Source organism: Felis catus, chromosome X, assembly GCF_018350175.1.
Source record: "Felis catus isolate Fca126 chromosome X, F.catus_Fca126_mat1.0, whole genome shotgun sequence".
In the NCBI taxonomy this organism is placed as follows: domain Eukaryota; kingdom Metazoa; phylum Chordata; class Mammalia; order Carnivora; family Felidae; genus Felis; species Felis catus.
Genome location: NC_058386.1, coordinates 53266334 through 53410512, shown reverse-complemented (window position 1 = coordinate 53410512; position 144179 = coordinate 53266334). Strand labels below are relative to the sequence as shown.

Here is a 144179-nt window from a genome sequence, read left to right as displayed (position 1 = left end):
GCAGGGTAGGTAAATAACGATAGCTAGCTCCTTTTGCCTGGAAAGGTGTCTCTGTGAAAGCTTCATCTCAGAGATGTGCTCTGAGAAGAGCAGATAATCTCCCTTTTGTGTGCTTCAGGTACTCTTCAGATAGCTGTTGGACTGTGTTCTCTCCAGGAGCAGCACAGTGGCCTCTGGGTTCTATCCCAGCCAAGCCTGCTAGCCTGTGAAATTCCAGGCTTCAAGCACTGCTGGTTGCAAGAACTCACAGAATTCAGCACCCTCATTTTCCAAGACATGACTTTGGGGAAACATTCTCTATGTGCATTCCCTGGGTGCTCCTTTCTCTCTCTCTCTCTCTCTCTCTCTCTCTCTCTCACCCTTCTCCATGACCATAGCTCCCTCACCTCCACAGCATTCATGATCCATTTATCCTCTAAACCATGTCTTTGCCCTTCCTACCTTCTTGATGTGGTCTGTTCTTTACTTGTAGCTATAAAGAGTTCTGTCAGTGTTCAGGTCTATTAATGGGGTATTTAGCAGAATTTGATAGTTATCTACTTGTGTTGATGGAACGTGGTAAGCCTAGTATACTCATATTATGCCACCATCTTCCTCTCCAAGCAAAAATTCTATTGGAATCTTGGTAAAGATTGCATTCAATATGTATAATGCTTTTGGTAGTAATAACACATAAAGCAATATTAATTCTTCCAATCCTTGAACATGGGATACTTTTCAATTTATATGTGTCTTAGATTTCTTTATTTTGTTTTCAAGGTTTTGTTTTCAATGTTTTGTTTTCAGGATATAGATCTTTAACCATTTGTGTTAAACGAATTCCTTAGTGTGTGTGTGTGTGTGTGTGCGTGTGTGTGTGTGTGTGTTTGTATGATGCCACTCTAAATATGATCATTTAATGTCTTTCTTTTTTCAAATAGTTAAATAATAGTCTACAGAAACAATACTAAATTTTATGTTAATTTTATATTCTGAAAATTTAACCTATTTTTTGCTTACATTTAATGGTTGTTTTAATTAAATCTTTAGATGTTTCCCTATATAAAATTATCTCATCTTCAATTAACAGAATTTTACATCTCATTTTCTAATTATGTTTTTTAATACAATTTATTGTCAAATTGGTTTCCATGCAACATCCAGTGCTCATCCCAACAGGTGTCATCTTCAATGCCCATCACGCACTTTCCCCTCTCCCCCAGCCCCCATCAACCCTCAGTTTGTTCCCAGTATTTAAGAGTCTCTTATGGTTTGCCTCCTTCCCTCTCTGTAACTATTTTCCCCCTTCCCCTCCCCCATGGTATTCTGTTTAGTTTCTCAGAATCCATACATGAGTGAAAACATATGGTATCTGTCTTTCACTGCCTGACTTATTTCACTTAGCCTAATACTCTCCAGTTGCATCCATGTAGCTACAAAGGGCCAGATTTCATTCTTTCTCATTGCCAAGTAAATTTCCATTGTATATACAAGCCACGTCTTCTTTATCCATTCATTAGTTTCTGGACATTTAGGCTCTTTCCATAATTTGCCTATTGTTGAAACTGCTGCTGTAAACATTGGGTTACAAGTCCCCCCATGCATCAGCACTCCGATATCCCTTGGGTAAATTCCTAGCAGTGCTATTTCTGGGTCATAGGGTAGGTCTATTTGTAATTTTTTGAGGAATCTCCACATTGTTTTCCAGAGGGGCTGCACCAGTTTGCATCCCCAGCAACAGTGCAAGAGGGTTCCCGTTTCTCCACATCGTCGCCAGCATCTATACACTCCTGATTTGTTCATTTTAGTCACTCTGACGGGTGTGAGTTGGTATCTGAGTGTGGTTTTGATTTGTATTTCCCAGATGAGGAGTGATGTTGAGAATCTTTTCATGTGCTTTTTGGCCATCTGGATGTCTTCTTTAGAGAAGTGTCTATTCATGTTTTCTGCCCATTTCTACAATGGATTATTTGCTTTTCAAGTGTGGAGTTTGGTGACTTCTTTATAGATTTTTGGATGTCATTTGCAAATATCTTTTCCCATTCCATTGGTTGCCTTTTAGATTTGCTGATTGTTTCCTTTGCAGTGAAGAGGACCTATCTTCGTGCAGTCCCAATAGTTCATTTTTGCATTTAATTGCCTTGCCTTTGGAGATGTGTCAAATAAGAAGTTGCTGTAGCTGAGGTCAGAGAGTTTTTTTTCTTGCTTTCTCTTCTAAGGTTTTGATGGTTTCCTGTCTCACATTCAAGTTATTTATCCATTTTGACTTTATTTTTGTGAATGGTGTCAGAAAGTGGTATAGTTTCTTTTTTATGCATGTTGCTGTCCAGTTCTCCCAACACGATTTATTAAAGAGACTCTTTTTTCCATTGGATATTCTTTCCTGCTTTGTCAAATATTAGTTGGCCATACTATTGTGGATCCAATTCTGCATATTCCATTGGTCTATGTGTCTGTTTTTGTGCCAATACCATGCTGTCTTGATGATTACAGCTTTGTAGTAGAGGCTAAAGTCTGGGATTCTGATGCCTCCTGCTTTGGTCTTTTTCAAAATTACTTTGGCTATTCTAGGTCTTTTGTGGTTCCATACAAATTTTAGGATTGCTTGTTCTAGCTTTGAGAAGAATGTTGGTGCAGTTTTTATTGGGATTACATTGAGTGTATAGATTGCTTAGGGTAATGTTGACATTTTAACAATATTTATTCTTCCAATCCATGAGCACGGAATGTTTTTCCATTTCTTTATATATTTTTCAATTTCCTTCAACAGTTTTCTATAGTTTTCAGCATACATATCATTTACATCTTTGGTTAGGTTTATTCCTAGGCATTTTATGCTTCTTGGTGCAATTCTGAATGGGATCAGTTTCTTTATTTGTCTTTCTGTTGCTTCATTATTAGTGTATAAGAATTCAACTGACTCCTGTGCATTTATTTTGTATCCTGCGACTTTGTTGAATTCATGTATCCATTCGAGCAGACTTTTGGTGGAGTCTATCTGGTTTTCCATGTGTAATATCAAGTCATCTGCAAAAAGTGAAAGCTTGACTTCATCTTTTCCAATTTTGATGCCTTTGATTTCTTTTTGTTGTCTGCTTGCTGATGCTAGAACTTCCAACATCTTGTTAAACAACAGCGGTGAGAGTGGACATCCATGTCGTGTTCCTGATCTCAGGGGGAAAGCTCTCAGTTTTTCCCCATTGAGGATGATATTAGCTGTGGACTTTTCATAAATGGTTTTTTATGATGTTTAAGTATCTTCCTTCTATCCCAATATTTTTGAGGATTTTTATTAATAAAGGATGCTGAATTTTGTCAAATGCTTTTTCTGCATGGATTGACAGGATCATATTGTTCTTTTCTTTTCTTTTATTAATGTGATGTATCTCATTGCTTGATTTGTGAATGTTGAACCAGCCCTGCATCCCAGGAATGAATCCCACTTGATCCTAGTGAATAATTCTTTTTATATGCTGCTGAATCCGATTTGCTAGTATCTTACTGAGAATTTTCGCATCCATATTGATCAGGGAAATTGGCCTGTAGTTCTCGCTTTTTGCTGGGTATCTGTCTGGTTTAGGAATCAAAGTAATGCTGGCTTCACAGAATGAGTCTGGAAGTTTTCCTTCCCTTTCTATTTTTTGGAATAGCTTGAGAAGGATAAGTATTAGCTCTGCTTTAAATATCTGGTAGAATTCCCCTGGGAATCCATCTCGTCCTGGACTCTTATTTGTTGGGAGATTTTTGATAACTGATTCAATTTCTTCGCTGGTTATGGGTCTGTTCAAGTTTTCTATTTCTTCCTGTTTGAGTTTTGGAAGAGTGTGGGTGCTTAGGAATTTGTCCATTTCTTCCAGGTTATCCAGTTTGTTGGTATACAATTTTTCATAGTATTCCCTGATAATTGCTTGTATTTCTGAAGGATTGGTTGTAATAATTTCATTTTCATTTTCATTCATGATTTTATCTATTTGGGTCATCTCCTTTTTCTTTTTGAGAAGCCTGTTTATCAATTTTGTTTATATTTTCAAAAAACCAACTCTTGGTTTCATTGATATGCTCTACAGTTTTTTTTTTTTTTTTAGATTCCATATTGTTTATTTCTCCTCCGATCTTTATTATTTCTCTTCTTCTGCTGAGTTTGGGGTGTCTTTGCTGTTCTGCTTCTATTTCCTTTAGGTGTGCTGTTAGATTTTGTATTTGGGATTTTTCTTGTTTCTTGAGACAGACCTGATTACAATGTATTTTCCTCTTAGGACTGCCTTTGCTGCATCCCAAAGCGTTTTGATTATTGTCTTTTCACTTTCATTTGTTTCCATATATTTTTTTAATTTCTTCTCATAGCTGGTTGACCCATTCATTCATTAGTAGGTTGTTTTTTAACCTCCATGCTTGTGGAGGATTTCCAGACTTTTTCCTGTTGTTCATTTCAAGTTTCATAGCATTGTGGTCTGAAAATGTTCATGGTATGATCTCAATTCTTTTATACTTATGAAGGGCTGTTTTGTGACCCAGCATGTGATCTATCTTGGAGAATGTTCTGTGTGCACTTGAGAAGAAATTATATTCAGTTGCTTTGGAATGAAGAGTTCTAAATATATCTGTCAAGTCCATCTGATCCAATGTTATCATTCAGGGCCCTTGTTTCTGTATTGATTCTCTGTCTAGATGATCTGTCGATTGTTGTAAGTGGAGTATTAAAGTCCCCTGCAATTACTACGTTCTTATCAATAAGGTTGCTTATGTCTGTGATTAACTGTTTTATATATATGGGTGATATCGAATTCCGTGAAAAGACATTTATAATTCTTAGCTCTCCCTGATGGATAGATCCTGTAATTGTTAGATAATGCTCTTCTTCATCTCATTTTACAGTCTTTAATTCAAAGTCTAGTTTGTTTGGTATATGTATGGCTACTCCAGCTTTCTTTTGACTTCCAGTAGCATGATAGATAGTTCTCCATCTCCTTACTCACAACCTTAAGGTGTCATTAGGTCTAAAATGAGTCTCTTATAGACAGAAAATAGATAGGACTTGTTTTTTTTTATCCATTCCGATACTCTATGTCTTCTGGTTAGAGCATTTAGCCCATTTACATTCAGTGTTATTATTGAAAGATATGGGTTTATAGTCATTGTGATATCTGTAAGTTTCCTGCTTCTAGTGATGTCTCTGGTACTTTGTGGTCCTTGAAACATTTCACTCACAGAATACCCCTTAGGATCAATTGTAGGGCTGGTTTAATGGTGATGAATTCCTTCAGTTTTTGTTTGGGAAAACATTTATCTCTCCTTCTATTCTGAATGACAGACTTTCTGGGTAAATAATTCTTGGCTGCATATTTTTCCTTTTCATCATATTGAAGATTTCCTGCCATTGCTTTCTGGCCTGCCAAGTTTCAGTACGTAGGTCTGCTACTGCCCTTATGTGTCGACCTTTGTATGTTAGGGGCCGTGTATCCCTAGCTGCTTTCTGAATTCTCTCTTCATCTTTGTATTTTGCCAGTTTAACTATGATATGTAGTGCAGAAGATCAAGTTGCACAAGAAGGGAGGTCTCTGTGCCTCTTGGATTTCAATGCCTGTTTCCTTCCCCAGATCAGGGAAGTTCTCAGCTTCCACCCCTTTCTCTCTCTTCTTCTTCTTCTGGAATTCCTATGATATGGATATTGTTCCGTTTGATTTCATCACTTAGTTCTGTAATTCTCTCCTCCTACTCCTGGATTTTTTTTATCTCTCTTCTTTTCATCTTCCTCTTTTTCCATAATTTTATCTTCTAATTCACCTATTCTCTCTTCTGCTTCTTCAATCTGCACTGTTGCCACCTCCATTTTATTGTGCACCTCATTTATAGCAGGTTTTAATGCATCATGACTATTTTTTAGTCCCTTGATCTCTGTAGCAGATTCTCTGCTGTCTTCTATGCTTTTTTTCTTGACCAGCAATTAATTTTATGACTCTTATTCTAAATTCTTGTTCCGTTATATTGTTCAAATCGGTTTTGATCAATGTGTTAGCTGTCGCTACTTCCTGGAATTTCTTTTGAGCAGAATTCTTCCGTTTCATCATTTTGGCTAGCTTTCTGTTCCTTATGCATTTTAAATGCTTGTGTGCTCTGCGCCTACGAGCACTGCTATGTTAAAGGAGGATCGTCATCCACTGTCCAGGGTCTGGCCCTTCAAGAGATGTTTTTTTTTCAGAGAATGTTATTTTCTCTCTGTTGTGACTTTTATTATTTTATTACCCTACTCATAGTGATATTTTGGACCCTTCACCAAGTATGCTTTGATTTGTTCCTTGGAGTATCCCTATAAATGAAAAGAGACAAACAGAAGACAACATCATGCAAACACACAAATAACACAAACAAATAAACAAAAACAAAAATACTAAAAACTAAAAACAAAAAAATCCAAAAACCCAAAAACACCAAGTACAAGTAAAGAAGAGGTTTGAGGCGGTGCTGATGGAAGAGCACATACACAGAGAAAAATGATGGGAGCTGGGAAAAAGCAGAAGTAAACATTGACTAGGCATAGACACTAAAAGGCTTAATCCAGAGAGAGAGAAAAGAAAATAAAGAAGGAGGCGGTAAAAACAAAATGAAAATAAAGTTATCCAGAGAAACTAAATGGCTTGATTATTTCAGAGAGAGAGAAAGGGTGTAAAGAAGGAGGTGTAGAACATATATCAAGACAATGGATTAAATATGCGTGTTTAGACAAACCAATAACTAGAGTAACCAGCCTAGGGCAGGGAAGAGATAAGGAGAAATGGGGGGAGGCGGGTGAAATACATCTATATATCCAGAATTGACCTAGAGTTAATCCAAGCAATGCTGCAGAGTTTGTCAGGAGGAGCTGTCTGCAGGGTCTGTCCTGCTCTGGTAGATAGGCAGTTACCTAGTGCAAAGGGGCGTGGTTTGGTGTAGTCTGGACCCACCTCCACTATGGGCCCTGGGAGTGATCCCTGAGGCCCCACCTTGGTTGTGATGGGGGGGGATATGGTGATCCCTCAGTCTCTTCTCCTCCGAGCCGGAACTGGTGGATTCAGTTTGAGTCATCCTCACTATGCCACGGGCGCAGATGGGGCAGTCTTCTCACTCTGCCAACTCGACTGACTCTGTGCTTGCCTAGGATTCAAAGTCCTGCTCCATGCGCTCTGGCACCAAGGAAGCGCCTCGCAACATGACACAATATGTGGTCTTGGCTGGCTTTGTCTGTGCTGTTGCACTTCAGGGAGGACAACCTTCTCCTCCTGCAGACTGTGCCACCATCCTTGCCTCTGAGCCTCGGCGGTGGCAAACACAGGCAGACACAGGCAGGTTTTATATTTTCCCACAGCACTCCAGGGAGGGAGCTTTTTCCTCCCACTGTAGACTGTGCTGCTGAACTCATCTCGAAGCCCCTGGGGTGGCAGACACAGACAGGATTTTTCTTTTCCCACAGAACTCCATGTAGAGAGCTGCCTTCTCCTACTGCAAACTGCACCCTTGGCCTAGCCACTGAACCTTAGCATAATTGCTTTAAATGTAAATTGTCCAAATACCCCCATCAAAAGGCATAGGGTGACTGAATAGATGAAAACAGTCTCATCTATATGCTGCCTATGAGAGGTTCACTTCAACCTGAAGACACATACACATTTAAAGTAAAATAATGGAAAAGCATTTACCATGAAAATGGAAGTGTAAAAATATCAGGGTAGCAATACTTATTCAGACCAAATAGACTGTAAACAAAATACTGTAAGAATGAAATCTTACTTTTTGCAACTATGTGGATGGAACTAGAGGGTATTATGCTAAGTGAAATTAGTCAGCCAGAGAAAGACAAATATCATATGACTTCACTCATATGAGGACTTTAAGATACAAAACAGATGAACATAAGGAAATGGAAGCAAATTTAATATAAAAACAGGGAGGGGGACAAAACATAAGAGACTCAAATATGGAGAACAGAGAGTTAATGGAAGGGTTGTGGGTGGGTGGATGGGCTAAATGGATAAGGAGAATTAAGGAATATACCCCTGAAATCATTGTTGCACTATATGGTAACTAACTTGAATGTGAATTTAAAAAATTAAAAAAAAAATAAATTAAAAATACTGTAGCAAAAAACAAAGATGGGAATTGTAAAATTATAAAGGGATGAATCCAAAAAGAGGATATCTATACACTTAACATTGAAACACCTATATACAAAAAGCAAATATTAATGAACATAAAGAGATAAATTGATGGCAATACAATACTAGGGGACTTTGACATCAAACTTACATGAATGGATCCATCATTAAGACAAAAAGTCAGTAAAGAAACAGTCTTTGAATGACACTTTAGACCAGAGGGGCATAACAGATATATATAGAACACACCATCCAACACAACAGAAAACACATTTGTTTCAAGTACACATAAAACATTCTTCAGAATAGATCACATTTTAAATCACAAAACAATTATCAATAAATTTAAGATTGAAATTATAGCATAATCTTTTCTGACCACAACAGTACGAAACTATAAATCACACACACACACACACACACAAAACTGTAAAATGCACATGTAGGATAAACAATGTGCTACTAAACAACCAATAGGTCAATGTATAAATCAAAGAAAAAAGTTAAAATACATAGTGACAAATGAAAATAAAAACACAACATTCTAATTTGGGGGGGGGAATGCAGAAAAAGCCTACCTTAAGGCTCAAGACAAAGTCTAAATAAACAATCTAACCTTATACCTAAAGAACTAAAAAAAGAAGAGCAAAGCCCAAGATAAGTAGAAGAAAAACAATAACAAATATCAGAGAAGTAATAAATGATACAGACTAAAAAAGTGAAATTTTTAATGAAACAAAAGCTTGAAAACATTTAAAACTTTTGTCTAAACTCAGTAACAAAAAAGTAGAAATCAATTTTAAAAACCAGAAATGAAAGGGGAGAAATAATAGCTCACACAACAGAAATACAAAAGGATATAAGAGATTACTACAAAAAAAGTATATGTCAACCAATGGGACAAAATAGAATAAATGGATAAATTACTTGAAACATAAAATATTACAAAACTGTATCAGGAAGAAATAGAAAATCTGAACATACCAATTACTACTAATGAAACTGAATTGGTAATCAAATAATAAAAGTTCAGAATCAGATGAATTAACAAGTAAATTCTACCAAAATTTTAAAACATAATTAATATTATTCAAATTATAACAAAACTTTAAAAAAAGAAAAGTTTCCAAACACATTTTACAAGGCCAAAATTACCCTGATACCAAAACCAGAGAAAGGCATCATAAAAAAAGAATACTACAAGCTAATATCCCTGATGAACATATATCAAAAAAAAAAAAAATCCTCCACAAATGATTAGAAAACCACATTCAACATATGTTAAAAGAATAATTTACCAAAATCAAGTGGTATTGACAGGAATACAAGAATAATTCAGGGGCCCCCAGGTGGCTCAGTCAGTTAAGCATTGGACTCTTGATTTTGGCTCAGGTCATGATCTCACAGTTCATGAGATTGAGCCCATCATTGGCCTTCACCCTGAGCATGATTCTGTCTCTTCCTCTCTCTCTGCTCCCTGCTTCTTCCTGTCCCTTTCAAAAAAATAAATAAATAAAAGAATAATTCAATATTTGCAAATCAATTAATGTGATACACCTCACCAACGAAACAAAGAGTAAAAAAAAATCATGATTATCTCAATAGATGCAGAAAAAAGCATTTGAAAAAATTTAACATCCATTCATAATAAAACTCTTAACAAAATTCATTTATTTTTTAACAAATTGTGTTTATATAGAATGTACTTCAACATAATAATGACCACATATGAAAAACCCACACCTGATATACTCAGTAGTGCAAAACTGAGAACTTTTCCTCTAAGATGAAGAACAAGACAAGGGTGTCTACTCTTGCCATTTTGCTAAACATAGAAATGGGAATCCATGCCAAAACAATCAGATAAAAAAAAAAAAGAAATAAGATGTATTCATTGGTGGGGCACCTGGGTGGCTCAGTCGGTTAGGAGTCTGACTTCAGCTCAGGTCATGATCTCACGGTCTGTGAGTTCAAGCCCTGCGTTGGACTTTGTGCTGACAGCTCAGAACCTGGAGCCTGTTTCGGATTCTGTGTCTCCCTCTCTTTCTGCCCCTCCTCTGCTCATACTCTGTCTCTCTCTGTCTCAAAAATAAATAAAAACATTTTTTAAAAAATTTAAAAAAAGATGTATTCACTGGTAAGGAAGAAGTAAAATTTTTACTGTTGGCAGATGACCTGATACTGTACATACAAAACCTTAAAAACTCCACCTAAAAACTATTCGAATTAATAAATGAATTTAATAAACATACCAGATACAAAATTAATACCTAGGGGTGCATGGGTGGCTCAGCTGGTTGAGCATCCAACTCTTGATATTGGCTCAGGTTATGATCTCATGGCTCATGGGTTTGAGCCCCACATCAAATTCTGTGTTGAAAACATGGAACCTGCTTGGGATTATCTCTCTTCCTGTCTCTCTGACCCTCCCCTGATGTGTCTCTCTAAATGGGTTAACTTTTAAAAAAATTCAAAATTAATACCCAGAAAATGGTAGTGTTTATATAAACTAAAAACAAAGCAGCAAAAAGAAAAATTAAGGAAACAATTGCATTTCAAATTGCACAAAAATAATAAAATACCTAAGAATAAACTTAGCCAAGAAGGTAAGATATCTGCACCTGAAAACTATAAAACATTGCAAAAAAAATTGAAGAGGACAAAAACAAATAGAAATATATTATATCTTATGGGTTGGAAGAAAAAATATTGTGACATGTCCATATGAGGCAAAGAAGTCTACAGGTTCAATGCAATCCATATCAAAGTACCAACAGCATTTCTCACATAACCAGAGCAATGAATACTAAAATTTGTATGGAACCACAAAAGACCTCGAATAGCCAAAATAATAATGAGAAATAATAATAAAGTTGGAAGTATCATAATTCCAGATTTTAAGGTATACTACAAAGCTGTAGTAATCAAAATAGCATGGTATTGATGCAAAAATAGACACATAGATCATAGATCAGTGGAACAGAAAGAAACTCCAGAAATAAACCCATGTTTATTATTTGGTAATACTTAATCCATTATTATTATTATTATTTTTATTATTATTATGGTAACAATCCATGATGAAGGAGGCATGGATATACAATGGGGAAAAGATAATTTCTTCAATAAATGGTGCTCAGAAAATTGGAAAACTACATTCAGAGGAATGAAACTGGACTACTTTCTAACACCATACAGAAAACTAACTCATTATGGAGGCAGCCTGGGAATATGGAAAAGTAAGAAGATCTTAAGCGTACGTCATCACATGGATACAGCTAGAAAATACCACATCAGTGTAACTATCCCAGAAAATAAACAGAAGACTGGCAGAACAGACACTCTACAGTTAATTCCATAGAGGAGGTCATATCAAAAATGGTAAGGGCATAGTCCTAGTAGGGAACCAAACTAACCTGCACGACTAAGCAATAACTGGAGGTACCCAAGCATCTGAGAAAAGTGAAAGAAACAAACCTCACATCAGGCCCACAGACATGTGGGACCATCATTGGGAAGACAAGCCCCCATAATATTAGGCTTTGAAAACCCAAGAGGCTCAATTTTATGAGTTTTTAAATCACTGTGCCTTAACACTTTAAAATTGTTTTCAAAATCAGCAGACTCAGCTATGGGAGACCTAGAGGGCAATAGGAAACTGAGTACCTGCCCTTAAATAAACAGCAAACAAACGACCCCATAATGATAAGCATGGAAACAGCAGTTTGAAAAGCACCTAGGGTATACAGGAAGGAGAATATATTTATTAATCTCAGAACATGTGCTGGAGGGTCATGGATCTTTGGGTGACTACTCCAAGAAGAAAAGAGCTGGTAGATACCATTTCTTTCCCCACTCCCCAGCCTAGGTACCTGAACAACTGTGAAAGCCATCACACACACTCACCACCAACCTGGTTAACACTGTGTGCACTGGCCCCTACTTTCTCCTGCAGACTTTCCCCATCCAACCTGCCCCACTCAGCAAGTCACTCAAAAGCATCAGCTGATACATCTCATTCTGCAAGCAGCCCCAACAGTGGTCAGCACCACTCCTAAGCAACACTTGTACTGTGGAAAGGGGAAGAACCACACATGCCAGTTTGAGTGCAGCTCTAGCAGTGGGCTGAGGTCAGACATCTTATTTGACTATAGGCCCTGACCACCAACAAAAAACTCACAGGAGGCAACACAAAGAGGCATCCCTGTAGTTTGAGATTACTACAACCCCAAAAGATAGACAGGAAATGTATATCTACTCTGACTGTAAGCCCTGACTACCAACAAAAACCTCTCAGAAAAAAATGCAAGAAGTGTGGCCTGCAGTTAGGTGCCACTTCTCTGGAAAATGAGCTGACAGTGAGCATCTGGTCTGATCCAATTACAAGCCCAAGATAGCCCCAGACTAGCCACCTAACAGCACAGAAACAAAACCCTTCCACAACAGGCAAAGAGGACTGTTGCAGCTGACTGGATTAAAGGAAACTGTAGCTCAACCACAATAATAGGATACACTCAACACACATAAGAGATACCCCTGAAAAGCCAGGTTCTGGTGAATGGAAGACATTACACTACAGAGCACTATAGGACCTCTTCTTCATAAGGCCACTATTTTAAAGCTAAAGAGACATATCTTACTTTTCCAATACATAGAAACACACACACAAGTATTTAGACTAAATAAGAAGACAGGGGAATATGTCCCAAATGAAAGAACAAGACAAAATCACAGGAAAAGACCTAAATAAAACAGAGATGAACAATTTGCCTGATAAAGAATTCAAAGTAATGATAAAAAAGATAATTACTGGACTTGTGAAAACAGTGGAGGATCTCAGTGACACCTTCAAAAAAAAGATGGAAAATATGAACAAAACCAGAGATGAAGAACTCATTAGCTGAAATAAAAAATACACTAGAAGGTATACATAGTAAATTAGAGAAAGCAGAAAAAAAAATAAGTGAGTTGGAGGACAAAGTAATGGAAATCAACCAAACTTAACTTATTTTATTTATAACTTAAAATAACTTATTTTATTCATAATAAAATAAATAATTTTATTATATAAAATAATAATTATAATGAGAATAGATTAAGGGAATTTAGAGAAATTACCAAGCATAATAGCATTCACATCATAGGGAATCCATAATGAAGAAAGAGAAAATGGGGCAGAAAATTATTTGAGGATGATAGCTGGAAACTTCCCTGATCTAAGGGGGGGGGGGGGGCAAACATCCAGATGCAGGAATTACAGAAAACCCCTAACAAAATAAACACAAAGGGGTCCACATCAAGACACCCAATAATTAAAATGACATAAAGTAGTCACAGAGAATTTTGAAAGCATCAAGAGAAAAGAAGACAGTTGAATAAGTTGCATACAAGGAAAACCATATAGAGCTAACAGCCGATTTTTCAAAGGAAACTTCAGACCAGAAGGGAGTGGCATGATAGATTCAAAGCATTGAAAGAAAAAAAAAAACCCTGCAACCAAGAATATTCAGAAAATCCCATCATAAAATTGCAGAATACACATTCTTTTCAAGTGCACATGGAACATTCTCCAGAATAGATAACATATTAGGTCTCAAATCAGGCCTCAACAAATACAAAAAGATTAAAGTTGTACCATGAAACTTTTTCAACCACAAAACTATGAAACTAGAAGCCTACCAAAAGGAAATATCTGGAATGACCACAAATAACATGGAGGTTAAACAACATGCTACTAAACAATGAATGGGTCAAACATTAAATAAAAAGAAATAAAAAAAATGGAAAAAAATAAAAATGAAAACACAATGGTCCAAAACTTTTGGGATGTAGCAAAAGTGGTCCTAAAAGGGTAGTATATATAGGCATACCACTACATTCATGAAAAATCTCAAAAAAAACAACATAACCTTACACCTAAAGGAGATAGAAAAATAACAAGAAATGAAGCCTAAATCCAGAAGAAGGAAGGAAATAATAATGATTAAAGCAGAAATAAATGATATGGAAAGTTAAAAAAAAAAACAGTCAATGAAATAAAAAGCTGGCTGTTTGAAAAAATTAATAAAAGTGATTAACCTCTAGCCGGACTTATCAAAAAGAAGGATAAAGGACTCAAATAAATAAAATCACAGATGAGAAAGGAGAAATAACCAATGCCACATAAATACAATCATAAAACATTAGATGCCAACAAATTGGACAATCTGGAAAAAAAGAATAAATTTCTAGAAACATGCAAACTACCAGAACTGAAACAGGAAAAAATAGAATACTTGAACATACCAATAACCAGTAAAGAAATTGAATCAGAAATCAAAAAACTCCCAACGAACAAAAGTCCAGGGCCAAATGGTTTCATACGTGAGTTCTACCAAACATTTAAAGAAAAGATAATACCTATTCTTTTCAAACAATTCCAAAAAATAGAAGAGGAAATAGAATTTCTAAACTCATGCTATGAAGCCAGCACTACCATGATAGCACAACCATGTAAGACTCCACTAAAAAACAGAACTACAGGACAATATCTTGGATGTACACGCACACAAAAATTCTCAATAAAATACTAGAAAACCAAATCCAACAATACACTAAAAAATTAAAAAAAAATTGAACTACCCTATGAACCAGCAATTTCACCACTAGGAATTTATCCAAATGATAAAAAAAACTGCTGATTTGAAGGGGCACATGCACCCCAATGTTTATAACAGTGCTATCAACAATAGCCAAATTATGGAAAGAGCCCAAATGTCCATCGGCTGATAAATAAAGAAGATGTGGTGTGTACACACACACACACACACACACACACACTGGAATACTACTCAGCGATGAAAAATAATGAAACCTTGCCATTTTGGAACAACGTGGGTGGAACTGGAGGGTATTAAACTAAGTGAAATAAGTCAATCAGAAAAAGACAGAGATCATATGATTTCACTCATATGTGGCATTTGAGAGACTCAACAGATGAACATAGGGGAAGACAAGGAAAAATAAAAACATAAAGGGAGTCAAACCTATATTTGAGGAACTCAAATACAGAGAACAAACAGGGTTGGGTGTCATATGTAAGAGATAAATCACTGGGTTCTATTCTTGAAGCCAAAACTATACATTCACCACAATCAAGCAGGATTTATTCCTGGGTTGCAAGTATAGTTCAATATTTGCAAATCAATAAATGTTATACACCATATTAATAAAAGAAAGGATAAGAACCATATGATCATTTTAATAGATCCACTTGTTTTTCAGGAGGATGTGCTTTTTAAAAAATGTTTTCATAGTCCTGAAATTTCTTTGTATAGACCAGAGAAAAGGAAGAAATATGTCAACAATAGCTTAAAAAGTCTTTGAGGAGTACCTCTGTGCAGTAATTCCATTTCTTTCTGAGAAGCCCAGGAGCATTGTTTGGAATAGTGATAGGGACTTAGAAATTCAAGTCTTTAGCTAATAACTCCCAAATCTAGCTAACAGGTAGCATAGTTTATTTATGGTTTTACAGTTTAATATTTAATCTACATTCACGTCAAAAAATTTACCAGACAACATTTTTTATTAAATTTTTAAAAATGTTTATTTATATTTGAGAGAGAGAGAGAGAGAGAGAGAGCACAAGCAGGGGAGGGGCAGAGAGAGGGAGACACAGAATCCAAAGCAGGCTCCAGACTCCGAGTTGTCAGCACAGAGCCCGAAGCAGGGTTTGAACTCATGAACTGCAAGATCAGGACATGAGCTGAAGTCGGATGCTCAACCAACTGAAACATCCAGCCGCCCCTACCAGAATTTTTTTTTATGGAAAAACTAAACTGTGTTCCACATCTTATACTAGGACTTAGCTCTGATGTATGGTTTATGTTTCTGAGGTAGTCTGTATGTTGATTTATCAGATATGTATTTTTCTGGGGTTAGAAAATCACCTTGTAGTTCAAAGAGTAATATTATAATGATGGGAGTGAGATGTGATTAAGGAAGCATTTTCCTTGTATCTCTACTCTGAAATATTATCATTGTTTCTCATATACCAGAGATACACTCTTTTTCTCCCTCTGTAGTCTTCTGAGAATAAGACCCAGACATCCATAAATTCACCCTCCATCTTACATCTAAAAGTACACTTTTTAAGTAGGGTGAAACCTCCTGCTTGGCAAGGAACTGTAGGAGGGAAAAAAAGACGTCTTCATTTCCTGAAACCAGGAGGTTGTGTTTGCTTCAGCATAAATACAACTAAATTGGAGCCATGAAGGCACTATCATCAGCAAATCTCTACCCATAAAATCCCTGAGTGGCATGTGGAGGAGGGGTGTCTGCCTAAGTTTCACCATCATCAGCAATGCTTACAATCATCTGTTTATATGTTTTATCATTTTATATTTTTACTATTACCTACTACTGATCTTTTATTGCCCAACCCTAAGGAGAAAAAGATCAGGTGTGGGCCTTGATATATCTTTTCACATAAATAACTTCCTGAGAAACACTCAAAAAGGAGCCCTATGAACTTTCTTAGTCTTATCCCAAACTTTACTGCAGATAATGTACCCTTGGACCTGTACCAAAGGGAACTAATCTAAATAATGGAATAATCTTTGTTTTTCTGGGCACTGAAGCTCCTTAGAACTTAGCTGATCATAGAAGCTCTGTCAATTGATGATTATTTTAGACAGCTTTAACACTAATGTCTGCGTTAGCCATGAAAGCTCAGTTGAAATTCTGCTTGATTGAGAATACTATAGAGAACACTCTTCCTGTGTTAGTGGGCCATAAGAATTCAGTGGCACCTGGGCCTCTTGAAATCAGATTAAACATTAATAGTTGACAGTAATATCATAAATGGTTTTCAGAGAACATGATTTCTTAATGAATGGCACCATAAAATGAAGTCAATATCTGTGCCACAGGCTAAAGTCAAAATATGCAACGTTTTTTCCCTCACTGGCAACTGATGTGTCTCCCTCCCTTCAAGTCTGAGGCGCTTATGTATTGATGAAATTCAGGTTGAATGTTTTTCACTGGGAATAATATAGTCATTTCAAAGCCTAAATTATCTGTGTGTAGATTCTCATAGACAGGCAGACCCTAGAGGTCATTTGGGTTAGCCACCTACATTGTTGTAGTACCTCACACCTCACTTTGTTCTGATTTATTGTCTACCTGACACCACATGAGCAAAACGGCATCCTTTGAAGTGAGAGCTTTCTTTCCTATTTAGGATTCCTAAAATCTTATCTAGACTAAAATAGTCTTATGCCTTCTTTCTTAGATTCTTTTCTGAGTTTCTTCAGATTACAAACTCTGGCACATTACTTGGAAGAGGGCCACTGTGATTGAATTATAACCAATAAATTATGTACTAAGATCTCATGAATGGGGTACCTATGTGGCTCAGTCGGTTGAGTCCAAATTTGGCTCAGGGCATGATCTCACAGTTTGTTAGTTTGAACCTCGTATCAGACTCTGTACTGACAATGCAGAGACTGCTTGGAATTCTCTCCCTCTCCTCTCTCCCACCCCCAAGCATGCTTTCTTTCTCTCTAAAAAAAAACTTAAAAAGATATTATGAAAACAATAGATTTTACTCTCTGGAACTGAAATATCTATGAATGGAAAATGCCATATGGTTTGTAGTTTCTTTATTGAAAACCTGCCAATCTGTGAAATTTATTACCTTTGGGACGATTTCTGAAAGACTGATTCTGGTAGTAGTCTCAGGGTTGTGTGTCCTTTGAAAGTCAGACTGTCATTTTCCCATCCTGCTTGGAGATGAAATTTATTGATTCCCCAACCCTCCATTTGTAATTTAAGGGATGAGATGTGCAAGCAATGCATTGAAGCTAATTTGGTGGAGAAAAAGTCATTGCTGTCTGGGAAAAAAGTGTATGTGACTGATCATGTCAGTGAATTAAAGCTGTCAATTCATTCTTTTTTTTTTTTTAATTTACTGGCCCCAAAACCGACACATAGATCAATAGAACAGAATAGAAAACCGAGATATGGACCCACAAATGTATGGTCAACTAATCTTCGACAAAGCAGTAAAGAATATCCAATGGGAAAAAGACAGTCTCTTCAACAAATGTTGGGAAAACTGGGCAGCAATATGCAGAAGAATGAAACTGGACCACTTTATTACACCATACACAAAAATAAATTCACAATGGAAGAAAAACCTAAATGTGAGACAGGAGGGCATCACAAACGCCAAAAACAGGTGTTGGTGAAGATGTGGACAAAGGGGAACACTCTTGCACTGTTGTTTGAAATGCAAACTGGAGCAGCCACTCAAGAAAACAGTGTGGAAGTTTTTCAAAAAGTTAAAAATAAAACTACCCTATGAGCCATCAATTACAATACTAGGTATTTAGTCAATGGATACATAAAATACTGTTTTGAAGGGGTATGTGCACCCTGATGTTTATAGCAACATTATCAACAATAACCAAATTATGGAAAGAGCTAAAATGTCCATAGACTAACAATTGGATAAATAAGAGTTGGTATACTCCCCCCCCAACACACAATAGAATATTACTCAGCTATCGAAAAGAATGAAATTTTGCCTTTGGATGGAGCTAGAGTGTGTAATGCTGTGTAATAAGTCAGTCAGAGAAAGACAAATACCATATGATTTCACTCACATGGAATTTAAGAAAGAAAACAGATTAACATAGGGGAAGGGAAAAAAGAGAGGGAAGCAAACCATAGGAGACTCTTAAATATAAGGAAAAAAACTGAGGGTTGATGGGTATTAAGGGGGGCACTTGTGATGAGTGCTGAGTGTTATATGTAGGTGATGTTACCTTATATGTTAACTAATTGGAATCTAAATAAAAACTTGATTCAAAAAGAAGAGAGTTTATTGAAGATACTTGTGTTATGCAACAAAGAAAATGATATGTGAAAACAGATACTGAGGATAAAAGGCCTGGTATTGAAGAATATTTGAATTCCTACCTTAGTTTTTCCACCACTTTAATGTATATGATATTTATTATTGGTGTTTTGAACTGGAAAATGAAGAGGTTATTATAGCCTATATTCCCCATAGTAATACCACATTTATTTTTGCTATTATGTGTTTTGTTTTGTTTTGTTTTGTTTTTTTTACTTCCTCCAATAACGTACAGTCAATATGAAAGTAGCCATAGAGGAGGGCCTGGGTGGCTCAGTCGGCTTAACTTTTCAGTTAAGTCTCTTGATTTTGGCTCAGGCCATGATCTCATGGTTCATGGGTTTGAGCCCCACATCAGGCTCCACACTGACAGTGCAGAGCCTGCTTGGGATTCTCTCTCTCTCTCTCTCTCTCTCTGTCTCTCCCTCACTCACGTTCTCTCTCTCTCTCAAAATAAATTAATTAAAAAAAGAAAATAGCCATTGAGTACAATTGTGATGCTTTAATAATAGTTTTTCATGTATTCAAAGTTCCTTTTCTTGTCACATTATCCTTCATCACTGTGTAAAATCTTTTTATTTCCCTATGATAAATGAAGTCCTAGAATTTAAGTTATTGTATTTAAAGGATTTTATTCATAATTATTTCTTTTTTTCTTTTTTTTCTTTTGTAACTGAGTTTTTATTTGTTGTTCTGAAGATCAGTTACAGACACTTCAATTTGTTCACATTCTTATATACTGAAAATATAAAGAATCATGTAGTTGTGATTCTTTTCTAAAAGTTATCCCAGTGAGTTTCCAGCTTAAAATTTGGAGGCAAATTGTTCCTTAACAGTATATCAAGTACCAGTATCTTCAAATGTTGATACACTGTTACATTGTTAAGTCCCATTAATTCACAATTTAATATCATATACATTACATACTCAAATTTTTAATCTTGCACAGCACATTAACAAAGTTACTAAAAAAACTGGACTACCACAATCAATATTTTACAAAGTGCACAAAATTCTGACAGGCAGAGCCAAGATCAAGGAGTGGTTTCTGTTAGGAAATAGTTCTACCAAAAACAACATGAGAATAGAAGTAATTTAAAATGTTCATGACATATTAAATGCACGAGGGACTCCAAACTGCCATTTATTATGCTTGGTATTATAGGATATAAAAACTATCCTTTCCATGGAATTTTAAACTAAGAGAATCAAACCCTCCCATATTCAATATCCCCCTATTTTCTGGTTGTACCAAAAAGTAAACAACCAGCAAATAATTTCACTTCTTTGAAAAAAGCATTTACATTTTAAAAATGGGATAAGGTGGAATTCCCTCCTTGTAGTTTACTAACTATAAAATAGTTAATAAAAACAGGGACCACTGATAAGACATGGTATATGATACTAATCAGACTTGGCTTCTTTCTCTCCTGCTTCATCAGAAGATGGACTTTCCTCATTTTATGCAAATTAGTACAACCATTGGGAAAACAGTATGGAGGTAATTTCATTATTGGTTATTTATTGAAAGAAAATGAAAACACTAATTCAAAAAGATTTATGCATCCCTGTGTTTATTGCAATCTTTTTTTTCTTTTTAACAAAACAGTTCTAAACTTCCTACTTTGATAACAAGTAAAACTGAAACTTTACTCAATATGGACATTATGGCAGAAATAAATGTGAGATTTATTTCTCTACTCTTCTATATTGTTGTTATATACTACCCAGCTGTAAGGAGCTGTATTGTACCTACACTAAGGAAGATCACAGTGTAGTTATGTTAAGCAGGAAAACTTTTCAGTTAAGTGAATAAAGCAGGGGGCTTAAGGTATGTCATCTATATCCTTCCACTGTCTTGTACATGCTTTACCTCCTCTGCCTTAATATTGACTAATTATAGAAAATTCCAGTCTAAATTAGTAATTTTTCGATAGGAACCAAAAGATGGCGGCTTAGGAAGACGCAGGGCTCACCTCACGTCCTGCTGATCACTTAGATTCCACCTACACCTGCCTAACTAACCCAGAAAACCACCAGAAATTAGCAGAATGGAGTCTCCAGAGCCAAGCACAGACGAGAGGCCCATGGAAGAGGGGAGAAAAGGCGGAGAGGCGGTGCGCGCTCTACGGACTGGCTGGAGGGAGCCGGGGCAGAGGGGCGGCCCGCCAGCCAAACAGACCCCCAAGTCTTGCTCGCAAAAGCTGAGGGGCCAGACGAAGTGTGTTCTCACAGCAAGCGGGACTTGCTTAGCATCTGGGAGGTCATAAGTTAACAGCTCTGCTTGGAAAGTGGGAAGCATGGAGGACAAAGGGAGGGAGAGTTGCTAAGCCCCAGGATGACAGAGCTCAGTTTGGCGGGGAACAAAGGCGCTCACCAGCGCCATCTCCCTCGCCCATCCCCCAGCCAAAATCCCAAAGGGAACCAGTCCCTGACAGGGAACTTGGCTTGCTCCATGCAAACACCCAATGCTGTGCTTCTGCAGAGCCACCTCTCCAGCAGCGGGTCTGACTGCCTCCCGCTGCCACAAGGCCCCTCCTGAAGTGGATCACCTAAGAAGAAGCGAGCTAAGCCTGCCCCTCCTGCCCCCGTGCACCTTGCCTACCCACCCCAGATAATACTCCAGATCCCCAGCTCCACAAGCCTAGCAGTGTGCAAGTAGCCCAGACGCCACCCCACAGTGAATCCCGCACCTAGAGAGGGGAAGAGAAGGCACACACCAGGCTGACTGTGGCCCCAGCTGTGGGCCCAGGGCAGACGTCATGTCTGACTGCAACTCCACCCACCAGCTCCAGTTATACACCACAGCACAGGGGAAGTGCCCTGCAGGTCCACACCACTCCAGGGACTATCCAAAATGACCAAATGGAAGAATTCCCCTCAGAAGAATCTCCAGGAAATAACAACAGCTAATGAACTGATCAAAAAGGATTTAAATAATATAACAGAAAGTGAATTTAGAATAATAGTCATAAAATTAATCGCTGGGCTAGAAAACAGTATACAGGACAGCAGAGAATCTCTTGCTATAGAGATCAAAGGACTAAGGAACAGTCACGAGGAGCTGAAAAACGCTTTAAACGAAATGCATAACAAAATGGAAACGACGACGGCTGGGATTGAAGAGGCAGAGGAGAGACTAGGTGAACTAGAAGATAAAGTTATGGAAAAAGAGGAAGCTGAGAAAAAGAGAGATAAAAAAATCCAGGAGTATGAGGGGAAAATTAGAGAAATAAGTGATATACTAAAAAGAAATTGGTATCCCAGAGGAGGAAGAGAGAGGGAAAGGTGCTGAAGGTGTACTTGAAGAAATAATAGCTGAGAATTTCCCTGAACTGGGGAAGGAAAAAGGCATTGAAATCCAAGAGGCATGTAACTTGAGACGTAACTTCAGACGTAACTTGAATCGATCTTCTGCACAACATATCATAATCAAACTGGCAAAATACAAGGATAAAGAGAAAATTCTGAAAGCAGCAAGGGATAAAGGTGCCCTAGCGTATAAAGGGAGACCTATAAGACTCCTGACTGATCTCTCTTTTGAAATTTAGCAGCCAGAAAGGATTGGCACGAGATATTCAATGTATTGAACAGAAAAAATATACAGCCGCAAATCCTTTATCCAGCAAGTCTGTCATTTAGAATAGAAGGAGAGATAAAGGTCTTCCCAAACAAACAAAAACTGAAGGAATTTGTCACCACTAAACCAGCCCTACAAGAGATCCTAAGGGGGATCCTGTGAGACAAAGTACCAGAGACATCACTACAAGCATAAAACATACAGACATCACAATGACTCTAAACCCATATCTTTCTATAATAACACTGAATGTAAATGGACTAAATGTGCCAACCAAAAGACATAGGGTATCAGAATGGATAAAAAAAACAAGACCCATCTATTTGCTGTCTACAAGAGACTCATTTCAGATCTGAGGACACCTTTAGATTGAGAGTGAGGGGATGGAGAACTATTTATCATGCCACTGTAAGCCAAAAGAAAGGTGGAGTAGCCATACTTATATCAGACAAACTAGACTTTAAATTACAGGCTGTAACAAGAGATGAAGAAGGGCATTATCTAATAATTACAGGCTCTATCCATCAGGAAGAGCTTACAATTATAAATGTCTATGCGCCAAATACTGGAGCCCCCAAATATATAAAACAATTACTCATAAACATAAGCAACCTTATTGATAAGAATGTGGTAATTGCAGGGGACTTTAACACTCCACTTACAGAAATGGATAGATCATCTACACATGGTCAATAAAGAAACAAGGGCCCTGAATGACACATTGGATCAGATGGACTTGACAGGGATATTTAGAACTCTGCATCACAAAGCAACAGAATATACTTTCTTCTTGAGTGCACATGGAACATTCTCCAAGATAGATCATATACTGGGTCACAAAACGGCCCTTCATAAGTATACAAGAATTGAAATCATACCATGCATACTTTCAGACCACAATGCTAAGAAGCTTGAAATCAACCACAGGAAAAAGTCTGGAAAACCTCCAAAAGCATGGAGGTTAAAGAACACCCTACTAACGAATGAGTGGGTCAACCAGGCAATTAGAGAAGAAATTAAAAAATATATGGAAACAAACGAAAATGAAAATAGAACAATCCAAGCGCTTTGGGACGCAGCGAAGGCAGTCCTGAGAGGAAAACACATTGCAATCCAGGTCTAACTCAAGAAACAAGAAAAATCCCAAATACAGAATCTAACAGCACACTTAAAGGAAATAGAAGCAGAACAGCAAAGGCAGCCTAAACCCAGCAGAAGAAGAGAAATAATAAAGATCAGAGCAGAAATAAACAATATAGAATCTAAAAAAAACTGTAGAGCAGATCAACGAAACCAAGAGTTGGTTTTTTGAAAAAATAAACAAAATTGACAAACCTCTAGCCAGGCTTCTCAAAAAGAAAAGGGAGATGACCCAAATAGATAAAATCATGAATGAAAATGGAATTATTACAACCAATCCGTCAGAGATACAAGCAATTATCAGGGAATACTATGAAAAATTATATGCCAACAAATTGGACAACCTGGAAGAAATGGACAAATTCCTGAACACCCATATGCTTCCAAAACTTAATCAGGAAAAAATAGAAAGCTTGAACAGACCCATAACCAGTGAAGAAATTGAATCGGTCCTCAAAAATCTCCCAACATAATAAGAGTCCAGGACCAGATGGCTTCCCAGGAGAGTTCTACCAGACGTTTAAGCAGAGATAATACCTATCCTTCAAGCTATTCCAAGAAATAGAAAGGGAAGGAAAACTTCCAGACTCATTCTATGAAGCCAGCATTACTTTGATTCCTAAACCAGACAGAGACCCAGTAAAAAAAGAGAACTACAGGCCAATATCCCTGATGAATATGGATGCAAAAATTCTCAATAAGATACTAGCAAATCGAATTCAATGGCATATAAAAAGAATTATTCACCATGATCAAGTGGGATTCAACCCTGGGATGCAAGGCTGGTTCAACATTCGCAAATCAATCAACGTGATACATCACATTAATAAAAGAAAAGATAAGAACCATATGATCCTGTCAATCGATGCAGAAAAGGCCTTTGACAAAAGCCAGCACCCTTTCTTAATAAAAACCCTTGAGAAAGTCGGGATAGAAGGAACATACTTAAAGATCATAAAAGCCATTTATGAAAAGCCCACAGCTAACATCATCCTCAACGGGGAAAAACTGAGAGCTTTTTCCCTGAGATCAAGAACACGACAGGGATATACACTCTCACCACTGGTGTTTAACATAGTGTTGGAAGTTCTAGCATCAGCAGACAACAAAAGGAAATCAAAGGCATCAAAATTGGCAAAGAGGAAGTCAAGCTTTCGCTTTTTGCAGATGACATGATATTATACATGGAAAATCCTATAGACTCCACCAAAAGTCTGCTAGAACTGATACAGGAATTCAGCAAAGTTGCAGGATACAAAATCAATGTACAGAAATCAGTTGCATTCTTATACACTAACAATGAAGCAACAGAAAGACAAATAAAGAAACTGATCCCATTCACAATTGCACCAAGAAGCATAAAATACCTAGGAATAAATCTAACCAAAGATGTAAAAGATCTGTATGCTGAAAACTATAGAAAGCTGATGAAGGCAATTGAAGAAGATATAAAGAAATGGAAAGACATTCCCTGCTCATGGATTAGAAGAATAAATATTGTCAAAATGTCAATACTACCCAAAGCTATCTACACATTCAATGCAATCCCAATCAAAATTGCACCAGCATTCTTCTCGAAACTAGAACAAGCAATCCTAAAATTCATATGGAACCACAAAAGGCCCCGAATAGCCAAAGTAATTTTGAAGAAGAAAACCAAAGCAGGAGGCATCACAATCCCAGACTTTAGCCTCTACTACAAAGCTGTCATCATCAAGACAGCATGGCATTGGCACAAAAACAGACACATAGACCAATGGAATAGAATAGAAACCCCACAACTAGACCCACAAACGTGTGGCCAACTCATCTTTGACAAAGCAGGAAAGAACATCCAATGGAAAAAAAGACAGTCTGTTAACAAATGGTGCTGGGAGAACTGGACAGCAACATGCAGAAGGTTGAAACTAGACCACTTTCTCACACCATTCACAAAAATAAACTCAAAATGGATAAAGGACCTGAATGTGAGACAGGAAACCATCAAAACCTTAGAGAAGAAAGCAGGAAAAGACCTCTCTGACCTCAGCCGTAGCAATCTCTTACTCGACACATCCCCAAAGGCAAGGGAATTAAAAGCAAAAATGAACTACTGGGACCTTATGAAGATAAAAAGCTTCTGCACAGCAAAGGAAACAACCAAGAAAACTAAAAGGCAACCAACGGAATGGGAAAAGATATTTGCAAATGACATATTGGACAAAGGGCTAGTATCCAAAATCTATAAAGAGCTCACCAAACTCCACACCCAAAAAACAAATAACCCAGTGAAGAAATGGGCAGAAAACATGAATAGACACTTCTCTAAAGAAGACATCCGGACGGCCAACAGGCACATGAAAAGATGCTCAACGTCGCTCCTCATCAGGGAACTACAAATCAAAACGACACTCAGATATCACCTCACGCCAGTCAGAGTGGCCAAAATGAACAAATCAGGAGCCTATAGATGCTGGAGAGCATGTGGAGAAACGGGAACCCTCTTGCACTGTTGGTGGGAATGCAAATTGGTGCAGTCACTCTGGAAAACAGTGTGGAGGTTCCTCAGAAAATTAAAAATAGACCTACCCTATGACCCAGCAATAGCACTTCTAGGAATTTATCCAAGGGATACAGGAGTACTGATGCATAGGGGCACTTGTACCCCAATGGTTATAGCAGCACTCTCAACAATAGCCAAAATGTGGAAAGAACCTAAATGTCAATCAACTGATGAATGGATAAAGAAATTGTGGTTTATATACATAATGGAATACTACATGGCAATGAGAAAGAATGAAATATGGCCCTTTGTGGAAACATGGATGGAACTGGAGAGTGTGATGCTAAGTGAAATAAGCCATACAGAGAAAGACAATCTGGTTTCACTCTTATGTGGATCCTGAGAAACTTAACAGAAACCCATGGGGGAGGGGAAGAAAAAAAAAAGAGGTTAGAGTGGGAGAGAGCCAAAGCATAAGAGACTCTTTAAAACTGAGAACAAACTGAGGGTTGATGGGCGGTGAGAGGTAGGGGAGGGTGGGTGATGGGTATTGAGGAGAGCACCTTTTGGGATGAGCACTGGGTGTTGTATGGAAACCAATTTGATAATAAATTTCATATATTGAAAAAAAAGTAATTTTTCAATAATGTATTATTTTGGTGTACATATAAGATACTCCAGAGACCATCTTAGTAAAATACAAATTAATTTTTCACACATTTGCAAACGGCTAGTGATGAAAATAATTGACAAGCCCTTCTCTTAAGTAAACTGTCACTTTTCCTGGCAGTTTATTTATTTATAAATTATACAAACAAATTCTATTCTATGCTCGTCTATATGACCACAAACTGAAAATATGTCTATTTTTAGTTGGCTTTTACTCTAGTTACCATGTTAAATAACAGAACTTTTTGGAGTACTTCTCATTTGTTGCCAATGAAACTGTGGGGAGTATTTAAGGGGGAACTTTAAAAAAAAATACTTCATCAGTCAGAAAAAAATAAACATATGGGCAGTTTAAACACTAGCATTACCACATTACCTCTCTGATTTATTTTAACATTACTTTATGCCCTAGGATACCCACTTCATTTTTTACACCATAAGTTTGTGTTCATGGGTGACATTTTAATGAGAATATTTGATAAAGGGATAATCTATACATTTTGGACTGTGTTGTTAAATGTACTACTGTGAAAATATGAGGTAGGTAACAAAATTATTTTATAAAAAGAAACCATACATTTTTACTGGACTGATTCAGGTGGTAAATGGCCACGATTATAACTGGAAATTGTATGAGGACCAAAAAGACCAGAGCATCTGCTTTCTTAAATTGCCTTCATTAAGCTTTCCTTCAACTTTCTGTGAACAGCAAAGAAACGTAATTCCTGGAAAATAATTGTCTTTAATACTGTTCTTACAGGTGTCTTTCTCTTAGTTAATAAAGTCTTATTATTTTCATTGTTATTTTAAAACAAAAAAAATTAAAAATAATTTAGTTTTTCTTCTCTTCCATAATTGTTTTCTCCAGCAAGGGAAGATCTATAGGTGGAACTTTTTTTGTTAATTTGTTTTGTCATTGACCAATAAGTAATGAGGGTAAATCCTGACACAAATCAGTTCTTGCTATATTAGTAAGGACAAATTGAAAGAAGTGTTCTTTCCTGTATGCCAGACAGATTAGGTATGTTTTATTAGTGCCATCTTTCAGGTTAAAATCAAACATTTACTATCGTTGTTCTGTCTTGGCAGATAAATGTTGGTCAATATTTGTTCAAGCTACATGACAACTGGACCTACATTGTACAGTTGGTTCTCACAGCACCATCTATTGATTTTCTCTTTCCTGTATAAAGAACAGTTAGTAAAGAAAACTACAGTCTTTAGAAAATTAAGTAAATAAAAATATTTTTCTGTTTCGTTAATCTCTCAAGAGATAGGCTTGCTACCCAAAGTATTTAACAAATCTCTAAAAATGATAGGCTGATAAAATACTAGTGCTTTCTAGACTCTAAATTTAATTTAAAAACGAATAAGGAGAGATAAGTCCACTTGAAGCTGATGGGAAAGAAAAAGTATGAAGGCATATTTGCAACAGGATCAGTAAACTTATGTCTTAGTCTTATCCTACCTCTTTCTTACTACCTAGATGACTGGGAAAGTCACTTAACCTCTTTGAATCTGAGTTTACTTTTATGTAGACTGAGGATAATAACAATTGTTTTTCTTCCTTTATAAGGTATTGTAAATATCAAATGAGACAAATATATATGAAAGAGTCCTGAAAAATATTATGTAAACTTCAGACAATATATTATGATGTCTCTGATTTTAAGAAAAAATATGAAAAAAACCCAAAAGTGATATACTATAAGTTTGGGTTTGCATATGGTATTCAAATAAGTTCTTTCTTGGAAAGGGCTTCTTTGCTGCTTACTGGGCCTAGTCCTCCACAGTCTGCCTTAGATTTTATGGGAAGCAGAGATCTATATTCCAGTGTTTAGCACTATTCCAAAATCAATGGATATTGATGTGACTACATGAATGATCTTTTTTTTTAATTTTGTTTTTCACATGAAAGACCTTTCTTCTGCTGTAGAAGCAATAAATTGAAATAGTGTATTTACTAAAGAAGCTTTTAAGACTGGAGATTAAAGTATATTATTCATGGTTGAGATACCCTTCCAATAGCCAATTTGGAGAATGTGCTCAGAAGAGTGAGAGAATAACCCAAATCTTGTGCTGTGATGCATTTAGAAGTATAAGATGTGAATTATACTTTCTCTTGGACCCCCTCTTCTTCCACATTATGTATAAAAAGCATAGTCTCTTGGGTGTCTGGTTGGCTCAGTTGGTTAAGCATCCAACTATTGATTTTGGCTCAGGTTGTAATCTCACAGCTCATGAGTTCCAGACTCACACTGGGCTCTGTGCTGATAGGTTAAATTGTTACTTCCTGATACCTAAGCAAGATTTAATATCTAGGATGCAATTAAAGACCACACAGAACACATCAAAATTCTATTCTTTGATAGGGAATACATCAAAGCTGGAGGGAATTAAAAAGTTTTATTAAAAAAAACCTCTAAGCATTCTTCTAATACCTTATTGATATTTTAGAAAAGGAATTTTTGTTAAACGGCACAGAGTTTGGCATTTAGCTAAATAATTTGCAAATCCATGTAGCTTGATTCTACTTACAAAAAATGACTTCTATCATTCCAGGTTTTTCTGAGACATATTTGATTTTAAAAAGCAGGATTTTCTGTTAATATTGAAAATACGGGACTAAAGTTTTTCCTAGATTTTTCAGGCATATTTATTTTACAATTTTTAATAATTAATCTATAATTAAAGCTAGTTTTATTATTTATACAATTTGGAATTCTTGTGAAATTTAATTTTCAACATAAAATGTTCTTTTTATAGGGGCACCTGAGCATCTGACTTTGGCTCAGGTCACGATCTCATGGTTCATGAGTTCAAGCCCCATGTCAGGCTTTTTGCTGACATTGCGGATCCTGCTTTGGATTCTCTATATCCCTCTCTCTCTGACGCTCCTCCATTCACACACACTCACTCTCTCTCAAAAATAAACATTAAAAATGTTATTTTTATATACCAGTGGCCATCTGTCGCTTCAGTCAAAGTTTTCTCTTTACTCAATGCCTTAAATCCAACCTAAAGCCTTGTGCAAAATCATCAAGAGTCATAATCTAGGTAAATTCTTCCCTAAAACATTAGGAAATCCCAGAACAAGTGGATTACTAGAAAGAGAAATGACACATACACAGTCAATCATTTCTCATATCTCCCTTCTCCAAGATCTTTCTGGTTGCTTCAAGTACACTCTGACATATATGCAATTCTTTTCAAATTAATTATGTTTCAGAAACATTATGATGTTTATCAACCTGAAAATTTTTTATATAAACTTTTCTTGCAACAACATTCATATTTGTCCATTAAATGGGCACTACCACTCTTAGAATTTAGATCATCTATTTGGTAAATGGAGCATCTAAAACATTTTAGGTTTACAACATGAATATGAAAACTTCAAGCTAAAATTTTAAAAGATATGTTAGTACCACTTTCTTACTCTTTTACTCCCATCATTTATATTCCCCTTCTATAGCTACTTATTTTGTGCTTCTTCAATTTTATAGTTCTATGTGTGCTTTCGTAGCCTCCCAAATGAGGTCAATTTTAAAAAAAAGCAATTTTGTCACTTTTTTTCAGTCAGTATAACTTAGAGCATTTTCATTGAATTTAAATATAATGGTTTGCACAATCTTTAAATTTTTTTAACATTTATTTATTTTTGAGAAAGAGAGAGCAAGGGAGAGAGAGAGCAGGAGAGGACCAGAAAGTGGGGTGGAACAGAAGAGCCACAGCAGGATCCACATAGTGAGCACAGAGCCCTACATGGGGATTGAACTCATGAACCATTGAGATCATGACCTGAGCCGAAATCAAGAGTCAGACACCTAACCAACTGAGTTACTGACTGACCCCCTCAGGCGCCACTGCACAATCTTTAAAATTTGTAATGGAACTTAGTATGTATTTCCCACTATCCTCTTCTTTAGGGTAGACTGGGGCCTATAATAAGAAGCAATAAAACTTCTAGACATGTGTGCATGTAGATATAAAATATTGTGTAAAATATGTATATATATGAATTTGTGTTTGAAGCATTTTTTATGATACCAAAAAAATCTGGACTGAGTGCCTTCTCATTATGTGGCTCTATGCAAGGTAAAAACGTCACAGAGTCATATGTATCACAAAGCAGCATGAACAAAAATAAGTTAGATTTATAGGTACTTCTATGTTTACCAGATAAGCAGACTTCAAGCTACTGTTAAAGATTGTTGAAAACAGTTAAAGACTGTTAAAAAAATAAAAGAGGGAGTATTAGAGGTGAAGATGACATAGTTGGAGCAGGGACTACAAATAAGAACAAAAAAATGAGTAAGAAAGGCAAAGTAAGGCAGTATTTCCAAGTCCATAGTTCAGGAGTTTATATATATATATATATATATATATATATATATATATATATATATATTTTAAGTTTATTTATTTAGTTTGAGAGACACAAAGACAGAGTGAGTGGGGAAGGGGCATAGAGGGAGAGAAGGAATCCTAAGCAGTCTCCAGGCTGCCAGCTCAGAGCCTAATGCAGGGCTTGAACTCATGAAACCACTAGATCATGACCTGAGCTGAAACCAAAAGTTAGACACTTAATAGACTGAGCCAGCCAGGTGCCCCAAAAGTTTATATTTTAAAGTGATAAGCAATGAGAAGCAACTGAGAATATCTGAGATGTGTGATGAGATTAAATTGGTGTGCTGTATAAATAATCTGGCTGTAGTTCTGCTAGTTTTAAGAATCAAACATTTATAAGTCTAGCAAATATTTTCCCAAAGTCCACAGCTCACCCTAAATAGGTAATAAAATAGTCAACATACTTAGCTATTAGCCTCAAACAAAAGACCAAATGAGGAGAGGTCTTAATGTTTACCAAGTGAATATTGAACTTGGGCTTTTCTGTTTTGGCAAGATTTTTTTTTTCTAATCCTATCATTGCATTGCTTTGCACAGCCTATAGAAGAAAGGAAATGACTGTGCTGAGTGGTATGACTACCTCAAAGTAATCTGTAAAAAATTTCCTCATATCATATCACTAGGTAAATTCTAAGAATGTGGGATTTACTTTTCTTCTTCCCTTTCAGGGAAGTCATGGTCTCTTTACTAGGCCAGGCAAGTGTCGAACTGCTTTTATGGACACTCCTTCAAGGGAAAATGCCTGAAAAAGCTTAAAATCCTTTATTATAACAAATGTTTACTATGCAGAGGGTGGGAACTTTCCCTCAAAGTAGAAACATCGTGTATTATGAAATGTATAATGAAATATATTTTGGTATTAACTTGCTTGCTTCATGAAGACTTAGAAGCTACTAACAGTTGACCCAGCAATTTGAAAATATGAAAATCTTCAGGTCATACAATGAAAAGTTTTCAGTAAAATGCCTTAGCTCATTTTATTTTGCCTGTGCTCAGGGCATTATCCTTCAGCAATCAGAACTAGTAGATCTGAGTTTAGAACAATGGAGGAAGATCTCAGTTCCCATTTCTCAAGTGCCTTTTCAAGACACAAGGTCTTTAGGCAAAGATAAATCTTTGCTATTTAACTATTGTGCTTTGACAAAGATAGAGTAGAATAAACAAAGTAGTGAAACTCATGAATTAAAAAGGTGATAAACAACACCCTGATTTTCTATTGCTATGAGTCCTTTCATTTAACAAATATTTATTGACTGCTTACTTTTTGCCAAGAACTGGAAGTTAGAGGTCATCAAGAAAGGGTCCCTGCCCTCCCCTTAGTCTATTAGGGGAGTCATATTAATCACAAAACTATGTAATTGTGTTAAATGCAAAGAGCAAAAGTGGAAAGGAGACTTTGTTTATGTATTTTTGTTCATTCCTCCTAACTAGTCTATAAATTTCAACAGCAGGGATTTTATCTTTTATTTCTCCCTATATTCCTAGAATCTGGAAAATAATAGCCTCTCAGTATGTGTTTGCTGAGTGACTAAATATATAAAGAATCGAACAAGCTCTCTGTTGATTAGAGGGAGTGGTTTCATGGTGCTTGAACAGAACCACAAGATCTTAGGACAATGAACTGTCTCTACACCCAGTGAAATTCCTAAAGGGGATACTCAATCTGGATCATTTCACTTACAGCAGAGAAATATGCCTTGGAGAGCACTTGAAATAAAGCTAAAGGATATTCCACCTTTTATGGAGAGCCTGAACCTATCCTGTTTCATTGTGGAACCCATCCATAGACTAGAAAAAAAGTCTACTTTTTTTTTTCTGATTGAAATGCTAGTAGCTATTTCCTTTTGTCTGCCTCCCAGTATTCATTTATTTCTTTTTAAAAATCTATTTAAATTTTAGTTAGTTAACATACAATGCAATATTGATTTCAGAGTAGAATTTAGTGATTCATCACTTACATACAACCCCCAATGCTCATCACAAGTGTTCTTCCATCATCCATGTAGCCCATCTCCCATCCACTTCCTTCCATCAATCCTCAGTTTGTTCTCTATCATTAAGAGTCTCTTGTGGTTTGTTTCCTTCTCTTCTTTTTTTTTTCTCCCCCTTCCCATGTGTTCATCTGTCATAGACTCTGGATCTGGAGTTCTCTTTTGTCCATCAAGAGAGCGGACACAGGCTTGAAATGCAAGAGAGACTAATGTCCTGGAGGAGAAAAGAGTCCTGAGTAAGGGTTCCTGCTCCATTTTTATTAGGATCAGAGGGTTTACAAGTGTGATGGACATGCACAAAGAGACAATAGGACCACCATGAACATTAACTCATGTGTGTCAGGGAAAGGGGCTTTGAAGAAATGCGGTGTTAGGGGTTTGGGTCAATACAAAAACAAAGTCCTGGTGCTGGGCAGATGGTTGTTTATGGCAGGCATGAAGCGACATGCCTGTTTATCTTAGCTAGCCTAAGGGACAAGACAGAGCATGCTACCTCAGGGTCAACAAGGCACCTTTCTTTTGCTAATTAGCTCAGCTTTGGGCAACTTTGCCCTGCTGCAGTCTATAGCCCTGTTTACTTATTTTAGTCCTTCCTTCCTGTGAAAGTAGCTTTCTGCTATTGTACTAAATTGGGAGGCATTTCTGCCCTGAATACCTAATCTTGTTTACCTAATTTTGGATGCTTCCATCCTGAGATTTCCTATTCCTATACTTTTGTCCTATACTGGGGACCTTTGCCCTGTTTACCTAATCTTGTTTAGCTAATCATGGATGCATTCATCCTGTTACTTTATATTTCTTTACTGCTTGTTAACCCATTGGTGCAAGCACAGGGAATTCCTAAGCTTATTCCCCACAGTCATCCATTTTGTTTCTTAAATTCCACATACTCATTTATTTCTTTAAATATATATATATATATATATATATATATATATATATATTTATCCCACACCGTGGTGATGATCTGTAAAAGTGAGAGCTTAATCTGAGTACAATAGGAGCCCAAAAGATTCCTATTTTAATTTTATCTTAGCATAATGAGCACAGTTATTGCATATATTATGATATAGATATAGATAGATATAGATACCAACAAAGTTGACTAGGAAATGAATTTCTTAAAATAAAATTTTAGGTAGCATTGGTTTCCATTAAAGAAATAAATCACAGAAGGAAATAATAGAGTAGGAAATTTACCAAAGAATTGATTAATGTGGTTGTGTCCCTTTACATACAGGAAAGTGTTAAATAATAGCAATGCTAGAGCCTCATGGGATGGGAGGGTATTTGGCTTCTGTTATCTAATTCCAAGATCTCCCCTTCCCTTTAATCTATTTATGCACTTTCTCAAATCATAAGAATTCTTCCCATACCTGGGAGCCACTGACTATACACTTTAATCACATGCCCATTAAGAGTAGCAGTTAGTTTGATTTCCCAGGATAGTATTTCTTATGTATGTTCATACAAAAAAGGAGAAAGAAAGAAAGAATAAGTTGTAATTCCTGGAAATCTTGCTAATTATATCTGTCATTACAGTAATTTAAATGACACTTGGGTTTACACAATGATTACTCTAATGCAATGGTTCTCAAACTTGGCTGCATATTGGAATCCACTGGGGAGTTTACAAAGCACTGATGTCTGGGAATACTTCTAAAGACTCCAATTTAATTTGTTTGAAGTACTATCTTGGCATTGAGACTTTAAACATTCCACTAGATGATTCTAAAATTTAAGCAATACTGAGAAATACTGCTTTACATATTTGATTGATTTTACACCATTCATCAGATGTGATAATAGTGACTTTCTGAATCCATAAAGTTGAGAACTTACCCTGAATTGGAACAAAACCAGCTTTTGAAGCACCTTCCAACCAGCAATATGAATATATGTGGCCCAAAATAATATGAGGAGTATACATTTCTTCCGAGTACCAACTATCAGGCCTTTGGAAAAATAAAGCACTTTTGAAAGTGCTTTTTTTATTTCTTGTTTTTTTACATTTTCATTAATGTATAACTCTCAGAGACCGTAAGACTTAAAGGGAGACAGAAAAAAAGAAGTAGCATTAACTACAAAACTCTGAGATACTTACTTGCAATGGCTTCCAAGGTGGAGATGGGCAACATCTGTGTTTGAGTTGTTATATGGTCTGTGTATGTTGGAAACAAAGTAGCATTTACTGTTTAACACTTTGTATCCCTTCATATGATACAGCACCAGTGCAGTTCCATTAAGCTACTTTTACCATAGGTAGCTGGGTCTATAGATCTTTGTCTTCCTGACTTATCTTAAATAGTGCCAGCAAGGAGCAGTTTTACAAAGTAACACAGTAATAAATTTAATAGCCCCACTCTTCATCTAGGTGAAAGTGATCAAAACAATCAAAGAAGTACAAGTGACAGTGACTTAAACTTTAAGAATTCTGGTGACTCCTTTTAATTCTGTTTTGGTTGTTTCTCTTACCTTCTCTCTCATTCCCAAATTTGCCCTATTGCTACATCATCCTAGTTGCTCCATAGTCTAGGGAAGTGGAGAGATGATTATACTATTAGGTCACCAACAGCATTTTTCCATCTCTGTCAGCACACCCTCTGAGAATCCTTTAATTTCCCAACTTCCCAGTCATGGGGTTGATTATCATGGCTTACTAGAATAGCCATTAGGAAGAAAACTTAATAAAGGCTCTCAGAAACTGCTCAAGGTAATGAGATCATGCCCTGTGAATCAAGGTTAATGGAACTGGAATTATATATTATAGAGAAGAAAAGGCCTGGAGAAGGACTATTCAGAGAAGGAGGCATCCTTGCTAAGTGAAGCTATGCTTCACTTTCCCACCCTTTCCACGTCTGGATTATTGGGTATGTATAACATGACACTTATTGTATGCATCCTAGAAGTCTAATTAGTTTTGTATCTATGCCTCACTCTGGATTTTGGGTTTTATGAAAGCAAGAATATTTTGTACTCATTTTTGTACTCTGACACCAGTTCAGGTTAAGACACATAGTAGGCACTCAACAACTGAATGAATGAGTACATGAAGAAAAGAACAAACTCTAGCAGTAAGTAACTTTACAAACTGGATTTTTTAGAAACATTGTATTCTTATTTAGGATATATGACTTCTAAGCTTTAAGGGCATGTTTAATTTCCTATTTGATCACTAGAAAGGAAGACAATAAAATATCTTATCTTAAAGTGTTCATCTATTAATTCATTCCTTCAACAAATATTTATTGAGCCCTCAATAGTTTTCAAGCATTGAAACATATCAGCAAACATAATACATGAAATCCCTCCCTCATGCAGCTCACATTCTAGCAGATAATAATTAGAAGGAAGTTATATTTGTTTCATCCACTTCTACTTGTCTTCCATAAGACTATCTGGGATATTTAAGTTCAGAGGAGGAGTTTGTGAAGTTTTCAGAACTAAGAAAAGATTGCCAACATGGAGTGTTCGGTGTAAATTTAAAGCTAAATTTAATATAGCTAGGTCCATGAGGAAAAGCTTGTAACAATCCAGCTATGAGCCACAAAGAAATTTACGGAGATATTTGACTATAAGGATAAAAAGGAGAGAGCAGCACAATGAAGCACCTAAAAGAAGGGAGAAAAGGGAAGGGAAGAGTACTGAGTACTTCTAAAATTAGGGATACGTTAGTAAAATGTATAAGCATAAGGAGCAGAATTAAGTTTAGAACATTTATATTGATTATGTTCATAATAGCATGTTATTGTGTCAATTTCAAGATTTCTGCTTCAGCTAGGCCTTGTCAGCTTTTGCCACTTCTGCTTTGCTCCCAGACCAACAAGATAGAAGAATTTAGTTTGCTCAAGGGTTCTCAACCTCTGTGGTCAGTGAAAGCCCATGACCTAGCAGGACACATAGCTACTCTTGAGTCAGTCCGGAAATATCCCAGAACATGAAGGGTTCCACTTCCGCTTTCTAGTCCCTAAAGCAAAGAAACAGTCTGGGTGTGAAAGGTAATGGCTGTGTAAGGGACAAAGGGGATGTACCAGGGAAAGTCTCACTCTTTACTTGAACTGGTCTTGACAGTGTTGCACAATATGAAAAAGCACAAACTTGGAATCACACAGGACAGGGTAAGATTTCTGGTTCTACTGTGTGTGACCCTGAGCAAGTTACTTAACTTCAGAGCCTCTATTTCATCTATAGAGTGATGATAACTGACAGAGTTTGATTAATGTGTGTGTGTGTGTGTATATATAAAATTAGTTTTCAATAATCTTTAAGATCAGAGATTTGAGTCTTTTCCCATCCAGAGAGATCTTTTTCAGGTTACAATTTTCTGCTCCCCATAGGAAAGTTTTGGACAATTTCTGCTGACTTTGCTTGCCACTCTGACAGTTGTCAAATCATTATCTAAATGTAGGTTTTTAGGTATCTAAATGTAGGTCGTCAAACCATAAAGAATGCATGAAAATTATTAAAAAATTAGAACTCTACAAAGCAGAATAACTGATATTTACTGAGCATTTACACTCACACTTTCCATTTTATCTTCAAGTCAGTCTTATGAAATATATACAATTTTTAGGTTTCTGTTACATATGAGAAAACTGAGTTTAGAGAGATGATGTAACTTACATAAGTTTCTACACCTTAGTAAGTAGCAGGTCTAAAATTAAAATTCAATCCTCCTCCTTTGTAGAAAGTGAAAGTCCCCTATAAATCCATCCCATAGATTACAGTTTGTCATTTTCTCTGCACATAATTGTCTATATTATCCTATAATATTGTATATTTTAACCTATTATTTAAATAAATTCATTACATATTCTTTTAAATTTTCTTTCTTCAAGTAAGAATATGTTGTAGACATCTTTTGTATCTGAACATACAATATATATTTATCCCATTATTTTTATGGAATTCTTTATTGATAAATTTTGCAAATCATCAAGTTAACCTATTTACAGTGTACAATTCAATGGTTTTTAGTGTATTCACAGAGTAGCACAGCCATTATCATAATTGATTTTAGATTCTGTTAATAATATCCAAAAGAAACTTTGTACCTATTAGCAGTCACTCCTCAATACCCCCTGTCTCCCAGCCCTAGGAAACAGCTAATCATTATTCTATAAATTTGCTTTTTTTAAAAAGAAGTTTTAATGCTGGCTTGTTTCTACCTACCAATATGGACCCAGACACCTTCTTGAAATCTCTCAGATTATATGTGTCAGGTAATGTAACCTTATATTTAATACAGTATAAATTTTATTTCATGGTATGCAATTACACAGTTTTGGGTATGCCCTAGGTCAAATCTTTTCTTGAGGCAAAACAGCTGCTCAAGTTTGGGTGCTGAAGTCTAGCATATTAGTGAAAGGGTGGAGGTGCTGAAGAGAAAGTTATCCATCCACTCAAAAGTGGTCCTGCTTCACCCTGAACTTCACTTTATTTATTTTCCTCTAAGACCAAGCAAGTCTTCAACATCCATTTCAAATACCACCTCAAACCCTTTCCCAACTCTTTGTGGGATTTAATCCTTCATTCCTCTATGGTTTTATAATACTTTAAGGTACTAGTTATACCATCTTTCACATTCAATTTGGTTAAACGTAACAGACACTAAGCACCTGGTATATACCAGGCCCTTGGCTGTGCCCAGAATTACAGAGATGAAACTCATACTGTAAGACACAATATTGGATAATGGTAGCCAAAACATGAATTCTGGCTACAAACTGTATAAGTTGTAAGGGTTAAATAAGGGACACAATCCCTGTAAGAAACCTAACACAAGCCTGACAAAAAGTTAGTGGTGAAATAGATTGGAATTAAAATGAAAGTCCACTCAGAAGTGGTCTAAGGGAAAGACTGGCAGGCACAGCCTGTCAGTGATCTTCCTAAGCATTGGGATATCAGTGTCGCTTGCTTAACTCTCCAAGTCAGTGGGTAGAGTGGGTGAGAGTAGGAAACTCATGAAATGTGGGCAGTGTGTATATATCACATCCATGCACTCACATTCACCACAACTGTTTTGCTTACTTTTTTTCTGTCACCTTAAGAAGCAGAGCTCAAAAAATTTTGGGTTCTATTGTTCAATCAAAAGGAGCTGGTGGCATATGCTTGTTTCATTTTTTTTTGTTTCCCATTATGTGTACATGCATGTAACCAATGGATCCAGTCTTAATTTTCAAGTGCATTCTTGGTTGTTCCAGGAGATTGATCAATCCTATTAGCTTTATACTTTAGAGAGAGAAACTGGAACACAATAAGGACAAAGTAACTCTACTCTGAACAGTATAGAAGAGGCCTCTCCCAAATACATTACAGGGAGTTATTTAGCAAAACCTTCAGAATTAGGGGATGTAGCAGCCAGAGTGGCAGTGTGAGGTAGTTAAAAGCAGTCTGAGTTCTAATCCAACCTCTGACACTGATTTTTACTGTGTAGCGTTGAACAAATTCCATTTGCTTTCTAGGCTTCAATTTTTCCCATCTGTGCAGTTGAGGCAAAATAGGACCCATGGTGATCTCACAGGGTCTCTAGGCTCTGACTTTCTGTGATTCTAAGTATGGGTCTGGAATTGGTGGCAAATGAGGGAGTTGGATGTACTTGAAATGGTTTACCATTCATGGGTCTCTGCTCCTTTTTCTACTCTCCTCTTCTCAAGGGTATGACAAACTCCTGTGGCTTCACCATCTCTAAAGGATTGTCAAAGATCTCCCTCTAGCCATGACTTCTCTTCTCAGCTCCAGTCCTGCCCATATTTCTTTAGGAAGACATCTCAGTACAAGAGTTGCATCACTCTATTTTCACGTGACTAGTCTCAAACTATCTTCTGTTAAAAATAACAGAATTCCGTTGTTGCCTAGGTCATCCAGATCTACCACATAAGCAGTGTCTGTGTTTTCCATTTAACCATGATTCACTCTGACACAGCCAAATCCTAGCCACTCTTCTTTCTCCAGTCTCTGGCATCTACTTCTATTCTGATTTCTCTGCCACCATCCTACATTTACTCATTTTCTGTATAATCATCCAGACCGGTGTCACTGTTTTTACCTTTGCCTCTCTAGAGTCTACCATGGAGAAGCCAGGGAACTCCTTTTAAAACACAAATCAGGCCATGTCATTTCCATGTTCAGATCCCTCCAATCATTCCTTATCCCAGAACAGAAATTAAGGTCCTTTAAAAGACCTACAAGACCCTGCATGATATGTTCCTCCTCAATCATCCCCTTTCCCACACATTCTCTACAAGTTTTCCCCTTCACTCACTCTGCTCTAACCACACCTACTTGCACATACCAGGCTTGTTTTCTCCTTAGGACCTTTCCATTTACAGTCTTCCAAACTTGGAATTATTTTTCCCCAGATATCTGCCAAGCCTGTTCCCTCACTGTATCAAATCTTTGTTCAAATGTCACTTTCTCATACATGCCACCTTATTAATCTATTAGTTTTATATTACTGCCATAACAAATTACCAAAAACTCAGTCACAGAAAACAACACAAATTTACTATCTCACAGTTCTAGAGGACAGAATTCTGCCATGGATATTATTGAGCTAAAATCAAGATGTCAACAGGGCACCATTTTTTCCTGGAGACTCTAGGGGGTAACCTATTTCCTTCTCAGCTTTTAGAGGCCACCCACATTCTTTGGCAAATGCCTTCCTTCCTCTATCTTCAAAGCCAGCATTGCTATACCTTTTATGATTTTTTCCATAGTAACATTTTCCTCTAACTCTGACTCTTCTGCCTCCCTCTTCCACTTTCAAAGTCCCTAGTGATTGCATTGACACTACATGGATAATCCAAAATAATCTCAATGTTGAAGGAAGCTGATTAACAACCTTAACTCTACATATAAATATAAGTCTCTCTTGCCAAGTATTCTAGCATATATGTACAGATTCTGGGAATTAATGGAAATTTGTGGGGGGGGGGCAGTATTCTGCCTACCACACTCTCTGCCCCATGACACTTAATTTTAACAGCATGGTACTCATCACCACTTCTCACATTATATCTAATACTCTTATTTTCTTGTTAAACATGCATGTAATCAAAACAATCAGATAATTTTATGATGGTTGTTAAAGCATTTCCCGTTCTTCAGAGACAATTATTTTCAAACATTTTAACTGATTTTGGGGGGGATTTTCACTTCATAACTCTAAATAACATCCTTATATTGCTACCCCTCCTTTCATCTTTTATAAAAGATGACATTCTAGCTCCCATTTTGCTCCCTTTATTCCATTCACCCCAATCCTGCACATACACACTCATGCATATTTCCTGTTTTCCCATTCTTCTAATAAATTCATAAATAATTTTGGTGATGAAAGCAAGATTTGGCATTTATTTTGCTGAGACTTCATAGCTAAGCTATATTATATATTTTACTTTTATTTTCCATATTTTGAGTTGTTTAATATCTATCTCTTCCCATTAGAGACTAAGCTCTATGTTTGTTTGGTTTTATATTCCAAGGACCTGGTACAGTACCAGAAATATTGAAAGTACATAATAAGCATTTGTTCAGTACCTACTCTGTGTCTAGTCTCATGTGTGGGCTTTTGTACCCAAACCTTGTAAAGCCAGATCTAGCAGGGCCTTTAATGACAAACTATGTCTGTGGTTTTCAAACTAAGTTATAGACCCCTTTCAGACAAAAGACATGTTAGAACCCTAATAGATCTAGCAGATAAAATCAGAGTTATAGTGGTTAATGTGGGTTTAGAGAATTGAAACTGGTAGTATATGGGTAAATGTTTAAAAACAAGCTCTCTGAAGAAAAAAGAAAAAGAAGCCCTTGCTTATGGCATTTGATGATTTTTTTGATGTAAATTTTCTACCATGGCTGATTTCAAACTATCAACATGATGTTACTGAGCATTGATTTGGGATGAAATATGCACAATTAGTTCTTCAGATTTGATTTGCCTCCAGTACCCATTGGTTGAAATAGTCACATAACCCCCCCCAATTCTCCCTATAGTGACACTTTTACAGGACTTCTGGGGATCCCCAGAATGTAGCTTCAAAATCCATGGGTGAATATGACATTGTTAGGATACATATTGGAACACTGAGGCCCAGAGAAGATGATAAATACAGGCCTCCCCATTCCCATTCCGATTATTATGCTGTCAACAGCCTAATAGTCTCCCATAACCCCACCTCCCGTTTTTCCATCTTATTCCATTGGTTTCCTGCCAACAGATTTGGCCCTGAAATACCTCCTTGAACAGCAGCGGCAGCAAGTGCTGGCCATACTCTAAAACCTTCTATAGCTACCATAGAAGCTTATAATGTCAAGTTGAGGCATCTTGGCTTAGTTTTCAAGACCCATCACATTCTTCTCAAGGTTTTCCTGTCCTTACCTTTCTATATATACAGCAAGCTAAAGTCTAATTTTCTCCCTCTTTACCAGCATTCTTCTTACCTTTGCTGACTCCAGGCTTTTGTTCTCTCTCCTTACTTCTTACCTGGAATTCCTTTCCCCTTCTCTTTGCCTAGCAAATGCTAACTAAATCTCACATCCCAGCCCATGATCCAGCTTCTCTGGGGAGCCTTCTTAGATCACTGAAGTCCATGGGATTTGTTAACACGTTACTATTTCCATTATGCAAATTAGATTCTGTTTTTCCCCTGTTCCTTAGTATGTGAGATATGTTATTGCTAGTTTGCTTTTAACCAAATCTGCCTACCTTTTTATGTATCTTTTGTTAATATTTATATATGCATATATGTGTGTTTACATGAATGTTCATATGTTTATATGTATGTGTTGTCTGATGTTCTGATTGGTTGGAGGTGTCTGTGTTTCAATGTTTTTTTTGTGTGTGTATGTGTGTGGCTGTGTATATTTATGTGTCTATGTGACTTGTGTGTCTGTATGCTATATATTTCTGCATACATATTTTGTGTCTTTTGTGTAAATATGCTAATATTTTATGTCTATGGCCATTTCATATATGTGGGTACATCTGTGTGTTTCTGTGCATCTCTGTTTATATGTGGTATTTATGGGTTTATGTGTTTGAGTGTACTTGTGTTCTCAGGCAGGACTTGTGTCGACTTCCTATTTGCACCAGTGCTTCCCTCCAGTTCAGTCAAGCCCAAGGTGCACATGCATAGAGAAGGGTCTCAACTAATGTTTGTACACTAATGAATTATTCCATCTGTCTTTTCAACTGTTTTTTTCTACAATGGTAGGCTATGGAAGTACAAGTAGGCACAGAGTCACAATAACTTCTGAATACTGGGCTTCAAAAGTTATGGGTTGTTTTCTCTGCTTTTCACCACAGTCTGTGAGCTCTTACTATATATATATATATATATATATATATATATATATATATATATAATCATCTCAGGAAGCATTGGGTTTAAAGATAAGGAAAAGGTGAACTTTCTAGATTAACATAACTGTGCATTTATCCCTCCTTTTCTTTTCAACCACCTCATCATTCTTGGCTCAGTTCAAGTGTAGCCCTAGGGAATGGGGAAGAAGAACACAGACTTTGGAAATAGACCAACATGAATTGAAAATCTCCTTTCTTACACTTAATAGCTGTGTTATGAGGGAAGGTCCCTTGGTGTCTCTAGACTTTAGTTACCTTAACTAAAAAAAAGAAATTCATAATGTTTTCCTTGCAGGGTGCAACCTAAAGATGTATCCAACCCAGAGCAGAATTCTATAAATGGTTTTCATATTATTTCCTCTGGGAAGTCTTTCCACATTGTTCACTAGATGCTGTCTAAACCATAAGGCTTAAAGCTAAATTAATAATCCACCTTGTATGTACATATGTATGTATGTATGTATGTATGTATGTGTGTCCACTGGTGTGGTCCATACATGTGTTCTGACACTATCTATACTAAAATTTCAATAAGCCAAGGGTCATGCCTAAAATTTTCTCTATGTTACAACATTCAGAGAAGGTCTGAAAATACTTCATAAGTGGTCATCAAAAGAATGAAAAAAAAAGAATAGCGTGATGCTTAACAGTATCATTTTTGGAGACATACAGGGATGGATTTGGATTTTGTCTAAGCAGCAATTGATTTCTTGTCTAACAAGGCAATTGATTTCGCTATTCTAGGCTTCAATATCATTTGTGAAATGTTGATTTATTTAATTAATTCATTAAAAATACTGTCTATGACTCTTTATGGAACTGTTCTAGGCACCGGGGAATATAGCAGTGAACATGCAAAACAAAATTTCTTCCTTTTGTGAGACTTATATCCCAGAGTGGGAAACAGACAACAAACAAGTAAACCAGGAAATATATGATATGCCAAGTAGTGGTAAATTTTATAAAGAAAAAGAAAAGCAATATAAGAGAGTAAAGAGCGACAAAAGAAGACCATGACCAGCCACTGTGCAGCCCCCAGTCACATGGCCCCAGCTACCATTGTGAGTAGACCCAAGATATGCCCCACCATCACTGTGCACCACATCCAGTCTTGCACTTTTGGCCACCCCAGCGAACAGACCTAGCCACTGCATCACTTTCGGGGAGCCAGCATAGGACTAGTGGCCCAGCACAAATAGTTGAAGCACTGCTGCCTCACTCCCATGTTCTCCGACAAGCACACCCGCTCAGAGTTGGCCAGCCTGTGTCCCACTAACACTACAGAGAACAAACACAGCCCACAAAAGGCAGAGTCAGTGCAGCTATCTGCAATGAAAGTAAAAGTGACTCAGACACAACTGCAGGGGGTGAGCAACAAATAGAATACTGAAATGCCAAGTTCTGTGAACAGGATACCTGCAAGAAATATTAAAGGGGATTTTTTTTAGTGCAAAGAAGACCAAAAGTAACAAAGACAACAAAAGATCAGAAAAAAAATTTCCAGAAACAATGACACAACAAATAAAACAATGACAATAAATACATATCTCTCAATAATTACTTTGAATGTAAATGAACTAACCACTTTAATCAAAACATAGGGTGTCATAAATAATAATAATAATAATAATAATAATAAAACAAGACTTATCTATAAGCTGCCTACAAGAGACTTACTTTAGTCCTAAAGACACCTACAGAATGAAAATGAGGGGATGAAGAAATATTTATCATGCAAATGAATGTCAAAAGAAAGTTGAACTAAGAATACTTAAATAAGACAAACTAGACTTTAAAACAATGATTAGGTGTGCCTGGGTGGCTCAGCCATTTAAGTGTCTGACTCTTGATTTTTGCTCAGGTCAGTCTTGCATCAGGCTCAGCACTGAGAGTACAGAGTCTGTTTGGGATTCTCTTACCCTCTATCTCTGCCCTCCTCCCACTAATGAGCTCTCTGTCTCTCAAAATAAAGAACTAAACTTAAAAATATATATCATTTAAAAATAATAATAAATAAAAATAAAGCAAATACTAAAACAAGAAAAAAAGGACAGTATGTGATAAAGGGGACAATACAAAAAGAAATCTAACAATTATAGATATTTGTGCACCCAACGTGGAACTACTCAAATATATAAAACAATTAATACCAAACATAAAGGAACTCATTAATAATAATACAATAACAGCAGAGGATTTTAACACACCACTGACATCAATGGACAGATCATCTATAGAATAGATCAACAAGGAAACACTGGCTTTAAATAACACCCTAAACTAGATGGACTTAATAGTTATATTCAGATCATTCCATATTAAAGCAGCAGAATGCACATTCTTTTCAAGTGCACATGGAAAATTCTCCAGAATACATCACATATTAAGTCACAAATCAGGCTTCAACAAATAAAAAAAAGATTAAAGTCATGCCATGCACCTTTTCTGACCACAAAGTTATGAAACTAGAAGTCAATCACAGGAAAACATCTGAAAACAATATAAATACATCATGGTTAAAAAACATCTTAGTAAACAATGAATGCATTAACCATAAAATTAAAAAATTAATTTTCCATGTATTTAAAAAAATACATGGAAAAATGTAAATGAAAACACAAAGGTCCAAACCCTTTGGAACACAGCAAAAGTGGTCTTAAGGGGAAGTATATAACAATATAGGCTTACCTCAATAAGCACAAGAAATCTCAAATAAACAACCTAACTTTTCACCCAAAGGAACTAGAAAAAGAACAACAAATGAAGTCTAAAGTCAGCAGAAGGAAGGAAATACCAAATATTAGAGAAAAAATAAATGATACAGAAACTAAAAAATAATAATAAAACTTATAAATGAAATAAGGAGCTGATTTCTTTGAAAAAAATAAAATTGATAAACCTCTAGCCAGACATATCAAAAGAGAGAAAGAGAGAGAGAGAGAGAACACAAATAAATGAAATCACAGATGAGAGGGGAGAAATAACGGACAAACATGGAAATACAAACAATCATAAAAGAATACTGAAAAACTGTGTGTCACGTTTAAAGCAGAGATAATACCTATCTTTCTCAAGCTATTCCAAAAAAAAGAAAGGGAAGGAAAACTTCCAGACTCATTCTAGGAAGCCAGTATTACTTTGATTCCTAAACCAGACAGAGACCCAGTAAAAAAAGAGAACTACAGGCCAATATCCCTGATAAAAATGGATGCAAAAATTCTCAATAAGATACTAGCAACTCGAATTCAACAGCATATAAAAGAATTATTCACCATGATCAAGTGGGATTCATTCCTGGGCTGCAGGGCTGGTTGACCATTCATAAATCCATCTACGTGATACATCACATTAGTAAAAGAAAAGAAAAGAACCATATAATCCTGTCAATCGATGCAGAAAAAACACTTGACAAAATTCAGCATCCTTTCTTAATAAAAACCCTCGAGAAGTCAGGATAGAAGGAACATACTTAAACATCACAAAAGCCATTTATGAAAAGCCCACAGATAACATCATCCTCAATGAGGAAAAGCTGAGAGCTTTTTCCCTGAGATCAGGAACACGACAGGGATGCCCACTCTCACCGCTGTTGTTTAACATAGTGTTGGAAGTTCTAGCATCAGCAAGCAGACAACAAAAGGATATCAAAGGCATCAAAATTGGCAAAGATGAAGTCAAGCTTTCACTTTTTGCAGATGACATGATATTTTACATGGAAAATCTGATAGACTCCACCAAAAGTCTGCTAGAACTGATACATGAATTCAGCAAAGTTGCAGGATACAAAATCAATGTACAGAAATCAGTTGCATTCTTATACACTAACAATGAAGCAACAGAAAGACAAATAAAGAAACCGATCCCATTCACAATTGCACCAAGTAGCATAAAATACCTAGGAATAAACCTAACCAAAAATGTAAAAGATCTGTATGCTGAAGACTAAAGAAAGCTTATGAAGGAAATTGAAGAAGATATAAAGAAATGGAAAGACATTCCCTGCTCATGGATTGGAAGAATAAATATTGTCAAAATGTCAATACTACCCAAAGCTATCTACACATTCAATGCAATCCCAATCAAAATTGCACCAGCATTCTTCTCGAAGCTAGAACAAGCAATCCTAAAATTCATATGGAACCACAAAAGACCCCGAATAGCCAAATTAATTTTGAAGAAGACCAAAGCAGGAGGCATCAAAATCCCAGACTTTAGCCTCTACTACAAAGCTGTCATCATCAAGACAGCATGGTATTGGCACAAAAACAGACACATAGACCAATGGAATAGAACAGAAACCCCAGAAGTAGACCCACAAAAGTATGCCAACTAAAATTTGACAAAGCAGGAAAGAACATCCAATGGAAAAAAGACAGTCTCTTTAACAAATGGTGCTGGGAGAACTGGACAGCAACACGCAGAAGATTGAAACTAGACCACTTTCTCATACCATTCACAAAAATAAACTCAAAATGGATAAAGGACCTGAATGTGAGACAGGAAACCATCAAAACCCTAGAGGAGAAAGCAGGAAAAGACCTCTCTGACCTCAGCTGCAGCAATTTCTTACTTGACACATCCCCCAAAGCAAGGCAATTAAAAGCAAAAATGAACTATTGAGACCTCATGAAGATAAAAAGCTTCTGCACAGCAAAGGAAACAACCAACAAAACTAAAAGGCAACCAACGGAATGGGAAAAGATATTTGCAAATGACATATCGGACAAAGGGCTAGTATCCAAAATCTATAAAGAGCTCACCAAACTCCACCCTGAAAAACAAAACATCCAGTGAAGAAATGGGCAGAAAACATGAATAGACACTTCTCTAAAGAAGACATCCGGATGGCCAACAGGCACATGAAAAGATGCTCAACATCGCTCCTCATCAGGGAAATACAAATCAAAACCACACTCAGATATCACCTCATGCCAGTCAGAGTGGCTAAAATGAACAAATCAGGAGCCTATAGATGCTGGGGAGGATGTGGAGAAACGGGAACCCTCTTGAACTGTTGGTGGGAATGCAAACTGGTGCAGCCACTCTGGAAAACAGTGTGGAGGTTCTTCAAAAAATTAAAAATCGATCTACCCTATGACCCAGCGGTAGCACTGCTAGGAATTTACCCAAGGGATACAGAAGTACTGATGCATAGGGGCACTTGTACCCCAATGTTTATAGCAGCACTCTCAACAATAGCCAAACTTTGGAAAGAGCCTAAATGTCCAGAAACTGATGCATGGATAAAGAAATTGTGGTTTATATACACAATGGAGTACTACGTGGCAGTGAGAAAGAATGAAATATGGCCTTTTGTAGCAACATGGATGGAACTGGAGAGTGTGATGCTAAGTGAAATAAGCCATACAGAGAAATACAGATACCATATGTTTTCACTCTTATGTGGATCCTGAGAAACTTAACAGAAACCCATGGGGGAGAGGAAGGGAAAGAAAAAAGAGGGTAGAGTGGGAGAGAGCCAAAGCATAAGAGACTCTTAAAAACTGAGAACAAACTGAAGGTTGATGAGGGGGTGGGAGGGAGGGAAGGGTGGTTGAGGGTATTGAAGAGTGTATCTTTTGGAAGGAACACAGGGTGTTGTATGGAAACCATTTTGACAATAAATCTCATATATTATTAAAAAAAAAAGAAAAAAAAGAAATACTGTGTGCCAACAAATTAGACAACCTAAAAGAAATGAATAAAGTCCTAGAAACATAAACTCCCAAAAACAAAAGAGGAGGAAATAGACAACCTGAACAGACCAATAAGCAGAAAAGAGAATGAGTCAGTAATTCAAAAAAATCCAAAAAACAGAGGTCCACGCCACATGCCTTCACAGGAGATTTCTAAGAAACATTTAAAGAGTTTATACATTACCTTCTCAAACTATCCCAAAAGTAGAAAGAAAGGAAAACTTACACCTTCATTATTTGAAGCCGGCATTACTCTGATACCAGAACCAGATAAAGACTCCACTAAAAAAAGAACTACAGGCCAATATCCCTTATGAACACAGGTGCAAAAATTCTCAATAAAATACTAGCAAACCAAATCCACCAATACGTTAAAAAAATAATTCACCACAATCAAGTGGGATTTATTCCTGAGTTGCAATTGTTGTTCAATATGTGCAAATCACAACAGTAAGAGAAAGGATAGAATATATGATCATTTCAGTAGATGCAGAAAATATTTGCTAAAGTACAACATTAATTCATGGTAAAAACACTAAACAAGGTAGGTTCAGAGTGAACATACCACAACGTAATAAAGGCCATATATGAAAAACATGCAGTAAAAATCATCCTCAATGAGGAAAAACTGAGAGTTTTTTTTTCTCTACAGCTATGGATAAAACAGGGATATCCACTCTTACCACTGTTATTTAACAAAGTACTTGAAGTCCTAGAGATAGTAATCAGACAACAAAAAGAAATAAAAGACATCCAAATCAGTAAGGGAGAAATCAAATTTCCACTATTTACAGATGACATGGTATTCTACATAGAAAACCTGAAAGACCCCACCCAAAAACTGCTAGAATTAATACATGCACTCCATAAAGTTTCAGGATACAAAATCAAAGTACATAAATCTGTTGCATTTCTGTACACCGATACTGAAGCAGCAGAAATTGAAATTAAAAAATAAATCCCATTTACAACCACACCAAAAATAACAAGATATCTATGAATAAACCTGACCAAAAAAGTGAAAGATCTGTACTATGAAAAGTATAAAGTGTTAATGAAAGAAACTGAGGATCAAACAAGGAAATGGAAAGACATTCCACACTCATGGAAGAACAAATACTGTCAAAATATCTACACACTATCCAAAGCAATCTACACATTTAATGCAATCCGTATTAAATAACACCAGCATTTTTCACACCGATAGAAAACTCCTAAAATTTGTATGGAACCACCCACTCACATCAAATACCTTAAATAGACAAAGCAATCTTGAAAAGAGAAAAGCAAATCTGCAGGCATCAAAATTCCAGACTTCAAGTTATATTGCAAAGCTTTAGTGATCAGCACAGTATGGTACTGACACAAAAAATAGACACATACATCAATGGAACAGAATGAAAATCCCAGGAATGAACCCACAATTATATGGGCAGTTAAACTTCAAAAAGCAGGAAATAATATTCAATGGGAAAAAGACAATCTATTCAACAAATGACGTTGGGGAACCTGGATAGCCACATGCAGAAAAATGAAACTGGACCACCTTTTTTACACTATACACAAAAATAAATTCAAAATGGATAAAAGACCATTTCATTGTATTTCAAAAAATGTGAAACAGGAAACCTTAAAAATGCTAGAGGATAACACAGGCAGTAACCTCTTTGACATCAGCTGTAGCAACTTTTTTGGATATGTCTACTGAGGCTAGGAAAACAAAAGCAAAAATAAACTATTGAGATTTCATCAAAGTAAAAACCTTCTCCATAGTGAAGGAAGCATTTAACAAAACTAAAAGGCAACGTATGGAATGGGGGAAGATATTTGCAAATGGCATATCTGATAAAGGGTTGGTATCCCAAATATTTAAAGAACTTATAAAACTTAACACCCCCACAAAAATCTCAACACTGAAAAAATCCAATTTAAAAATGTGCAGAAGACATGAACAGATATTTTTCCAAAGAAGACATCAAGATGGGCAACATACACATGGAAAGATGCTCAACATCACTGATCATTAAGAAAATGCATTTCAAAACTAAAATGGACTATCACCTTACATCTGTGAGAATGGTAAAATCAACAACACAGGAAACAATAGGTGTTGGTGAGGATGTAAAAGAAGTGGAACCCTCTTGCAATGTTGGTGGAAGGCAAACTGGTGCAGCCCCTCTGGGAAACAGTATGGAGGTTCCTCAAAAAGTAAAAATACAACTATCCTATGATCCAGCAATTGCACTGGTAGGTATTTACCCAAAGAATTACCAAAATATTAATTCAAAGGGACACATGCACCCTTATTTTTCTAGAGCATTATTTACAATAACCAAGATATGGAAGCAGCCCATGTGTCCATCCCAGATGAATGACTAAAGAAGATGTGGTATTTATATACCATGGAATACTATTAAGCCATTAAAAATAATGAAATCTTGCCATTTGAAGCAACATGGATGGAGCTAGGGAGTATTATGCTAAGTGAAATAAGTCAGGCAGAGAAACACAAATACCATATGATTTCACTCATATATGGAATTTAAGGAACAAAACAAATGAGCAAAGGAGAAAAAAAGAGAGAGAGAGATAGGCACAGTACGAAACAGACTCTTAACTATAGAGAAAAACTGATGGTTCCCAGAGGGGTGGTGGGTGAGAGGATGGGTTTAAAAAATAGGTGATGGGGATTAAGGAGTGCACTTGTCTTGATGAGCACAGGGTGATGTTTGGAGCTGTTGAATTACTACATTGTACAACTGAAACTAATATAGTGCTGTATGTTGACTAAATGGAATTAAAATTAAAACTTAAAAAAGTAATATAATTGTAATATATATAATATATATAAATAGTATATAATTTTATTTATATATATCATATATATAAATAAAAATATAATATAATATAATATTTTTATAATATAAAAATGTTAAAAATAGAACTACCCTAGGATCCAGCAAGGACATGGATAGAGCTAGAGAGTATAATGCTAAGTGAAATAAGTCAGATAAAGACAAATACAATATGATTTTGCTCATATGTGGAATTAAAGGAACAAAAAGAAAAACAAGCATAGGGAAAGAGAAAGAAATCTAGAAGCAGACTCAATTATAGAGGAGAAACTGATGGTTACTAAAGGGGAGTTTGTTGAGGCAGCATTAAATAGGTGATGAGGATTAAGGAGTGCACTTGCTGTGATGAGCACCAGATGTCTTATGGAAGTGTTGAATCACACTATTATCCACCTGAAACTAATATAAAACCATATATTAACTAAATGGAATTAAAATAAAAATTGGAAAAAAAGGAAAGAAAACAATATTTTTTATTAAATATGTCTCTGTGCTTGAGGGGGAAAAAAAAGAGCAACAGAAGAGACATAAGAGTAAGTACAATACCCACCATGAAAGTACCAAATGATATAATCCAAAAAAAGTGCTTAGTACAGTGCATGGAAGAGTAAATGATCAAGAAATATTAGCTATCATTGTTATAGTCGTTATTGTATGTATGGTGTAGTTTGATTTTTAAAAATCAGAAACTACGTAAACATCAAGTCTAATAGCGCTCATGTTACAATTGGGGAAGCTGAAGTTCAGATTTAACTTGCTCAAATACTCAGAATGAAGTAGATGCAGAACTAGGCCCTTCACTAGGCTTCTTGACTTCCCCTTCAGTGTCCTTCTCAGGGTTACTGATCTCAACTGTAGAACAGGAATTCTTCCCCAGAGAAAGGCTGTGCTTGTTTCCCAGGAAATTTCCTTATCTTCACATCTATAAACTCCTGAGAAGAGGCAAGAGGCAGTTCAAAAATACACTTACCAGGGACCCTGGGTGGCTCAGTTGGTTAAGTATCCAAACCTTGATTTCAGTTCAGGTCATGATCCCATGGTTGTGGGATTGAGCCTCATATCAGGCTCTGTGCTGACAGCCCGCTTGGGATTCTCTCTCTCCCTCTATCTCTCTGCCCCTCCCCAGTTCTCTCTCTCTGTCTCTGTCTCTCTCTAAAATAAATAAATAAACATAAAATAAAAACAGTCACCAGGCCAGACAAATTAACACCAGTTCAATGGGACATGGATTTTTGGTAGGCTCTTCATCAGGAAAGACTGTAAAGGAGAGGTGTGTGTGTGTGTGTGTGTGTGTGTGTGTGTGTGTGTGTGTTGGTAGTGGTGGTAGGGTATTAGTTCTAAAATACAAAAGGAGGGATCTCCAAAATTCAGGGTTCGTTGTGTGAGGACCCAATGGAAATCAATGACTGGAAGTTCAAATGAGGTGGACTGAACCAAAAATCAAAGGGCAACCATACAAGAGGGATTGAATCTGGGAGGCAGAGGTGCTTGACAGAATTCCATGAAATAATAGTATTAGACTCAAGAAATGCTGGAGTCTCCTCTTAGCCTTTGTCAAGTCCCAAATCACCTGTATATAACTACCCTTTGGCAATCATGTGTAGGAGATAATGTCTGTCCTTGGGGTCTTACTCACCATTTCTACAAAGTTCACCCCTTCTCTGATCAAGGCCTCTCTTATCCTTCCAATCAAAAACAAAAACAAAAACCATAAAAGCAAAGGCCGAGGTTAGACTTTACTTATATTTTGGTATGAATTTATTGGATGTGTTTCTCCTTTTGAAGGTGTTTATATTTTCAAAGCTTGGTAGACTATGAGCAATGCCAAACCTAAGTGTAGACTGCTGGTGAACTTACAGTTGCTCTGGGGTCTATGAAGAGAAGCAGTTAAGCTTGGATGCTTAATTCCTTTCTCTCTTGCTAGTCATAGACAAGTAGCAATTGAAAATTATTGAAAAGTTCAACCTAATAGAGCATACCACTACAGGTCAATGGACAAGTACACTAGATGTTAAACTTAACTTTCCCTTAAATAAATAAATAAATAAATAAATAAATAAACAAACAAGCAAACAAACCCTAATGAGCACTAATGGGAATATTTACCACCAAAGAAGTGGAGCTATTGGAGGAAGTGATTCAAAAAGCTTCCCAAAGGTGAGACATAGGGATATATATCCCCATAACGACTTTATCCATGGGCTTGCCAATTACTTACGTTTTGATTTACAGAAATCTCTTTCATACACTTAATCTCTTGTACTCTGAAGCCCACAGGCACCCACTGCCAACACTCTGTTCATTTGCACAGGCATATCAGGCAGGAGTTAAAGGTATGACTGCTAAATATTGCATAGGCCAGTAATGTTGATCTCTCCTCCCTGGGCCTACCAGAAAGGAAAATATCTCTATAGTAGAGGGAGAAAACTCATACCCAAACGTCATCCCCAGCCTCAGAGTCTTGTGGAAGAAACACAAAATAAATACATCCTGGGAGATCAAAGACCAGAAAGCCTTATTTGCTCCAGGGAAAGTCAAATCAATACCCTAACAAGGGGAGGAATTGCTTCTCTCACCCTGAACCCCCAATCCCAGGCAGGGGAGGGAGGGCATACTCACATGACTTGTGCTGAAATAGGGAAGGAAGGAGAATGTGAGATGAGACTGGGAGTCCAAGTGAGAGATATAGAGAAGGAAGGGAAGTAAGCAGGCACAGAAGCTGACAGCCATCATAAGTTCAAGCCTTTGACAGCAGGAGACTGGAACAAAGGAAAAAACTGTCTAAAGCTGTGATGAGGCTCTTACTGGACCTCCTGCTCCTGGGCCACCTAACAATGGTCACCTATGGTAAGGAAAGAAATTGCTATCTGGCCGCTACTGCTGTCACAGGCAAAAGTCTGGGGTGTGGGGATTGAATGGTTACTGAGGAAAGCCTATTCCTGCTGAATAGGGGAGTATTCTCAAACAGTGCTACAGACTCTCTCAGTTTGGGGCAGCTGAAGACTACTGAAGAAGCTAGAAGGTAAGTTTGGGTAGAAATTAAAAAGGATCCTCTCGAAAATATCCACATGATTTTCTAGTACTTGTCATATCTCAGGGACATTAAGAAGGTGCCCAATGCCACCCAAATCCTTCCTCCATCTTCTTTCACCTGAAATTATGCCATTATACCTTAACTCCTCTTTTTCTAGGTCTTGATCCCTGTTAAGATATATAAGCTTCAAGGAAGGAATGTTGCCCAAGAGTTATATAGGACCTTAAAAGTAATCTAGACCCATTTTTCATAGTTATGAACAAGTGCTCAAAATATCTGTTTACATAATTCCAGGCATTGAGAGTTCACCACTTCCCCAGACTATCTAGTCTGTGCAAGAGTAGTTCCAAATGTTAGAAGTTCTTCCTTGTGTTGAACTAAATCCACTTCCTTGTGACTTCCATCCTAAAGCCCCAGCTCTATTTCTTGGATACACAAAGAACATATCTACTCCCTTGATGTTGTGACAGCCCTTTAGAATTCTGAGGACAGACACCATGTCCCTTTGATTTATCTCTTCTCCAAAATAAACAAGCCCTAGCTTCTTCAATTGCTATTCATAGGACTTGGTGGTTTCTTACCACCTCTTGCGGTAGCTCCTTGCCCTGTGAATATGGTCCAGTTTGTCCAGGCTACTTGGGGGAAATTAATGCTGGATATATATCCTAAAAGAAGTCTGGCTATCCCATAGAAGCATTATTTCCTTGGGCATTCCCCCATTCTCATTTATATCCCTGAGAATTGAGATAGACTTTTAGGTAACTAAGCATGAGTAATAGCTAAGTGAGACCCAAGATAGGGCAAATCGGTTCTTGCTGCACCTCTGCTTATTCCATATCTTTAGAGGGAGAGGATGGATGTTAGGTTGGTGTCCCTTTGTGGTCAGAAAGAACTCAGTTTTTCACAACAGACTCAAATTATGCTAATCTATCCTGGGCCTTTGTGGCCCATCAAATTCTAGATCCTCAAAGCTAAAAGAGATACTAAATCAAGTTACCTGAGAGGAAAAGAATGTGCTCCAGGCCACAGAGCATTAGTGGCAGAGTTAATTTTCCTAAATAATAGTGCTTTTTAAAAACAGCAATATTTCATCATCTGCCAGGTTTTAGAATACATCTTTCTACCTTCTCCAAATCTGTTGTTTTTAGCGGAGACTTACAGAAGCAGGACTGGGGCTCAGGGTAACATTCTGTACATGTTAAAGTTAAATTGTGTGTGTTCACGTGAGTACTCTCATGTATATTGTTCCTTCTTCTGCCTGTGAGGTCCTCTAGACATGGAAGCAGAACTTCCTTTTGTGTGGAGTGTTTAACACTATAGATCTAGAGCTCAGGACATACTGAATGGCCAATAACACCTTCCCTCTCCCTGGATCTCAGTGTCTCCAGCCTACTGTACAGTGATTACATCAGCTTGGCTGGCCTCATAGGGCCTCTAGGGGCCAGAATCAGCTGCTAGGTCAAAGACACATGTTGAAATAATAATGGTAATAATAATAATAATAATAATAATAAATATTTTCACTTTATAAACATTTTATTAACAGCTATTATCTAAGCCCGGAGGCAACCCAAGAGAGGGAGAGAGGCCACACATGGGGGTGTGGGGTTATGGGAAGATCCAAGCCCATTGTGTCCCAAGCCCAATCTACTTTTAGAAGTGACTTTCAAGATTGAGAAATTGAGATTGGCTATTCATATTCTTGACAGACCACAGTGGGCTCTGTGAGATAACCCAGGAAGTTCCCAGAAAGGGTAATGTAAGCCAGGCCTTGCAGTTCCCTAAAGTCCCCCGAGAAGGAAGACATACATACATATAGACAAAGGCATGTTCAGCTGTTCCAAATGTCCTCACAGCAGAATGCTGCTTTGTTGTCCAGGAGAAAAGTATGAGAATGTTTTCAGAAGAGGGGAGACAGATTTGGGAGAGCTGAAAGATTATTGGGAAAGAGCACATTAAACTGGGAGGCTCAGATGGTTTTCATGGGTCTTAAGGCCCCATATGTGTGTTTGCAAGTGACACGTGTGTGTTCATGATGATGATAAGCTGTATTTGCATGCATATGGAGGCCTACACTAGCAATAGCACAGTGAAACTCACCACCGTCTGGTGATAGTTCACCACCAGCTAGAAAATGTAATTATTTAACTTCCATTTCCATTACAATTAGTATTTTACCATCTAGGATTGGAAGGTACCTTAAAGAGTAATACTGTCCAAGACATAAACAAAGCTCAGAATTTCCCCCTGACAACTTAGTCCATCAATAAACAGATATGGATAATTATAAAATTCATTTTTAGGGCAAACCAAAATCCACCCCTATTATGCTCCCATTCATGGGTCTGAATTCTGCTTCCTGCACAATCTGAAACCCTCCAGAGAATACGTGGTGGATTTAACAACATGGACTCATGTTTGTTTATTCTTTTCTACTCAAGGCTTTTATCTTGTCCAAAATATGCTAGCTATGCTCTAAGAATCTCTGCTGAGGGCACAGACTAGAGGCTTGACTTTAGTCTCCCCACTGATAGAAGCCCTGGTACTTGGCAATAAATTCTGGGAGGATGCCCCCATCCTGTCTTCCATCTCTTTGACTGAAGCCTGGGAATCTAAGCTACATAAAAGGCTTTTATTCAGTTATATCTCACAGTTTCAAGCTCATTCTTCTAGTACAGACATAAAGAAATTGTCTAAATACAATCCCTCACTCTTGGTCAGATTTAAGTAAAACACAAAGTCCTCAAAATACAACTTTATGAATGGAAATTTCTAAAGGGAGGTGATGGCTCTCTCAACACCCCCAACTTGCCTTCCCCATGTTTCCTTCCCCAGCATTCCAAGGATCAATCTCCTTTTGTTCCTACTACCATCCTTACCATAGCCAGCTCTAGGATTTTATTCATATCCTTTTCCTCTCTAGACATTTTTCTCTCCATTACCCCTCGGGATGGGATTTTCCAATGTACCTTTGGTGAAACCTAAGAGAAAGCAAAAATAAAAAGAAATAAGGAAAAAAGTCAGGCTTTTAACTGCAAGTTTCAAAGTTAACAATAACTAATGATTTTATTAAACAGGAATACATTTCACACGTTTCCACCTTCAGAGTTGCCCTTTTCAGCAACCTTCCTCCCTTCTAGAGAAGAGCTTAGAGATGAGGACCCAAAAACTGAGCCCTTCTGTGGAGCAATGGGGAGTAAGCAGGGAATATGACCCTTTCTTTCTTAGCCCTGAAGCCCACATATTTCTCCAGGTACATAATTACATAATAAAATATCCTAAACACAGCTATTTAGCATTTGCTCCTACACTTCTTTTGGAAAATGTTGAAAGAAGCTTTTTTTAATAGACTTACAGAATTTCACAGTTTGAAGAATCCTTAGAGATCATTCCATTCAAACTCTCTACATTATAGATAAGAAAATGGGTCCTCATGGTGAAAAGTGACTTACCCAGAGTCATCTCACAGCAAGGTAGTGACAGGAAAAGGACTTGAAACTGAAAAAAACTAACGTGTTAAGAGCTTTCCTTCTGAGAACAGGTTCTGATTGATGAGAAGGCTGGCAGAGAACAAAATGACACATCAATCTGACAGTATTATGGAAGGAAATTTGAGAGGTGTTTCTCAGAAGCCTCTTAAGATCTGCCACTTCTATCCTAGCTTCCAGATGGGTGGGCTATCTATGTCTGCTTTCTTCCTCTGTTTCTCCTCTTCAGGCCATCCCATCCTGGAAGCACCTGAGAATGTGACAGGGCCTTGGAAAGGGGATGTAAATATTCCATGCACCTATGGTCCTCTGCAAGGTTACACTCAAGTCTTGGTAAAGTGGCTGGTACAACGTGACTTGGACCCAGTCACCATATTTCTACATGATTCCTCTGGAGACCATATCCAGCAAGCAAAGTATCGAGGCCGCCTACAAGTGAGCCACGAGGTTCCAGGAGATGTGTCCCTCCAACTGAATAGCCTGGAGATGGATGACCGGAGCCACTACACATGTGAAGTCACTTGGCAGACCCCTAATGGTAACCAAGTGGTGAAAGATAAGATCATTGAGCTCCGCGTCCAGAAAGGTGAGTCACTGTGGGGGGTAGGAAAGCACTAATAGATGAAGGCTAAATAAAGGACTATAATCCTAGAAAACCTTGATAAACCCAGGGAATTTTGTCTACTTGTATACAGACTCTTTTCAGTTATATGTGCTAATCAAGAGAAGTGGACAGGCATAAGATCCTCAGGGTCACCACTCTTATAGTATAATTTAAGAAGTGTTGAAAAGGGCTCCTCATCTTCAAATATTTACCCCTTGAAGTTTCCCAGAAGTTCCAGCATCCACACCCTGGTTTCCCTCCTTGGGTTATGGGTCTTAAAACTCATGAAAATGAGTATATCTATCTAATCATAATATTGGAGAGTAACTAGAGGTTGACAGAAAAGCTCTGGGGAAAGGGATGCTGGGGTCAGCCAAGATAAATATTGCTGACTTGACAATTTATGAAAGCCTGCCCTGGTAATCCAAAATTGCAGATAATCCAAAAACTCAATCTATTGATGCCTAAAAAAAAATCTCTACACATTTAAAAAAAATCAGTTGATTTTTAATTCCAGATAATCCCCAACCCTAAATAACACAAAACAGTACCTAATCGTCCAAAGAAAGATTTTTTTCTTCTCTCCCAAGTCAAGAGCCCCTTTTAGTTCCCTTTGCAGATATATACTTGTTCCTATACACAGGAAGCATGACTCAGCCTTGTCTTCACATATCCTTGTAACTTCTCAGAGCCTCCCCTCTTGTCTTCCCTTTTGCAGTCTCTGTTTCCAAGCCCACAGTGACGACTGGCAGTGGCTATGGCTTCACAGTACCCCAGGGAATGAGGATTAGTCTTCAATGCCAGGCTTGGGGTTCTCCTCCCATCAGTTATGTTTGGTATAAGGAACAGACTGTCAATCAAGAACCCATCAAAGTAGCAGGGTCGAGTACCTTACTCTTCAAGCATGCTGTGGTGGCTGACTCCGGCTCCTATTTCTGTACTGCCAAGGGCCGGGTAGGATCTGAGCAGCGCAGTGACATTGTGAAGTTTGTGGTCAAAGGTGAGCAATCCTTTCTTTTGGAGATCCTTGCAATCACAGTCTTTGTAATGGAGATATCTTTATTCCATAGAAGACAGTTTGTGTGTGTGGAGGGGGGTGGTGTCCTGGGTTGTGCAATCACAGAGAAAGAAAAATTCTGAACTGATAATCACAAGGCTGGAGACAATGCCTGTCATGTTGTGGGTTGAGAAGACAAAGAGGGTAATGGGGAAAGTGACATTCACTAGGTAATTCATATTTTGCAGACACAATTCACAAGAACTCAGCAGACATTTTATAATTGATTCCCACATCTATCTCATGAGATAGCTATCATCAGCCTAATTTTACGGAAGAAATTGAAAATCAGAAAGGGAAATATATTTGCCCAGGAGCTCACAGCTAGAAAGTTCAAGTTGGAACTTGCATGAAGATGGCATACTCTTTCCATTACATCTAATTGTCTCTTATGTTTGAATCTTTATTAGCTCCCGGACACCCTTTGGAATCTATTTTTGTTGTTGTTATTTTCTTTCTTTTTTTTTTTTTTTGGATATTTGACACACAGTGTTACATTAGTTTCAGGTGCACAACATAGTGAATTGACATGTTTATACATTATGCTATGTTCACTACAAGTGCAACTACTATTACATCACTATTACAATATCATTAACTATATTCCTTTTACTGTGCTTTTATCCTCTTTTATTTCCTAACTAGAAGCCTCTATCTCCCATTCCTCTTCACACATTTTTCCCATCTTCCCACACTCCTACCCTCTGGCAACCATCAGTTTGTTCTGTGTCTATACATATAATTCTGCTTTTTTAAATTCATTTTTTAGATACCATATGAGTGAAATCATATGGTATTTGTCTTTCTCAGTCTAACTTATTTCACTTACCATAATATCCTCTATGTCCATCCATGTTGTCTCAAATGGCTTGATTGCATCCTCTTTTATGGCTATTTAATATTCCATTGTACATATATACACCACTTTTTCCGTATCCATTTGTCTAACCATGGACACTTATGTTGCTTCCATATCTTGGCTAGTGTAAATAATGCTGCAATAAGCATAGAGGTGCATATATCTTTTCAAATTAGTGTTTTCATATTCTTTGGGTAGATTCCCAATAGCAGAATTAATGGATCATATAGTATTTCTACATTTATTTATTTATTTATTTATTTATGAAAAGCCTCCATGCTGTTTTTAACAGTGGCTGTACCAGTTAACATTCTCACCAGTAGTGTATGAGGGTACCTTTTTCTCCACATCTTCACCAACACTTGTTATTTCTTGTCTTTTTGATTTTAGCCATTATAACAGGTGTAAGGTGATATTTCATTTTGCTTTTTCTTTGTTTTGTTTAGTGAGGATTTTTGTTGTTATTTTGTTGTTTGTGTTTGGTTTTGCTTCATTAAATAAAGCCCAGATATCTACATACTGTTTTTTTTTTGATACCACCCCCCCCCTTCCATCTTCTTCTAAAGTCAAATGAAAGTTCTGGTTGATGTCTCTGATTGACTCTGGCAAATCAAGGTCTGGCTGTTTCTTACAGAATTATCCTGGGAGCACAACAAATTATGTACATAAAGGTTGCAGGTTGGGGTTCAAACAGCCATCCCGGCAGTGGTATGTCTAAATGCATCTTGTTGCCTTCCAAGACATCTCCTTGGAAGGGAGGATGTTTATTCCAACAAGGCTGCCATTGCCCAAAACATGTTGGGAACTAACTTTTAGGGACTTATCCTCTGAGCCACCTAAAAATTATTATCCTCAGAAGATAGCTCTGTGTAAGGAAAATGAGCAAGCTGGCTCTCACTCACTATTTGGATTAGGAGATTAATGTTGGTTTGAGACTCCTTTGTTTTCTTGAAAGAATTTATTTCCCAAAGTTGAGTTGTAATGAGTGTGTGTGTGTATGTTTTGGTCTGTTAGTTTTTGGGGGAACAAGGGCAGTCTGACTCTTAGAGAATTACATGGCCCAGTTCTCTGAGAGTTGACAAATGGTCAGGCAGAGAGGGCAGAACATGACCAGAAAGTCCAAGAAAGTATACTTCATAAAGTGATAGTTGAAAATTCTCACTTTTCTGTGAGTTAGTTCCTAGCCAATCTGGGAAGGACCTTGCTTACAAACAACCTGTCCATTCCTTATCAAAGTTTATGCTTACAGGCAACAAAGTCGTTAGGCACTATTTACCATTGTCCTTTAATGATGAGAAAGGAAAATGAGACTCAGAGAAGTTACTCTCAGTCTTGCACCCTTCTCTGTTCTGTGAGCCTTCACCTTCTTTCTGCACCTCAACCTGGTTCCATGATTCTGGTTGCATTTTATCTCTGACCTACATAGCTCTAAATCCTAATTCCTCTGCCTTACACTCTATGCCATTCCTCACTTATGATATAGCTCTGGATGCCATGCCTTTCTTCACATTCAGACAGCTAAGCTTTGATTTTAAAAAATGCAGAGATGGGCGCCTGGGTGGCTCAGTCAGTTGAGCATGCGACTTTGGCTCAGGTCATGATCTCACAGTCTGTGAGCTTGAGCCCTGTGTCAGGCTCTGTGCTGACAGCTCAGAGCCTGGAGCCTGCTTCAGATTCTGTGTCTCCCCCTCTCTCTGCCCCTCCCCCACTCATGCTCTGTCTGTCTGTCTCTCTCTCTGTCAAAAATAAACATTAATTACATTTTTACTGCAGAGATGCTTTGGCCTCAGTTATCAGTTTACTTTCATGTTCTGTGACATCCACTGCCTATCCCCATACTGTTTACCAACTTGTGAATTTTTGTCCCATTCCTGATAGCAGCTGTTGAGAACACTTTTACTCTATTTTAAGCCTCCAGTTCGGCTCTCATAACATGAGAGAGTACCCAGATCCGTCTCAGATGTGAATTCTCTCAACTACCCTCTCTGTCTTGACATTTCCCTACCAATTCCTTCTTGGAGCAGAGTAAAATATGCCTTTCTCTCCACAGCAAACCCTCCATCTGTGCTTTTAACCTCAGCTAATCTAACTCTCTGACCCACCTATTGAGTCATCACTAACCTCCAAATTATGAAAATTTTAGACCTTTTCATTCACACTCATCCTCTTCAACATCAGTGTAACAGTTGACATTCCTTCCTCCTCAAAGGTCTTTCAAATTCTATCAGCACCACCATTCTCTTTTGGTTCTCCTAAGACCTATCTGACTGATCCTTCTAAGACCCCTCTGCTGGCTTTTCCTTAATTTATCTCTTGGATCATAAATGTTGTCAAAGACCTAGTTTGAAGCTTCGGCAACATCTTTAACTTCCTCCTCCCCTTCCATTTCAAATAATCATCAATATCACCAAGTGCTGTGAATTTAACTACTGAATCAGCTCTCTTATTAAGCTCCTCTTTTCTTTTCCAATACCCTCATTAGTTTCATCATATTTTTTCTTGAACAATTTCTGGGGAATGGAAATAAGGAGAGTGTCAGTTTTTTTTTTTCCATCGCCTTTTAAATGACTTCTCTATGTCCATCCATTCACACCAAAGCATCAACTAAATCATCATTTATTGAGTATCTATTCTATGTCATGAGATATAAAATCCATGAGGGTCCAGCAAAGTACTTGGCATATAGGAGGCACTTAATGGATATTTGTAAATGAATAGACAAAATATACCACTCCTTCACCTTCAAAACCCTCACCACACTGTTGTCAGAATTATTTTTGCAAAATTTAGATTGGGCAATGTTTATTCCTTCCTCAGAAACTTTCTGTTCTCCACATGGACACTTCTACAAAAAACAAAGCCTAAACTCCCTTAGTCTGTTCCCAGACAACCTATCCAGACTTACCTTTCCACATCTGTAACATAAAGTGCTGTTCTTCCTACCTGCAATTTTCTTCCTTCTTCTTAGTCTAAAGAAATTCTATCCACCTCCATTGACATCTTTTTGTCAATGAGATATACTTTGCATACTATAAAATTCAACATTTAAATGAATATGATTCAGTGGTTCAGATTGTTGCACACTCATCACCATTATCCAATTCAAGAGCATTTTAAACACTCCAAAAGGAACCACCATGTTCTTTAAGCAATCACTCTCATCCTCCATTCCTCCAACCCCTAGAAATCACTAATCTACTTTCTGTTTACTTACCTTAGAATACTTATCTATTCTGGGTATTTCATATTAATTGAACCATGCAATATGTGACATTTTGTGTCTGGTTTCTTTTACTTAGCATGATATTTTCAAAGTTCATCCATGGTGTAGCATGTATTAGATTTTCATTCTTTTTATTGCCAAATATTATTCCATTGCATGGATATAATGCATGTTATCATTCACTCGTCAATTGATGGGAACTGGGGTTGTTTCTACTTTTTTGTTATGAATAATGCTACTAGTAGCATCATGTACATGTCTTCATTTGAATTTCATTTCAATTCGCTTAAGTATATGAGTAGGAAAGGAATTTCTGGGTCATATAGTCACTCTATACATATATTTTTGAGTAACTCCTGAACTCTTTTCCAAAGTGGCTGTACTATTTTACATTCTCATCAGCAGTGTATGAGGGTTGCAATTTCTCCTCATTTTTCATCAACTTATTTTGCATTTTATTTATTAAATTATAACAAACTAAGTGGGTATGAAGTAGTATCATCTTGTTACACTTTGCATGTCCCTAGTGACTAATGATGTTGACTATCTTTTCATGTGCTTATTGGCCCTTTGTATGCCTTCTTTGGAGGATAGATTATTCAAATATTTTGCACATTATTTTTTATTGAAGTGTAGTTTATTGAAGTATGCAATAATATATTAGTTTCAGGTGTACAATGTGGTGATTCAACATTAATAAACATTATGAAGTGATCACCATGTATAGTCTAGCTACCATCATTTACCGTACAAAGTTGTTATGTATTATTACATATTATTGACTGTATTTCCCATGTTGTGCATTGTATCCCCATGTCTAATTTTATAAATGTAATTGTGCACATTTCAAAATTTGATTGTTTGCCTTTGTAATTGTTGAGTTGTAATATCGTTTCGTATATTCTTAATGCTAGATTATTTTCAGATATACTGTTTGCAAATATTTTATCTCATTCTATAGGTTGAATTTCACTTTCTTGATAGAGTCCTTTGATACACAAAAGTTTTTAATTTTGATGAAGTCTAACTTATTATTTTTTTTTCTTTTGATGCTTATGCTTTTGGTGTCATATCTAAGGATCCACTACCAACGCAAGGACACAGATATTTACTCCTATGCTTTCTTTTCAGAGTTTTAAAGTTATATCTCATATGTTTAGATCTCTGATCTATTTAGAATTAATTTTTATATATAGCAGGAGACAGAGAGACCAAGCTCATTATTGTATTCTCTGGTTGTCCCAGCATTATTAGTTGAAGAAACTATGCTTGCCCACTGAATGGTCTTAGCAGTCCTGTCAAATATCAATGACCAAAAATATAAAATTTTATTTATGACTCTCTATTGTATTACATGATCAATATATTGATACAAGTACCATAGTTTTGATTTCTATAGCTTTGTGGTAAGTTTTTATTTTTTATATTAAATATAATTTATTGTCAAATTGGTTTCCATACAACACCCAGTGCTCATCCCAACAGGTGCCCTCCTCAATGCCCATCACCCACTTTCCCCTCTCCCCCAACCCCCATCAACCCTCAGTTTGTTTTCAGTATGTAAGGGTCTTTTACGGTTTGCTTCCCTCCCTGTCTGTAACTTTTTCCCCCTTCCCCTCACCCATGGTTCTCTGTTAAGTTTCTCAGCATCCACATATGAGTGAAAACGTATGGTATCTGTCTCTCTCTGCCTGACTTATTTCACTTAGCATAATACCCTCCAGTTCCATCCACATTGCTACAACTATATACAATGCAATACTACTTGGAAATGAGAAATAATGTAGTAAGTTTTTAAATTGGTGAGTTTTCCAATTTTGTTTCTCTTTTTCAAGATTGTTTTGGTTATTTAGGATCCATGGCAATTCCATCTGGAGTTATATTGATCCATATAGGATCAGCTTTTCCATTTCTGCAAATAGGTCATTGAGATTTTTATAGTGATTGAATTTATTCTACAGATTTTGACAGTATTGCCATCTTAATAATATTAAATTTTTCAATCCATGAACATGAGACGTCTTTCCAGTTATTTGAAACTTCATTCAACAATGTCTTGTAGTTTTCAGTTTGATGTTTCTCTCCTGCATCTCCTACATCTCCCCCTTTTTCTTTCATTTGGCAAAGCGGGAGGGCAAAGACAGAGGCTTGTGAGGCATATTTTTGGCTTCATTGCTGTCCTATTCTCCACATTAGGTATATGCAAAGTAATTAGACAAAGATTAATATAAAACTAACAATCGCAGAAAAGCTTAAGGGTTTTATATAATTCATTGGATTAAATTCTGAGATTCGATTAGTTATCTCAGATAGAGAAGGAACACCACAAATCATCTCAAGTTTATTTTTGAATGTTTCATAGATGTCCTTTTGTAATTGAACTATATCAGCAGAGGTGTACCTTGATTAAGAAGGTGCCGATGCGGGGCACCTGGGTGGCTCAGTCGATTAAACATCTGACTTCGGCTCAGGTCATGATCTCACAGTTTGTGGGTTCAAGCCCCGCGTTAGGCTCTGTGCTGACAGCTCAGAGCCTGTAGCCTGTTTCAGATTCTGTGTCTACCTCTCTCTCTGCCCTTCCCCTGTCCATGCTCTGTCTCTGTCTCAAAAATAAATAAACATTAAAAATTTTTAAAAAAGAAGGTGTTGATGCACCAGGTCCCATGATATTGTAGATTGATTATATACGTGGGAGGTGACACAAAAGGTTCCAATCACATTGAAGCTTTATCTGTTGTTGTAAACTAATCAATTGATCTAGAAAAAGTACAGCTTGTTGCAAGTCATATGATTGGCTCTCTATTCGGCTATCAATCAGCCGTTGGCTGTTACACAGCCTTTCTGAATCTTGATGCCAGTTTTGTACAAAGTGGGTGGTTTGTACAGTCTGATGCAGTGCAAAACTGGCTGTTGTTGCTGTAGCTGTAATAGCTATAATCCCAAGTAGAGTGGTTACCAGTAAAGCTACAAAAAACATGGGGTGCAGTGTAAGATACTTTTTAAATATTTCGTCTATGAGATACATTTCAGGGGAATGTGGCCAAGACTGATCCATAATTACAGGCATCCAAATCCCATTACGTGCCTTAAGGATATATAAGATTTTTTATACTGATTAAAAGAAATAGTAGAATTAAGACAAGTATAAAAACAACAATTATGGCAAGTCAGAAGATTGTTATCAAGGGCCTAATGAGGCATGCCTAACATAAACAGAAAAGGAAGTCTGATACATGCTTGAATTTTATGAGTCTCATTTAATCTAAGAGAGATGGATAATTTATTTGAAGTATTCATTAAGTGGCCTTTCCACGTGGCCATGCCTAATAATCCAGTGCCAATCTTCCAAAGTTCTGAATGAACTGGCCCATCAGGTAAACGTGGGCTGGGGGAAGTCATCCCTCCTTCATGCCATACAATGGGTTCAGATGTTACATCTAAAATGATGTCGTCTTGATATTGAAGCCATCAGAGCTCTCTTTTGGAGTGTTTGATCCGAGCAGAGCCAACAGAGGCCCAGATAATGACGCTTCCTTTGGAAGTGTTAAGAAGAACTCTACCAACCTCTCCTCTACAGAGCTCCCAATTAACCCATTCCTCAGGATTTATAATCTTTCTTAATTGACATCAAGGCAATTTAGGAGGGTAATTGTATATAATTCTTTGACTTCTCATGGAGACACCTGTAGTAAGTACAATATAGAGATATTAGTCCCATTGGGTATTTTTGCTATCCATGCCTGTGAATGAAATGTAACACAGTGTTCACCTGTTCCAAAGCATATAGGTGGCCCATCTGCACCTACAGAATATTCAGGGATTATTTTTCCTTCTTCTTCTGGTTTAAATGGACCTCTATTATCATAAGGTCCAGGCAATGAGACTGAATCATTTACATAAACTGGGAAAGAGGGATCATCCCATGTAATTAATCTATTAAGAGGTGGATTTGGAATATAAGCCCAATATGTGTGATTCTCTTTAGTATTCATGGTTAAAGTAAGAACCGACATCATGGCAATAAACAGAGTAGTAGAAGTCTTAGGTGTTCCTCTTTTTTGGAGGATCTATTCTGCTTCTAGGGTCATCTTCTTCATCTGTCCCCATGTTGGAGGTTGGGCTTTCATTGTTTTTTTTTTTTTGGTTCTTCTTTTTATCTTTCATTCCAGGCTTAATTCTTCCGTATCTTTCTTCAGTGGTCGAAAATTGTCAACTCTTTCTTTTCACCCATCTGTTCATATCGTGCTTTTAATTGCCAGGCTGGGAGCCAGATATACCCGTTATCTGTGGACACAAGAGCAAATCCTTGACCCCACAATTTAACATACCCAGGGCACCATTGGTTATTATCATTTTTCCAAAATATTGGTTGTGAAAGGGGTCTGGTATTAGAGACTGTGTGATGTTTTTCAGCTGCGGTGAGCTCGTGTTCACCTCTTAAATCCAAAAAAATAAGTCTAAATAATGTTTTCATTAATTGATCCTTTGGATTCAAGGCCATATCCCCTGTTTTTGTTTTTGTCACATGGTTTTTAATGTACGATTAGCATGTTCAATAATAGCTTGACTACAGGAATGCCTGTAGTATGATGAATGCCCCATTTTTGGCAAAATATAAGAAGATTGTGAGAAGTAAAAGCGGGGCCATTGTCAGTTTAAAGATTCTGGGGGAGTCCCATCATGGCAAATGCTTCTAAAAGGTGCTGAATAACATGGGCCGTTTCTTCTCCTGACAAAGGTGTAACCCATATAAAACCAGAATATGTATTTATTGATATATGTACATATGCAAGGCAACCAAATTGTGCAACATGAGTAACATCCATTTGCCATAAATCATTAGGTTGTTGACCTCTGGGATTAACCCCCTAAGAGTACGGAGGAACAACAATGGGCCCACAAGTGGGGCAGTGTGATAATTTCTCTGGCTTGTTTAAGGGAAATAGAAAAGCATTTACTTAAGCCTTTAGCATTAAGATGAGTCATAATGTGAAAATCTTGTGCTGTAATAACAGGAGCTGCCAATAAGGAATCCGCTGTAGCGTTTCCTTCTGCCAAGCGGCCAGGGAGGCCAGAATGAGATCCTATGTGAGTAATGTATATAGGATGGGATTGGTGTTGAAGACAATGTTGGACTTGAAAAAATAAGTCAGACAATTCTGAGCCATCTGAATAAATATTAATGGTTTCCAAAATTTCTTTTAGTATGAAATTAATTGTCAAGTTGGTTTCCATATAACATCCAGTGCTCATCCCAACAGGTGCCCTCCTCAATGTCCATCACCCACTTTCCCCTCCCTCCCACCAGATTTTCAATCATTTGTTTAGAATAGGTTGAATCCTGGGGCGCCTGGGTGGCGCAGTCGGTTAAGCGTCCGACTTCAGCCAGGTCATGATCTCGCGGTCCGTGGGTTCGAGCCCCGCGTCGGGCTCTGGGCTGATGGCTCAGAGCCTGGAGCCTGTTTCCGATTCTGTGTCTCCCTCTCTCTCTGCCCCTCCCCCGTTCATGCTCTGTCTCTCTCTGTCCCAAAAATAAATAAAAAACGTTGAAAAAAAATTTTTAAAGAATAGGTTGAATCCGTTAAGATATTGATGGAGGAGGAAACATCCTTAAGTAATAGAAATATGGCAGCGAGTTCAGCCTTTTGTACTGAGGCATATGGGGATTTTACACATTTAGAAGTAGGACCATAATATGCAGAATAACTGGATTTGTTGGCATCTGTAAAATAATTAGGTCCATTTACATGTACTGCTTGTACAATTCGAGGCATGATAAAGGAGGTGGTTTTGATAAATTCAATTAACTTGGATTTAGGATAATGGATGTCTATGTGACCTATATTATCTGGAACTCCAAGTTGCCCATGAAATGCATTGCTGATAGGCCATGGATATTTGTGCATGAGACAGAAGTACTATAATTGTCTCAGGGTCTTGGGCTGTTATTTCCTTAAGTCTCTCCCGACCCTTAAAAATCAACATTCCTATTTTGTCTAAATATGTAGGTAATTTTTTAAAGGCTTTGTTGGAAAGAAATATCCATTCTATGATTCCATTAGCCTGCCAACGTACTCCTGTAGGAGAATGAGGTGATGGTAAAATTAACAAGGAAACAGGTAGCGAGGGGTCAACTTGAGTAAGCTGACTGGAAGCAATTTTTTGTTCATTCCATTGTAATTCTTGGGATGCTTCCAGAGTTAATTTTCTAGAGCTATTTAAATTGGAATTCCCTTTAAGTACATCAAAAAGATGAGTCAGTTGATAAGTAGGTATACCTAGAGTAGGACTTAACCAGTTAATGTCTCCTAATAACTTCTGGAAATCATTCAAAGTATGCAAGGTATCTCTACGAATTTGAACATTTTGAGGCATTATTGAATTTTGTACTAATTTTTGACCTAAATAGAATAAGGGATCTTCAAATTGAACTTTGTCTTCTGTAATAATGAGGCCATCTTCTAAGAGGGTTGCCTGAGCTGCTAAAAAGAGTGCATGTAAATCATGTCGTTCCAGTAACGCTAATAGGCTGTCATCCATGTAATGAATGATCTGAGCATGAGGAAACAGATAATAAATATCAGAGAGGGTCTGCAACAAAAAGCTGACAAAGAACAGGACTATTTAACATTCTTTGAGGTAAAACTTTCCATTGAAATCTGTTTTTGGGCTTCTCATGATTAATTACAGGAATGGAGAATGCAAATCTTTCCGAATCTTTACGGTTTAAGGTAATGGAGAAAAAACAATCCTTAAGATCAATAATTATAATTTTCCAGTCTTGAGGGATAGCAGCAGGTGTCAGAAGGCAAGGCTGTAGAGCCCCCATAGATTGTTTGATTTTATTTATGGGTCGGAGATCAGTCAGCATTCTCCATTTTCCAGATTTCTTTTTTATGACAAAAACCGGAGAATTCCAGGGACTAGTTGAAGGTTCAATATGTCCTGCTTCTAATTGTTCAGAAACTAAAAATTTTAAAGGTGCCAGTTTTGCTTGAGAAAGCGGCCACTGCTCTATCCATATCAATAAGATATGGCTCATAAATGGCTCATCAATAAGCCATCTTAAAGGCAGCACACATTTTTTGTTCTCTGGCAGTGGCCACTAGGATAAATTTGGATATCCTAGACTTGTGGCTTTATGTTTGGGGAAAATATTGAGTGGTGTTTTAATGCCTTGTTGATTTATATATAATCCCTTCAGTGGGTCATATCCCATGGCACACGTTATATTTTTACTTTGAGTAAATACAGATGGGATATTAATATATGCACCCCATTGTTGAAGTATATACCCTACAGATTAATGGCAATGTTAACCACATAGGGTTTAAGAGTTGCTATCTGATCCTCAGGTCCTTCACATCTCATAATCTGTTGACTTCTTTCTATTCCCCCTAAGGAGCCAAGTCCTGTAAAAATTACAGGTACATTTTCAACAGGCCAAGATGAAGGCCAAAACTTTTCAGATATGATGGTAACATCAGCTCCAGTGTCTCCTAATCCTATAAAAGGTTTATTATTAATTTTAAGATGTATTTTGCAGTGAAAATCTTTCAAAAATGTTTGCCAATATAATTGTTTTCCGGTACTGCAAAAACCTCCAGTTCTGATAACAGGATTGCTTTGGCCCTCTATATAAAGAAGAATAAGTAATTGAGCAATTTTATCTCCTGGTTGAATATTATAAGGGTTATCGGCCAATATCATAACTTGAATTTCATTTTCCTAATCACAGTCAATAACACCAGGATGCACATGAATACCTTTAAGTGTAAGACTACTCTGCCCAAAAATAAGGCCTACTGTGCCTTTTCCAAAGGCCCATAAATTCCTGTTCTAACTTTAATGACACCTAAAGAAGACTGGTTCTATAGCAGGGAGATCTAAGGCAGGACTCCCAGTTGTTGCATGACAGAGGTCTGTGACCTGTCGATGTTGTGGTGTTGAGACCCATTGCTGGCTGGATAAAAGCTCATTTTGTTTGTTGGGCCCTGAGCTAGGCCCTGTGAGAAGTTTCCCTGATTTTGATCAATATTAAGAGATGGAAGAGGATGCCCATCTTTGTGATATTTGGAATGGCACTGATTGGCCCAATGATATCCTTTTTTACAACGAGGGCATAAAACAGTTGGAGACATTAATTTAGATAGATTATCAGTACTGGTATTATTAACATTATGCTTGTTTTTTTTTTTAATTTGTCCTTTATTTTTCAACAGTCTTTTTTCATATGGCCAATTTTTCCACAACCAAACCATTTGGTGTTAGTTTTAAAAGGGCCTGTCTGTCTTATAGCGGCAGCAAAGGGGTTCATATTATAAAGTGGGGTACCAGTATCAGCACATGCTTTCACACAGTCAGCCATGGACCCAGCAGCCACTCTTATAGGATGAAGAGCTGGCTGGCATTCTGAATTAGCATTACATAAGCCACAATAGGAACCAACAAATCTCTTAGGCCTGCCTGAGGAATTGTTTTAGCCAAAACATCTCTTGATCTTGCTACAAAGTCAACATAAGGTTCAGTATTTCCCTGTTTAACATTTACAAATGAGGGGGTAAGTTCCCCTAGAGTAGCTGTACTTTGCCAAGCCATCTTACAGCAATTCTGTACTTGTATTGCTTGATCACTCATACCACATTGATATCTTAGTTGAGAATATTCTCCTTGTCCAAAAAGTTGTTCCTTGTCAATAGGAATATTATCATGAATGTTTCTTTCCTCTTGAATCTTAGTCTGATCTTCCCACCAAGTCATAAGTCATAAATATTCAGCACGGGATAAAACAGTTCTAGCCAACATTTCCCAATCTTTAGGAATCAAGCGTTTGGTATCAGAAAATGCTGAAAGTAAGCCCTGCATATAAAGAGAGTTAGTGCCGTATTGGACACAAGCCATTTTAAGATCTTTCAAAATTTTTACAGGGATCTGAGAGTATTATAGCATTATAGCTTCCATTAAGATATTGTGCATTTGGTGGAAAAGCATTCAGAGTAACCGGAAATATTTCTGGTACCGGTTGTATAAATTCTAAATCTCCTTCCTCCTTAGCCTTTATCAACCCTCACATCAAAGGTGTAATTATAGGGCCCCCATATCCCTTGGAAAGAACTATTATGTGAGGCTGATCATTAGAAAAAGGATTGGAAGTGACTGGATAGGCAGTCTTTCGTTTAACATGAGTAGGAATTTTTTGTATTTTTAGGTAAAGGAGTGGGGGGGTATACTTTATTATAAGGGGAGGCACTAACCTCCAAGTTATCATTTGTGGGTGGTGGCAGAGGCCATTCTGGTAAAGTATCTTCCTCAGGCGCTATAGCTTTGATTTCTTCAGAGGAAGACTCATCCTCAAAACTATCAGATGTAAAATCTGACTCATCTTCTTCTTCTTGATGAGTTTTTAATTTAGGTGAACTTATATTTTGTTCTGAGTCGGACTGTAAAGGCTGTAAAGCCATCTCAAAGAGCATAAAGACCAAACTTTTAAAGAAATGATATCTCCATTTTGATGAGCACGTCTAAGCGATTTCATAATTAATCTCCATTGTTTAAGGTGTAAAAGATTTTTTTTCCAGAATGATTAAACCAATAGCAATGTTTTTTAACCAAGTACCAGAACTCATCAAAAGTTCCTCTTTTCACTTTTACTCCAGAACTTCGCAATAAAGTACAAAGTAATTTAGAGTAAGCTTCATGATCATGAGACAGTGAGTTTCCCATACTTCACTCTCCCAGAGCCGGGACTTACCTGTCCTACCGCTCCGCTTTAATCCTCTGCGACTGTAAACCAAAGTAGTCTGGAAGACTGCCTTAACCTGCTGACTAGGCTAATTGTTGCAGGGAATATAGCTGGAGTCACAAAAGATGAGTCCGCAAAGTTCAGTTAAGTGAAGGTCCTCATAATTGAGTCAGAATGAGGCCCAACTCCAGAATGAAGCTTCTTTTTATTACGATAATTGCTAAAGACTATGTGCATAAAGTCAACTAAGCGAGTGTGTTAATGGATCTAATTGTTTTGCTTTTCAAGTTTGAATTTCGAGTTCACTGGTTTCTATAGCTATAGTAAGGGTCAGGTGTGAATGAGGATCCAGCCCTGGGCAATGTTAATGGCTCTAGGGTTCCTTACAAGCTGCAGCCACATTCAGCTGTGTAAACATGTCCTAAGGCCTGTACCTTCTCCAGCCCTTTCCTTTTGAAGTCTTTTCCTTTATTGCTTCCCTCCTGCAACTCCCACACAAAGATCCCACTAAAAAGAAGAACTATACACCAATTTCCCTGTTGAATATAGATGCAAAAATCCTCAACAAGATATTAGCCAATTGGATCCAACCATACATTAAAAAAATTATTAGCCCTAAGTAAGTACAAAAAGATCAAGATCATACCGTGCATATTTTCATACCATAATGCTATGAAACTTGAAATCAACCACAAGAAAAAATTTGGAAAGGCAACAAATACTTGGAGACTGAAGAACATCCTACTAAAGAATGAATGGGCTAAACAAGCAGTTAAAGAGGAAATTAAAAAGTACATGGAAGTCAATGAAAATGATAACACCACAACCCAAAACCTTTGGGACGCAGCAAAGGCGTTCATAAGAAGAAACTATATAGCAGTCCAGGCCTTCCTAAAGAGGAAAGAAAGATCTCAGATACACCACCTAACGTTGCGCCTTAAGGAGCTAGGAAAAGAACAGCAAACAAAACCCAAAACCAGCAGAAGACAGGAAATAAAGATTAGAGCAGAACTTAATTCCATTAAAACCAAAATAACTGTAGAACAGTTCAATAAAACCAAAAGCTGGTTCCTTCAAAGAATTAACAAAACTGATAAGCTACTAGCCAGTTTGATCAAAAAGAAAAAAAAAAAAAAAAAGGAAAAGACCCAAATAAATAAAATCAAAAATGTAAGAGGAGAGGTCACAACCAACACAACAGAAATAAAAACAATAAACAGGGAATATTATGAGCAAGAATATGCCAATAAAAATGGGTAATCTGGAAGAAATGGAAAAATTCCTAGAAATGTATATACTATCAAAACTGAAGCAGGAAGAAATATAAAAATTGAACAGACCCATAACCAGTAAGGAAATCAAATTAGTAATCAAAAATCTGCCAAAAAAAAAGAGTCCAGGGCAAGATGGCTTTCCAGGGGAATTCTACCAAACATTTCTGGAAGAGTTCACACCTATTCTCTTGAAGCTGTTCCAAAAAATAGAAATGGAAGGAAAACTTCCAAACTATTTCTATGAAGCCAGCATTACCTTGATTCTAAAACCAGACAGAGACCACTGTAAAAAGGAGAACTTTAGACCAATTTTCCTGATGAACATGGATGCAAAAATCTTCAACAAGATATTAGCCAACAGGATCCAACAATACATTTAAAAAATTATTCACCACGACCACGTGGGATTTGTACCTGGGATGCAGGGCTGGTTCAATATCCACAAAACAATTAACGTGATTCATCACATCAATAAAAGAAAGGACAAGAACCATATGATGCTCTCAAAAGATGCAGAGAAAGCATTTGACAAAATACAGCATCCTTTTTGATAAAAACCCTCAAGAAAGTATGGATAGAAGGAGCATACCTGCAGATCATAAAAGCTATATATGAACGACCCAACACTAATATTATCCTCAATGGGGAAAAACTGACATCTTTCCCCCTAAGGTCAGGAACAAGACAGGGATGTCCATTCTCGCCACTGTTATTCAACATAGTATTGGAAGACTTAGCCTCTGTAATCAGACAACACAAAGAAATAAAAGGAATCCAAATCAGCCTGGAGGAGGTCAAACTTTCACTCTTCACAGATGACATGATACTCTACATGGAAAACCCAAAAGATTCCACAAAAAAACTGCTAGAACTGATTCATGAATTCAGTAAAATGGCAGGGTATAAAAATCAATGCACAGAAATCTGTTGAATTTCTATAACAATGAATCAATAGAAAGAGAAATCAAGGTATCGATCCCATTTACAATTGCACCAAAAACCATAAAATACCTAGAAATAAATCTTACCAAAGAGGTGAAAAACCATACACTGAAAACTATAGAAAGCTTATGAAAGAAATTGAAGAAGACACACACAAAAAGGGGAAAATATTCCATGCTCCTGGATAGGAAGAACAAATATCGTTAAAATGTCGATACTACCCAAAGCAATCTACATATTCAATGCAATCCCTATCAAAATAACACAAGCATTCTTCACAGACCTAGAACAAATAATCTTAAAATGTGTATGGAGCCAGAAAAGTCCCAGAATAGCCAAAGCAATCTTGAAAAAGAAAACCAAAGCAGGAGGCATCACAATCGCAGACTTCAAGCTATACTACAAAGCTGTAATCATCAAGACAGTATGGTACTGGCACAAGAACAGATACTCAGATCAGTGGAACAGAATAGAGAACCCAGAAATGGACACAAAAATGTATGGCCAACTAATATTTGACAAAGCAAGAAAGAATATCCAATGGAATAAAGACAGTCTCTTCAGCAAGTGGTGCTGGGAAAACTGGACAGGGACATGCAGAAGAATGAACCTGGACCACTTTCTTACACCATACACAAAAATGAACTCAAACTGGATTAAAGACCTAAATGTAAGACAGGAAGCCATCAAAATCCTCAAGGAGAAAGCAGGCAAATACCTCTTTGATCATGGCCACAGCAAGTTCTTACTCAACACGTCTCTAGAAGCAAGGGAAACAAAAACAAAAATGAACTACTGGGACCTCATCAAAATAAAAAGCTTCTGCACAGCGAAGGAAGCAATCAGCAAAACTAAAAGGCAATTGACAGAATGGGGGAAGACATTTTCAAATGACATGTAGTCTTTCTTTCCAATATTGATGTGTTTTATTTTTTTATTGCACAATTTCCTTGGTTAATACCTCAGTACAATGGTAAATAAGCATGGTGAGAGTGGACCTAATTGTCTTGTTTTTGATCTTATAAGAAAAGCTTTCAGTCTTTTACCATTAAGTACAATGTTTGCTGTATGTGTTTTTTTTAATGTTTTCTTATTTTTCAGAAAGAGTGTGAGCAGGGGAAGGACAGGGAGAGGGGGAGAGAGGTTCTGAAGCGGGCTTTTCTCTGACAGCAGCAAAACCCATGCACGGCTCAAACTTGAACTACGAGATCATAACCTGAGTTTAAGTCAGATGCTCAACTGATTGAGACACCTAGGTGCCCCATGTGTGTTTTATATAAATACTTTTATCAGGCTGAGAAAATTGTCTCTATTCCTAGTTTGCTTAATGTTTTTTGTTTTTTTTTTTTTATAATTAAAGAGTGTTGGATTACATCAAGTGCATTTTCTGTGTCTTTTCTATTAATAGAGTGTATTGCATTGATTCATTTCTCATATGTTGAATCAATCCTGCATTCCTGGGATAAACCCTAATGGTCATGGTACATAATCTTTTTAATATACTTCTGGATTTTATATGCTTGTATTTTATTAAGTAGTTTTACATTTATATTCATAACGCATAGTGGTTTGTGGTTTTTTTTTGTTTTCTTTTCTTTTGATGTCTTTATCTGCTTTTGTATCAGGGTAATACTGGTCTCATATATGAAGTTGGGAAGAGTTACCTTCCTAGTTTTAGAAAGAATTGGTGAAAAATAGGCATTAATTTTTCTTTAAACCTTTTGTAGAATTCATCATTGAAGCCATCTGGGCCTAACCTTTACTTTGTGGGAAGGTATTGAATTAGAGATCCAATCTTTTTTACTTGTTAAATTTCTACCTATTCGAGTTTTCTATCTCTTCTTTTGTCAGTTTTAATAGTTTGTAAATTTCTAGGAATTTCTCTTACATCTTAACTAATTCATTGTCTTACAGTTATTCATAGTATTCCCTTAGAATTATTTTTATTTCTACAAAGTTAGTAGTAAGGTCCTCTTTTTATTAAATATATTAAATATTTTAACAATTTGAGTTTTCTTTCTTTTTCCCAGGTTGGTCTAGCCAAAGGTTTGTCAATTTTGTTGATTTTCTTTAATAACCAAATTTTGGGTTTGTTGATTTTCTCTATTAATTTCCACTTACTATTTCATTTATTTCTGCTAAGTATTTTCTTCCTTCTCTTTGTTCTCTGTTTAATTTGCTTTTCTCTTTCTGGTTTTAATTTTAAGATGGAAGATTAGATTATTGGCTTGAGAGCTTCCTTATTTTCTGAAGTAGGTATTTATAGTTATTAATTTTTCTTTGAGTACTACTTTCACTGCCTCCAATAAGTTTCAATATGTTGTGTTTTAATTTTTGATCATCTCAAAGTATTTTCTTATTTCCTGATAAGTTTCTTTTGACCCACTGGTTAATTGGGAATGTGTCATTTAATTTCCACATATTTGTGAATTTCTCTAATTTTCTTCTGTTAATTATTTCTTATTTAATTTCATTGTGGTTGGAGAAAATAGTTTGTATTGTTTTAGTTGTTTCAAATTTACTGAGCCTGAATTTGTGGCCTAACATATGGTCTGTTCTGGATAATGTTCCATATGCACTTCAGAAGCTCATATATTCTGCTGTTGTGTGGAGTGCTCTGTATATGTCAGTTAGAGCCATTTAGTTAAGTCTTGTTCAAGAAGTGTTGTTCAAATCTTAAATTTTCTTCTGATCTTTCATCTAATTTTTCTATCCATAATTGAAACTACAGTATTGAAGCCTCAAACTATTATTGTTGAATTGTTTATTTCTCTCTAAAATTCTGTCAGTTTTTGCTTCGTGTATTTTGGGGCTGTTTTATTAGAAGTAGTTATGTTTATAATTGTAATGTTTTCTTGATGAATTGACTCTTAAAATTATAAAATGTCTTTATTTATCTCTAATAACAGTTTTTGTCTTTAAGTCTATTTTGTTGAATACTTGTATAGCTACTCCAGCTCTATTTTAGTTACTGTTTGCATGGTATATCTTTTTCCATACTTTCAAAACATTTATGTGTTTGAATCCTACATATACATACAATGCAGTTAGATTGTTTTCTTTTTTAATGTAAGTTGTCTTTTTAAATTTTGTTGTGGTTTGAGTACAGTTGACAAACAATGTTACATTAGTTTCAGATGTACAACATAGTGATGTAACATCTCTATATGTTATGCTATGCTAACAATAAGTGTAGCTACTACTTGTCACCATACAATGCTATTACAATATCATTGACTATATTCCCTATGTCGTGCCTTTTATTCCCATGACTTATTCATTCCATAATTGGAAGCCTGTATCTCTTACTCCTCTTCATGCATTTTCCCCTTCCCTTAACCCCCATTCCCTCTGGCAAGCATCAGTTTGTTTTCTGTATGTATAGGTATGATTATGCTTTTTGTTTATTTGTTTATGTGTTTTGTTTTTTTAGATTCCACATAATTATGTTTTCCTATCCACACTACCAATCTTTGCCTTTAAGTGTGATAATTTAATCTATTCATATTTAATGTAATTGTTTACAAAACAATGTGTCTGCCCTTTTGTTATTTGTTTTATTTCCTGTTATTATTTCATTTTTCAATTTCCCCTCCTTTATGCTATTACTGTAAAAGATTACATCTTTATGCATTATAATCACATTAACATTATTGCTTTATGTAGTTGTCTTTTAAATCAGATAGAAAAAAATGAGTTACAAACAAAAAATACATTTATACTTTCTTTATATTTACTTATGTAGTTATATTTTTTGATGTTTTATTTCTTCATGTTGATCCAAGTTACTATCTAGTGTCCTCTTATTTCCAATTGAAGACTACCCATAGGATTCTTCATATGACAAATCTGCTGGTGACAAACTCTCCCAGTTATTGCTAATCTTGGAATACTTTAATTTCTTCTTTGTTGTTAAACTGCAGTTTTGCTAAATATATAATTCTTGATTGAAATTCATTTTTTAGTACTTTGAATATTATCTCACTGTCTTATGGCTTCCATTGTTTCCATTGAGAAATCAGCCATAAATTTTTTTTTACATAAATTCATGTTATTTTTTAAAATTTATTTCTTTAAATTCAAATTAGTTGACATACAGTGTAGTACTGGTTTCAGGAGTAGAACCCTGTGATTCATCACTTACACATAACAGCCAGTGATCATCACAACTAGTGCCCTCCTTAATACCCATCACACATTTAGTCCATCTTCCCACCCACCGCCCCTCCATCAATCCTTAGTTTGTTCTATGTATTTAAGAGTTTCCCATGGTTTGCCTTCCTCACTGGTTTTATTTTATGTTTCCCTCCCTTCCTCTATGTTCATTTCTTTCATTTCTTAAACTTTACATATGAGTGAAAATTTAGAATTTCATATATGATGACTTCCTTCCCTCTTGTTTCATTGGCTTTGGCTTTTGATTATGTGTCTAATTGTAGATTTTTTTAAAAAATTTTTTTTCCTACTGGGGTTCATTGAGCTTCTTATATTTGAAGAATAATGCTTTTCATCAAATTGAGATTTTTAAAGTTATTTTAAAAATAATATTCCATCTGTAATTTTCCATCCTCTCTTTTTAGGACTTTCATTATGTGTACATTGGTACACTTGATGGTGTCCCACATGTCTCTGAGGGACTGCTCACTTTTCCTCATTCATTCTATTTTCTGTTTTTGTGGCTAATTTCAATTGTCATCTTTTCAAGTTTAGTGATTTTTTTGCCACGTTAATTAGCTCTAGTAAAATTTTCTCCCAATGATTTTTTCTTTTGGTTATTGTAAATTTCAACTGAAGCATTTGTAGATGGCTCCTGTTTTATAATTTATGCCTCTTTTGATATTCTCTATTTGGTTTGAATCAGTTTCATTCTTTTAGGTCTTCAGACATGAAATTTTTAATTTTTGAACAGATTTAAAATAATTTATTTAAAATCTTGGTTTAGCAAGTCTAATACCTATGCTATGTCAGAAACAGTTTCTATTCATTGAGTTTTTACCTGTTTATGAGCTGTACTTTCTAATTTTTTTGAATATCTCATATTTTTGTTGAAAACTGTTTTTTAAACAGTTTTTTATATTTTTATATTTTAAACAATATAATGTAGCAATTCTGGAAGCCTGATTCTCTCTCTCTTTCTCCAGGGCTTAATGTTGGCATTGCTTGTTGTCTTAGATACTGTTTATTTGTTTAGTGACTTTACTGAACTAATTCAGCATAGTCTTTTGTATTCTTTATCATGGATGGCCAACAAAGTCTCTACTAGTTTAGCTTGATAGTTAACAAATGATTGGATAGAGAATTCCTTAAATACCTAAGATAAACAAATGTCCCACTCTTTTCTAAAGAGCTCTGTTGCCTGTAGACATATGTCCTTAACACTCACCCAGGAAGCTTATAACTGCCATAACCTTCACTCCCTGCTTATGCAGAGCCCCAAGGCTAGCCAGAGGTAAGGACTTATGACCTTCTCATGTCTTTCCTGAACATGAACACAGCACTATGCTTGGCAAGTGCATTCCTTCTAGATTCTTAGGAATGTGTCAGAGATTTTCATAGCCCCTATTGACATTTAATTCTTCAGTTTTTCCTTTTAAACTTTTTGGTCAGTCTCTTGTTTCCCTCAACTGTTATCCATTGCTTCAAGCAGATGTATGACACATATACCCTTTTCCCAAGGGAGAATTTTAGCATGGAGTAATCAATAAAGACAAGCGTTTTGAGTCAGAGAACCGACACACATGTCAAATAATGACAGTTGCTTGGAAACTAAACTGTTCTGCTAACTCAAGGCTACTAATGGCCTGGGGAGGAGTAATGTATTTAGAAAAAGTTAAAATGCCACACAATTGCTGTTATTAACAACATTTAGCTGTTTTTATCTTAAAAATCCTCCCTGGATTGATGCAAACCTCTAGCTATTTATTTTTTATTTTGGAAAACAGTTGATTTTTGTTTGTTTGTTTGTTTGTTTATAAAAAAAGTTGATTTTTAAAAACTTTGCCAGTTATTTTATTGATTTTGTAGAGAAGTAAATACCCAGAAGTCATAACTGTACCATTTCCACTGACATCACCCATAGCCACCTTCTTTGTAATACTTCCTAAATCTCTCTCAAGAAAATTAATAGCTAAATTTCATAAGTTATTAAAAGCAAAATATGTCTTTTTAATCAACGTTGAAAGATGCTCAGGACTATAGCTACACATTTATTAGAGGCCTATGAATCCTGGCTTAAGCTTGCCTTAGAAAGATGTGAAGGATGGCCAGGTAACACCCAACTTTTCAGTATCATAAGAAAAGTGTTGAGACAGGTCCAGGTATGGACCTGACTGACCTTTACTTACTTTCTCCTACTTAGCTTTCTTTATTACTTACTAATTTCTCCAGAGCATTCAACTGTTTACTCAAGGGTACCAGGGCCCTTGACTGGTCTCCCTTTTCCTTGCAGACTCTTCCAAGTCACTCAAGACTAAGACTGAGACACCTACAACAATGCAATCTCCCTTGAAAGGTGAGTTTTACTATGGTTCTGTGGGTGCAATAGAGGTCTGAAATGATGTCATGGAAACCAAAGAAGAAGGTTCAATGCCGTTATATTTGTAATAAGAGGTTACTGGGTTCCTCAGAGAAAACATAGCAATAACAGAATGGAAATAAAAGAAAGGGAGAAATGATTAAAATGTTGTGAAGAAGTGGAATAATGAATATGTATATTCTTCTTTGTGAGAACATCTGAGGCAAAAGTAAGAAAAGAGAGTACTCATGTTGGAAAAGAGAAAACTCTGACTTCTGTTTTGCTCCTAATCTGACTTTCTGTGGGACTTTGGATGTGTTGCCCACCCTCCATGGGCCTCTTCCCACCACCAACAGTAAGAAACTAAGATACATCATCTCATAGTACCAGTGGTCAATTCCTTTCCAGGAATTCTGGAAAGCTCAGAATAAATTCCCAGTGAAGGTACCCAAACTTTTCAGCCACCCTTTGCCTCATAGTTCTTGGATGGAAGAGAGGCTTCTGATCCTAATACCTTGTTCTTATAGCAACATCTACAGTGACCTCATTTTGGAAATGGACCACTGAAGTGGATGGCTACTCTGGGGACACCAGTGCTGAACCAGGTAAGGAAATGGACAGGACTTCTATCCTTCATTCTTGGCTCTGAACTTTGCAGCTGAAACTTTTCATAATACACACTATTCTGTGGCATTCAACTCTTCAAACGAATGCTGCACAATGGTCAAAGGCCCTGGAGATGAGCTTAATGGGTGGGATGGGGAGGGACAGATGCAGATTCAGTAATGAGTCAGAGTGTGGTTAAGTGGTAGTTGTGTTTTTAGCTGGTTTACTGTTGTCATAGTAATACACCTCCCAAACACTCTAAGCAAGAATAGGAATTGGACTATGACCTCAGCCAGCTCTCTTAGGGATATAGGTATTGGATCATATAAGGATAATGTGAGGGCCTCATTACTTGAGCTCTTAACCAGGGCTCACCAAGAAGCTTGTAGCTGATTTCTGAGTTCTCGAGAGTTTCAAGGATCCCTAAGTCATGGTATCAAAGATCCAAACCCCGAAGAGAAGCTTGTTTTCCCTGGAACTTAGTCAGCTTGTTTGCACTGGTATGACTGCATTGATTGTTAAAATAATGAAATATAGGGGCGCCTGGGTGGCTCAGTCAGTTAAGCGTCTGACTTCACCTCAGATCATGATCTCATGGTCCGTGGTTTCATGCCCCGCATCCGGCTTTGTGCTGACAGCTCAGAGCCTGGAGCTTGCTTCAGATTCTGTGTCTCTGTATCTCTCTGTCCTTCCCCTGCTTTCTCTTTCTCTCTTTCTCTCTCAAAAAGAAATCAGTGATAATTTTTTTCAAAAAATAATGAAATGCGTTCATACTACTTGATAATTAGCTACTTCCCTTAATAATCGAGATCCCCATTATCAGCAGAGCTGCCCTCACTTATCCCTTAGAACTCTCCAGACCACACATTGTCCTGCAACAAAAGTGTGTAGTAGAGACCCCAAGTTTATAGTAAACATCTATTTCGATTAGCTGATGCTAAATAGTGACGACTGTCACTATTGGTCTCATTCTCTGATTGTATACCGTTAATGGTGGACTTCTTAATGCCCATGTACTTCTCCCCTTTTGGCTGCACAACATTTTATCTTTAGGCATAGCCCAAAGCTGTTTTGTGGGCTACCTTTGAATTGCCACCTTTGGTTTGAAGGTTTCCATATTGCATGGCTTTTGCAGGGCAACATCCAATAAGACAAGGGAGATGAGAAGATAATTTTTGGAGAGTTATTTTGATAAAATGAGAAGATAACCCCAAGGGAATGGAAATTTTCAGATATTGGGTGTGTGCATTGCATCCTCTATCAAGTTTTGTTCTTGTTGTTGTTTTGTTTGTTTTTGTTTTTGTTTTTACTACTTGATTCCCTCCAAGGGAGATTCTTCCTTCAATCTCTAACGGTTTATAGCTTGGGTTCTCTTATTCCATCCTAAAGCATCAGAATACACATTCTTCTCAAGTGCACATGGAACATTCTCCAAATTAGATCACATACTAGGTCACAAACCAGGCCTCAACAAGAACAAAAAGACTGAGATCATACCATGCATATTTTCTGACGACAGCACTATGAAACTTGAAGTTAACCACAAGAAAAAATTGGAAAAACTGCAAATACATGGAGATTAAACAACATGCTACTGTAGAATGAATAGGTTAAGAAAGAAATCAAGGAAGAAATTTTTTAAATACATGGAAACAAATGAAAATGAAAACACAATGGTCTAAAACTTTTGGGATGCAGCAAAGGTGATGATAAGAGGGAAGTATATAGAAATACAGGCCTGCCTCAAGAAGCAAGAAAAATCTAAAACAACCTAACCTTACACCTAAAGGAGCTAGAAAAATAACAACAATGAAGCCTAAAACCAGAAGGAGTAGGGAAATAATAAAAATTAGAACAGAAATATATGATATAGAAACTAAAACAACCAAACAAAAACAGTAGAACAGATCAATGAAACCAGGAGATGGTTCCTTGAAAGAATCAATAAAATTGATAAACCTCTAGCCATACTTATTAAAAAGAAGACAGAAAGAACCCAAATAAATAAAATCACAAATGAAAGAGGAGAGATAACAACCAACACCACAAAAATAAAATTATAGGAGAATATTATGAAAAATTGCATGTTAACAAATTGAACAATCTGGAAGAAATGGAGAATCAAAAAATCAAAGAAATACAGCTTGGATTCTCTCAGCTTCAATCACAGTTCTGGGGACCACAAATACTAGATGTTTTTATTTTATTTTTTAATTCAAGTATAATTAACACACAGTGTTATATTAGTTTCAAGTATACAATGTAATGATTCAACAATTCTATACACTGCTGAGCACTCATCACGATAAGTGTACTCCTAATCCCCTTCACTTATTTTACCCATCCCTCCACCCACCTCCCCTATGACAATCACCAGTTTGTTCTCTATATTTGAGTGTTTTTGTTGTTTCTTATTCTATTTGTTTCATTTCTTACTTAAATTCCACGTATGAGTAAAGTTATGTGTTATTTGTCTGTCTCTGACTTACTTATTTCACTTAGCATTATATCTTCTAGATCTATTTTATTCAAATGACAAGATAGTACTTTTTATAGGTGAGTAATATTACAGAGAGAGAGCACAAGTGGGGGAAGGACAGAGAGAGAGGGTGAGAGAGAATCCCAAGCAGACTCCATGCTGTCAGCACAGAGCATAATACGTGCTTGATCATATGAACCATGAGATCATGACCTGAGCTGAAATCAAGAGTCAGATGCTTAACCAACTCAGCCATCCAATGCCCAATATTCCAGATTTATAAGACAAAATATTTTAGGGTCTGGTAAAAATGAAGCCAGTTGTAATCCTAAGGATAATTGAGTTTCTTTCTCTACCCCTCTCTATCCACTGATCTCACCCCTTACATTCAGAATATTGTAGCTATAAATGCATTAGACATTATATAATCTTTTCACTAAACTTACGGGGAAACTAATACATACTCAATAATTTGACTAAAGTCACTATAATTTATTTTTCTAAGATGTCTATAAAAATAAGTGCCTCAAACTTAGTGCCTTAAAATAACACAAATCTGGGGCGCCTGGGTGGCGCAGTCAGTTAAGCGTCCGACTTCAGCCAGGTCACGATCTCGCCGTCCGTGAGTTCGAGCCCCGCTTCAGGCTCTGGGCTGATGGCTCAGAGCCTGGAGCCTGTTTCAGATTCTGTGTCTCCCTCTCTCTCTGCCCCTCCCCTGTTCATGCTCTGTCTCTCTCTGTCCCAAAAATAAATAAACGTTGAAAAAAAATTAAAAAAAAATAAAATAACACAAATCTATTATCATACACTTCTGGTGATCAGACGTTTGACACATTGAGCTAAGATCAAGGTATCAGAAGGGCTGTGTTTTTTTCTGGAGGTTTTGGGGAAAAATTAGTTTCTTTTTTTTTCTAGCTTCTAGAAGCTGCTCACATTCCTTGGATCTTGATCTCCTTCCACCATTTTCAAAACTAGCAATGCAGCATCCTCAAGTCTCTCTCTAATTCTGACCTCTTTTGCTTCCTCAACTTTTTAAAACTTTATTTATTTATTTTGAGGGAGAGAGAGAACATGAGCAGAGTAGGGGCAGAGAGTGGGGAAAGGAAGAGAATCCCAGGTGTCTCTGCAGTATCAGCGCAGAGCCTGATGTGGGGCTTGAACTCACTAACTGTAAGATCATGACTTGAGCTAAAATCAAGAGCTGGTTGCTTAGCTGACTGAACCACCCAGGTGCCCCACCCCTCTTTAACTTTTAAAAGACTGATTACATTGAGCCCACCAAGGTAATTCAAAATAATATCCCCATCTCATGGTCAGCTAATTAGCAACTTTAAATATATCTGCAACCATAATTCTTCCTTACAATTTAAAATTCTCACAGGTTCTGGGGATTTGGATGTGGACATTTTTGGAGAACTATTATTCTGCCTACCACAGTCATACAGCAAGGAAATAACAGATCCAGGACTAAAAGCCCAGTCCAGTGGTTTCCTTCAGCTTATAGGCATAATTGGGATAGTTAACTCAGGAGACTCTAGAAATATGTTTTGAGGAAAAAGAAATCTGAGTACTTGCCCAGAAAGTGTGAAGAAAATAATTCTTTTGGCTAGACATAATTGACCAGAGTATCAATTAGGTAGCATTTTGTGAAGTGGGGAAGTCAAGGTACTATTTTCCTTTAAGAGAATGTGAAAATATCTTGTCTTGGCCCCCGGGAAAGCCTGGATGACTAGTTCAAATGCCCAAGCCAATCAGCCATCAGTTAGTGGGCTTGGAAGATTGTATTTATACATGGAGTCTCTCGCCTCTCTCAACTCTTTCTCGTAGGTCTCGGGTCTTGTCTCTCTGAATAGAAAATAAAGCCAGAAGAAAATTAAAAATGGAAAAGAAAATGTTATGGCAGGGTGCCTGGTTGGCTAGTTGGTTAAGTGGCCGAGTCTTGATTTCAGCTCAGGTCATATCTCACAGTTTGTGCTTTTCAGCCCCACATCAGGCTCTGTGCTCACAGTGCAGAGCCTCCTTCAGATCCACTGTTTCCCTCTCTCTTTCCCTCACCCACTACTGCTCTCTCTCTCTCAAAAATAAATGAATGTTTAAAAAAATAAAAAATTTAAAAAAGTTATGGGCTGATTGGGCTGTTCCTTGGAGTTTCTGTTTTTAAACTCATTTTCAACCATATACTTCTTGGTCTTGTTTTGCCTCCTAGGAAAGGGCCTACCTACCTTTTCCATCATTCTCATCATTTCCCTGTGCTGTATGATGGTCTCCATCCTGGCTTATGTCATGCTCTGCCGGAAGACATCCCAACAAGGTCAGTTATGAATATAACTGAGTGGCTTTTGCTCATTAATTCATTCTGATAGTATAGTTAAGCATAAATTCTATACCAGCCACTGTGATAGGCACTTCAAAGAGCTCCCAGCCTATAGTGGGAGTGAGAAAAGGAGTGTATGGAGATAGATATGCAAGCCAACAATGACAAGATCATGTGTGGAAGTTAATTCAGAAATCTTTGTTAACTAGCTTAATGAAAGCCATCACTGTAATGGTTTGTCTCATGAAGATGCAAGAGAAATGGAAGTCACAATCCTTGGCTTCAAGTTTCTTACAATTTATTTAGAAGATTCAAAGTAGAAATATGAAGTTTATCAATAATCATACATAACAATAAAGGTTATAGACTCAAAGCCTGGAGAATATAATCAATGATAAGGTTTCCAGAGGAAAGGAGAGTCAGTTAAGGCTGAAGAGATTAGCAAGAACTTTTAGGAGGTGGTGGGACTTAGACTAGGCCTTGGAGGATGAAAAAAAAAATTAGAAGGCAGTATTCCAGGAAGAAGGAATTACATGAGCAAAGGTGCAAAAGCTTACAAGATGACGGTGAGTGGGGCCATCAATGTAGAAAATTCAGAGGAGAAATTCAGGAGAAAAGGAAATTTTATTATTGATAACAGAGTATCTTAAATAACAGGCTAAGGAATTTGGAAATTTTTTCTCTAGGCCTTCCAAAGGAACTAAAATCAGCAATTTTTTTTAAAAAAAATAAATGGATGACATCATGGAGGTGCAGTTGTCAGGGCCATTTAATAACTGTGAGCCAACAGAGGAGTAAAAAAGGAATTTGGATGTTGATTTCTAAGTAAAATCTAGTTACACCTCAATGCCTGCTGCACTGGCCATTTTGCCTAACATTAGTGTGTCTTTTTCTCCATAGAATCTTCTATTCCCAAGTAGCCTAGTTTCCACCATGAGTTTCTGCAGCCAAAGAGGAGAAGGTAACCTGAGTATTTCCTTCTCCTGGATCTTAGGTATAAGCTCAGGTCTTGGCCAGTCAGGGTGGCTATGACCCATGAGGCTGAACTTGGAAGTAGAGATAACTCAAGTAGCCACAAATCCCAGTGAAAACAACATTCATCATAGTCTCAATGAGATTAGGTGTAAACTGTAAACATATTAGGTTGTTTCCCACACAAAAGCCTTATAGGGCTGTTCATGGCCCAGGGAATAGAAGTCAAAATTTGAATTCCATTCAAGGCCCTCTCTGATGTGGCTTTAGCCTATTTTCTTGACCCCCATCACTCCTTAATTTCATTTCCAATCACTGGGCTCAAATAGGCAAATATGCCACATACACCTAATGCCTCTATGCTTTTTCCCTTCTGGATTGCCTTCTCATGATTGCCTTCCCAGAATTTCTATTTTTATCTCTCTATAATGGAGATAGCCTTAGGCCATTAATTCAATTTAACATGTGAATACTATGTGCCAAAGTGTGGACATATAAAAAATGAAATAGATAACACCTGTGGTATGGGAGCTATCAGGCCAGTGGGGCAGGTAAGACATGGAAACACAGGGCTGTATCACAAAGCAGAGGACCTGTGGCATGCTCTGTTTTCTTTCTTGTGTTTGAATGCATGCATTCCCAGTTGCATTCTTGAAAGTTTATAAACTCCTAGAGGGAAGTACCAAGAAACATCCATGTTTGTATCAGGTTATAGAGCCTTTAAGCCTGCACGGACTGCAGATAGTTCTCCTCCACAGACACTAGGGGGAAATGTTGACCTACTTCAGGATTTTTTCTGAGTGCAGAGTGGAGATGAGTGCATTTGGAAATGGCTTAGGCCATGGTGCCTGAGAGGCTAATTTAGCCCCTTCTGCCTGGGCCCTTGCCTGGCCAAGTTTTCACAAAAATTCCCTGGGGATCTTTGGCAAGATTTCTGGGTTGAGAGTGGGTCCAGCTCCAGTGTTCCTTCCTCTACTACACCAAGCAACTGTTCCAGCCCAATGTCCTGAACCAGAGTATACCAAAGAGGATAGTAACAAAGTGTACTTACTCTTCCTTTCTCTGAGAAATCTGTATCCCTGTGTTTCAGTTTATCTTCCCAATACCTCCCAATGGAGATATCTCTTTTTGTCTCTCCTTCCATCATTCTTTGGTAACCAGTGTCCATGTTTGGCCCTTGTCCACTCCCCATGGAGACTTCTGACTTGATTTCTTCTTTTCTAGAGCACGTCTATGAAGTGGCCAGGTAAGATTACCTCTGCTTTTCCATCTTCTGACCCCTTCCCTGCCCTCATTCTGTTTGTCACTGGCATGGAGGAAAGAGAGGTTGGCACAAACCCAATTCTAAGCCCAGAGACCTTCAGGGTCAGGGAATAGCTTTCTTCCCCCTCTGAAGCACCTCCGGAGGTTCTTTCTTGGCCCACTGATGACATGGAATAATCCAGGCCCACCAGCCTCCTGTTCCCAGAATCTCTTAGTAACAAGAGCCTAAGGGTCAGTTGGCAAGAATTGGGGCAGAAGTGTGGGAAACTAGAGTCCCAGCTTCAAGCCCCTTTTTATGTGTGGTGGGATCTTGGGCCACAGGGCACATTCCAGGGAGGACAGCAATTCTGGTGAAACCTGGAGAGTGGCTATTTTCACAAGTGACTGCTCCAGTGAAGAGCCATCTTCCCAGACTCCGGGCAATGACTACTCTGACGATCCCTGCTTGGGCCAGGAGCACCAGATCATCGCCCAGATCAATGGTGACTATTCTCGCTTGCTGCACACAGTTCCTCCAGATTATGAGCTTTTGACCACCAAAGAGCACCTGGTAGGCCATGGTCTGCTGACATAATTGCCTAGTCAGCCCCTGAATTCTGCACAGCCATCCTCCCTGCTACTTCCATTCCTGGATAGCTCAATGGGTCTTTCATCACTGAAGTTCTAAGAGTGACTGGCTTTGCCCAAGAAGTTATATGCACTTCAAGCAAGCCTGCTGCTGGGTCATGTCTTAGACCCTTCTATTATCCCTTCTGCTTCTTCTCTTCAAACACCAGAGGGAAGTTCTGATAGCACTAAGACGTGGTCATCATGCTTCCAGACACCACACAGCTTTGGTCTCTTGCCACCAGAAGACCAGAGGGAAATGCAGCTTTGCCTGCTTGGGGGATCGGTTGTGTCCAGGATCACTTCCCTTTCTTCAGGGCCAGATACCTTTTTGTGTAACAAGCTAGGGTTAAGTTTTGCTCCTGAGCTGTGAGTCTAGTGCTCTGGTATTCTTTTGGTGCTCAATAAATATCAAATCATGATAGCAACCTTGGTTATATTAGTCTTCTCTCAAGTACCTATCAAGTGATTAAAATGAGACTGGTTGAGATGTTTGGGGACTTGGAATTATGAATAGTACCTTTTCTTCTTTTTTTTTGTCTTTCTCTTTCCCACACATACCATCTTTACTTTACTTCAGATGTGGGCCCATCTGGGACACAATGAATATTTGGCAAATTCGTATTCAACTATCTTCCATTCCCTTCCCTGTTATCCTGCCAACTCCATTTGGATGACTCTCTTAAGTCAATTGGAAACCTGAAAATGAGGGACCCCCTCTTCTGTTTCAGGGGACTGTGGAAGCAGAGATGAAAGGCTCCATTTATTTCCAAAGTATGAATACACCACCCTCAAAGATTTCTACCTCCTGGAATCCTGAAATCTTTGCAGTAGTTGTCTTCACCATAAGTCATCCCTATACTCTGGTCTTCTTACAATGTGGGGGTCCAAGCAAATAAATATTTTTCCTCAAGCACAAATGAGAACTAGGAGTGTGTGTGTGTGTGTGTGTGTGTGTGCGCGTGTGCGCTCATGCCTACATGCATGCATGTGTTTGACAATTTGTATGTGTGAACGCATGCATACACCTTTATTTCAATCTCCTCTATGAGGACCTGTTCTAGGTTGACTCAACACTTCTTCCTTTTCTTCATGTAATTCATGTCAAATAAACTTCTTTGCTCTTCATGGAAGCTGTTTTTGACACTTTGGGTTCTAATGCAGCCCAAGGTCAGCTCAGGTTTCACCAGGAGATTCTCTCTTTTGGGATGATTACAGAAGTCAAAATAGTACACAGAAGTGAACAAGAATTATTCCTTTGCTTCACCACCATCAACCTGCCAAGTCCATGGCCAAAACCTCAGCATTTTCTTCATCCTCATATGCCAGCTTCACATAGCTGGTGAAAGGAGCAACTTATTCTTCCCCATCATGCTTACAAGCCTCTGAAACAGGGACCCACCCAGTGGAAACCTCAGCTTCCTTCATGAAACAGCTGTTTCCAGACCCTTAGGCTCAGAAAAAAAAAGCCATTATTCTCTTCCTACTACCCTTAGAGAAATAAATGATTGGAGTTAGGAAGACAATCCTAATTGCATGTCAGTTAATAAAAAGATCCTCAGTGGTGCCTGGGTGGTTCAGTCAGTTGAGCACCCAACTCTTGATTTCAGCTCAGGTCATGGTCCCAGAATTGTAGGATTGAGCCCCAAGTCGGTGTCCTTGCTGAGCATGGAACCTGTTTGAGTTTCTCTCTCTCTCTCTCTCTCTCTCTCTCTCTCTGTCTCTTTACCTCTTCCCCTCTCCCCCACTTGTGAATGTTATTTCTCTCTCTAAAATAAAAATAAATGTAATGGGGTGCCTGGGTGGCTCAGTCAGTCAAGTGTCCAACTTTGGCTCAGCACAATCTTACAGTTTTGTGGGCTTAAGCCCCATGTCAGACTTTGTGCTGACAGCACAGAGTCTGCTTCAGATTTTATCTCCCTCTCTCTCTGCTCCTCCCCAGCTTGCTCTCACTCTCTATCAAAAATAAACATTGAAAAAAGTTTTAAAAAATTAAAAACACAAGCAAAGTAAATTAATAAAAAGATTCCCAAACCCAGGAACACTCCCCTGCTACTGCCATAGAAGCTATGAATTCCAAAGGATATCTCAAAGTCTCTTATCTTAGAAATCTTGGAGATTATTAATTTTAATTCTCCCATATTACATATGAGGAAATACATCCTAGAGAGGGACATGACAGTATAAAATCACATACATCAAGTCAGTGATAGAGGAGAGACCAGAAAACAGGCCTGCGAACTGTTAGGATCATATATTCATTGCAGTAGGAATCATCTTTGCCCCAAAACTAATATTTTTTTTTCCATACAAGACAAGTCAGTAAGAGAGTCATAGGTACAGGGTTATCTCAAAACTGTAGGATAGGCTAAACAAACATGGGATGATAACAGAATTTGTCTTAGGCAGATAGCCATTCAGGGAAAGCTGGAAGAGAGAGAAAAAAAAAAAAGCAGATCTCCAAAAGAGAGACAGAAGATATGGAGTCCCTCTAGGGCATTTTCCCAGATTCTGACCAAGAGATGGCCTTGGGGGGGGCCACAATTAGATATTAGATATCTAATCCACAATTAGATAGGAATAAAAAATGCTTCATTCTGTAAATCTTTCTACTTGAGATTTCCAATGCAACATTAGAAAATTAAAGACACTGAAAATTCTGCAATAAAACACCTGTATAAGTTTGAGTTACCAAATAATTTCAAAACATATTTGTCCTCTGAGCATATGTTTTTGCTTTTCCATTTCAGTCCTTGACCCTATTTCTCAGGAGGAAAATCCCTCAATGTTGATTATTACCTCACATATCTTATAGCATTATTGTGACCACAGTTTAATTTTTTTCACAAATTTCTGAATAGCATCTTGACCCAAATCCAAGGATAATAGTCTAGTAGAAAGTCAATCAGTAAAGATGTATTATTTTCTGCAACCAGAGCTACTGGGTATAGGGATAGAAAGGGGAGACAGCAATTCAAGAAAACAGTATTTTCCTCACAATTTCTTGGGGGGAATTAAAAATATCCACTGCAAAAGTTTATTAATAATTCAAGAGGTTCCATTGGACAATAGAAGAAATGGGTACATACAAGGGCTAAGGCAAGGTGTGTTCTTCAAATGAAGAAGAAAAAAAGTGTAGGTTGACTTTCAAAAGTCCTTGGAGAGACTGGAATTTTTCTGAGCCAGAAGTATGAGAAATAATTGAGTAGGCAGAAAAAAATAGATAAAGTATTACCAGAAGGAGAAAAGGCATGAAGAAGAAGAGAAAGATAAGGTCAAAGTGTGTCTAGAAGCCAAGGCTGAGTGTCAGGAAAGTGGGTTTCTAAGCCCTATCATGAAGCTTGTGTGAGAATTCTGGTGTCCTTTCTAGGAGACTCTGTAAGAGGAATGTGAAGAAAAAAAATACAAATCAAAGAGCACTTCCATCCCTGGATTCCATATACCTTTTCAAGACCATTATGTCCTGCTTGGGCTCTGACAATGTGTGTAGAAACATTCCAGATCTGTGGCTTCAAGAATTGCCTCACTTTTCCCCTGGCACCCTCAGATACAATGCTTCAGTTCCCTCAAGTCACTGAAAATAACTTGTGAAAGTTTAGTTTGTGTTTGGAGAGTGATCTTGTATTCAGCTGGCAATTTGTTTGTTGTATCCCAACTGCCCTGGCTTGGAGCTGTTAGGCATATGCCGCACTTGGGGTATTTGACAAACTGACACTCTACCACATGGAGTGTCCAACTCAGCTTGTCAAATACACGGAGTGTGGCACTGCAGGAGGCCAGGCCAGGAGCTTCAGTGAGGAGGCAAGATCTTCCTGGGAGATATGGCCCTGGAGGGAATGAAAGAAAAAGGAGTCACACCCTGAGCCCCAGAGAAACTTCAAAGGCTAAGGACTAGCAGAAACATCAGAATAAGGAAGTGAGCAAAAACAGGCATAAGTCTCCCAACCAGAAGATGGATCCTTAAGGGAAGCCCAGCTGGGACTGCAGATGAGGCCCCAGTGCTCACCCAGAGGTCCTCGGGCTATAGCTTTAGCATTCCTTGGAGTTCCAAGCTTCAGTTGGCTCCTATATGCATAAGGGAGAGAATTTGGTCATTGTCTTGCTTCTCTGACCTCAGGAAAAGACTAGACCCCAGATTAGTATCCATGAGACCCCCACTCACTTTCCAATGTCCCACAGTCTTGTGGGTATGAACATAGTCTTTGAGGTTAAACATGGGCTTAAATTTTGACTGTCATTAAGTAGCTGGGAAACCTCAGATAAATTATCTCGTCTCTCTGAGTTACAGTTTTCCACATCCACAAAATGGGTTTGAGTACCTACATAATAAGTTATTGTGAGAATGGCATGAGTTAATGTATGCAAAGCCTTTAGTTCCGTATTTGATATTCAAAAAATAGTGGTTGTGCTATTGAGAAGGAAAGCAAGGTCCAGTGACAATTGATTTAACAGGATCAGGCCAGATGAAACAGGACTGTTGTATGGCTTCAGCCTTGACTAACATGGGCCCCCTTGTCCCATCAGGACTCACGAATGGAAGCTATAAACGAAACATCATCTAGTCTTACCCACTCATATTATAAATGAGGAAATGAAGGTTAATATTGAAGAAGAAAGTAGCTGCAGGTTATACAAGTTGTTCATAGTTTAGGGTTATGCCTTATATCACCTCATTGTGCCTTTCAGCTTTCCTCATTGTTTCTTTTAGCTCTCTGCTCTGTATCTCTCTCTCCAGGAAAAGGGAGACACGTCCACAATGATGGCAAAAGACAAGCAGTAGATGTGGCAGTGAGGCATTGGTATCTTTCAATCCACAACCATTAGGGAAATAAGGAAGCTGTTAGGAACATGGTCATGTCTGGAATTTACAGAGTAATTCCCTTGGCAACACCCAGATCTTGTTGATTAAAAAAAAAATCCAGGTTGTCTGTGTCAAATGGTTCAACTTTCCAGCTGTGGCAGTTGATCTGTGAGAAATTAGCTGGCTCATATTAAATACTGGTATGACAAGTGGCAAACATTACAAGATTGTCAGGAATAGAAAAGTACCCCATGAGGCCAGAAGGCCCTATTTGAGCTAAGACAAGGCAGAGGGACTTGTCTTTTAGGAACAACAATATTTTTTTAATATTATTTCCTTTAGTTTAATAGATGTTGATGAAGGGATGACATGCTTCTCCAATTTGAAATATAGGAGTGACTTTAAATACAAGTCTATAAACAATTTTCTCCATCCCCTTATTTCCCATACCAGTCAATTCATCCCAAGCCACCCAGAGCAGCAAAAGCAACAATCTTGGTCACCATATACAGTATAGTGGGAAAAATCAGACAAATTTGGATTCTAATGCTGCCTTGAGAACCAACTAGCCAATCATGGCATTGGGAAAATCTTTCTTTGAGCTTCAGTTGTCTTCTTTGGAAATGGGAATAAGAAGACTTACCTGGCAGAATTGTTAGGAAAGTTTTCTCAGCTTTTCAGAGCTTCCCATAAAGGAGCTAATAGGCACTGTGGCTCAGTCCCTGGAGTTGTGGGTGGAGGCCAGCCAAGAAAGTTGATTAATAGAGCTTGCATTCACGGTGGCAAGACAGAACTGGACTCATGTCCAGAAAGCTCTATCATTACCCTCATTGGCTACCGGCTCCCGTGAGAAGACCTGGATAAACTGGAGGTGCCTGTAGCCTCGTGAAACCTCTTTCTGACTTCATCAGAGAGAGAGAGAGAAAGAGAGAGAGAGAAATATGAAGTGGCTAAATATTCCTTCTTAGTATACTCGAAATTGAAGAGCCTTATAGACCATGTCACCTCAATATTAATGGAAGGAGTCAGTGGCTGAGCTGAAACCAGATAGGTTTTATTCCCACTCTTGATGTTCTAGTGCATGCCTCTCTAAATGAGTGTATATAAGAAAAACAGGTTCAAATTGAGAAAGGCTTGCCAAACCCATGGGAAGAAAATGTGAATATCGACATAGAGGTATTAAGGAACTCTGAAAGCTCTTCTCTTAGTGTGTCATACTACACAAAATAAAATCATTTTCCCCTAATCTACCCTAGCAGGGCTAACACAACAAGCAGCAGGATGTATCCTGCTTCTGAACCAGTTGGACCTCCTCATACTGGAAGCAGTCTGGATTTTTTTAGGCATGGTTTAATCCCCTCATTCAGCCCCACCCAGATATATTTATTCAGCATCTCTCTTATGTCTTTCTCAACAGAGAGTCGACAACCATAAAAATAAGGGATATAAAAACTAAATGAGCCTCTAGACACTATTCGTCTAATATTTCCCTTCCTTTTCTTTGCATAAGAGGCCAAAAATGTGTTCTAGAAAGGTGAGAGGACTTATCAAAGATACATAGTGTGTAAATGGAAAATTCAAGACTGCTATTCAAATTTCCTGACCCATGATTCCAAAGAACACTCCATTTCCAAGTGGCTAGCTCCTAAACAATGTTTTTGAGGAAGAAATGTTATCTTTCCTTCTCACCATTAGAATTTTAAAGATATAAAACCAATGGGAACCTTCTTCTCACCCACCCTTCACTCAGAATCCCTGAGGAGAGTCCAAAGAGAATAGGATAGGTAGGTCCAAGCCACCTTTGGACCTCCCCCAGCTTGGGAATCCAAGAAGGGAGGGAAAATGGATATTATACCTGTTACTGGAGTGGTGCCTTGGTCTTGGAGGAGGCAAAGGTTCCCTGATGATGAGCCAAACTGCAGTGGCCAGAGGTAACTGGGCTTTTTGCCTGGGGCAGGAACGTCGTGTGTTTTGAAGGGTCCTTGATGTCTTCAAGAGGAAACATAAATGAGGAAGTTAAGGCTGAGGTTAACCAACGGAAATCTGGGTGAAAAATGACAAAACAGTGCTATTGTGAAAGGGTCCATTACTGCAGCAACAGTTCCCACTGCCATGCACCCCCCAGCCCATTTGTAGCTGACATCCTACAGACAATGGTTCTCCAAGCTGCAGAGAGTTGAAGCAGAAAGCCTCTGGCTGCTCTAGGCTATACCTATGGGTCAGAGTTTTCCCTAGAGTTAATGAGGAATGGGTTAATGAGTTAATGAGTAATGTCAGAGCTGAGACATTATCAAATGAAAATCTACATTGTCAAAATTGAGAAACAGATCTGAGGGATGAAAGAAAATGTCTGATATCAAAAAGCAAATTAGTGGTATATGTGTAATTTAAATCCACTTCTATCAACTTCAAAGCATGTGTTTTCTCACTCTGTCAGAATGTCTTCAGGTCCTGAAACACCTTTTTTACTTCCCCTGGCACAGCTTCTCACCTGGTACAGCTACATAATTTGCAGGGCCTAGTGTAAAATGAAAATGGGGGGGGGTTCCTGTAAAAAAAAAAAAAGAAGATTTCAGAATGGTGACAGCAGAATAGTATGCCAGAGCACCTGGGTGGCTCAGTCAATTAAGCATCTGACTTAGGCTTAGGTCATGATCTCGTGGTTAATGAGTTCAAGCCCAGCATTGGGCTCCTCACTGACAGGGCAGCTTGGAATTCTCTCTCTTTCTGCCCCTTCCCCACTCTCTCTCTCCCAAAACAAATAAACTTTTCCAAAAATAAAGAAGAAGAAGAAGAAGAAGAAGAAGAAGAAGAAGAAGAAGAAGATTAAGCCAAGTGTGAGGTATTTCTAAGTATGGGGACCTGGAAAACTTTACAGGTCACATGCCTATAAAGCTGGCCCTGCTGGCACAGCTCTGACCACAGATCACATTTTGGCATGAAGGGCCTTAAAGAAGGAAGGGAAGAAAGAAATTCACTTCTATTAATAATAAAATTATGTGCTTTATGTGTGTTATCTTATTTAATCATCAACGCTTTGGTATGGTATGTATTATCATTATCCTTATTTATATGTGAAGAAAGTGAGGCACATAAAAGTAAAGTGACTTACCTATGAACACAAAACTAAGAAATAATGGAGAAGATATAATTTCCACTCAGGTCTTTCTGGCTCCAAAGTTAGGCTTTTTCTACTCTCACACACTGGCTACAAGGAGAGAAAAAAGTAGTTGACCTTGAGAAGAAAAATATGGTGCCAGATCCTTAAGTTCAGTTGTGACTTTCAGGCTTCATGAAGGACGTGAAAAGTGTGAGAAGAAATTGAGTGACCTCTTGGTGCCACATGTTTGCAATCTTTGGGCAGTCCCCATTCATAGTTTGGAAGACACTTGATTCCCATTATGCAGTATTCTACATCATGAATCCTGATGGTATTGAAGAAGAGAGAGGCAATTTTTTTTCAATTCTTTTAGGGTATACTTGTGATTGCCTTCAATGATTGCAGTGCTCAAGTCCCAGTCCTTAGTCTACATAGCAGAAGTAGTACCCTGGACCATGCTCAAGCCCTGTTGAATAATCTATCCAAGCTACATCCAGTTTTATAAATTCAAGTTCAAGAGAAAAGACCATATGCTTGGAGCCAGGGCTCTTGTGCCCCAGTCCTAGGTTTGTCAGCTGTGTTTCCCCCCCTAGCTTGGGTTTTCCATTTAAACAACAAAAGCTGGATTAGATGATCTTAGTGGCTCAATATTCAGATACTCCCTGGTTTCTTTATAAACTTCTCTATCCTTGCCCTCCCCTCACTGTGTACTTGTGGTTGCAGGGCTTAGAGGCTGTAGGCACAGCTTGGGATAGAGATTCACTTGCAGTTACACTATTCTGCAGAAACTCCTTTCTACCAGAATAATTTATTGGCTAGTCCTTGAGACCAATTTCCCCAGATATGGCTTCTAGAAAGATTCAGTTCCTTTTTATTTTTGATTTCTGACTAAAGCTTGGGGTGGAGTCAAGGTTGTCCTGTGGGCACTTTCCCAGGGAGGGGCTCCCTCCTTTCTACTCACTCCACAGAGATTAAGTTCAGCTGCCCACTCTTTTTTTCCTCACCTACCAGTTAAAGTATTCTACTGTGTTTTTTTTTTAACACGGGCCTTCTGGAAACAATGTCTTTACATAAAGTAGTAATTAATAGTGGCCCCTTGGAGCCACGCACTACGTCCATGGAAGAGAGCATTAGAAGCCAGGAAGACCTGAATATCATGCCATCTATGCAGAAGACCTGAATTAGAGCAAAGGCATTGGGATTCTTGGAGTTCCTCTTTACCACACAAGCACAAAGCATGCTGGGAAGGGCCAACTTTGCAGCAACAGCACAAAGGGAGCTTTCCTTTAAGTCTGTTGTGCAACCAAAAGATACACAGTTCTCTCATTTTGGATGCTTTTTGACTTGGCTAAGTCTATGAAGGAGGATGAGAGAGAAGGGCGTTGGGTAGGGATAGCTGTTAGTCTGTGTTGGAGTCCCACACTGGACTCAGTACTGGAATGGAAAGAAAAACTGAATTTTAGGTCAGAGTCTTTTGCTTTGGACTGTAGGTTTTAGCCCTTGAGTTATAGACCCACCTCTATAACTCATTGACTATATGCCCTTAAAAAATCAGGCACAGCCTATCTGAGCCTCAGCCATCACATCATATTGAGGGATTTTTGGACAGGCATGCATCCAAGGAACCATGTATTTCTTCAGTATAAGTAATTTGACAAAGGTACAAGTGCTATCAGAAGAGTGGGTAAGAAAGGTGTAATTGTTCCAGGGCAGGGGCAAGAAGGTGGCTCTTAGAAAAGTAGTATTTTAGCTAGATGTAAAAAGATGGAGAGAGAAAATAATGATGCTCATTGTCTCTGAAAAGACTTCTCTGACTAGTCTTCTCCCAGTGAAAATAATTAATCCCTGCTTTGCTTGCCTCTAGTGTCCAAAACCTTTTCATACTACCTTATGTGTCTGTCTCTTCCAGGAGACCAAGAACAGCCCAAAGTAAGAACCATGTTTGGTCCATTATTTTCTTCACAGGGTCAGACATGAAATAGTTTCCCAGGAACTGAAAATTGAATAAATGAATTTATCAGTGAATTAGCAAAAGAAGGAATCCCCATAGCCCAAGTTGCCCACACTCTTTAGCTTGCCTCACCTCCATGAAGAAACTGAGAAGGCCTCCCTTTAACTTCCAGTTTCTCTCTCTGTTCACTTACCCCCAACTTCCTGTTGGAAACCTGTCAAGAAAAGTCCCCAAGAACAATTGCAAAGCTGAGGCCACTTCCTGTGCAAGAGGCCAGTGTCTACACAATCCACCTTAACCCTGGTGATTGCTGTGCACATGATTGCAATGGGGCTTCCTCTGAAAGGGAACTAAAGGCTGAAGATATTTATAAGGCACCTCCAAGCCAGGACTGAAAAACTTCATGTACACCTGGGCCTGGGGACAAAAGATTTACTGTGATGTTCCACACAAGCCCAGTGACATTGGCAAGAAAGGTGGCAGCAATTAACCTACCAACTACAGTTCAACATTATTCAACAATGGTGTGTTGAGCACTTACTGACTACAAAGCTCTATGCTTGGTACCAAGGAGAAAAAATAAATATATAACAGACCAGTAATATATATCTAATATAATGTAATGTGAGCTACAATTTTTTCTAATAGCTACATTAAAATTTGAAAGATAAATAGGTGAAATTAATTTTGATAATATATTTTATTTAACCCAATGCATCTAAAATGTTATCTTAACCTGTAAGCAATGTAAAAATGTATTAATGAGATATTTTACATTCTTTGAAATGTAGTCTGCATTTTACACAATTAGACAATTTGGACTAGCCATGTTTCCCAGTGTTCCACTGGCACATATAGCAAGTAGCTAATTGGACAGCACATGTAGAAGATGTGGTCCCTGCCCTCAAGGAATTCACAGCCTAGTCTATGAGCCAGACTGATACATAAGCATGTATAAGTAACAAGTACTATAGTAGAGTGCATGGATGTCAAAGAGCACTTCACCAGAGTTTAGGAGTCCTGGCCTATGGTTTCTTCTCTGTCACTGATTTTCTGTGTGACCTTGAGTAAATCCCTCTCCCTCTATGGGCCTCCATATTTCCATCTCTACAATGAGGTTTAAATAGATTATTTTTATTCAACAAATATATGTTGAATGATTTCTAAGTATCAGGCATGGTGCAAGGCACTCAGGATACGTAGATGAACAAGACACATACAATTCTTGCCTTCTTGACACTTGCAGTGTAGTGGAAAGTAGCTATTAAACAAACAGTTATGGGTAAATATGACAAGAAAGAGGAAAGCACAGAAGGCTGGGAGAACATATAACATAATCTACCAGGCTTGGATAGATGAAGGAAGCCTCCCACAAGAAGTAACCTTTGAAGGCTGTCTGAAAAATGAGAAGTGAACTAAGTAAATAATTGGTGAAATGTCATTCCAAGCAAAGGAAAAAGCAGGTGTAAAGGTTCTGATATGCAAAAGAATGTGTTCTATTCCAGGAAAATAAGGAGGCTCATGTGGCCTCGAATTGAGTGAGCAAAGGAAAGAATAGCTCAAAGAATGGAGAGGTAAGCAGGGTGCCAAAGTGGGAAAGGTCTTGTATATTATGTGGAGGGTTTGAAATTTACCCAATGAGTCATGAATAGCCAGGGAAGGTACAGATGCAGTGCCCTTTAATCACCAAGACAAGGAATTTTTAAGTTAAGATCAAGGAAAGAAAAGTTAATTCCAACTAGTTGGACAAGAAACTTCACAGAAGAGGCAGTTTTAAAAGGTCATTAAAGAATAATAAGATCACTAGTCAGAAAAGTCTTTCAGGCAGAGGAAAAAACATGAATAAAAGTGTAGAGATAAGGAAGAACATGGTGACCTTGTGTAAATTGAGGAACCACTTATGCAACAAGGTAAATATTAATCTAAGAAAATCTATGAGTATCTACAGATGTACTAGAATAATTGAAGCCCAAAGTCCTATCCAACACACTAAATGTGTTCTGGGAGAAACCAGGCAAAGACATTGGAGCTACAAAGAGATTAAATTTGAATAATAATAATAATAACAATAATAATAATAATAATAATAATAAATAGGGGTGCCTGGGTGGCTCAGTTGGTTGAACGTCTGACTCTTGATTTCAGCTGAGGTCATGATCCCAGGGTCATGGGATCAAGCCCCACATTGGGCACTATGCTGAGCATACAGCCTACTTGGGATTCTCTCTTTCTCAAATTAAAAATAAATAAAAATCATAAAAAATAGTAATGAATACATATTGTGAACTTACCAAGTAACAGGCACTGTTTCAAGCCCTTTACGTGTATTATTTTATGTAATTTCCTCACAATGACCTTATGAGGGAGATATTATGATTATCTCCCTTTGACAGATGAAGAGCTGTCACTTGCCTAAAGTTGAAGAGCTAGTAAATAGCAGAGACAGGATTGAAATGTAATGAAACAATTTATGAAGGGTAGGGATTTTGAAGCAATCAACAAAAATATATAATATGGTTCTAACAAATATGAAATTCAGGCCAGTTATCTTCACAGTCTACAAGGGCAATTTTAGGCAGAAAAGAACTCAATTTCCAATTTATGATCATTAGAAATGCTGAGCTGAAGATGACCTTTGTTTAGCTTCTTAGATATAAAGAATGAATGAAGTAAATAAGATAGGAGTCCAAGAGAGTTAGATAAAGACTTAGAAAATCAAACTGGCTCCACTCTTAACTCCCTGTACTTTACTTTCAAATTCACTCAGAAGTTTCTATCTATGAGATAAATAACTTAAGTGCCCTTGACAACCATCCCCATCTATTTTCTACAATGGTCCACCTAAGGGAAAAATCCCTAGGCAACAGTTTTGAATGGGAAGGGAAGAAGGATAAACTAACTTGTGATAAGCTGTCACATATATTTGGAAAGAACAAAACTGCATTTTTTAAAAATATATATTTTCTAATTCAGAATGGGGTACATATCCCTACTGTCTTTGATTTGACATACACAGACTCTTTTCATCTTCCTAGTGTTTCCTCTGATGAAGGCAATAGCAAACACAGTGCATTGTTGGGGAGCGGGGAGAGAATTTAGGCCAAACCCTTGAGCTTACACCACAGCTCAACATCTTCTAGAACTAGGATGCTAGAACTTGGTTTAACATTGATTTAGAAGGCAGTCAATTCCTACATACTTCTCTCTAGGGTTAGTTACCATGACACTCTTCCTTAATGTTCTGGTCCTATACTTGCATATGTCAGTTTCTATAGGCTTATCTAAGAGTTTCAACCACCACAATTTGTATGGCAATAGGTAGCTCAGAATCTCCAACATATAACCTGAACTTTTCTATCTCAAAAGTAGATGCTATGATGTAGATGACCAAATGTCTCTTACTGTTAAAGAATGTCACATCTGTATTGGGTGGGAAACAAAAATATCAGAGATGCTCAAAGCTGGTTTTTGACTGGTGGCACGTATCCCAGGTTGTCACGTGAGGTCTTGTGCTATAGTGAGTGGCAAAAGCATTGAGCTTGGAGTTCAAAGACCTGGATTTGAATTTCAACTTACTACTTTCCAGTTTTAGGGACTTGTGGAAATTACTAATATTTCTAACTATCCATTTCCCCATTTCAAAATTGAGTTAAGAAATAGGTACCTCATGGGATTTCAGGAAAGTGATATACCTCAGAACTTCTGTCAAAACAAGATAATACAAGGTAAAAAAAAAAAAACAGATAATACAAGCAAAGAAAAAACAAAAAGCTCCATGTTGCCACAGTAAAGGGCACTGCTCTTCTATTCGCAGTCCTAGTAAGAATAACAAATGAGAAATGGAAGGGCAAAAAAAAAAAAAAAAAATTCTGTGTTTTTTTTTTTGTTCTTAAGAATGCTTGTATCTATTACATAACTCATTCTTTGCAACAATCCTGTAGAAATAAGCATCATTCCCATCTCAAAAATGAGGTCACTGAAACCCAAAGACATTAAACAATTTCCCTCAAAGTCACATATTTAGTAAGTGGCAGAGTTGGGGTTCAGACTTTTATTAGCCATGCCCCTAAAAAGGCATTTAAGGGACTGCTCAAGAGTTCAACATTTGCTTTGGTTCCTTTAAACCCTGCAGGCAAGCCACTCCTTCAGTCTTAGAGAAAAAGGGGTTATTCCACTAGATTACAAGCTCTATGAGAGAAAGAACCATGTCTATTATGCCTAATTTTTTTATTAAGTTGCTGAATTTTTTTTCTAAATTGATTTTCTGGGTTCTTTATATATTAGAGAAATTTTCCTTTTGTATAAGAATTCAAATATTTCCATTACTTTATCATTTGCCTTTTGACTTTGCTTCTAGCATTTTATATTTTTATTTATTGTTGGTGCTCTACCAAGCTGTAGGAAGGCAATTTTATCTTATTCACAACAATATAGCTAATGACTAGAAATGTGCCTTATTTATAGTATGTGTTCAATAAATATTTATTGATGAAAAATAATTCTTCCTGTTGCACAGGCCTGAAAATACGGTGACATCTAAATACTGAATTCCATGGCCTTCCCTTCCCCTGGTTCCTGATAACCTGGGACCTGAAATTAACCAGAATTGAAGATTCATTTAAAAAAGATGTAGACAGAGAATATAAGAAAACCCGAGTTTCAGGCCCAGCTATGCCATGCCTTGTTGTATGACCTTGGGCAAGTCCCTTCTTTACTCTTCTTTATAAGAGTGGTAGACTAGTTGGTCTTTAAGAGCCCTTTTCCCCCATTCATAAATTTCCCAAATGGTATGAGCAATAAAGATACCAAAGATAATATGACTAGGACCTTGCCCTCCTGGAACTTATGTTCTAACAAGGGAAAGAGGCACTCAACAAACAATCTCACAATAAAAATGTGTTATGGAATATAAATATAGGGTGTTATGAGAGAAAGCAATAGTAAATATAATCTGATATGAGAGTTTAAGTCTTTCTTCAAAACTGTCTAAAATTAAGATCCAAAGAATGATCCAGACTAAGTAAAATTCTCTGGGCCTTGGATTCTTTAACATACATATTAAGCATTAATGTTATTTATATCATATTTATTTATGTTATATATTTATTATTTATTATATAATTATATATACTTTTATTGTAAACATATTAAACATAAATACATATGTATATTTACATACATACACACATTTATATAAATCTTTACCTAACATGTGAAGAAAGCTTTTTAGACTGTAAAATAATACAAATGTGAGTGATGACTTTTTTCATGTGGCTGGGAATTTCTTTGGACCTATTTTAGGATACTATGGGTAGCTGTCACTCCATGGCCTCTTGAGGCTGGACCTGAGCATGAACCCAAGACTCTATGGGACTTGTAGGGTGATCTGCTGCTGTTTTCTGTAATGTGAAGCTGATGCCATCTGTCTCTGAAAATAAAAAATATATATATGTTTTAGATCTAACTACATATTATGTCCACTTCTCTGGCCCACTGATGCTATCAGACATCATGGAAGCTGCCTGGCTTGTCTCAATGCTTGGCAATGGAGGAAAGAGGAGAGGTGTTGTGCAGGCCTCTCTCATCAGCTTGACTTTATACAGGACATGGTCAGCTCTTTGGAGATTGTGGCATGTATTACCAGCATCCACAGGGTTTTTTTTTTTCATATTCTCATTATCTATTAAAAACTAAAAGTGGGAGGAAAAGGGCAAGGCATCTTGGGACTCTAGCACACTGTATTCATAGGACTGAGGAGACAGAGAAAGTAAGGGAAGAGAGCTAACAGTTGACTAATGACTACTCTGTCCCAAGCACTGTGCTATATGCTTTATGCATACCACTCATATAATCTTCACAACCATTCTAGGAAGTGGGAATTGTTCTTCCCTTTCCACAGATGAGAAACATGAAGTTCAGAGTGCTCAAATGACTTACTTCAAGTCACCCAGTAAGCAAGTGAGCTGGAGTTCAAACCAACTTTACTACTTTCTTCTATACCACATGACACTTGGGAGAGTCATTTCAGTCCCAATACCCCCAGGCTGGGTCATACCAATTTTTATTCCAAAGAAGAGAGATAATTGTAAGTTTGGGGGAATTTCAAATATAGAGTTTTTCTTACTTCTTGTCATGAGTTATAGTCCTCTGGTAGGAAGTTGGTCCTCTCATCTCACCTGAACCATGACTGTTGTGGTTTAAGTCAACTTCCTGTCCCCTTATCCTCCAAACATTTCCCCCTGAGTTGTACGCTGCAGCCTCCATGCTCTGGTGCCTCTTTTGAAACTTTGAACCTCTAATTTTGACCCATAAGCCAAGCAATGGGGTTTCAGAATTGAGATTAGGACCACTTCCGCCACCTGCTTCCACTGCTCCCCTGGCTCTGCTTCCACAAAGTTCGTCAACCCAGTGACCTCTTCTCAAATGTCATTCTATTTGGTCCTTCCTCTATCGATCTTTCAGTCTATAAGCATAGTAAAGTTACAATCAACCCCCCCCAATATCTTTCCAATGGCCACCCCATCATTCTTCAGTTCCCTCAATACAACATTCTTAGAAAGTAGTTTCTAAACTTTTAACTTTCTAATCCACCATAACTTAGCTTTTTATTTGTTCTCTATTCCAATTTCTGCACTGACTCTGGTATCTGGTGTCACCAAATTACCATGAACCCCTAATCAACAAAGTCAAAAGCCTCTCTACTATGCCTCATCCCACTCAATGTCTCTGTAGCAGATAACTCTGTCAGCTATTCCTTCTTTCTTTAAAGCCCTGTCATCAACTGGTTTAGAGGATATCCTCCCTCTTCTGACTGAATTTTATCATCAGAAGACACACAATCATGGTTCAGATGAGATGTAAAGATCAACTTCCTGCCAAAGGATCATAGCTCATGGTAGTGACGCCTCCTCCATTTTTTAATTTTTTTTTAATTTTTGAAAGAGAGAGAGAGACAGAGCATGAGTAGGGGAGGGGCAGAGAGGGAGACATAGACTATGAAGCAGGCTTCAGGCTCCGAGCTGTCAGCACGGAGCCCAACACGGGGCTCGAACCCACAAACTGAGATCATGACTTGAGCTGAAGCCGGTTGCTTAACCAACTGAGCCACCCAGGTACCCGACTGCCTTCTTCATTTGTTTCCCTCGTGCTTAACTCAGCACCTGATCCAGAGTATTTTTTAGTAAGAATTGTTAAATGTATTTACCTATACTGTTTTGATTCACATATTTTCCTGACCACTGTCCTTGGTTTTCTTCATGGACTTCTCTTGCTTCTCATTATATGCCAGTGTTTCCCAGAGCTCTGTATCTTTTTGTGTGTATACATATGTGTGTCTGCATACTTGCTCACTGTCTATCTTCCCAACATCCAGAACTGTAGATTAAAGTCAATGTTGAACATATCTTTCTAAATGTCTAAGTCTTCATGTCCTCAAACTTGCACCTCAAACAAAATTACTCATCATCCTGAAGGGAATCCGTATCTCCATGGAGGGAAACCAAGATAGAAAAATAAGTCATTTTTGGCCACCATTTTATATATATATATATATATATATATATATATATATATATATATATATGTTTTATTAATACTTTATAACTCTTACTACCTTGTAACATGATATTTTATGCCTTGATTTTCCATCATTATATCCAGAGGTTCCCTCAAAGACAAGGATCTCTATATGAATTAATTTCTGCATCCCCAGTTTTTGGCACAGAGTGAGCTACTGTTTAAGAAATGTTGGGCTAAATGAAAAGCAATGAGGTCAGCTCCCAGAATGCCTATATTAAGAGCAATAATCTTGTTTCTAATGATTTAGAAAAATGAAAAAATATATAAACATAATATTATTCATTTTTAGTCAATAACATCTTTCTCCTTAAAGTTTGGTATTTATTGCCAGAATAATCTTTTAACAACACAGCTTTGATGGTGTTATTCCACTGCTTAAAAAATGAATAGTGGCTTCCCACTGCATGAAGGTAAAAGTTCAAAATTCCTCAGTAAGGTGGTCAGGACCCTTCACAACCTGTCTACCAACTCCATCCATCCTATATTCCAACTACAACACATCTTATACTCTAATACACCTCCGATCTTTACACATATTTCTCTGTGGTCTTGAAAAGTTTTCTTGACCTCTAATGTTTCCAGGAGACTGTGTGTTTTTTCCTTAGGCCCAGCTCAATTTTTACTGCCTTTGAGAAACCTCTCTGGCTCCCCCAAAGTTTCCTGTACTTTGTGTTTTTTATGTGTTTTTATTTATTTTGAGAGAGAGAGAGAGCATAATCAGGGGAAGGAAAGAGAGAGAGAGAGAGAGAGAGAGAGAGAGAGAGAATCCCAAGCAGGTTCCACAATGTCAGCGCACAGCCCTACACCAGGCTCCATCTCACAAACCATTGGAAAACCCTTGCACTGTTGGTGGGAATGCAATCTGGTGCAGTCCCTCTGGAAAACACTATGGAGGTTCCTCAAAGAGTTAAAAATAGAACTACCTTGTGATCCAGCAATCACACTACTGGCTATTTACCCAAAGAATACAAGAACACTAATTCAAAGGATACCTGCACCCCTATGTTTAGAGCAGTATTTATAATAGTCAAGATATGGAAGCAGCCCGAGTGTTCATCAATTGATGAATAAAGAAAATGTGGGGGGGACCTGGGTGGCTCAGTTGGTTAAACATTCTACTTTGGCCCAGGTTATGATCTCATGGTTCATGGGTTTGGGCCCCATGTTAGGCTCAGGCTGGGTGCTGACAGCTCAGAGCCTGGAGTCTGCTTCAGACTATGTCTCCCTCTTTATCTGCCCCTCCCCTACTCGTGCTCTGTCTCTCAAAAAAATGAATAAATGTTAAAAAATTAAAGAATATGTGATATATATATATATATATATATATATATATATATATATATAACCTTGCCATTTGTAACAACATGCATGGAGCTAGAGAGTATAATGTTAAGTGAAATAAGTCAGTCAGAGAAAGACAATTACCATATAATTTCACTCATTTGTGGAATTTAAGAAATACAACAAATAGAGAGAGAGAGAGAGACAGACAGACAGAGAGAGAGAGACAGAGAGAGAAGACAAAAGCCAATAAATAGACATTTAACTACAGAGAACAAACTCATGGTTACCAGAGGGGAGGTGGGTGGGGTGAGGGGTGAAATAGGTGATGGGAATTAAGGAAGGAGGATATTTGTTGTGATGAGCACTGAGTTATGTATGGAATTGTTGAATAACTATATTGTATACCTGAAACTAATATAACACTGTATGTTAACCATAATGGAATTAAAAAAAGACAAGAAAAAGAAACAATGGATTCTTAGCAGATTTCTAAGGCTGTAGCCAGTGCTCTTCCTGCTCCTTACACTGCTTCAAGATGGCTATCAACCTCCAGATGACTAGACTATGCACACCTCTCACACTTTTTTCTTACCTCCAAATCTTTTTTTAAAATTTATTTTATATTTAGTGAGTAAATGACTGATGCTCTTGATAAAACATAGTCAAGATAAGAAGAGTTGGTGTTACTGGCATCAATTGTATGATTAGGCTGAAACAAAGAAGCTGAAGGCATGGAAAGGCCAAATAACTGTTTAGTTGGATGGACATCAAGCTCCAGTAACAGCAGAGCTCAGGGTGTGGTCATGGAAGAGCAATTAGTTAAAGGCAGTGGAGTAGGGAAAGAAGCTGCCTCATGGCCCATATCTCTAGACCTTGACATCTTCAAGTGTAAAACAGAGGTCATAATCTTTGTCCTGCCTAAATTACAGAGCTATTGTCAGATATGATGTAATAATAGATGTGAAAGAACAAAGTAGAATGGGTAGGGAACTCATGAGTGGGTGGCTTATCTACTACCACTCCTAACCCAGGTTTGGCCTAAGGTAACCTATGTAACCACCTCCCAAGCCTCTAAATTGCAGATTCATTGTCAAAGGGAAGTCTTAGCAGCAGCAGTCTGGACTTCTAGCCCATACCTCCACAGTTGCTCAAGAATGACAGTTGGCTTTTGCATCAGTCCCTCTATACCATTCTGCCCCCAACCCTACCTCTCATACTGCCTCCCAAAACTTGTGTGGCAATTTCCAGCCTGGCATTTCCCCACCACTGTGGCAATGTTATGGTCTCCCAGAGCCTCAGAGACCCTGGAGCAGTGAAGGGGTGGGAGGAACAAGTTCTTTAGATTCCTCAACATAACACCTGATCTATCTGGGAAAATGTCTGTCAGGCCATCCTATCCTCCCTTCAACTACTTATACTTTTTGGGATCTAGATTAATTTGGCAACTTGCATTAGTCTTTTTAAGGCCCAGCATTGGAAATGCAGTTTAGATCAGATCAGATCCCATAACTGGTAAACAGGCTAGAAGCCTACACTGGGTTATACCTAACTACCTCACTCCCTTATTACCATCTTAATCACAGAAATAATTTTGATCATGTTAGAGGGTGGAAAGAGGAAGGCACTCATCCTTGGCAGTGTCTTTTTCCAATGTTTTCATTTGTTCATTTAACAAACACATGCACACATACTCTTAACTAGGCCCCTATATACTAGGGAAGATAGCCAAATAAACAGACTTCCAATTAGCACAAAGTGCTCCTCACTATGATATGTTCAAGGATAATATGTAATATATTATGTATAAGCTACAGGGGCAAAACAGGAGTGATTGACTTTCGGGGGAGAGCAGGAACAATTTCACAAAGAAGATTTGGACTGAAACTTGAAGGATAAGTAACAAGATATCAAGCAGTTTATAGGTAGGGTTGGGGAAAAAAGGAATCATATGCATTCTAAAAGAGTATCCTATGTCAGCATATGCAAACATGTGGATATATAAAACAGGTACATTTGGGTGACTACAATTCTAAGTGGTTTGAGTGCCACTTATATGCTCAGCTTATATGCTGAGGAGTGACAGGAGACAAAACTGCATAGATGTGCAGGTCCACATTGCTGATGACCTTGAATGTATATTGACTTTAAAATTTGTCTCCAAAACAATGGAGACAAAATGGGAATGCTAAAATCCACTTAGCACTTGCCCAAAGTATATTTTCTGAACCCAGATATGAACAACCACTCTTAAAAATGTGCACATAGCTATGGGAGCAACAGGACAAAATTTTTGGACCTGAAGTTATGGTGGGAAATCTGAAATCTATGTCCACCATATTTAAGATTAACACTGCCTAAAGAAAGAACTGTATATTTCCATTTCTGAATTAAAGATCTATAGAGCAAATTCTTATTGTGCTTGTTTCTAGAAAAGAAGTCAGGAGCCCAAAGTTTTCTAAAGTGATTATATATTGGCCAAAAAGGAGAAAAGAAACAGTTCCTTAGGAAAATAAAAAAAATAAATAAATAAAAAAACAAGATTATGCTAGCAAGGGAACAATCAGTGGTTGCCAAGCAACCCCAAAATTCTAGGAGAAAGAGGTATAGATATAAAATGGCAATTAATATCTTTGATCCTTCCCACTTCATATCTTTTATCTCACAACATCTTACTTATGTGTTTTTTATGCAGCTCTTCTCTATTTATTTAAACCTAAAAGGTGTATTAGTTTCAGCCCAACCTCTGAGTACAGTATCTCCCCACCAAAATTCCTATATTGAAGTACACTAGAACCTCAGAATGTGATTTTGTTAGGAGATAGGGCCTTTAAATAATGGATTAACTTAATGTATGGCCATTAGTATGGACCATAATCCCATCTGACTAGTGTCCCTGTCAAGAGGACATTTGGACAGAAAAGAGACACCTTGGATGTGTGTATGCAAAGGAAAGACCATGTGAGGATAAAGTGAGAAGGTGGCCATCTGCCATCCAGGAAAGAAACCTCAGGAGACCAAACCTTACAACACCTTAATCTTGGATTTCTAGCCTCCAGAACTGTGAGAAAATAAATAAATAATTAATAATAATAAATAATAAATGATTATGTTTTTTTAAGCAATTCAGTATATTTTGTTATGATGGCCCTTTGAAAACTAATGCAGGCAAGGACCAATTTTTTTTTTTAGTCCACTGTCCACTGATGCCTGTCCCAAGGCATCAGGAGTCCCTGGCAAAGGAAGGGCTTCTTAATAGTCTGGTAAGGTCTCTCTCCTCCTCTTTACCACTATGACCAAGGCACTTCATGGTCAGCAGAGCCTAAGCACTGAGACCAGTTTCTTGTGTCTTTTACTTTAGGTTTGGACAAGGTGCCAAGTGATTTTGTCACTGGAATATTTTGTTCCCTCTTTGAGGTCCCCAGATACAGGATAGCCCTGGAAGTGGGTCGCATAGGTGGGAAATCCCACCAACTTTTAGGCAAAGCCAAATAGAAAGGCAGAAAAGCCCTGGATATGGATCAAGGAACTTCCTGTGTTCAGGAATAATTAGTTATTTCCTGTGTTCAGGAATAATTAGTTATTTTACTCAGTTATTTTACTCAAAGGCCTTAGTGTCTCTAAACCTTGACTTTCTGATCAATAAATAGGTGACAATGTGTATTTCACTGGTCTCTTATAGTGGCTAAAGAGCTATTATAAATTCTGGAGGAGTTGGAACTTGGATGGTTATTACAAAGGTGTGCCAAATCCCATTAGAAGGAAATTCTCCATCCAATCCCAGCTCCTCTACTTGCTCATGAAGAGACCAAGTTAGATCAAATTTTATTTTGATTTTGTTTGGAAACTGGCCCAAACAGAATTACCAAGAAGCATATCAGCTGAACCCTTTGCAGAAAAAGTTCAGCCTGAAAGAAAAATTTGGATATTGGTATGATGGAAACACAATGTGATCCAAGTCTCCGTCAAGGACCTAAGTCAGATTTTTAGGAAGACATAGATAACATGAATGGAATTTGGTATACAGAAAACAGTAACCTACTCAATTATGTTGTAACTTGGCTGAAGTTACTGTAGTGTTGTGTTGTCATAAAAGGGAGGAGGTTGTTGTTGGTGGAGATGGGGTATCCATGGAGGTTAGAGAAAAAGAAGAATAAAAAAATAAAAGAAGAACAAAACAGCATGTGAAGATGTGGCACTGGCAACTATCCAGAGAGAGAGGCCATTGAGTCTATGGTTCGACCTGTGCCACAGAAACAGAAATATCCCCAAAGCTGGAGAAACCAATTCATACACCTACTCTGGCTCTAGGTAAATGTCCCAGAAGGGCATCTAAGCCCTTTTGTCTTAATCTTCTGTTTTTCAAATACTCTTCTGCACTCAAGTCTTCTCCCCTGAGTGAACTCACCCTCAGTCAGAAGTTGGATGAATAGCAGATATGGGTAATTCAGCTTTGCTTATGGAGCCTGAGAATTAATGCCTCCATGCCAGATATTTTGGAGAAGTTCTTACCCAGTTTTGAATTCTTTCTGGTCTTTTTTGTCTCTTCTCCCTAAACTTGCTACACACACACATACACACACAAGTGTGTGTGCACACACACATACACACGTGTGTTCAAAATGGAGGAGATATGGCCTAGAAGCAGCATATGTAATACAGCTTAAGGATACTGGTAGGTAGTGAACTCAGTATGTGTCAGTTGTGAGACGTGGTGGCCAAAAGTTAACACTATCTTTGACTGCATTGACAAAAATGTGGTGTCTAGAACCAGGAAGGTGACATTCTTGCTCTACCTAGCACTGGTGAGATGACAGAATATTTTCCTTATGCGCACCACACTCTGAAAGGAACATTGACAAACGGGGAAAGCCTCAGCTGTCACATTTCCCTTGATATGGTTGTGGGTTCACACTTCCCCCAGAGCAACCTTATCCTGCAAACTCACCACAACCCAACCCTGCTTGCAGCCTAGCCTTAAGCCATATCAGGAAGCTCTCATCAACCACAGAGCCATGAGTCCTGGAGAATTTGGGGTCTTATACTTTTCTACCTCTCAAGTATTAGGGGCTTAAAATCATGAGTCAATTCACATAAAGGCCATTCTACTTTGTTATAAAGCATAACAAATAGTAGCCTTTCAGGCTACTGCCACCCACCATAGGTCAAACTATTTTCTGCTTTAGGAAGACTTTCTTAGGTCCCAAGCAAGCCTATGTAGGTATCTCACATTCAAGCATGAAAAAAGTGGAAATGTGAGAGTACAGAACAGAGGAAATGGACCGCTTCACCCAAATTCTTTGGACTTGTATACATATAAGAGTTTGAAGCAGTTCTTGCCTAGTATTGTGGTTTTCCTCATGGTGGATGGTATCTATACAGTGGATCATTGGAGTTTAATGGATCACCCTAGGGCCACACTTTACCCGCATTTCATGTCTCTTGAAGCTGGAGGTGGTTGCTCACTGCAGAGCGTAGCAGAAGTTGCAAGCATCCTTGAACATCCTTGTCTTTTGAAAGAGTAGGCACAGAAATGTCTGAGGGGCCCTTATCATCCTCTGTCCTCACACTGCCTGTTGATGTAGTTAATGTTCTTGCTCTAGCTGATATTATTTCACTTGTTCTTATAGATCTTGATATTCTTGCAATTGCTCTGAGTTTTCATGTTGCTAACATTGTTGCTTCTGCTGGTATTGATAGTGCTATAAAGGCAGTAGTGCACAGTCCTATTGGATTTCCCCAAGTCACAATTTCCCCAGTTTCTTCAGAAGATACTTGGTCTATTTACCACATGTTTTTGTTGGCTTTCCTAGAAGGATTCTAGCAGTGCACTTGTCTTGGGGGTACAGATGATAGTCTCTGATTCATTTTGGGCCAAAGATTAATACTGAAGCCCTAGATCACACATTCAACCAGTGTTTTTATAGCTAACTTTATTTCATAAAGCAATACCTTCCAATCAGATTGTGACACTAAAGCTACTGAGAAACAGTCTTAGAGGTGAATGTATTCAGGAAATGAGATATATTTTCCTATTTGTTCTCACTCTTTGAATAGGAGCAACTGCTACTCACCATTTCTCTATTTCAGCCTACCCAGTGATCCACCAGCTTGACCATATCAAGCCTTCTAGTCATTGTACTTTTATTTGATATAATTACTTGTAATTATAATTATTTGTAATTATATAAAACTCTGTAATTATATAAAATTATATATAAATTATATAAAAAACTCTATATGTATATTGTGGCCATTTAATTAATATCAATCTCTCCCACTTAGCTGATCATAACTTTTATAAGGTTAGGAATTCTCTGAAGTGTGGAAGATAACAGGTGTTCAACAACTACACAAATAAAAGAATAAGTAGATGCTAAGAAAAATCTACTTGCCTTTCAACATTCAAAACGCTAAAAACAAGCTAACGTTGTATACATTTATCTAGTGGCACTTCATTCATAAATATCTAATTTGTTTCATAAAAAAATCAAAATGGAAAATTCAGCAAAGGATTTGAACAGGAATCTCACAGGAGAGGAAAAACAAATAGTTGTTAAACATATTTAAAAAGATGAACAATTTCACTACTAATCAGGTAATTGCAAATTAAAACAATAATAAAATACTATTTCTGGTTAGCAAAATTTTAAAGTTTGATAATTTGAAGTTTGGAAAACGTATTGAAAATAGGTAATATCAAACTCTGATGATGAAAATTTAAATTGGTATAGTCATTTTGGAGGCAAATTTTTAGCAAAACTAAATTGAAAAATAAGTATCCAGATGGTATAATTTGCTTTAAAATGCACAATGTGTATGGGGGATGGAGTATAGATGAAACAAGTTTGGCCTTGTGTTGATAATTGTTAAAATTATGCATCCCATGAGCTACTAATTTCTCCTGTTATCTATCCCAAAGGAACATTACTACACATATGCACAAGAAGTCATGTCAAGGATATTTATATCAGGGCTGTTGGTAATAGCGAAAAATTAGAAATTATTAAAACCCACATCAGTAGTGACATAGTCAAATTAATGACGGTGCATCTGTACTCCACAATACCAAGGATCAGTTAAATAGAAAGAAATACATCTAGATATCCAAGTCATGTTTTTGAATGAGAAAAGTAACTTGCAGATTAATGTGTTCAACATGATACCATTTATATAGAAAGGAAACACCATGCAGACCACTCAAAACAATTATATATATATATATATATATATATATATATATATATATGCCAAACTATATATATACATATATAGGCCATATATATATATATGTATATATATATATATATATATATATATATATATATATGTCATCACACACACAGATGATAGATACATAGATGAAAAGATAGAAATCTTTAAAGAGCCATCTGTAAGAATACACATCAGATGATAAGAATGGTTAGTTCTGAAGGGTGAGGAAGGGGATGAGGACTAGTGTAGAGGTGAGACTGATGGTTAAAGACAGTATTGATCTTATTTGCACATTTTATATCTTTCAATTGTTACAAGAGAAATACATTCAAGTGTTATTTGAGTACCTTAAAGTAACTTTTTAAAGATCCGAAAATAAAAACATTTAATATCCTGGAAAGATGTTTATGTTAAATTGCAAAATGAAAAGAAATAGGTTATAAAACAACATAATAACATTGCAGGAATATAATAAAAATGTCTGAATGGATGTACAGCAAAATGCTTAGAAGAGGGAGGCAGTGGTGGTGAAATTGTAGGTAGTTTAATTAATTAATTAATTAATGTTTGCTTACCTGTATGTTTGCATTTTACTATAATAAATATATATTGTTTGTATAAAAAAACAAAAAACAAGCTAAAAAATAAAGTATGATAGTCATGGAGTTTGCTTATATAAGAAAGCCTCCATTAATAAAGAAAAAGAAAGAAAGAAAGAAAGGCAAAAAGAAAAAGAAAAAGAAAAAGAAAAAGAAAAAGCCAGGGAGGCAGAGGAAAAGCCTAGATGGAAACTTCTAGGTAGAATGGTCTCTATCTCTTTGCTATTCAGTGTTCTAGTCAACAAACACTGAAACACTGAACAGTTTATTCTGTCAGGCCCTGTTTAAGGTATGAAGAGTGGGGAACAGGTGGTGGGTGGGGGGAGTGGTAGGATGAAAACGAAATTTCTTCCCGTAGGCTGAACTTGTGCTTGAGGCTCTTTCACTGTACTTCCCACTGCTACTACTTTGCCCAGACACCCACCCGCTCTTTTCCAACCCCTACCATTACTGAACATGCAAGCATAGAAAATTTGCTTTCAATATACCCATTTCAGGTTCCAAATTCTTTCTGAAAAGCAACCAAAGTGTCCCAATTCTTTTAATAGCTACTTTCAGCTTTCCATGGGCTGCTCTAACATTGGCTGTGTTCCTTTTATTCCAGTCCCCTAGTTCCAAGAACCATCATATTTTCTCTATCCCGTTGGTGTTCTTCTGCCCTTTACTCCCAATCGCGCATGTACACACACACACACACACACACACACACACACACACTTTCCTTTGTGTAAAATTTTTTTCTTGCTATTATAGAAGTAAAAGACGCTGAAAATAGATAATTTCAAGAGTACAGAGAACAGGTTGTTTGGTTTTTTTGGTGTTGACTATATAAAGTTTTTATATATTTTGCTTATTAACCCCTTATTGGATATATCATTTGCAATATCTTCTCCCATTCAATATGTTTCCTTTTAGTTTTGTTGATTGTTTCCTTTCCTATGCAAAAGATTTTTATTTTTAAATACTCCCAATAGTTCATTTTTGCTTTTGTTTCCCTTACTTAAGGAGACGTATCTAGAAAAATGTTGCTATAGCCAGTGTCAGAGAAATTACCGCCTGTGTTCTCTTCCAGGATTTTTATAGTTTCAGGTCTCACATTTAGGTCTTAATTTTTTATTTGTTTTTGTGTATGGTGTTAGAAAGTGGTCCAATTTCATTCTTTTATTGTAATTACCCTGTTTTTCCAACACCATTTATTGAAAAGACAGTCTTTTCCCCATTGTATATTTTTGCCTCCTTTGTCATAGATTAATTGACCATATAAGTGTAGGTTTGTTTTGGGGCTCTCAGTTCTGTTTCATTGATTTATGTATCTATTTTTGTGCCAGAACCATACGGTTTTGATTATTACAGCTTTGTAGTACACCTTGAAATCTGGGATCATGATACCTCTTGCTTTTGTTTTGTTTTTAATTTTTTAATGTTTATTTATTTTTGAGAGAGATAGACAGTGCAAGCAGGGGAGGGGCACAGAATCTGTAGCAGACTCCAGGTTCTGAGCTGTCAGCACAGAGCCCACAGTGGGGCTGGAACTCACAAACTGTAAGATCATGACCTGAGCCAAAGTCAGAAGCTTAACCAACTGAGCCACACAGATGCCTCTGTTCTGTTTTCTCAAGATTTCTTTGGCTATTCAGGCAGGGTCTTTTGTGGTTCCACACAAATTTTAGTATTATTTGCTCTTATTTTGTGAAAAATACTGCTGGCATTTTGATAGGAATTGCATTGAATCTGTTGCTTGCTTTCTGTAATGTGGACATTTTAACAATATTAATTCTTCCAGTCCATGAACATGGAATATCTTTCCATTTGTTTGTGTCATCTTCAATTTATTTTATCAATGTTTTACAGTTTTCAGACTACAGGTATTTCATCCCCTTGGTTAAGGTTATTCCTAGGTATTTTATTATTTTTGGTGAAATTATGAATGAAATTGTTTTCTTAGTTTATTTTTCTGCTACTTTGTTAATAGTGTATAGAAATGCCACTGATTTCTGTGTATTAATTTTGTATCCTACAGATTTACTGAATTCATTTGTTACTTGTAATAGATTTTTGGTGAAGTTTTCAGGGTTTTCTATGTATAATATCATGTCAAATGGTCACCTGCAAATGGTGACAATTGAACTTCTTTACCAATAAGGAATGTATTCAATGAATGATATTATAATAATACAGTATGGTGACAGATGATAGCTAAACTTGTGGTGCGTATAGTATAATGTATAAACTTATTGAATCAGTGTGTTATACATCTGAAACTAATGTAACATTGTGTGCCAACTACACTCAAAAAATAAATTAATACAAAATAATAATGAGGAAAATGCCCCTTCAAAAAAGTACAGAGAACAAGATATATGTAATGGAAAAAAAATTCATTAATCCTACAACCAAGAGGCAACCAGCCACAGTTAACTTTGTTGGTTCATTTCTTTCCAGTCCTTTTTCTTTTCTTTCTTAAAATATGAAATGTATTGTGAAATTGGTTTCCATACAACACCCAGTGCTCATCCAGACAGGTGCCCTTCTCAATGCCCATCACCCACCCTCCCCTCCCTCCCACCCCCATCAACCCTCAGTTTATTCTCAGTTTTCAAGAATCTCTTATGGCTTTAGAGAGGGAGAGAGCCAGTCCTTTTTCAGAATGTGTATGTGCGTGTGTGCATGTATGTGTGTGTATTATTTGTTTTACTTAATTGAGATCATGCTCTTTATACTGTGTTGTGTCCTTCCTTATTCACTTAATGCCATAAAATTGGCATTTACCCCTGTTGTTAAGTATTCTTTGAAATGGCTATATATTATCTTTTTTTAATTTTTTAATGTTTTTATTTATTTTTGAGACAGAGACAGAGCATGAGCAGGGGAGGGGCAGAGAGAGAGGGAGACACAGAATCTGAAGCAGGTTCCAAGCTCTGAGCTGTCAGCACAGAGCCCGACGTGGGGCTCGAACTCACAGACCATGAGATCATGAACTGAACTGAAGTCAGACACTTAACTGACTGAGCCACCCAGGCACCCCTGAAATGGTTATATATTATCTTTAACAATTATGTTATATTTATGTAACCCTTTCCTGGAACATTTAATGTGGTTCACTATAAATCTATATGTATATGCATGTATGCATATGTATATCTATATCATCTATAGATATATCTATATCTATATCATCTATAGATATATCTATATCTATATCAAGTGTGAATCTCAGTAAGTCTATAAACATGCATGTACTAGAAAAATAATTTTATTCTTTGTAACTCAATTTAATTTCTATTTCTACTGTACAGCCTGCTGTATTGGCAAAAATATAACCTCTGAAGCACTGAATACCTTTGTGCAGACGTCTTTGTCAGAATCTTTATTTCCTTAGGATAGATTCCTAGAAGTAAGCAGAAATTTTGAGTCAAAGGGTGTGAACTCACTTAAGAATTCTTATTCATATAGATAAATACATAGATAGTATATATCCTCATATATACCATTATAGCTAGTTATCTTGCTACAAAACACTTTAAAAACTCAAATTCTTTTGCTGGTTTCACATTAAAGTGATTTTCCTAAGGAAAACTTCCTGCCTGTATTCTAATTTATAATAAGGTACTGGCTTAGCCTGTAGCCCTTTAAGAAGAGATGGACACAAAACTTGCACTTCTACTCTGAAAGAACTCTGCCCTGCTTTGGAGAGCCATCATCAAAGATTGATCCTGGTGAGACCCTCCTCCATGAAAAGTGCCCTGACATGTAACACTATTTTTCATGCAAGTCATAAGGATTAGTTCACTCAGTAAGTGGGAAGTCATTCTCAGGACTACCATGAGAGTTGTATGAAAAGGGTATATGATTATTACTCAGTGCAGTGCTTGGCACTCAATACTTTATTTCCATCTGATAGCATTCTGATAAGCATGAAGTGATTAACTGACAAGGTAATTGATTATTCAATTGACCACTGTTTCAATAATTTATTGTGCAAGCTATTGTCTATCCTGTGGACTGGAATCATTCATTCCAGATTCAAGTAATTTGAACTGTTGTCAAACCTGTATTTATTTAATTTGGAAAATGGGTTCAGTAGAAGCATGTACTTAGGTATTCTGCAAAAGCCACATGAGTGCAAAGAAGTGTCTCTACTCTTCAAAAAGTTAAAATAAAATTGAAAAGATATTTATCCTCGAATATCGATGGAAAGATTCAGAGATACCATGCTAACTGCAATCAAAATGTTAGGATATCCTAACAATGGAGTGTTTAAGAAAAGTTTTGTAGAGAAAGCAGAACTTGAATTAAGATTCCAAATATCTGTAATAGGTACAAAGAAATAGAAAAAGAATGGGGAGCAGGGAAGCAGCTTAACTCAAGATACAAAGGTCAAGAAGTGAGAGGCCCTGAATGCTAAAACTAAAATTAAGACAAAATGGATGACACTTTGATATCCAGGCTCTATAACTTATTTGGGTTCAAATTTTGCACTTGTAAACTGTTTGACTTTGGAAAAATATCTTAATCTTTGTTATTATATTATGTATAACTTGGTACCCCACAAAGACATGTGGGAATCTCATCACATAAAAGATGAAATCACTTAGAAACACACACACAGTGATAGAGATACAAGACACACAGAGAGAAAATGTTTAGAGAAAGTAGTGGCAGATCCTTGAGTCCCTTCCCCAGAGGTCAAGAGGTGCAAAGGAAGAGAAAGTCAGTAAGAAACACAGCTAAAGGCAGAACAATGTTTTAATGCTATTGAACAATTCAGGATTACAAGGGGAGTTTTATCTAGTGGAGGAAAATATGTTAATTATTTGGTACATTTCCAATTCCTGGAGTTATAGGCATAAATGCTGCTTAAGTGGTCATGCACTCCCTAGGGGCCTTTCTACCCTTGAAGAGCCCCATTTTGAAAGGTAAGAATGACCTTTGTCACATTTTGGCTCTTAATGCACCACACTCGTCAGAGCAATGGCTCAGTGTGGCTCTTCTGGGTCTTGGAACCCTGAATCTGGAGAAAATGTGCAGGAAATAAAAACTGTGAGGTTTTTTTAATGTAGGTTTTATTAATGAGTCTCTAAATAGCTTGAGGTTTTAATGTTCCTTTTATTACATTTCCTGACAGGAACTGGATGGGTAGTAACAGTACTGAACTTGGGGTTTTATTCTGCCTCCTTCCCTTAGCTGGGGACAACCCCATCTATGAAATTTTATTTATTCTTTTGAAAAACAAGGAGGTGAATTCACCTCTTAACTTACCTCTTGGGATTGTTGAACATCCCAATGGTTGTAAGAGGACTTTGTTCATACAAAGCCCCATACATGTGAAGAAGTGGAATTGGTAGGCTAGTAATTAATTAATACATGTACTCAGATAAAACATAAGAAAAGAGAATATTATTTGTAATAAATATGAGGATTCTTGTATAGTTTAAGGCTAATGTATTGTGGCTTGCATATCTTCAATGGAACTGCATCCATCCCTGAAAATATTCTGGAGATCAGTGGATACACTTTGGTGAACTAACATTTGCTTCTCACTCAATCCCTAGATATTTAAGTAATGTAAGAGTCAGAGTTAACAAGACATAGTCTGCATATTGATTTACCTGAGGCTGGTCCAGATAACTGTAACCTTACCCACTATTTTTGAGTTACTTTCTCCATATATGCCTCCTACCCTCCATTTTGATCAATATCAGAAGACCTAGAAGACAGGAGACCAGAGTTTGGGCCCTATTCAGCCCTGGGTTTACATTGTATCTCTGGGAAAGCTTAAAAATATTTTTTTTGCCTGCTTGACAAATAAATAGCTTAGTGTGTGTGTGTGTGTGTGTGTGAGAGAGAGAGACAGAGAGACAGAGAGACAGAGAGACAGAGAGACAGAGAGACAGAGAGAGAGCGAGAGCGAGAGAGCGAGTGAGCCTATAAAGTATATTTACTTATAAGTTTCAGGAATTGCATATCTTCTACCCCTTACCATTTCTCTGAAAATGCCATGTCCTTTCCACAAATCTGTGCCTTAATGCTTGCTGGTCCCTTGTCCTAAAATCATCTCCCCTTTTCCCCCTTCTCTGACAGATAAATTATTCCACATCCTTGGTGATCTAGTATATTCAACGTGAATCTTTCAATACACCAATTACATTGGGTTCTAACCATCATATGCATTCTTTACTGAGAGAGAGACATGAAGCTTTCTCTAAAACAGAATCTATTCATCTTTAGGTATTAGCACTGTCCCTGGCACACGTAGTCACTTGCATTTGTGGAAGGAAAGAATAGGGAAAGGTGGGGAGAGCAGGAGAGAATCCGCCAGGAGAGAACCCAGAATTCCAAATCAAGTCATAGGATTTTAATTCCAATCCATCCAGTTTTGTAAATTACTTAACCTTTCTTAGTTTCATTCTCTTTATCTGTTATATTGAGTTAATATCCTCTAGTCCTTTCTGCTTCACTCACTTTACTCCACCATGGAATAAGTGAAGGAAAGAAAAGAGGAGGTAGAGATGAAAAAGGAAACAGAGATATAAAAGAAAACTGCAATTTGTGAGGAAGGCAAACAGTTTAAGCTCAAAGTTGTGTACACCTAGCTGTAGGAAGAACAAAGATCACTAGAGGGCAATATTATGGCAGGGAAATTTCCCCTGGTAGCATAGGGAACAGGTACAGCTGAATGGGCCAAGTTACATAGGAGCTAGGATTGCTAGAGGCTCAGTCAGAGCTTAGAGTTCCCTATTAAGTTTGGTATGTCACATCCCAGGTGATTGATACTACATAAATGGGCCACATCTGCCTAATGTTCACAGCTGTAAAGAATGACTTACTATTCATTTGTTAAGATTATTGGTATCTATCACCAAATTTTGATGTGTTTGAGTTTTCACAAACTTCTGCCATCTCACAGCAGAATCCGGGGTCTGTCTTCCTGTCTCTGAGGTTGTCTCACTTCGCTGACCACTCAGTCCCTCATTGGCCCCATTCCCACAATCCTTTCCATTAAATACACCTTGGATTACAGAATTACCTGTGGGAAATCAAATAGCTATGTCCTGGGGTAGGACATTATGGGGAACTCATTGCAAAACAGAACACTGCTTTCTAGCCTTGCTGAAAACAGCAGGCCATGCTTCACTTATCTAGTTAATATATATGGAGGGGGCACTCACTTCATTTATCTAGTTAATGTATATCTAGTAGTTAGATTCTGTCTATACTCATAAATTCCTTAAACAATGTTATTGCATGGAATATTTTATCATGTCTTAACTTGTTTTTCTGCACATTTTCAACGCGTTCTTCCTGACACGTAGCCCTCTGATGTATTGCATGTTGTTTTCCTAAATGTATGCTTAATAAATACAGGAGTTTGAAAGCAGCTGGATGACACTTCCCTTAGCCTCCCTCTCACCTCTCTTGACTTGCATAGAATCTTGAGTAATTGAGTAACTCTTTCTGCCACCCTCAACTTTGCTGGACAGTCAAAAGCCAAACCCGCAATTGGTGACCCGGACGTGATGGTGATAGCCTTGAGAGGAAGATTTTCAGGCAGCAGATTCGGCATTAAGGAGAAGAAAGTGAAACTGTCCAGACTTAAGGCAGACCTCATCCCGGTAAGGGACAGCAATACCTACTTGGGACAACTACCAACATGTCCGGTATTCAGTGAGAGTATTTCTTTTCTCTTTATTCATCATTGGCCAAAAAATATCAAAGAAACAGCTATTATATTTAAAAACTTTACAGCAGCTTTTAAAGGCAGCTCATTGTACTGTTACAAAAGATCAATTAAGTAAATTGTTATGAAAATATGAGATGCCTGTCCCTAGTTCCCTGACCATGGTACAGTTGATTTAGATCTACGGGAACAAGTGGGAGGAAATTTAAAAAGAAACATGAAAAATGAGAGAAGGTTCCTACTTCCATTTTAGTGACCTAGAGTTTAGTCCAGGCATTATGGCATTATGTCCATTACATGTATCTACAGAGAATTAAAAAACAAAGAAAGCCTAACACACGCCTCTCCTATGGCACCTGCTACAATACAGGGCAACTTCCTTCCATGGCCTCCTCCTGTCCCTACTACACCTGATCGCTTAAAGCCAATACCAAATCGGAAGGATACAAGCCATCAATTTTCCAGCAGTGTTTAGAAAAGGGATATGCTGCTGGGGAGTTTCATACATTCCGCACCATTACCACTGCTGGACATCAACCTAGGCATGAGTCCCTCCCTTTTACTTTCTTTAAGGAATTGAAATGAAGTGTTGCTGGCAAAGGTATCCAAAGCTGCTTTACTAAGGGGATAATTGAAACAATAGGGCATGGATATGAAATGACCCCCTGGGATTGGAAGGCATTGACAAAAACATATTTTCTCCTTCTCAGCATACTATGTGGACTTCAGAATGTTAAGAGGGTTGTGCCACACAGGCAATTCATAATAGAGATTTGGGTATTCCAATAGGAGTAAAAATGCTACAGGGCATCACCATTATACAACAGCTCAAGCCCAAGCCCAAGCCCGGGTAGATCATAGGTAATTCCAATAATGTTCTACTATTGCAATTGTTGTCTAGTCCTGTGTTCCTGACACAAAGACAAAAACAGTTCCTTTGTCACTATATGGCAGGGATCCACTGAACCTTATGTCAATTTTGTGAATGGGTTACAATAGAGTATTTCCAGGCAAATAGATAATGAAGAAGCTGCTCAAGTTCTACTGCAGAAACTGGCCTATGAAAATGCTAATGAGGACACTCAGGCCATTCTCTCTGGCAAATGTACTCAAGCCAAAGGTATTGCTGAATTCATTAGGGCATGTCAAAATGTGGTAACTGAAACACATAAAGCACAAATTCTTGTAGCTATTAAATGTGGAAAACCAGGGCACATGCAAAAGGACTATCACCAACAAACAAAGGGACAAATAAGTTACCCAATAAGGATTGTCCCAGATGTGGAAAAGAAAAACATTGGGCAAATCAATGCCAATCTAAACTTGCTAAGGAAGGATGACCCCTCTCGGGAAATGAGAGAAGGGGCATCAGCTCCCACACCCACAGTCCCAAGTGGAGCAAAACCATACAAAACCCTGTTCCTCAGGTTTTCTTAAACCAGATCAAAGATGGTTACAGCCTTTTGAGCAGCCACCACAGGAAGTGCAGGATTAGATTTATGCACTACTTCAGAATTAATTTTAAAGGTACAAGATCATGTCTATACAATACTCACTGAGGTATATGGTCCCTTACCCCCCAACACAGTGGGGGTTATTCTAGGAAGATCTAGCACTACAAAAAAAAAGGAATTTTTGTACTACCTGGAGTTACTGACTCAGATTATACAGGGGAAATATGATAATAGTTAATAGGTTACATATTTCCCCCCCACACCCCCGGGACATGGTTAGCACAACTACTCCTAATACCTTTGAAGTTCCAGGGACTTTAACACAACAAAGAGGAAATGAATGATTTGCAGCATAGGATTCAAGGAATTATACTGGACTCAGATCATTCAATCTGTCAACCTGACAAAGCTTTTTTTTTTTTATATACAAAAGTTATTGTCAAATTGGTTTCCATACAACACCCAGTACTCATCCCAACAGGTGCCCTCCTCAATACCACTCACCCACCCTCCTCTCCCTCCCACCCCCCATCAACACTCAGATTGTTCTCAGTTTTTTAAGAGTCTCTTATGTTTTGGCTCCCTCCCTTTCTAACCCTTTTTTTCCCCTTCCCCTCCCCCATGGTCTTCTGTTAAGTTTCTCAGGATCCACATAAGAGTGAAAACATACGGTATCTGTCTTTCTCTGTATGACTTATTTCACTTAGCATAACACTTTCCAGTTCCATCCAGGTTGCTACAAAAGTCTATATTTCATTCTTTCTCATTGCCACGTAGTACTCCATTGTGTATATAAACCACAATGTCTTTATCCATTCATCAGTTTCTGGACATTTAGGCTCTTTCCATAATTTGGTATTGTTGAAAGTGATGCTATAAACATTGGGGTACAAGCGCCCCTATGCATCAGCACTCCTGTATTCCTTGGGGAAATTCCTAGCAGTATTATTGCTGGGTCATAGGGTAGATCGATTTTTAATTTTTTGAGTAATCTCCACACTCTTTTCCAGAGCACCTGCACCAGTTTGCATTCCCACCAACAGTGCAAGAGGGTTCCCATTTCTCCATATCCTCACCAGCATCTGTAGTCCCCTGATTTGTTCATTTTGGCCACTCTGAATGGCGTGAAGTGGTATCTCAGTGTGGTTTTGATTTGTATTTCCCTGATGAGGAGCGACGTTGAGCATCTTTTCATGTGTCTGTTGGCCATCTGGATGTCTTCTGTAGAGAAGTGTCTATTCATGTTTTCTGCCCATTTCTTCACTGGATTGTTTGTTTTTTCAGGTGTGGAGTTTGGTGAGCTCTTTATAGATTTTGGATACTAGCCCTTTGTCCGATATGTCATTTGCAAATATCTTTTCCCATTCCGTTGGTTGCCTTTTAGTTTTGTTGATTGTTTCCTTTGTTGTGCAGAAGCTTTCTATCTTCATGAGGTCACAATAGTTCGTTTTTGCTTTTAATTCCCTTGCCTTTGGAGATGTATCAAGTAAGAAATTGCTGCGGCTGAGGTCAGAGAGGTCTTTTCCTGCTTTCCCCTCTAGGGTTTTGATGGTTTCCTGTCGCACATTCAGGTCCTTTATCCATTTTGAGTTTATTTTTGTGAATGGTGTAAGAAAGTGGTCTAGTTTTATCCTTCTGCGTGTTGCTGTCCAGCTCTCCCAGCAACATTTGTTAAAGAGACTGTTTTCCATTGGATATTCCTTCCTGCTTTGTCGAAGATTAGTTGGCCATACTTTTGTGGGTCTACTTCTGGGGTTTCTGTTCTATTCCATTGGTCTCTGTGTCCGTTTTTGTGCCAATGCCATGCTGTCTTGATGATTACAGCTTTGTAGTAGAGGCTAAAGTCTGGGATTGTGATGCCTCCTGCTTTGGTCTTCTTCTTCAAAATTACTTTGACTGTTCAGGGTCTTTTGTGATTCCATACAAATTTTAGGATTGCTTGTTTAGCTTTGAGAAGAATGCTGGTGCAATTTTGATTGGGATTGCATTGAATGTGTAGATAGCTTTGGGTAGTATTGACATTTTAACAGTATTTATTCTTCCAATCCATGAGCATGGAATATTTTTTTTCCATTTCTTTATATCTTCTTCAATTTCCTTCATAAGTTTTCTATAGTTTTCAGCATACAGATCTTTTACATCTTTGGTTAGGTTTATTCATAGGTATTTTATGATTCTTGGTGCAATTGTGAAAGGGATCAGTTTATTTGTCTTTCTGTTGCTTCATTATTAGTGTATAAGAATGAAACTGATTTCTGTATGTTGATTTTGTATCCTGCGACTTTGCTGAATTCCTGTATCAGTTCTAGCAGCCTTTTGGTGGAGTCTGTCAGGTTTTTCATGTATAATATCATGTCATCTGCAAAAAGTGAAAGCTTGACTTTATCTTTGCCAATTTCGATACCTTTGATTTTCTTTTGTTGTCTGATTGCTGATGCTAGCACTTTCCCACTATGTTTAACAACAACGGTGAGAGTGGACATCCCTGTTGTGTGACAAACCTTATTTTTAATTAATACTGTGAATGGAAAGTAATTTACAGGGTCAATTGATACTGGAGCCGATATCTCCATCCTAGCTTCCCATGAATGTCCTAAATAATGGGAAAAAAGACCTAGCCTCCTGGCTTTTACTAGAGTGGGAGGCACAAACCTCCCTTTCCATTACAAAACAAAAAGCCTCTCACATGTGTGATGCATGCCAGAAGGACAAATGGTTATTTTGACCCTTTATTCCACTTGTTCCTATGTCATTATGGGGAAGGGACTACTTAAAGAATGGAAAGTAGTCATTCAGTCTTTTTTTTAAATAGGGGCCACTATTAAATTTCCTCCCTTCCCAGTGGAAAATCTGGAAATTTTCCAGATGCCTATTTGGATTGAACAGTGGCCGCTTTTAGGGAATGAAGGGTGCCCCCTTTTAGGGAATGATCAAAACAAGCTAAGAATCTAGTTTTACAACAATTGGAGGCTGGCAATATTGAACCTTGGAGTCCTTGGAAAACACCCATTTTTTAAATTCCTAAAAAATCAGGTAAATGGAGATTGTTACATGGCCTCAGAGCTATTAATGCCATAATCCAACCTATGGGGGCATTACAGCCAGGCTTGCCCAGCCCTGCCCAGCCCTGTTTTTATTCCTTCAACATGGCCTATTACAGTAATAGGTCTTAAGCTTTGCTTTTTTTTACCGTACCTCTAGCGGAACAAGACAAAGAATGTTTTGCCTTTTCTCTACCTGTTACTAACAATGAAGAACCTTTGTCTAGATATAAATGGAAAGTATTCCCTCACAGGATAATTAATAGACCAACTATATGTCAATATTTCATCCAACAAGCCTTACTGCCCATTCATAAAAAATTTTCCATCCTTTCTAATTTATCATTATATGGATGATATTCTTGCTGCTCTTCCTGCTCCTACATAGACCTTACTTTTCACAATATGTCAACACTCAGAACTTTCCACAAAAGAACATGGGCTTCAAGCTCTTGAAGAAGTTAAAATACAGGAGCCTCGGCAATATCTAGGACATATAGTCTTTGCTCAGACAATATGGCTTCAGTGCATCTCCTTAGATACCACTCATTTACATACTTTAAATGATTTCCAAAAAAAATTTTTTTAATCTCCTTAATGTTTATTCATTTTCGAGATACAGAGTGCAAATAGGGGTGGGGAAGAGAGAGAGGGAAACACAGAATCTGAAGCCGGCTCCAGGCTCTGAGCTGTCAGCAAAGAGCTCAATGCAGGGCTCGAACTCACAAACTGTGAGATCATGACCTGAGCCAAAGTCAGGTGCTTAACTGACTGAGCCACCCAGGTGCCCCAATTAAAAAAAAATCAGGAGCTATTAATTGGATTCATCCAACTTTGGGAATTACTACAGGACAACATTCTAATTTATTTAATATTTTAAAAGAGGACACTGCTTTAGACTCTCCTCGTGGTTTAACCCCAGAGGCAGAAAAAGAATTAATTATTATTGAAAAAGCATTTGAAAACAGGCAACTGCATCACCAAAAGCTAGTTTACCCTATTTATTTATATTCCCTACCCTCCATATGCCCACTGGACTTCTAGGCCAACTTATAAAAGAAATTCAATGTTTAGAATGGCTTTTTCTTTCCCACTCATTTAAGAAAACCCTCACTCCCTATATACAACAAATTACAGAGTTGCTATTTAAGAGAAGATATTGTTACCAACTAACAGGATATGATCCTGATTTCATATATCCTGGGATGTCTTATGAATGCTTTCTATGGATTCTTAATCTATAAAACTGCAAAGTGTTATGGCAGACTTTATCGACCAACTTGTTTACTCTCTGCCATCAAATTGTTACAACTACCTCTTTTAAACATTACCCCCCAAAATTATCTCCACAGCCAATTTCACAAGCAATCACTGTTTTTATAGATGACTCTGGAAAAACTACTAAATCTGCTATTGCTTGGTTTGAACAATGCTGGCATAAAATATTCTCTAAAGGATAAACATCTACTCAAAGAGCAGAATTAAAGGCTGCTATTATGGCTTTCCAACAATTTACTCACCAACCTACTAATATGGTAACAGATTCTCAATATGTAGTTTATGTGATACAAAATATAGAACAGGACTTATTAGGGAATTAAAGAATTCCTTCCTTACTTTTGTTATTTTTGACTTTACAAGCCTTACTAGATAAACAGACATGCCTTCTTTTTAATCACTCGCATAAGATCACATTCAGGCTTATCTGGAAATGAGGTAAGGAAACAAGGTTGTGGACCAATTTGTTGGCTACAATATGCCTTTTAAAACTGTTCAATTATCTAATGACTTTTGTCATCAAAATTATAGTCCCTTATTAAATATTTCCATATTATAGTTACTCAGGCTAGACAAATTGCTGCTGCCTGCCCTGATTGTCAACAGCCATCAGGAGGACAAAAACAATGGGGAATTAACCCCAGAGGTCTAAATGCAAATCAGCTTTGGCAAACTGATATTACACACTATGCCCCATTTGGATGTCACAAATGTATCCATGTGTCTATAGACACCTTTTCAGGATTTATAATGGCCTCTATTCACACCAGAGAAAATGCAAGAAATATCATTCACCATTTTTTACATGGGTTTTCACAAGCCAGTAAACCTCAAGAAATTAAAACTGACAATGGGCCTGAATACCTTTCCTCCATGGTAAAGGAATTCTTCCAAAACTGGAATATACAACACATTACTGGCATACCATATGTAATCCTACTGGACAGGCTATTATAGAACATACACATGCCACTTTAAACCAAATGCTTCACAAACAAAAAGGGAGGAAACTACATAATGCCTCCACTTGGAATTCATTATATAAAGCCTTATACACTCTAATTTTTAAAAATTTTTAAGTGTATTTATTATTCCTGAGAGGAAGAAAGAGACAGGGCATGAGCAGGGGAGGGGCAGAGAGAGAGAGGAGGAGACACAGAATCTGAAGCAGGCTCCAGGCTCTGAGCTGTCAGCACAGAGCCCAACATGGGACTCAGACTCACGAGCTGCAAGATCATGACTTGAGCCGAAGCCGGACGCTTAACCAACTGAGCCACCCAGGCGCCCCTATTTTTTTTAAATTGTGATTCCCATGGCCTCACAGCTGCCAAATGGTATTTTGCACCATCTCCCAGCTCAAATATCAGAGCTGAGGCGCTACTTAAAAACATACGAGGCAATAATTCATGGAAAAGACCTTATGAACTAATAACATGGAGAAGGAGATAGGCATGTGTTTGTCTCCCATCAGCATCGCACTGGGTGTCTGCCATCTGATTAAACCAGATGATGAGTTGGAAGGATCACACCTTCAACCCTCTTTCTCAGATGGCCAATTTGTCCTTACAAGGAAAAGAGAGGAGACCATGCCCACGAACAATCAAGGCAAATAATGTCACCTGGGGACAACTTAAGACACTCTATCAACACGCCACTGAAATGATGTGCTGTGTAGGAGCACCACCGACCCCAGAAAATAATTTTTTTAGCATACTTATCTGTGGTTTCTCAAAACTCAGCTAAGCTAATGATTTGCTTAATCTCTTTCTTTATCCAGACTGCTGCTGCTTTTTCATCATTGTATTTGGTCTCATATCATAGACCCCCCTTTCTTTGAGCCAGTTACATTATGAGATGAAAACCCACTGCTAACTAGTAATGATTCTCTTTGGACTGGAGGCACCTGGCTTCTGCCAAAAGGCCCTCTTGCTGAACAGAGAGATTGGTTAAAACTGAGTACTTCTGTTCCTTTTGTGTCACTTTTCCCTCCTATTTGTGTAACCACTATGAACACTTCTGGATGTTTAAAAACCACAGCACAGATATATCTCCACTACATGCCTAAAACAAAGGACCATAGAGCAAATTTGACATTCATTCAGTAGCCACCTTCACTACACCAATGATTCTTAGCTAACCCCCATTTATCATTGCCAAATAAAGAAGATATGGTCCCCTAGTAACTGCAGTAATCTGACAGCCCTGGAAGACCTCTATTGCCCATAAAGAGGAATTTTTTTCAAAATCTTACCTTCATTCATTGGGGTCCTAAAAGACACTTGGCCTCAGCAGGCAAACCTATTGAGTTTTCAGAACCTAGCAACTCCTCCATCCTTCGGACTGATGGCAGACTTTCAGGGCCAATATTAAGAATTAAAAACAAAGATTCATATAGCCCATAGAATTACGATTTGTGGTGTTTTAGCCTTCCCTTTTTGTTACACAATCTCTCTCATGGATATTATGTTGATAATAGTGGTACCTTTTATATGAATTGCACACAGAATGTCTCAGTGTCATCCCTCATCCCTATGCTTTGATAATTTTCACTAAGCCAGTTAATATAACATTTTGACAACCCATATTATGTTTTTGAAGTACTTCCTCCAGCTTGATACACAGCCTGTATCAGCCATTATAATAGTACCAAATTTTCTATCTCACATGTGTTCATCTTAAAATGACAACCTTAAATTTGGCTGGCAGTAAATCTAACAAGGCCCTGGGAAGGGTCCAATGGTCTTGCTGAGTTATCCCAAGCTATTTCTAAGTGGAGACGTAAAAGATTTGTCGGATAGTTCATTGCTTTCCTTATCTCATCCGTTGTCATCTTATCCACAGCCTCTGTTGCAGTGGTCTCCCTGACAGTCTATCCATACAGTTAAAGTAGTCACGTAATGACTATATCACCAAGGCAATTATTACTCAAATGGAGGTTGATAACAGTATCATGCAGAGACTGCAAGCTGCAGAAGCAGCATTCGAATGGAGGGGGACTACCAACAGGCACTTGTTGATCATCAAAATATACAATGTGAATGGCAACATGACAAAATTTGTCTCACTCTCTTAAAATATAATATGTCTCAACCCTCCCGGGATTCAGTGAAAAAACACCTACAAGGAGCCTTTTCTACCAATTTACAGAGATTAATGCTCTGTCTTCCCAGCTGCATCAACAACTGTTAGATATTCAATAGGAAACGCAGATATGAGTTGAACGGGAGTTATCTGACAATATGAAGTGGTTAAATCAAACCAACTGGTTCCAGGGCCTCAATTTACATATTTGGATTATTGGATCTCTCTGCTTGTTAATCTTTTTTGTATTTCTCATAGCCCTCTGAATGATCTACACCATAGCGGCCTCCTAAAGGTATCATAAACAACTGATTGCCTTCCTCAACTCCCATAAATAAAAAGATTCTTCAAAAAAAAGGGGGGGCGGATATGTAGGAAATCAAATAGCTATGTCCTAGGTTAGGAAATTATAGGGAATACATTGAAAAGCAGAACACTGCTTTCTGGCCTTGCTGAAAACAGCAGGCCAAGCTTCACTTATCTAGTTAATGTATATCTTGGGGGCACCCACTTTGCTTATCTAGTTAATGTATATCTAAGGGATAGGTCCTGGTTATACTCATAAATTCCTTATACCATGTTATCATATGGAATATTTTATCCTGTCTTAACTTGTTTTTCTGCACATTTTCAATACATTTTTTCCTGGCATGTAGCCCTCTGGTGTATTGCACATTATTTCCCTAAATGTATGCTTAATAAATATGGGAGCTTGAGAGAAGCTAGGTGAGACTTCCCTTAGCCTCTCTCTCACCTCTCTTGACTTACATGGACTCTTGAGTAATCCTTTCTGCTGTCTTTGGCTTTGCTGGACAAAACTGAAAGCCAAACCCACACTTACCTTCTGAGAAGCCAGCAGTAATTCTTCCTTGCCTACAGAAGAAAGTTAAAAACCCTTAACCTGATACTCAAGGTTTACTATAACGTGCTTCTGAAGAACCTTTGCCTATCTCCCTTCTCATCCTTTTATCAACTTTGATAGAATGACAAAGCTGGACTGCTCCCCTGTTTCTGAATATACCCCCTCTTTGCATAGTGCTATTGGCTTAACTTGGCTTCTACTGGAATCTTACACAAGATGAAACTCTAATAATCTTAGTGACATAGAACCTTTCCCCCAAAAAATTCCCCTTATTAATGACATAGAATCTTTTAATGACATAGAACTTCTTCCAAAAGAACCTCCCCTTATTCCACTAGTCACAAAAACTGCAAGAGGTTAAAAACTCCTCTGTGATTTATATATGTTTTTCAATTAAATTAGATTTGTTTAGTTTCATTCATTCACTTATTTATTCTTTTGCTTAGCATATATTGACTGAGCATTTGTATGTGCCAGGTACATGTTAAGAGCTCAGAAATGACCAAGGCTTAGTTGTGGCCCTCCAAGAGCTGTGTCCACCTGGAAAATGACAGATATATCACACCATATTGGTTGTGTATATATTGTGTGAAAATAGAGGTACACAGGTACACAAAAGCACTGAAAAAGACTGAGAAAATGAGGTTAGATCCAGATTAGAATGTCAGATAAAAGAATTAGGTTACGAAGGCAAAGAGTATATCTTTGGATAAATGCTATTCTTATACTTACCATGTCAACATGTGTTTGATTAATCACTCAAGTCAGTATAAAATGGGTCATTTAAAGGAATTTTTCAATTGGAGAGGGAGGTGAAGGTTTGTGAATAGGGCCAAGGATTGCAGATAAGGTAAGAAGGAGAATTACAAAAACATCAATTTTTTTTAAATCCTAGATATGAAGTTGTTTGGGAGCAAGAATTTGTCTTATCTAATTATTCCCCCACAGCACCTGAAGTAGGGTCTTTGTAATTGAAAGTTTATGCATTTGTAGTTTCTAAGTTGGAAGTTACCTTAGGGATCATCTAGCCCTTGTTCCACAAATGAGGAAAAGGAAACTCTAAGAAATGATTTGCTCAGAGTCATACAGTTTTTTTATTCTAAAACTTAAGACTGAGAATTCAAAGTTAAGTGCTCTTGTAGCTCCTCTACATCTCATCTCAAGCCTTCAACATCTCAAAACCTTCAACAGTCCCCATTGTGGTAGACACCCCCAGCAGCAAAGTTCTGACATACATCTCCACCATGTTTTTTTTAGAGGGAAAGGTAAAGAAGATCTGGATCTCATTGTATACATGGGGAGAATGAGACTTAAAGAGGAGAAGTGATTGGCTCAAGATCACAGATCTGGAACCAGAACTCATAAGATATTTGTCAAATGGAATTGAACACATTCCCTGTAATCAAGGTATTATGCCTTGCATCAGCTAACAAGTAATTAACCTTCAATTTAGAGAATAAACAGACCCTCAATTGACATCATTCATCATTTATTATTAATCTCAAACATGTATGTCTTTACAAAAGTCTTCTCATAGCCTGGAACATTTTCTTTAGCAACAAGAATAATAACCAATGAGTTTCTGAGACCTCAAAGCAATTTGTAACTACCCAGAGAAATTTTTCCTCACTCCCTCTGCTTGGCTCTTCTCCTCCTTCCCTACTACTTCCAAAAGAAAGAGAAAGGGTAAAATTAGACAGATAGATGATATAGATGTAGATAGATATAGATATAGATGATATAGATATAGATATAGATATATAAATAGATAGATGGATAGAGATAGAGATATATTTATTTCCTGTTTCCCTCCCTCCTTTTCCAGATTTCCATGTCTGTCTGGTGCAGATGATCATCTTGGTGAGTTTCTTGACTTCTCTCACCATGCACATACATACACATGCACAGAAATATATACGTGTGGTGATCTGAAGGATACTTTTTAGGGTTATTTTCAAAGATAAAATCAGATCAAATGGTCTGCAGGTAAAATTCAAGTACTAAATCTATGATAGTTTCCTCGCAGCATGAATAAGCCTTGCTAAGTTATAGGTCTCTTAGTGCTTGGGCCTAGGGAGTCAGGATGAAACGAGTATGATGGAAAGTTGATGAAGTTTGGGGGTCGCTTACGAAGCTATTAGAGCCAGTCAGGTCATTCTCTTTCTACCAGCAGGCCAAAAGTTTAAACCATTAGGTAGATAAGTTCAGGGTACTGAATTCCTACTATTTACTCTTATAGTGCTAGACAAATCATGTAGGCTCTCTGAACTTTATTTTCTCCTTCAAAATTGGGCAAAGCCTTGCCTCATGGTACTGTTACAAGGAACAAAAGACGAAATCCCAGGTACTTAGCCAATTCTCAAGAAATGTTCATTTCCCTCCTTTTATTCATTAATTTCCCTGACTACATCTTCATTTGTTGGTATATATTTTATTTTATTTTATTATATTTTATTATTATTTTTTTATTTGAGAGAGTATCAGGGGAAGGAGAAGGGGAAAAAGTAGAGGAAGAGAGAGACTCTTAAGCAGGTTACACGCCCAAAGTGGATTCTGACACGGGGCCTGATCTCAACTGTAAGATCATGACCTGAGACAAAATCAAGAATCAGACACTTAACCAACCGAGCCATCCCGGTGCCCCTGATTTTTTTTTTAAATGTAGGCATACCTTATAGCTTTCTCCTTGGTCCCTTTTGCTTCTCCAAACTCTTCCTAGTCCCTCATTATTTCTTCAGTAGTAATTTTTGCCTTTAACAAAGGAGCCCTACATCTCTTCATCTGCTCTTACATCACTCCAGTCTCCCCTCTCTTTCCAAGTATGTGTGTGTGTGTGTGTGTGTGTGTGTATACTTGGATATATATATATATATATATATATATACTTGGAGATATACATATATATATATCCATATTTGTCTAAGCACTGCTGCTTACCTCTATTTATCCATTCAATAACCATTTCAACTCAAAGCACATGAACAAATATTTACTGACCATGAATACATATCAGGCCCTGTGCTAAGCACTCAAGTTACAAATGACAGTCACTGACTACAAAGAGCATTCAGTTAAATGGGGGAAGGTAGATGTTTTAATATCTACTGATGTTTAACAAACCATCCCAAAACTTAGATAACTATTTTAAAACTTAGATAAAAAGCAATTATTCTATTACGTTCATGTTATCTGTGGGTAAATTTGAGATAGGGCACAGTGAAGATAACTTGTCTCTGTTTCACAACATCTTCAGAATTGGGGGGACTCTAAAACTGGAGGTAGTTTGACAGGTGGAAGCTATCATTGTTGAAGCATCTTCAACTTAAATGTTGATTGGGATCTCAGTTATGGCTATACATGGACTAGCAATGGCAGAGCAGAAAGTAGGCATCATTAGAAGGTATTCTTCAAAAAGAAGATGGCCAAAGACACTATTACACAGTTCTTTTACACAGAACTATTACACAGTTCAGTTTGGCAAAAAGCATTACTTAAGCAATTAAAATTCACAAGGAATTGCTACCCATGCTTCTTTTCATATGGTATCACAATTCTCCAGGCTTTTACTCATTATATCACTGGGTCTTCCCAATCGTACTTAAAGGTCAGTCTGATGGAACTAAGGTTTAAAGTCCTTCATTGATCTTTATGCAGAGTTGAACACCAAGCAAGCCTAAATGTAAGGGTTTGCTAATTGGTTGATTTATACAGCTACAAAAGAATACAATATTGACTGGGTGAGTGTGTGTATATGTGTGACACGAGTGTGACATGTTTCTGTCTCTATGTGGCTAAGTGTGGGACCAGCTGCAGTGGATGGTTTGAAAAAGTTGATGGATTTGGCTCCAGTGGCCTGTGGTTTTCCAACTGTAGATCTACCTTGCCAGGTCAAAAACATCCTTCAGTCATTCATCTAGAGTGAGTATGCAGGTAGTCTTCAAAACCAGAAAGGAAGGGGTAGGATGTTTGGAACATCCCTAGTGTCCTGAAATTCCAAACCCAAATAATGGGACCTCTCTAGCCTATAGTTCCACAAGCTACCCCATGCAGAAGTAGAAAACCATTTGAAGTTGTGGAATGGGCCCTGGATAAGGAGGGATCAGGGCATGTGCCAAAAGCGCGTATTTTGCTAACCATTTTAAATGTATGCCTCCATTTTTATTTGAATTCTAACCCAGGGCACTTGGGCATCTCAGTCGGTTGAGCATCCGAATTCAGCTCAGGGCATGATCTTGAGGTTCGTGGGTTCGAGCCCTGCATCAGGCTCTGTGCTGACAGCTTGCTCAGAGCTTGGAGTCTGCTTTGGATTCTGTGTCTCCTTCTCTCTCTGCCCATCCCCCCATTCATGCTGTATCTCTCTGTCTCTCAAAAATAAATAAATGTAAAAAAAAAAAACTTTGAATTCTAACCCCCAAAAGGGACATTTGTTGTATTTTATTTTGTACTTGAGTAAAATACATACGTAATAAAGTGCACTAATTTCAAGTGTAAGTATACATTTGATGAGTTTTGAAAAAAATATACACTTGGGTAACTGATACTCAGATCAAGCTATATAGAACATTTCCAACATCCCCAGAGGCTCCTTTGGTGCTTCTTCCATTCACTACCTTCCTGGGTGTAACCCTTATTCTGAGAACTAGCACCATAGATTAGTCTTGCCTGTTGTTTATAAAACATATAAGCATATAATGCCTGGAGTTTTTATAAATGTAATCACAAAGTATGTATACTTTTGAGTCTTGCTTTTTTCACTAGGCATGTTTTTCAAATTATTTTATGTTGTATCATTGTATTAGTCATATATTTCTCTGTAACAATATTACTGTAAAGTTAGCAGATTAAAACGACATATTTATTATCTCATAGTTTCTATGGGTCAGGATTCAGTGCATGACTTAATTGGGTCCTCTGCTTCAAGGTCTCATAAAGATGAAATCAAGATGTTGATGGGGAAAGATCCAACATAGGGGAGAAGTAAGGGGACCCAAAGTTCCCTCGTCTCTCAAACACAGCAGTGTTGATGCCAAAGGACTTTGAATTCCAAGAGTCCAGGCTGCAGAGTGACAGAGACATCTCCAGAGACCCACGGAGACAAGCTGGAGGGTCATAAGTGTGCGATTGCAAACTGGGAGAGATAATACAGGCTGCATGGGCATGGATAGGAGGGATCACCTTCTGTGGAGAGACAAAAGGAAGAGAAAGAGAGGCTGCGGAAGCATAGAAATGTATCTGGACAAGAGAAAAACTATGGGCCATGACAGAGAATGATCCAATCTCTAACTGCAGGGCTGTCTCCAAACTGGGGCCGGCTGCCCTTTTCAAGGACCTGGGGAAGAGGGAAACCAGCTCTGGGCTTGGTAACTAGTTCAGAGGCACTGTCCACGGTGGGAGAAAGCAATATCCTACTTGGAGTGCTGTGGGAAGAAGGTATATAACCATTCAAAAGACAAAGACTGCCTGTACCCGCCAGCCAGAGACCATAGAACAGCTGCGCAAAGTGGCACTTCCCCAGAACCGAGGAGCACAGAGCGGAACCCTTTAAGACAATGGGGTTTAAATCACAGCTGACCACCAAGTGGCACAGGATTTGACAGAGCAGGACAAACTGCTTCCTTCACACCCATGGCACTGTGAGGACTGCCTGAACAGAGTGGTTTGAGACACCCAGTCCAGGTAGGAGAGACTGGCATGTTGCCATTTTTCTCCCCATCACCAACAAGGTGGGGTCTCAGGGAACGGACAGTGGGCCCACAGTGAGGTGGAACCCACCTACACCAAACCGCACTGTTCCAGCCTGGTAACTGAGTATCTACTGGGGTGGGACAGATGCTGATGAACCAGACAGCCCCTCCTCCAGACAAGTGCTGCCACTGGTTCCAAGGCACCCAAAGTTTTTCATTTCCTGATTTAATTCTTGGACAATTCTTGTTATATATATATATATATATTTTTTCTTCCTTTTCTCATTCTTGTTTCTTCCCTCCTCTATTCTGGTTATTCTAGCTGTTGGTTTGTTTAAGCAAGCATATTTAATCTATTCTCTTTATACCTGTTTCACATCTCCTTCTTTATTTCTCTCTCTCACTCACTCACTCACTTTGTGGATTAAGCTGTATAATTTCTCTGTCTGGTCAATTTTGCTTTATTTTATTTTTCCCCACCCCTGCCATTTTTCTCTTTGTATGGATAAGGCCTCTTCCATCAATATGGTCCCCACCCAGCTGTTTAGTTGTAGTTGGTGTTTCTGGATTTTTGTTTTTGGGTTTTTTTCTATTTTTCGTTTGTTTGTTTGTTTTCCTTTCCAGGGCTACATCAATGAAAAAAAATCAAATCACACCTGGTGGAGGGTCCAAAACATCACTAAGAGTAGGGAGATGAAGTCACAACAACAGACAGCAAGTAACACACTCCAAAAAATACCTCCTGAAGGGCCAAGCCCTGGAAAGTGTATGATCTCTATTTAATATGTAGTGTTCGCAGGTGCAAGGCAAGCATTTAAAACACATAAGGGACAGAAAACTAGGCAAAATGATGAAAAAGAATATTGTTACTCAAAAGAAATTCCAGGAAGATATAACAGCTAAAAATTATCAAAACAGATATAAACAATATAACTGAACAACAATTTAGAATAATAATCATTAGATTAACCACTGGGCTTGAAAAAAGTATATGAGATAGCAGAGAATCTATTGTTACGGAGACAAAGGAACTAAAAAGTAGTCATGATGAATTTAAAAATGTTGTAAATGATGTGAAAAATAAACTAGAGGTGGTGACAGCAAGAACTGAAGAGGTAGAGGGGAGAATAAGATGAAGCTGAGAAAAAGAGAGATAAAAAAAATTCTAGAACACAAGAGGAGAAATAGAGAACTAAGTGATTCAAAGAAACACTATCATAGGAGTTCCAGAACAAGAAGAGAGAGAGAAAGGGATGGAAGGTGTACTTTAAAAACTCTTAGCTGAGAACTTCCCAAACTGGGGAAGGAAACAGACATTGAAATCAAGGAGGCACAGAGAACTACCTTCATACATAACAGGAATCGATCTTCTGCATGGCATATCATAGTGAAACTGGCAAAATACAAAGGTAAAGACAGAATTCTGAAAGCACCTAGGGATAAATGGGCCTTAACCTACAAGTGTACACACATAAGGGTGCTTGCAGACCGATCTACTGAAAAGTGACAGGCTGGAAGCAAGTGGCAGGAAACATTCAATGTGATGAGTAGGAAAAATATGCTGCCAAGGATCCTTTATCCAGCAAGCCTGTCATTCAGTATAGGAGAGATAAAGGTTTTCCCAAACAAACAAAAACTGAAGGAGTTCATCACCACTAAACCAGCCTTACAAGACATCCAAAGGGGGACTCTATGAGTGGAATGTTGCAAAGACCACAAAGGACCAGAGACATCACTACAAGCATGAAACCTATAGATAGCACAATGACTCTAAATCCTTACCTTTCAATAATAACACTGAATTTAAATGAACTAAATGCTCCTATCAAAAGATATATGGTATCATAATGGATGAAAAAAACCAGGCCCATTTATTTGCTGTCTACAACAGATCCATTTTATACCTGAGAACACCTTTATATTGAAGGTGAGGAGATGGAGAACCATCTATCATGTTACTGGAAGTCAAAAGAAAGCTGGAGTAGCCATACTTATATCAGACAAATTATATTTTAAACTAAAGGCTGTACCAAGAGATAAGAAGGGCATTATGTCATAATTATGGGGTCTATCCATCAAGAAGAGCTAACAATTATAAATGTTTATATACCCAATTCGGGGGACATCCAAATATATAAAACAATTAATCACAAACATAAGCAATATTATTGGTAAGAATGTTGTAATTACAGAGAACTTTAATATTCCACTTGCAGCAATAGACAGGCCATCTACAGAAAATCAATAAAGACACAGTGACCCTGAGTGATACACTGGACCAGAAGGACTTGACAGATATATTCAAATCATTTCATCCTAAAGCAGCAAAATACACTTCTTCTCAAGTGCACAGGGAACATTCTCCAAGATAGATCACATACTGGGTCACAAAACAGCCCTCACTAAATATAAAAAAATTGAGATCACATGCACACTTTCACATCACAATGCTATGAAACTTGAAAACAACCACAGGAAAAAGTTTGGAAAACCTCAAAATGCATGGAGGTTAAAGAACATCTACTAATGAACGAATTGGCCAACCAGGAAATTAAAGAAGAAATTAAAAAATATATATATGGAAACAAATAAAAATGAAAACACAAGAATCCAAACCCTTTGGGATGCAGCAAATGCAGTCCTAAGAGGAAAATACATTGAAATCCAGGCTTATCTCAAAAAACAAGAAAAATCCCAAATACAAAATATAAGAGAACACCTAAAGGAAGTGGAAGCAGAACACCAAAGAAACCCCAAGTCCAGCAGAGGAAAAAAAAATAAGATCAGAGGAAAAATAAACAATATAGAATCCAAGGAAAACGCAGGAGAATAAATCAATGAAATTAAGAACTGTTTTTTCTTTTGAAAAAAAATAAGCAAAATTGACAAACTTCTAGCCAGACTTCTCAAAAAGAAAATAGAGGGGTGCCTGGGTGGCGCAGTTGGTTAAGCGTCCGACTTCAGCCAGGTCACGATCTCACGGTCCGTGAGTTCGAGCCCCGCGTCAGGCTCTGGACTGATGGCTCAGAGCCTGGAGCCTGTTTCCGATTCTGTGTCTCCCTCTCTCTCTGCCCCTCCCCCGTTCATGCTCTGTCTCTCTCTGTCCCAAAAATAAATAAACGTTGAAAAAAAAAATTTAAAGAAAATAGAAAGGACCCAAATAGATAAAATCACGAACGAAAATGGATTTATCACAACCAATCCATCAGAAATGCAAACAATTATCATAGAATACCATGAAAAAACTATATGCCAACAAACTGGACAACCTGGAAGAGATGGACAAATTCCTAGATTCCCACACGCTACCAAAACTCAAATGCAAAGAAATAGAAAATTTGAACAGACCCATTACTAGTGAAGAAATTGAATTAGTTATCAAAAATCTCTCAACAAATGGGGGTC

The 144179-nt window shown here is 37.6% G+C and overlaps 1 protein-coding gene and 1 long non-coding RNA gene across 6 annotated transcripts; one reads left to right on the top strand and one right to left on the bottom strand.

Annotated features, from left to right (window-relative positions):
* The first annotated feature begins 36007 nt into the window (after positions 1 to 36007).
* On the top strand, positions 36008 to 137037 carry VSIG4 (V-set and immunoglobulin domain containing 4). 5 transcript variants are annotated; one of them, XM_045050750.1, is made up of 8 exons: positions 36008 to 36150; positions 58946 to 59302; positions 60039 to 60320; positions 82866 to 82928; positions 83459 to 83536; positions 88223 to 88327; positions 90527 to 90548; positions 90887 to 91599. In XM_045050750.1, exons 1-8 carry the CDS (start codon positions 36111 to 36113, stop codon positions 91137 to 91139), a joined length of 1200 nt encoding a protein of 399 aa, XP_044906685.1. In that variant the 5' UTR covers positions 36008 to 36110; the 3' UTR covers positions 91140 to 91599. The 5 variants fall into 5 exon arrangements, with proteins under 5 accessions (XP_044906685.1, XP_044906686.1, XP_044906688.1 ...); XM_045050753.1 differs by lacking the exons at positions 36008 to 36150; positions 90887 to 91599 and adding exons at positions 54864 to 55041; positions 91903 to 92779; XM_006943782.3 differs by lacking the exon at positions 36008 to 36150 and adding an exon at positions 54865 to 55041.
* Positions 93270 to 97934, bottom strand: LOC109496528. Its single transcript, XR_002152585.3, has 4 exons — positions 97828 to 97934; positions 96616 to 96874; positions 95178 to 95236; positions 93270 to 94998 (listed from the first exon to the last, which is right to left on the bottom strand). It is a non-coding gene; the product is annotated as an uncharacterized LOC109496528 (long non-coding RNA).
* Positions 137038 to 144179: the final 7142 nt, after the last annotated feature.

Excerpts from the sequence above, each read along its gene's own strand:
- VSIG4 (XM_006943782.3), top strand. The coding sequence starts at position 54,987 with ATGAGGCTCTTACTGGACCTCCTGCTCCTGGGCCACCTAACAATGGTC. Across the intron at positions 83,537-88,222 it reads GGACACCAGTGCTGAACCAG|GAAAGGGCCTACCTACCTTT; the intron begins GTAAGGAAATGG and ends TTTGCCTCCTAG. Across the intron at positions 90,549-90,886 it reads CACGTCTATGAAGTGGCCAG|GGCACATTCCAGGGAGGACA; the intron begins GTAAGATTACCT and ends CTTGGGCCACAG.